Source organism: Canis lupus, chromosome 9 (genome assembly GCF_011100685.1).
Source record: "Canis lupus familiaris isolate Mischka breed German Shepherd chromosome 9, alternate assembly UU_Cfam_GSD_1.0, whole genome shotgun sequence".
In the NCBI taxonomy this organism is placed as follows: Eukaryota; Metazoa; Chordata; class Mammalia; order Carnivora; family Canidae; genus Canis; species Canis lupus.
The window spans coordinates 47,488,286-47,605,383 of record NC_049230.1 but is presented as its reverse complement, the minus strand read 5'-3'; the positions used below and the strand labels follow the sequence as shown (position 1 = coordinate 47,605,383).

General features: G+C 43.3%; 3 protein-coding genes and 2 non-coding genes across 11 annotated transcripts; 2 read left to right on the top strand and 3 right to left on the bottom strand.

The window, feature by feature from the left end:
• Positions 1 to 1,786: 1,786 nt before the first annotated feature.
• NCBP3 (nuclear cap binding subunit 3) lies at positions 1,787 to 37,327 on the top strand. 5 transcript variants are annotated; one of them, XR_005364789.1, is made up of 15 exons: positions 1,787 to 2,011; positions 4,102 to 4,167; positions 6,435 to 6,540; positions 18,526 to 18,651; positions 20,232 to 20,360; positions 20,577 to 20,653; positions 21,410 to 21,518; positions 23,882 to 23,981; positions 24,274 to 24,377; positions 26,172 to 26,463; positions 28,492 to 28,646; positions 29,456 to 29,617; positions 30,310 to 30,390; positions 30,691 to 30,853; positions 31,323 to 37,327. XR_005364789.1 is itself a non-coding variant. In XM_038548571.1 (15 exons), the coding sequence occupies exons 4-15, from the start codon at positions 6,528 to 6,530 to the stop codon at positions 31,429 to 31,431; spliced, it is 1,539 nt and encodes a 512-aa protein (XP_038404499.1). In that variant the 5' UTR covers positions 1,875 to 2,011; positions 3,490 to 3,590; positions 4,102 to 4,167; positions 6,435 to 6,527; the 3' UTR covers positions 31,432 to 37,327. The 5 variants fall into 5 exon arrangements, 4 of the variants coding, with proteins under 4 accessions (XP_038404496.1, XP_038404497.1, XP_038404498.1 ...); XM_038548571.1 differs by lacking the exon at positions 30,310 to 30,390 and adding an exon at positions 3,490 to 3,590 and having other exon boundaries at positions 1,875 to 2,011; XM_038548568.1 differs by lacking the exon at positions 30,310 to 30,390.
• On the bottom strand, positions 15,035 to 15,142 carry LOC119873448. Its single transcript, XR_005365047.1, has one exon. It is a non-coding gene; the product is annotated as a U6 spliceosomal RNA (small nuclear RNA).
• Positions 37,328 to 40,635: 3,308 nt separating the features above from the next.
• ITGAE (integrin subunit alpha E) lies at positions 40,636 to 105,611 on the top strand. 3 transcript variants are annotated; one of them, XM_038548564.1, is made up of 31 exons: positions 40,646 to 41,255; positions 59,028 to 59,148; positions 67,460 to 67,551; positions 69,055 to 69,122; positions 69,492 to 69,609; positions 69,809 to 69,949; positions 70,354 to 70,475; positions 71,113 to 71,264; positions 72,648 to 72,801; positions 73,377 to 73,527; positions 74,013 to 74,080; positions 74,974 to 75,109; positions 75,658 to 75,800; positions 76,153 to 76,293; positions 76,919 to 77,143; positions 78,144 to 78,274; positions 79,609 to 79,739; positions 80,494 to 80,660; positions 81,714 to 81,842; positions 85,873 to 85,946; positions 89,314 to 89,446; positions 91,690 to 91,788; positions 92,329 to 92,408; positions 93,118 to 93,192; positions 93,673 to 93,736; positions 93,819 to 93,926; positions 97,257 to 97,313; positions 97,560 to 97,655; positions 98,816 to 98,911; positions 103,354 to 103,458; positions 105,429 to 105,611. In XM_038548564.1, exons 1-31 carry the CDS (start codon positions 41,222 to 41,224, stop codon positions 105,525 to 105,527), a joined length of 3,510 nt encoding a protein of 1,169 aa, XP_038404492.1. In that variant the 5' UTR covers positions 40,646 to 41,221; the 3' UTR covers positions 105,528 to 105,611. The 3 variants fall into 3 exon arrangements, with proteins under 3 accessions (XP_038404494.1, XP_038404492.1, XP_038404493.1); XM_038548565.1 differs by lacking the exon at positions 105,429 to 105,611 and adding an exon at positions 104,121 to 104,441 and having other exon boundaries at positions 40,971 to 41,255; XM_038548566.1 differs by lacking the exons at positions 103,354 to 103,458; positions 105,429 to 105,611 and adding an exon at positions 104,121 to 104,441 and having other exon boundaries at positions 40,636 to 41,255.
• On the bottom strand, positions 92,279 to 97,077 carry HASPIN (histone H3 associated protein kinase). The gene has a single exon (XM_038548567.1). The coding sequence runs from the start codon at positions 97,057 to 97,059 to the stop codon at positions 94,714 to 94,716; it is 2,346 nt and encodes a 781-aa protein (XP_038404495.1). The 5' UTR covers positions 97,060 to 97,077; the 3' UTR covers positions 92,279 to 94,713.
• Positions 99,451 to 99,597, bottom strand: LOC119873532. Its single transcript, XR_005365116.1, has one exon. It is a non-coding gene; the product is annotated as a U4 spliceosomal RNA (small nuclear RNA).
• Positions 105,612 to 117,098: the final 11,487 nt, after the last annotated feature.

The window sequence follows — 117,098 nt, the reverse complement described above, 5'->3', positions numbered from 1 at the left end:
CCCATCCCCCACCTCTGCAGGCCTAGAAAACAAGTGTAATCGTGGGGTGTGTGATTGTCAACCAAAGCACAAAAATATTTCTTTAATGTTCTTAAAAATTCATGCAAATGCATTCCATGCATTAATCCAACTTGTAACTATGAGTCCCTTTCTCAAAACAAAACTAGCCCTCTAAAGAGCCCCATCTTGTGTTTGTGCTGTGATTCTGCCCACGTTTCAGAAAAACTTTGATGTGTTGTACTCCTTCTATTGGGGTCCTACATCTACACATATCATTCAACCTTCACAGTCTCCTTTGAGGGGTAATATTATCCCATTTTACTGATGAAGAACCTGAGATATTGAAGGGTTACATAGCTTGCCAAGGTGGCTTATGTGGTGTAAGGGGCAGAGCTAGTCAGTTTGAAACCCAGACACATCTGATGTTGATTATGCTCTCCCTTGGTTTATAATTATTTGTTCCTCCATGGTTCAAGCTAGTAGAGCCTAAGACCCTAGGGGTCCCACTTACATACTCTTCAGATGGGAAGACAGGCCCAGATAGGGGCCAAATCTAGCCTAAGGTAAGGGAGGGAAGGGAAGGTGCAAAATCAGGACTCAAAGCAAAAACTGACCAGTGGTGCCCTCTGGAAGCCTTGAGGACCCTTGAAAATTATTCTTTGCCCCTGTCTCCCAACCAGGTTGTTAGAAATGCTGCAAGAGGGATCCCTGGGTGGTTCAAGCGGTTTAGCACCTGCCTTGGGCCCAGGGTGTGATCCTAGAGATCGGGGATCGAGTTCCACATCAGGCTCCTTGCATGGAGCCTGCTTCTCCCTCTGCCTGTGTCTCTGCCTCTCTCTCTCTCTCTCTCTCTGTCTCTCATGAATAAAAAAATTAAAAAAAAATAAATAAAATCTTTTTAAAAATGCTGCAAGAACATACTCAGGAGTTTACAGTGGACTGAGCTCTGGGGAGTCAGGAAATTGGGGTTTAAGCTCTTGGCTTTTGGGCAGCTCATTGCCCTTCTGAAGTCTCAATATCTGTGTATATAAAATGGGCCACTTATTGGGAGACTCGAAAGAGACAAAGGTTGGCAAGGTAAGTAGGTTGTAAACCTACCAACTGGCTAGAAGTGATAGACCAAGGCTCATTCTGGGCTCTGGAGCCAGACTCCTTAGGCTCAGATTGTTTTTATTGCTTAAATAGCCTGTCACCTGGGTGCTTGGGTGGCTCACTCAGTTGAGCATCCCACTCTTGATTTCAGCTCAGGTCTTGATCTCTGAGTTTTGAGTTTAAGCCCCCCATTGAGCTCCATGCTCTACGTGGAGATAGATAGATAGATAGATAGATAGATAGATGATAAGTAAAATAAATGGCCTGTCACCGTGAAATTTCTATGCCTCAGTTTCCTCATACATGAAATGGGAGTAATAACAGCACCTATTAAATAGAGTTGTAAGATATCAAGCACTCAGAACAGTCACTGACACATAGTGATCATGCAGTAACGCTGCCTTTTATAACAGGTTCACTGTCGAAGGCGTGCCTATCCTCGAAGCGCGACCGCAGGGACCTCCCCCCGGCGGCCCCCCCCCCCCCCCCCCCGCAGGCCCGGTCCCCAGTCCCCCGACTCGGGCCCGCCTTCTCCTCACCCCGTCCCGCTCCAGCTGTCCTGGGTTCCCTCCCGCCACCAGGGGGCGGCGGCGCTGAGGGGGAGGGGTGTGGCGCTTCTAGCCGCAGCAGGCGACACTCTAGGGAGCAGCGGCCGCTGCTCTATGGCCAGTGGCGGCGGCGCTCTAGCCGGCGAGTGTGCGAGGCGGGCTCTCAGTGGTGCGGCCGGCAGGCGGCTATGGCGGCCGTACGGGGCCTGCGAGTGTCGGTGAAGGCAGAGGCCCCGGCGGGGCCGGCCCTGGGGCTCCCGTCGCCTCAGGCGGACTCTGGTTTGGAGCGTGGCGAGCCGGAGCCCATGGAGGTGGAGGAGGGCGAGCTGGAGATTGTGCCGGTGCGGCGCTCCCTGAAGGAGCTGATCCCGGTACGGGCTGGGGGCGGGGGCGAGGAGGAGGTCGCCGAGCTGGGGCCCCCGGGGCCCGGCGGCCGGAAGGGGAGGAGGCCGGCGCCGGGGCCGGGGAAGTCGGGGGAAAGGGAAAGAGGGGAGGGAGCGCCCAGGGGGCGGAGGCGCCGGGCTCGGGGAGAGACGGGGAGCGGGAGAAGGGGCGCCGGGCGCCCGGAAATAGGTGTGGAGGGGCTGGAGATGGGGGAGCCTGGGGGTGCTGAGGACACCCCCTTTGCCGCCTCCGAGCCAGGCTGTGCAGGGGCGGCGGGCAGGGCGGGCTGGGGCTGTCTGGGGGCGCGAGGTGAATCACGGTGGGGCCCCGGGCCGGGACGCCGGCGTCAGAGTCTCCGGTGGAGCTCCTGTTGGTTCAGCGGAGCGCTCGCGGCTCCTCTTGGAGGGTCGGACTTGTCAGCTGCAGAAACTTCGGGTTTCTTTTGTGACTTGAGAGTCCTCCCGGCCCCATTCTCCTTGCTCTGTAGCACCTACACCTGGCCGCAAACACGTGACCCTTAGTGAGACCCAAACAAGCGAACCAGCGGGGGCGGGGCGTGCTCCGTCTCTTAGCACCTAGCGGGGGAGTGAGAGGGGCTTTGCTTTTGGTTCGGTGGTCCTGTGTTGGGTTCTGAGGCCTGATCTCGGGCCTGCATGGCTCTTATGTATGTACTCGGTTTCTCGTCTGACATGAACCCCTTTTTTACCATGTCAGCAAAGTCTGGCTTTTTAAACCGAAATTGTGGGAAAAGGGAAAGAAGATGGGATCACTAAAGACAGTAAACGATAAAGGACCCTAGTAACAACAGTTAACATGGTGGCTTTTTACCATTTACTACGTTACGTTGTTTAAGTATCACTGTAGTTGTGAAGTAGATCGCATCCTTTATTCGTTCGGTGCAACATGTGGTTACCGCATCCCTACTATGTGCCAGGCACAATGTAGGCACTCGTCAAGATCAAGATCAAAGTCTTCCCTGGCGTTTATGTTTTAGTTGGAAGACACAAATAAAGAATTTCTAATAGTGGTAAGTGCTTTGAAGAAAGTAAAACACGTTAACGGGACAGGAGTGCAGAAGACAGGGAAGGTGTGCAGAGCAAGAAGCCAAATGGTAGGGGATGGTCAGGGAGGTGGTTTCAGATACTGACATTTAAGCTGAACCCTGACTGACAAAAAGGAGCCAACCACGTGCAGAACATATTCCCAGCAGGGGCGACAGCAGGTGCAAAGGCTCTGAGATGGGAACAAAATTGTTTTGTTGGAGAAATGGTAAGTTCCGTAGAGCAAATGGGAGAGCCGTTAAAGAGGTCAGGAAGGTAGGCAGATACTGTGGAGGAAACCCAGGCCCGGAGAGGTGAAAGGAATTGTACAGTGTTGTGTAATTAGTGAATCTCAGAGCTGTGACTTCAGTCTTCGGCTTCCAAATCCCATCCTCTTTTCATTGCACTGTGCTGTGTTTTCCCAGGAGGTCTAGGTGAGTCTGGAGTTTCTGCATTTTGGTGAAGACTTGTGCTCCACCTGGTGGCCTGATACGATGAATTTGTCCTATGTGGGCTGGGGAGATGAGTGAGTGTGCCTTACTTAACTTGGACCTTTTTCATGAAAGCCTGTATATTTTCATTTACATAAATACCTTAAGCAGATGGATTTGGTTAAGGTTTGGGACAGGATCTGATCTAGAAAAGACTTTTTGTTAGAGTGGTTGATTGCTTACTACCCGAAGTTACTGAGACACACTTCCTCATAATAAAGGGTTGTCAGAGTGAGGAAGGATTGCTGAAAGGAATGACTATCCAAAAGGAATCTGTTGCAGGGCTGTCTATTATTATGTGTTTTTCTTCAGTTTTTTTTTTTTTTTTTTTTAAGATTTTATTTACTTATTCATGAGAGACAGAGAGAGAGAGGCAGAGACACAGGCAGAGGGAGAAGCAGGCTCCATCCAGGGAGCCTGATGTGGGACTCGATCCCGGGACTCCAGGATCAGGCCCTGGGCTGAAGGCGGCGCTAAAGCGCTGAGCCACCGGGCTGCCCCTTCTTCAGTTCTCTTAGCATTTCTTAATCTTTCTCCGTGCGTTAGGACACAAGCAGAAGATATGAAAACAAGGCTGGTAGCTTCATCACCGGAATTGATGTTACCTCCAAGGTAAGACACCATAATTTATTTATTCATTTTGATAAGCAGGTGAACTTAATGGATGTGGCCCCTAGAACTTGTGAAACACCAGTTACTCTTTACCTCCTTTTTTCTTTTGTTGTTTGACTAAAACTTTTTTTTTTTTTAAGATTTTATTTATTCATTAGAGACACAGAGAAGCAGAGACCTAGGCAGAGGGAGAGCAGGCTTCCTGTGGGGAGCCCGATGTGGGACTCGATCCTGACCCCAGGATCACGCTGTGAGCCCAAGGCAGATGCTCAACTGCTGAGCCACCCAGGCGTCCCCATTTTTTTTAACTTAAATTTTGGATTACACAATGATGTGTTCATTCATCCTGAAAACATACAGGCAGCATTTGTGTTCTTATATTATGAAAAGGTAAAATCCATGTACCTAGTTGCCTGTGCTTAACCATATCTAAGAAAAAGTTCTGTACTGGGAATGCTTTTTTTTATGCTATGTCTATGCTTTAAAAATGTGTATGCTGTGTCCACTTTAATGAAACAAAACATGAAAAATACTTGGCATATAGTAGGCTATTAGTATAAATGTCTTTATTCTTCACTGGTTGCAGGCTTAGAAAAATAGAGTTTCCTGATTCTGTGGCTGTCTAAACTTTGAAAGCCAAGTCAGCTGAATTATTCTCAGTACCCGGGAGTATTGCCTTTTATCTAGTGATTGCTATTACTAAATTACCAGCTTTCCTATAACTCTTTACAGAGCCTAACCTATTATTTTCCCTGTTATAAACAGTCAGGATGCATTTGTTGCTTTAATTGGTGATATCCAACTTAGACATTCATTTTGATTTTAAAGTGTGCAGTTAAGTTTAGAACAGAATTTCGCATTATGATTCTGAATAATAGTAGTGTTTAACTATATTGGGCATATAATAATATGTCATGCTTATCTTTTTTTATATTTTATCTGGGTCTCAATCTTAGATTCCTTAAAGGCCAAAAGAAAGACCTTGTCATCTTTTAGACAGGCAAGAAAATAGAATAAAATGAAGATGTTGGGGTTCCCTGGGTGGCTCAGCGGTTTAGCGCCTGCCTTCGGCCCAGGACATGATCCTGGAGTCCTGGGATCGAGTCCCGCATCAGGCTCCTGCATGGAACCTGCTTCTCCCTCTGCCTGTGTCTCTGCCTCTCTCTCTCTCTGTCTCTCATGAATAAATAAATAAAATCTTAAAAAAAAAATAAAATAAAATAAATAAAATGAATTATTATTTCAATTATTGTAATTGAAAAAGTAGATTGTTCTGTTCTTACTCTGGTACAGTTGCCATTGTATGAAACATGTATGAGGGAAAGGGTGGTAGCCCCAGAATTGGTACTTAAGTTGTTATTAGGAGAAGGTAGTTTTGTTGTTTGCACTGGGAAGAGCTGAGTGAAGAAAATTTAGTATAACAAAGTGTTGCTGCTTTACCAATCTCACAAGCTTTCTTGTAGTCAGACCTTCAATTAGTGTGGCAGAGTCAATGTACAATTAGTGCAGAGTTCCTAAGAGCTATTGGAAACCCACAGTTGGGCCTGGATTTATTTTAGCTCTTGGAGAAAAACTTGTGAAGCTGATTAGTTTGTTTTTCAGTGAAGTATCAGTGCTTCTTGTCACTTAAAGATGAAAACTGGCAATTCCATGGATGCAAGCCTAGAATAGAGAGAGTTTCTGTGCTTCAAAATGTTATTTTTAAACAGGGAAAACACTTTAGGGAGTGGACTGCTCAGGCAGACATAATGTGATAGGTGTGATTACCATGCACACAGATGACGTGAAATGGGGGTGGTGGTTGGGCTTCTAGAAACAGCACTGAGATCAGAAGATTGTGCCCCCCCCACACACACACACAACTAGCCAAAGTATCTCCAGCAAACCTTTTGACTTTTTTTGTACCTCAATTTCTGCATCTGGAAAAATGGAGTGAGATTGTTTGTATGATTGCTAATAATAAAATGTCAGAGAACGAAAGCATTCATTACTCATTGAATCAACAAATACTCATTGAATTCCTACTATGCCCCAGACACAGTGATAGCCATTGAATCATGGTGATTATTACAAATTTTAGCAGTATTAGTATATATTCTCCCAGTCATTGACTGTGAATACCCAGTTCTCTGCAAAAATTATTAAAGGCATAATGTTGCTTATTTCTTTTGATTTACTTTCTGGTTGTCATTGAAACATCATGTTGCATTTGTGATTTAACTTTCCTCCTCCATGTGTCACTTCTTTGGCTTTTCCTTACCTTCTAGGAAGCAATTGAAAAGAAAGAACAGCGAGCCAAGCGTTTCCATTTTCGATCAGAAGTAAATCTTGCCCAAAGAAATGTAGCCTTGGACAGAGACATGATGAAGAAAGGTACAATGTGTTTGGGGTTATTTTTCCACATTTCCCCAGAGAATGGCTTTTCCCTGCCATGGCCTCGTGCTTCTGGCCTTGCCTTGCATGTCTAGTCCTCATCCAAACACTCCCAAAGGAAGGGACTTGCAAAGCCTCCATTTCTGAGGTGATGTGTTTGAAGTTGTGCCACTGTTAGCTGTGTCTTTAGATGCTGTAGCTGGGAAGAAAAAGATTGTTGTGTTTGAGAAAGCCAAGGAAGGTCACCTTGATAGTGGCAGAGCTGAGATTACAACTTACACTTCTACAGACTCTTACTCATTTTTTACTTTTATTACAGAAGTGTTAACTTTTCTTTGCCTTTAAATGTAATGGAATAGTGGGGTGTCTGACTGGCTCAGTCATTTAAATGTCTGACTCTCGGTTTCCACTCAGGTGAGTGACATCTCAGAGTCATGAGATCCAGCCCTACATTGGGCTCTGCATTAGTGCTGTCAGCTCAAGTCTCTCCCTCTCCCTTTGTCCCTCCTCCCTGCATGCTCGCTTGCTTGAGCATATGCACTCTCTCTAAAATAAATAAATCTTTTTAAAAAAGTAATGGAAGTGTATCACACTGATACTTTTTTTTAGAGGAATCAGAGAGATAACTGGGATTGGTAGGGGAAAGCCATTAATACTTGTGTGATACAGGCTTAGAATTTTATTTTTGTGGTTTTTTTTTTTAATTTATTTTTTATTGGTGTTCAATTTACTAACATACAGAATAACCCCCAGTGCCCGTCACCCATTCACTCCCACCCCCCGCCCTTCTCCCCTTCTACCACCCCTAGTTCGTTTCCCAGAGTTAGCAGTCTTTACGTTCTGTCTCCCTTTCTGATATTTCCCACACATTTCTTCTCCCTTCCCTTATATTCCCTTCACTATTATTTATATTCCCCAAATGAATGAGAACATATAATGTTTGTCCTTCTCCGACTGACTTACTTCACTCAGCATAATACCCTCCAGTTCCATCCACGTTGAAGCAAATGGTGGGTATTTGTCATTTCTAATAGCTGAGTAATATTCCATTGTATACATAAACCACATCTTCTTTATCCATTCATCTTTAGTTGGACACCGAGGCTCCTTCCACAGTTTGGCTATCGTGGCCATTGCTGCTATAAACATCGGGGTGCAGGTGTCCCAGCGTTTCATTGCATTTGTATCTTTGGGGTAAATCCCCAACAGTGCAATTGCTGGGTCGTAGGGCAGGTCTATTTTTAACTGTTTGAGGAACCTCCACACAGTTTTCCAGAGTGGCTGCACCAGTTCACATTCCCACCAACAGTGTAAGAGGGTTCCCTTTTCTCCGCATCCTCTCCAACATTTGTTGTTTCCTGCCTTGTTAATTTGCCCCATTCTTGCTGGTGTATTTTTGTGTTTTATTAGAGTAAATATTTTGCCTCCTAAAACTTACCCTGAATTATATATGGTAATCTGCCTCAGTCTTCCAAAGCAATTTATAAGTAAAAGGAAAAATTATTATTTTTTTGGTTTACAGCCCATCTTATTCCACTCTAATATAAATCCACCAATGCAAAAGGTATTTGCAAATTTGGGTATTTGTGAAGGGCTTAATAGGCATCTGTAATATCCTTAATAGTCATTCCTCTGAATGCATGTTAAAGGTCTCTGCTTTGCTGTAAGTTTCTCTTGGAACTTGCTGTCTTACTAGGCACTATGTTAATTAGCACATTATACATTTGTTTCTTATTCATTTCTCACAACCCTATGAGGAGTATGTTTTTATCCCTATTTTACAGAGAAAGAAACAGGCTCAAAAAAAGTTAATAAACGCCCAGGATTACACAACTAGTAAAAGTAGAATCAGGATTTGAACACAGGTTTTCTGACTCTAAAGCCTTCCTCTTAATTACTTTGCTCTGTTGCTTTATAATAAGTAGATGATACCATAAACCCAAACCTCCTCAGTTCATCCCAGTGGACAGAGTACCCTGGATACAGAGTTCAACTCTAGATGCTACTTTACTCTTTTTCTGGATCATGAGTTCAAGTTGGAAATATGACCTTGCTTCCCATGCAGGCTGGGTTTCCAGGCATCTGCTGAGTGGATTTCGGTTTTAGGAAAACAGAACAGCTGTGCAGCTTGGCATTTATGTGCCTGTATAGTCTGGGCTCAAGTAGACCTCTGAGGCCTCTCTTATAACTTCACCTTTAAGCACCATAGTTTCACCACACCTGCTTACCTCTAGTCCTGTGAACATTTCTTGTGTGTCATCTTGCCTCTGATCTTACTCATGCCCTTCAATCTGTTGATTATCCCTTCCTTGTCCCATGCTTTATCTGGTTCAGATGTCACTTTCTCCGTAAAGCATCCCTAATCACCCACTCAAATTTCTCTTCCACCTCTTTTGGAGCTCTTTAAGGTGCTGAGCCCTCCTGGAATTCAGTCTCAGTTTCTTTGTGAATGTGGGCAAGTTATTGAACCTTTTTAGGTCTCAGTCTCCTTGTCTGTAAAGTGGGAAAATGACACCTACCTGGAAAGGATCACTTTCAGGGTTAAGTCTTAATTTAAAAAAAAACAAAAACAAAAACAAAAAAGTTTTGTTTTTTCAGAAAAGCAATCCTGATCTCATGGTTCTAAAGATATTTTTAAAAAGCAGTAGATTTATGTGGGATGTTGGCTGGAGCAAGTTGCTCCTTACAACTTGTTTTTCATCTAGGAGGCAGCATGGCATCCTAATGGATAGGGTTGCTACTCTGGAGAACTCTGGAGAACCCTGATGATCTATCCCAGATCAATTTAAAGAGCAAGAAGAGGGGTTGTAAAGGTCCCAGAGATAGTTTTTTCTTTTGTGTCTCCCCAGGTAATTCTAATGTACAGTCAGGATTGAGAGCCTTAAATATGGTTAAGAGCATAGGTTCTGAAGGCTGACCTGTCGCTTTCTAGCTCTATGACCTTGGACAAATTATTTAGCCTCTAAGCTGCAGTTTTCTCATCTGGAAAGACAGATTGATAGTGTTTGTATAGGGTTTTTGAGAGGCTTTATTAAAATATTACAGTTCTCAGGGTACCTGGGTGGCTCATTTGATTAAGCCTTTGGCTCTGTTCATGATCCTGGGGCTCTGCGGCATCACGCTCTCTGCTCAGTGATGAGTCTGCTTCTCCCTCTGCCTGTTTCCTTGCTCATGTTCATCCTTTCTCTATCTCAAAAAAAATAGTTAAAAAAATTACAGTTCTTAAAGTAGCATATAGTAAGTGCTCAGTAAATGTTGTTATCATTATCTGATGTTCTCTGTCTTCCATTCAGTCATCTAAGTAGGCCTAGCCTCTAGGGAGGATAGGGACATTGGGATAAGTATCTTGACTCCTGCAGCCATACCAGGTGTCAAGTTATTTCTTCTTCTTATTATTATTAATTCCAACAATAATAAAAGATAACCATAATAAGAGTCTCATGCTCTACCGATTGAGCTAGCCGGGTGCTTAACCACTAATAAATGCTTATAAGTTTTTTTTTGTTTTTAAGATTTTATTTATTCATGAGAGACACATTGAGATAGAGAGGGAGAAACATAGGCAGAGGGAAAAGCAGGCTCCATGCAGGAAGCCCGATGTGGGACTCGATCCTGGAACTCCAGGATCACGCCCTGAGCCGAAGGCAGAAGCTCAAATGCTTAGCCACCCAAGGTCCCATAAATGCTTATTATATGCTGGTCATTCTGCTATATGGTTAACTTATCCTTTGAGCAGTGGTGTGAGGGGAGAGTATTCATTGTTTTACTGATGAGGAAACTAAGGTGCTGAGAGCTTGAGAAGCTCATTCAGGTCTTACAGGTAGGTAAGTAGCAAGGCTAGGATTTGAAGGCTAGTCTGACAGAAGCCTGTGTTCCTAACTCCTCTGCCAGCATTCAGGGGTATAGTTTAGGATATGTTGCACTAGACCATTCTGCATCGAGTTCTTACTACTCTTAGGTGATTCAGTGTCAAGCAGCTTCAGTCTCCTTTTCCCCAAGATCCAAGCTGTCATGGTTGGAAGGGACCTAGAGGTCATCTAGACCAACCTCCTGCCCGGTGCTGCAGGCCTTTTGGCAAGGTTGTCAATGGTTTTTTGACCTCTGCTTGAATGTTTCCTACTGGTAGCACAAGAACTTTTTATGAAGCAGTCAGTCTTATGTTTGGATACTTCCTCATTTTGAGCAGAAACTGCTTTCTAGTAATTTCTCTTAGGTACTGTGTGACTCTTAGAACAGCATTAAGTCTTTTCCTCATACACACAGTAAACCTTCTGGTGAGGGAATGGGCAGCCCATGCCCTAAACTTTTCTTTATGTGACATGACTTTCTGATCTCCTTTCCAGTCTCCAAATGCCCTACATAAGGAGAGGTGTAGATTCTAGATATGGTTGGATTCATGGAGAGTGTGGAGTATGGCAGGACTGTTACTGTAGTCTTTGTCCTAGCTGTCATAGTTTTGTATTAATCTCCTAGTCAACCTAAGCACCCAACGCTTTTCCCCAAGGAATTGTACCCATCAAAACAGTCTTCTCATCTTGTACTTGAGGTACTTCTAAAAATTTACCTTTTTAGGGACGCCCAGGTGGCTCTGCAGTTAAGCGTCTGCCTTCAACTCAGGTCATGATCCTGGAGTCCTGGGATCGAGTCCCACATTGGGCTCCCTGCATGGAGCCTGCTTCTCTCTCTGTCTCTGCCTCTCGCTCTCTCTGAATTTATTCTCTCATGAATAAATAAAATCTTTTTTTAAAAAAATTACCTTTTTGTTTATCCTTATCAATTTGCACCCTGTTGATTTCAAGACTATTTCAGACTATGGAGTTGATTTTATCTTAGCTCTTTCAACATTTTACTATACTTCTCACTTTGGTATGCATGGCTCTTGCATCCTTATCTTGTTGGTAAATCAAGATAATCCTGTATCATGCCATGAAAAAGATTCATGAATTATTAGTCTTAATTTATTATGTTATCAGGCCCACATTACATTTTATTGTCATGAGGAACTAGGTAACATGCTTTAATGAACTTGAGGTAGAACACCTTCTGTGGTATCCTTTGAATTTCTTGGTCTGGTAATCCTAGGCAAAAAGAAAGAGATTAGTGTAAAGTCTTATTTTGGGAAAGACCTAGTTACTTAAGAGATGATAAGTTCTGTCCAGTCCTGGGACTCCAGGATCACACCCTGGGCCGAAGGCAGGTGCCCAACTGCTGAGCCACCCAGGTGTCCTGTCCAATAAGCCTTTAAAGATTGATTGATTGATTATGATAGAGAGAGAGAGAGAGAGAGAGGCAGAGACACAGGAGGAGGGAGAAGCGGGCTCCATGCTGGGAGCCTGACGCGGGACTCAATCCCGGGACTCCAGGATCGCGCCCTGGGCCAAAGGCAGGCGCCAAACCGCCGAGCCACCCAGGGATCCCCCACAATAAGCCTTTAAAAAAAAAAATTCAGAGAATGACATCTTTTCAGTCTGTGATTTTGGGAGTAATTCTCTTTTCCTCTTATGAAAATCAGTACATGATTAACTCTTCTGTTAATTGTTAGAATAGCACAATAGAGCAACAGTTTTGCCTTTTTCCTTGCATCATCTTCCCAAAGCAGTGTTGCTCCAAACACTTAAAAAACAGGGATGCCTGGGTGGCTCAGCGGTTGAGCGTCTGCCTTTGGCTCAGGGTATAATCTTGGGTCCAGGGATCGAGTCCCACATCAGGCTTCCTGTGAGAAGCCTGCTTCTGCCTCTCCCTATGTCTCTGCCACTCTCTCTGTCTCTCATGAGTAAATAAATAAAATTTTTAGAATTTTAAAAAATATTTTTAAAAATAAAGTAAAATAAAAACAAAAAACAGGGACACCTGGGTGGCTCAGTGGTTGAGCAATTGCCTTCGGCTCAGGGTGTGATCCTAGGGACTGGGATTGGATCCTGCGCCAGGCTCCTTGTGGGGAGCCTGCTTCTTCTCCCTCTGCCTGTATCTCTGCCTCTCTCTGTCTCTCATGAATAAATAAATAAAATCTTAAAAAAGAAAAAGAAAAACAAAGCCATTAGCATTTTGGATGAGCCCATTTACTCTGGACTCTACTAGCCTTTTGCTCATTACACATTATACAAACAGTTCATGTTCACCAAAGAAAATTTGGAAAGTAGAGTAAGAAGAAACATTGCCCACAGCCTACCACCCAAACCCAGTCCTTGTCAGCATTTTGTGTATTTCCTTCTAACCCTTTCTGGGTGTGGACTTTTTATTTTTGTTACTCATTTTGTAGTCCTGTTGGTTTTTTTCCTTTTTATTTCATAGCTGATCATCAGCATTTTCCATGTTATTATAAGCCTAATGTTAGTTGTCTAGATTTTTATATTTCTTACATTCATTCTCTTAGTCACTAGTAATTTACTCTTTATCTATCAAGTTTGTTCTTTGGCAAGTTATGTTCCTCCAGAGCTCTGCTGCCTTTTCTTTTTTTGAGATCACCTCTCCTATTTTGAGGTCCTGTATTTAGTGTCTTCTAAAGTTTTTGATCATTTCAATCTGAGGCCTACTTTTTCTCTGAATTTGCAGAAATCTGCTTTTCTAAAAACTTGAGCTTTGTGTCCTACTATCTGTCATTCATTGTTTTCTTTCCTTTTAGAAAATCCAAGGTGATTCCCTTACCACATTGCTTATAATAAGTCAGTGCTCAGTAAACGTCCAGTCCTCATTTCCGAGTGCTTGTGTTCACTGCCACATCAGCAATTAGCCATTTCTCATTGGTTGGATATAAATCTAGGTGCCTTTTTTGTTGTTTTATTTTAGGCAGTGACATTGTCAGCAAGGTGAGAAAGTATTGAGCATTCTTTTTTGGCAGTCTTCCATGGAATCTTGAGCTTAACGAAGTTTCTATCTGCAATGGGTCTTACTATTGTCACTGTCAGTCAGTTTGGTTCTCTTTGGAGAATGAACCTTTCTTATCCTCCAGTTAACGGAGTATTTTTTCTCTTCAACAATAAGGCTTTCACATTTTTTTTTTTCATTTTTGCCTGCTTCTTTTGAGCAAGATTGTCCGTTGCCCATTTCTAGATTTTATGTCACTCTCTACTTCAAAATATAGACATCTGAAGCTAGAAGCTTTGTGCCTTATACTTTTTTCCTTTTGTTTTTAAGCTGTTTCCTCACCTGTAGGATTTTTTAAATGTTTTGATCAGTGCTGTGATACTCTTGATATTTATTTTTGTCATTTTTTCGGTCTTTATTTTCTCTGCTAGTCTCATTTATGACTAAATCATTGTTATCAGATCAACAAGTCTCCAACAAGGTATTATTTCTCTGATCCTCAGTCTGTGCCCATTATCATCATCAGGAGCTCTTCCTGTTATTTGTCACCTTTTTTAGAACTATGTCTTTACTTCTCATAGGATTTCTTCTTCCAAAATCGTGATTTAGCTTAGATAACTAAGAAGGCATCTGTCCAGTGTGGACATCCACCTCATTAGTATTTGGACTCTGTTCCTGTTGAACTGCTTGTCACTAATGAGGACTTGCCAGAGTTCATAAGTCTTGATGGTATCTCTATCTTCATAAATCTGGCTGGCAGGAAAGCACTTACCTGATTTAGTCTGACTATATGTACATGGTTTCTAACTAAACCTATCTTTTACTCTTCAAGATGGCAAAACAACAAATATTTAAACATTTTTTATCTGAAAGTATTTGCATACTATTAAGTAAATACTTTTAAATTGATTTGTTTTTGCTTTTTTTTTTTTTAAGATTTATTTATTGAGAGAGAGAAAGAGTGAGCACATGCAAGCAGGGAAGGGGCAGAAGGAGAGGAGAGAATCCCAAGCAAATTCCCTGCTGAGCATGGAGCCCAATGTAAAGGCTGGATCCCACCACCCATGAGGTCATTACTTGAGCTAAAATCACTGGTCAGATGCTTAACCAACTCAGTTATCCAGATGTCCCTAGGTTCATTTGTTTTAAAAAGACATGAAGACATACTTGGGAGTAATGGACATTGAATTCTTAACAGAATTACTTCAGAGAAGGGAGGGAGAGAAGTGACTTGGAGAAGTTACACAGGCCCCAGTTTTATATGTAATGTTTCCTTTGCCTCAAATCTTTTTAAGAAATTAAGGATAAAGTTAGGTAGTAGATACACGGGTATTTAAAACATTTTTGTTGATATATTTGCGTATTTCAAAGATTAAGTGAGATATGTACTAAAGTATTCAGCAAGAAATTAACACAATCCTGGTAAGGCTGAGGTTCTTTTTTTGGAGGGTCTGGCTTTTATTTTTAATTTTATTATTATTATTTTTTCATCACTGTACTTGTACTCTTTAATCCTCATCACCTATTTCACCCATCCCTCCACCCCCAGGCACTCTGATAACCATTAAGAGTCTGTTTCTTGGTTTCTCTCTCTTTTTTTTTCCTTTGCTTGTTTCTTTGTTTCTTAAATTCCACATGTGAATGAAAAGGTATTTGTCTTTCTCTGACGGACTTATTTTGCTTAGCATTAAAAAATATGGAAGGCTTCACAAATTTGTGGTATTATCTTTGCTTAGGGGCCATGCTAATCTTCTCTGTATTATTCCAATTTTAGTATATGTGCTGCTGAAGCAAACACTCTTCTGCCATTCTTAAATGGAATTACTCATATTATGGATGTTGTTGTATTAATTTTTTTTTTTTAATATTTTGTTTATTCATGAAAGACACAGAGACAGGCAGAGATATAGGCAGAGGGAAAAGCAGGCTCCCTTCAGGAGCCTGATGTTGGGACTCAGTCCTGGAATTCCAGGAGCCAAAGGCAGATGCTCAACCACTGAGCCACCCAGGCGTCCCATATTAATTTCTTTATATAGTTTGGATACTAACCCTTTATCAGATAGGTCATTTGCAATTATCTTCTCCATTCAATTGGTTACCTTTAAGTTTTGTTGTTTCCTTTGCTATGCAGAAGCTTTTTATTTTGATGTAGTCCCAATAGTTTATTTTTGCTTTTTATTTCCCTTGCTTCATGAGACATATTTTAAAAAATGTTGCTACAGTTGATGTCAGAGATTACTGCCTGTGCTGTCTTCAGGGATTTTTATGGTTTCAGGTCTCAACATTTAGGTCTTTAACCCATTTTGAGTTTTATTTTTGTGTATGGTGAAAGAAAGTGGTCCAGTGTCATTCTTTTGCATGTGGCTGTCCAGTTTTCCCAGCACCAATTGTTGAAGAGACTGTCTTTTTTCCATTGGATATTCATTCCTTCTTTGTTGAAGATTAATTGACTGTATAATTGTAAGTTTATATCTGGGTTTTCTCTTCTATTCCACTAATCTGTGTGCCAGTACCATAATGTTTTAATTATGATTGCTTTGTAATATAAGTTGAAATCTGGAACTGTGATATCTCCAGTTTTTTCTTTTTCAAGATTGCTTTGAATATGGGGATTCCCAGGTGGCTCAGCGGTTTAGTCCCTGCCTTCAGCCCAGGGTGTGATCCTGGAGTCCTGGGATCGAGTCCCACATTGGGCTCCCTGCGTGGAGCCTGCTTCTCCCTCTGCCTGTGTCTCTGCCTCTCTCTCTCTTTCTCTGTCTCTCTCATGAATAAATAAATAAAATCTTAAAAAAAAAAAAAGATTGCTTTGAATATTCAAGGTCTTCTGTGGTTCCTTGCTCTTCCAACCCATGAGCATGGAATGTCTTTCCATTTCTTTTGTGTCATCTTGAATTTCTTTCATTAGTGTTTTACAGTTTTCAGAGTACAGATCTTTCATTAAATTCCTTTTTGAGGGGGGAATCCCTGGGTGGCTTAGTGGTTTAACGCCTGCCTTCAGCCCAGGCGTGATCCTAGAGACCTGGGATCGAGTCCCACGTCGGGCTCCCTGCATAGAGCCTGCTTCTCCCTCTGCCTCTCTCTTTCTCTGTGTCTCTCATGAATAAATGAATAAAATCTTTTAAAAATATATAAATATAAATAAATAAATTCCTTTTTGACTATAGCTGTCAACATTTCTTCCTCCCCAGAGGTAACAACTGTTATCAGTGTGAATTATACCAGGCCTTTTTCTTAGGCCTGGTATAATTAGAAAATGTATGGTGATGTTTATATTTTATTTTTTTAGTGTCGTTACATTGTATAGAAACACCTCACTGCACTTCAATTTACTGCACTTTGCAAATACTGCCTTTTTTTTTTTTTTTTTTTTTAATAAATTGAAGGTTTGTGGAAACCCTGTGTCGAGCAGGTCTGTTGATGCCACTTTTCCAACAGCGTTTGCTTACTTTGAATCTCTGTGTGACATTTTGGTAATTCTTGAAATATTTAGAACTTTTTCATTATTATTGTATTTGTTATGGTGATCTGTGATCAGTGATCTTTGATGTTACTATTGTAATTGTTTTGAGATGCCAGAGACCAATCCTTTGTAAGATGGAGAACTTAAGTGATATATGTTATGCATGTTCAAACTGTTCCACCAACTGGCCGGTTGCCAGTTTCTTTCCCTCTCCTTGGGACCCCATTCCCTGAGACACAACAATATCGAAGTTAAGCCAGTTATTAACCCTACAATGGCCTCTTAAGTGTTGAAGGAAAAGAGGACCCAGGACTCTTACTTTATTTTTTTTTTTAAGATTTTATTTATTTATTAATGAGACACACACACACACAGAGGCGGAGACACAGGCAGAGGGAGAAGCAGGCTCCATGCAGGGAGTCTGACGTGGGACTCAATCCTGGGTCTCCAGGATCAGGCCCTGGACTGAAGGCGACGCTAAACCACTGAGCCACCCAGGCTGCCCTGGACTCTCTATTTATTTATTTTTTTTTAAAGATTTTATTTATTTATTCATAGAGACAGAGAGAGGCAGAGACACGGGCAGAGGGAGAAGCAGGCTCCATGCAGGGAGCCCGACGTGGGACTCGATCCCGGGTCTCCAGGATCACACCCTGGGCTGCAGGCAACACTAAACTGCTGTGCCACTGGGGCTGCTCTGGACTCTCACTTTAAATCAAAAGTTTGAGGTGCTTAAGCTTAATGAGGAAGATATATCAAAAGTCAAGATAGGCCAAAAGCTAGGCCATTTGTGCCAAACAGCCAAGTTGTGAATGCAAAGGAAAAGTTCTCAAAGAAATTAAAAAGTGCTATTCCACTGAACACACAAATAGTAAGAAGTAAAACAGCCTTATTGCTGATAGAGAGAAAGCTTTTCCCATTCCCTTAAGCCAAAGCCTAATCTAAAGCAAGGCTTTGACTCTCTTCTCTTCTGTGAACGCTGGGATTGGTTAGGAAGCTACAGCAGAAAAGTTTGAAGCTAGCAGAGGTCATGAGGTTTTACGAAAGAAGCCATCCATCTCTGTAACATAAAAAGCACAGGTGATGCAACAGCAAATTATCCAGAAGATCTAAGATAATTAATGAAGGTGGCTATACTAAACAACATATGGGCACCGAAACCTTGTGTTTGTTTTAAAGTGCATTTTCCTGATTACTAGTGAAATCAACCATCTTTTCATATGTTTATTGGCCTTTTATATTTCCTTTTGTGTGAAATGTGTGTTCATATTCGTTTTTATTCTGGGCTATCATTTTATTATTGATTTTGTAGGATTTCTTTACTCTAGTTTCATACTTTATATTTGGGACAACATCTCTTCAAAATTATCTTGGCTATTGCACATCTCTCTTTTACATATTTCCTAAAATTATAGAATCAGCCTGTCAAGTTCAAGGAGTAATCCTCTTGAATTTGGTATTGCTTTAATTACTACAGGTTAATTTGGGGAGAGGTATTACGTATTTTACCAACAGCATTTGTTTTTCAGCCTAATATTCCTGTTCTGAATTAGATCATTTGTTTAGGGCTGTTGCTCTGTGATTAAAAAAAAAAAAAATAGTTTACCTTACTGTCATCTTCTTTTGAAGTAATTGTCATCTTTTCTGGCACATTTCTTTTGTAAACACATGTTATCTGGATGGGAAAATTCTGTCATCACTTTTATGTCTTGTTTTTCTAGCAATCCCCAAAGTGAGGCTGGAGACAATCTACATTTGTGGAGTAGATGAGATGAGTACCCAGGATATCTTTTCCTATTTTAAAGAATATCCTCCTGCTCACATTGAATGGTTGGATGATACCTCCTGTAAGTACATGCAAGTTTTTTATTGACTATGCTTTTGTTTATGATTTTAAGAGTTTTTGTTATATCAGATGGTGAATGTTTGTGGTTGAGAATACTTGTCTGTGCCCTAACCTCTGTCTTTAGCCTAGGGGGAAAAGATTGGCCATTGATGAAAACCAGAATGCCTTAGCCAATCTGCCAGATCATATTCAGTGAGTACTCTAAGACAGCTTAGTGGTGATGACCAGGAATCTAGGAGGTTGGTTGCTGGCATCTGAGTCTTGTGTACATGATTAGAGGCCTCTTTAACTCCCACAATTTCCCAACAAAGGGATCCAACTTTATAGAATTGGGGTGGATCCAGCTGTATAGAATTGGGGCTGTTTATTCAGGGCTTTAGATGTTGTAATTGCACCTTCCCAGATAGCTCTTCACACGGCTGGCTCTGCCTTAGTATCTGATCCAGAACTAAACTGAAATCCTCTGACACTATATCATACCTCTTACTTCTTGCTTTGAAACTTCACCTGCTTGCCCTAACCTGTGATTTCTCCAACTTGTGAACTAACTGTAATATTTACTTCCCTCCCGACTCCAGAGGAGTAACCACTGTGCTGGCTTCTTGTTTTAACTCACTTCTTTTCTGGCTTTGCTTACAGCTAGCTTGCTGACCTAGGTTGTACCTTGAATAGCTGCCTGGTTTTCCCATCCACTTCTTTAGAAGATGTTGATTAAGTGTTATCATTGAAAGAAGAAACATGACTGAGTAGAAGAGTTTTCTCTGTTTTTCCTTTTGCTTAACTTACACCATCTAAATCAAGGGTTGGCAAACCTTGGGACGTCTAGGTGGCTCAGCAGCTGGGTGCTTGCCTTCGGCTCAGGTTGTGATCCTGGGATCCAGGATTGAGTTCTGCATCGGGCTCCCTGCGAGGAGCCTGCTTCTCCTCTGCCTATGTCTCTGCCTCTCTCTCTCAGTCTGTCTCTCTCATGAATAAATAAATAAATATTTAAAAAATTAAATGGATTTCTTTTCTATAAGACTTCTCAATACCTTTTTCTTGATAAATTCTCTTGCTTAAAGAAGCAGATTAAATTAGTTGCTACAAAGCCAAGTGGCTATCATGCCCCCATTGTATATATTCCATGGATACCATCATCACCCACACTTTACAGTGGAAAACAATCATTTAGCATGTCTGAATGACAAGAAACAGCAGACAGTTTCCCTGTAGAGGGCAGTAGTAAAAAAGGATAATCCAAACTTATTTGACAGTTGTCTTCTTACCATCATCATCATCACAAAAACTGCTAACACTATATAATACTCATTGAGCCAAGCAGTTTTAATATACAGAACCCTTTTTCATGGACTATGTCACAGCTATTTCATGGAACCCAGTTTGGGAATGCAGCTCTAGGCTAATATCACCAGAGAAGTTTTACTACCACTTTCTGTACTACTTTCATTAGGTGATTTGTACGTTTACTGTTACTGATCTGGAGCTAGATGAAGCCATAGCAATGAAGGTACTGCAGTCTCTGTTTTTTTAAAAACTTACCATTTGGATGTGATGTAATGTTTTATTTTACATTTTGTTTAGGTAATGTGGTTTGGCTGGATGAAATGACAGCCACACGAGCCCTTATCAATATGAGCTCTCTGCCAGCCCTGGATAAAATAAGAAGCAGGGATGCCAATGAGGACAGGTCATCTGAGAAAAGTAAAACAGGTAACAACACAGGAGGAACTTTTGGGCTGAAAAGTCCTATTCTTTACACTGTTGATTTGGGTTTCTGTGCAGAGCTTTATATAGCATTTCATTGTCATTTCTAAAATAAGCTCTGATGCTTTGGATCATCAATAAATAGGAGATAGTACTGGACTTTTAAGTTACACGAGATGAAGTTATGTTAAGATTCATCTTGTCTCTTATATTGCATTTTAGACAAGCAAGAAGACAGTTCAGATGATGAGGAGGCTGAAGAAGGAGAAGTTGAAGATGAGAACTCAAGCGATATAGAGGTTAGTAATGGGCAAAGATATATATAAGTTTTTAGTGTAAAAAATTGCTTACTGTCTTTTATTTAAGGCTTAAGGACATAGTAAGTTGTGTTTTTCCTCTGACTTTTACTGTTAGACCTTTTGAGGGTATACCAGGATCCTGGCCTTTAAGTTCATGTAGCTGTAAAAAGTGATTTTTCTTGAGATTTTTAGACTAGCACTCATACTTCTGAATAAAAACATTGTTTTGTCGAGACATACTTTGAAGTGTTATCTAATGAGTAAAATTGAGAAAAAGTAAGTGACAGAATATTCCTAATGGGACATGTGCTATTGTTGGAAATATTAAAGTGTATTCATTTAAAAAGTACTGAGTACCTACTATATACCAGATTCTAGGTCCTGTGGATATAGCATAAAACCAAAGTCCTTCCCTTCTTGGAACATACATTCTAGTGGTGAAGAAAGACCATGCACAGATGCACAGATATGTAATGTCAGGAAGTGAGGAGTGCTATGGAGAAAAGAAGGGTAAGCAGGTAGAGAATGATGGAGACTCTTCTTTCAGACAAGGTGTTCAGGGAAGACCTCTGACTTAACAGTGTCTCAGAGGATCAGTGCTGTCATGCTTCAAGAATTGTGTTTTTTTGTTTTGTTTTGTTTTGTTTTGTTTTGTTTTAAGAATTGTTAAAAATGCTTTCTCGATAGTGGCTTTGCTACTGAATAAATATGAAAGAAAATGTAATTTTTGTATTGAAAATGCTCTTTTTTCTTAAGTTGGACACATTGTCTCAAGTAGAAGAAGAGTCTCTGCTAAGAAATGATCTTCGTCCAGCTAACAAACTTGCAAAAGGAAATAGGTTATTCATGAGATTTGCTACAAAAGGTAAATGTGTTATTTGGCATTAATTTTTAATTTTAATCTAAGTCATTTATTTTTGAGTGACATCCATCTCTTTTGAATATGAAGTTAGGTCAAGTAATCTTAGAGTCCCTTCAAACAATAATATTCTATGCTTGTGAAATGATGGCTTGCTGTCTGAGTTGAATTTCAGACTTTGAAGGTGAATATTAGCTATTTTTGCATAGTTTTTGTGATTTCTGGCTAAAGGAAGTTATTTTCTGCTAAAGCTAGTTTGTCCTCTGTACTGTTCAGTTTATCATCTGAACTACGAAAACATTTTAAAGTTATACTTTTTTATTCATCGTAGCAGTATCTTCCTGGACGTTGCTAATAGTGCCATTCTCTCAAAGGAGTTAAAAGCCTCTTAAGGGGATCCCTGGGTGGCTCAGCAGTTTAGCACCTGCCTTCAGCCCAGGGGGTTATCCTGGAGTCCCAGCATCGAGCCCCATGTTGGGCTTCTGCATTGGACCCTTCTTCTCCCTCTGCCTATGTCTCTGCCTCTCTCTCTCTGTATGTGTCTCATGAATAAATAAATAAAATCTTTGAAAAAAAGAAAAAATAAAAAAAATAAAAGCCTCTTCAATTTGTAAGACTCTCTGCACAGTGATTTTGGTGTGCATTAAAATATATATGAATTTTGAATATGGAATACTCCCTGGTTTATTTTTCTTGACTGAGACATGTTTAGACTATCAGCTCGTTATTTTATTTTTTTAAATTATTTTAAGATTGATTGATTGATTGATTGATTGATTGATTGATTTATGATAGAGAGGCAGAGACACAGGAGGAGGGAGAAGCAGGCTCCCTACCGGGAGCCCGACATGGGACTCAATCCTGGGACTCCAGGCTCGCGCCCTGGGCCAAAGGCAGGCGCTAAACCGCTGAGCCACCCAGGGATCCCCTCAGCTCATTATTTTATAGACTGCCTCTCAGTTTCTGTTTGTCTGATATCTCCTCCTGATTAAATCAAATTGTGCGTGTTAGGCAAGAGTACCACAGAAGTGCTGTTATATCATTTTCAGTGCATATGTCAGGAGACATGATATTTACTTGTCCCATTTATGGAGATGTTAACTTTTCTCACTTGGTTAAGGTTTCTCCTGTTTTTCCATTTGTTAATATAAAAATTTGTGGGAGGTACTTCAAGATTATGTAAATAGACTTTTGCTCATAATTCCACTCAGCATCCATTGATGACTTTTTAACTCTACATTTCTTTATTTGGCATTCTGCTTTGTAAGAAGTTTGCTCTTTTCTTTTCTTTTCTTTTCTTTTCTTTTCTTTTCTTTTCTTTTCTTTTCTTTTCTTTCTTTTCTTTTCTTTCTTTCTTTCTGTTTAGATTCATGAGTCTTATTCAGTGGGTTATCATTCATTCCTATCATTCATTTGATTTATGAATCTTCTTGGATTTGGCCAGTGGAGCCCCTTTAAGCTTTATTGTTTTGACATGCATTCATGATTCTTTGAGCATTTTCTTACTTTATGGCACAGTATAACATCTCGTTTTACCAGACTCGACTTGTACTTTCCCTGTCCCAGATCTGGAATCAGCCATTTCTCCAAGGAGCTAGTGGGCATGTTTTTTTTTAAAGGGTGCACTTGTTGGCTTGTGCCACTATTTACGTGTAGCACCAGATACATGTGTATTGGTATTCACCTTTTGTAATCCATGAGTGCCCCAGGAGCTAGCAAAGACCTGTTACGAAAATGTGTGTGATCACTGACCACCTTTTCTTTCTATTGACTGGCATTTTAACTTGACAAAAGTGATCTTTTCTATGTTTATAGAGTATCTTATTTGAATGCATTCTAAGTGAATGGTGCTATGCTGTTTTCTTTAAGCCATTTTGAGAACATCATGATAGATGGGAAAAAATGCTTTACCAGATATATGGAATTATGTATAGTCTCTTTCTTTAACATTAATTCTTTGTTATTGGAGTGTTGTCATTCAGAAATGAATGTCATCTTTCATGGAGACAGTGAAAATGCTACCTCTTCTAGAAAGCTTTTTTTATTCCCGCACAGCTATACTGACTGTAGCTCTCTTAAGCTTCTTAGAACTTTGTATGTTGTATTGTTGTTGTTGTTAGCAGTGTTTTCTCTATGAGGTCAGCTCCTTAACATTAGCTTAACTTCATTCATCTCTGTATTTTACTCCACCCCCTCTATACTGCTCTGCTTTTGTAGGCACTGAGAGTGAATATTTGTAGTGTATCTTTCCCTTTTGTTGGTAGATTGTGCTGATCTGATCCCAACTATGGAAAACATTTTTTTTAGCCATTCAACATTGTCTTCATACCAATGCAAAATCCTAGGTAACTGTCGTAATTAATTTTTAGATGACAAAAAGGAACTTGGAGCAGCCAGAAGAAGTCAGTATTACATGAAATATGGGAATCCAAATTACGGAGGCATGAAAGGAATTCTTAGTAATTCTTGGTGAGTCCAAAATTTTAAAATACAATTTTAAATAGTACCTAAGCTTTTCTTAATCCCTCAGTTGGTATTCTGCAGTGGAATGTCAGCACTATGTGTGGACTCAAGGAAGACAAGAAGAAAGTTCAAGATTCTTAACTGTGGGTTAAATGGTATGAAAGGCCAAGTTTTAGTTTCATGTAAAATGTCTGTTTCAGCACCTAACATTGCATCGGTGTACAGTTAAACTCAATTAGTGGATTTCAAGGTCCTTCCTATTGGTTTTTGATTATGTGCTTATTTTGGAATGTTGCAGGAAGCGAAGATATCATTCCCGTCGCATTCAGCGGGATGTGATCAAGAAGAGAGCCCTGATTGGGGATGACGTTGGCTTGACGTCCTATAAACACCGACATTCCGGTAGTTGCCTGCTCAGCTCTTGGGTAGACACATGTTTGGCTCCCGAAATCATATTCTTATTCTTAATACAGTCTTTTAAGGTTCCAAACTTTATCATCCTCTCTTCCTTGCCCTCACCCTCTGCCAACATATAGGAAAGTAAGTCAAGTCACAATTAATTTTAAATTGCCCATACAAAAGAGGTCAAATGATTTAATAAGAGCTGTTCTAACAAAAAGGGCCAAATGTGACATAGGAGAAATTGAAAGAAAATTTTCTGTAGCAATCTAATTTTTCTACTATTAATATCAAAAGCTGCATGAAAACTTTTTAAGTTATTTTATCATATGACTTGATTTTATGGTTTCTTTGATGTTGAAAATAGACTGCTACGTTTAGTGTTTTATGCTTATTGGCTTGTGTACACGAATGTCTCAGTTAAATGAGATATCACGACTTGGTTTCATTTTGTTTTTTGTTCCGTCCATCCTTTGTTCCTTTGTTTTGGTGCATATTATAAAAGAACCGTTTTCATTATGTTTTTATAAAGATTTGTTTTTATTTTTAATCTAACTTATAGAATTTTCTACATGCTTTGTAGAACTGCTAAGTCAGCATACAAACATAGGATAATATGCATACATGTTTATCATTGTAACGGACAGGTGAAGTCTCGTTTTTATTTAATGTATATATTCAAAATTGTATATTTGAAATCTGCATCTAAAAAATGCACATACTTTTCTGTTACAGTTACAGGTTATACCAATTTCAAATTCTAAGATATTTTATCATATAATCTTTAGATTAAAGAAATTGAAAAGCAAATCACCCCCTAATTCTAGCACTTTTATTATAAGCAACTTATTTCATTTTATATTTTCCTTATCTATTTTCATAACAAATATAATTGTTGTGAACATATATTTTTAGTCCTACTTTACAAGCATTTTTCCATGAACTCTAAAGTTACAGTTGATTTTTGTTATTCATGGTGGTTATGTTCTATAAAGTCACTGTGATCATTGATATAGTGAATACTAAAACATTCAGAGACTCTGGTCACCATTTTCATCAACTGATCAGTATATAACCTTCTTTGCTGTGTGTTTCTGTTTAAAGATAACTTATTAAATACATATTGTTGATTCATTAACATTGGACTCACAGCCAACAGCATTATAACTCATGCTTGAACAAAGCTTACTTAACACAAATTTATTCTGTAAGGCACATCACAGTCTTCTTGTGCTTAGAAACACTAGACAGCTTTGACACTATACCCGGAAGCCATTTTTTTAAATGTTTAAGTGAACTCACCAACAAAAGCCACAAAAATATGAAAAACATGGCACTTCATAGATTCCAAAAAAGGGCACTTGTTTACAGTATGAGAGCTGAAACAAGAAAGAGTGTTGTCTCATTTGACCTCGGCTGGGAATACGCACATCTGGTGACTCAATTTTTTTTTGACACTCTGTGCATGTCCACAAATGGCCATGAAAACACTGTGAGTGTTGATACAGAGTTACAAATAAATATGGCAGATTTGCAAATATAGAATTCACGAATAATGACAACTGTACTTTAGATAACTTTATAATATTCCATCAGGTTGCTAGATCATACTTTACCTAGCCAATCTTCTATTTTAGGTATCAGAATGGCAACTAGATTGGCACTAATACAGATAATACTCCAGTAAGATCTCGGGCACGGGAACACCACCTTTTAAAAAGGTCACCAATATAGAGCAGAAAATCAGATTCATTAATTTTAGTGCTTTTCCTAATGTTTTTTGGTTAAATTTCTTAGGACTAGTAAATGTTCCAGAGGAACCCATTGAAGAGGAAGAGGAAGAAGAGGAGGAGGAGGATCAGGACATGGATGCAGATGACAGGGTGGTAGTAGAGTACCATGAGGAGCTCCCAGCTCTCAAGCAGACCCGGGAGCGGAGCACATCTAGGCAGTCCAGTGCCAGCAGTTCAGACTCCGATGAAATGGACTATGATCTAGAACTGAAAATGATTTCCACTCCTTCACCAAAGAAAAGCATGAAAATGACCATGTATGCTGATGAAGTGGAATCTCAGTTGAAAAATATTAGGTGAAAATATTTTGTCTTTTTATCAATGCTTTTAATTTTGTTTTAAATACTAATTCCTAACTTCCTCTTAACTCTTAATTTTATAATTTTATCTGTTGCATCAGATTTTTCCTTTAAATATACAAGAATTAATCATTGTTATAAAAATGACAGTGCAGAAAAAAAATGACAGTGCCGAAAGTGAAAATCACCCATAATCTTATCCTTTCCTAAAATCATGACTTAGCAGTCGAGTGAATAACTTTCCTGCTAATTTTATGCATATACCTAACACATGGAGAAATTCCAGAGTTCTACAGAAATGAAGTTGTATTTATATTGTCTTGCAGTGTGCTTTTCCTGTTTAATATAGTGTAGATTTCTATTTTCTACAGAAATGAAGTTGTATTTATATTGTCTTGCAGTGTGCTTTTCCTGTTTAATATAGTGTAGATTTCTATTTTTTCATCCAGATATAGTCCTTTGTTTGAAAATATCATGATTTATTTGGTCAGTCCCTTATTGATAGACATTTAGGTTTCTATTTTCTTACTATTGGGATGCCTGGGTGGCTCAGCGGTTGAACATCTACCTTCGGCTCAGGGTGTGATCCTGGAGTCCCGGGATCGAGTCCCACATCAGGTTCTGTGCATGGAGCCTGCTTCTCTCTCTGCCTGTGTCTCTGCCTCTCTTTGTGTCTCTCATGAATAAATAAAATCTTTTAAAAAATAAAATTAAGGGATCCCTGGGTGGCGCAGTGGTTTAGCGCCTGCCTTTGGCCCAGGGCGTGATCCTGGAGACCCGGGATCAAATCCCACGTCGGGCTCCCGGTGCGTGGAGCCTACTTCTCCCTCTGCCTATGTCTCTGCCTCTCTCTCTCTCTCTCTCTCTCTATCATAAGAAGAAAAAAATTAAAAAATAAATAAATAAAATTAAAATATATCTTACTGTTGCACTAACTAGATAAATTTCTTGAATTCCAGTTATTGCACAGAGCTGCATATATGTTGAAAAATGTGATGGTGTTAGGGTTGCCTGGGTGCACAGTTTCAGCATCCAACTCTTGGTTTCGGCTAAGTTCGTGTTCTCAGGATCATGAGATCAAGCTCCATGTTAGGCTCAGTGCAGAGTCTGCTTAAGACTCTCTCCTCTCCCTCTCTTCTTCCCCACCCACTCCTCCTCTCACATATTCTCTCTCTCTCTCTCTCTCTCCCTCCCCCTCTCTAAAATAAATAAATCTTAAAATAAAAATTGGTTTTGCTAAATTTCGTTGCAAAAAGATTTTAATCACTTTATAACCTTTTACCTCTATAGTTATCAGTCTTATCACTGTAAGTTTTGCTAATTTTGTGGACCAAGAAAAAAAAAGTTATTTTAATGTGTATTTCTTTGATGACTATTGGGGATGAGCAGATTCCTGAGGGCAGATGGCATGTGCACAGCTCAAAGAGTTGGCATCTATAGGGGTATTCTCTCTAAGTGTTCTTGGTAGTGTGTTTGGGGAAAAGAAAAACAGTTCAATCTGGTTCATTTGTATGGCTTTGTTCATATCCTTATTTTTAGTTTTCAGAGAACTTTGCAATGTTGGATGCTGCCAGAATAATGCTGGTGCCTAGCATGGTAGCAGATGTCTATAACAGAGAAGTTTGTTCTTTAAAGAAAGAGATTGTAGACTCTGTCGCATCTTGACTATAGTGAAGTCACAGCCTGGGTGCACAGAGATCCCTTAGCCCTTTGCAGGCCTTACTTAATGTTTGTCTCAGAAAGGAGGGGACTTGCAATTACATATTCTGTGATAGTTTACAATATCATTTGTGGAAACCACCCTGGAAAACTCAGTAACCTACTTGTGCTGATTGGTCTCTTTATAGCAGGCTGATCATGATTTTTGTAAGGAAATAATTACTGGTATATGGTATTTATGAGTGGATATTGGCTGTATTAGATTGGGCTGCTTAAATTATTTTCTCCAAATTACATGAGATTATTGTGTAGGCATTGTCCCACAGTTGGAGGTAGTAACTGTGCCTTTTTTTTTTTTTTTTTAAGGAACTCCATGAGGGCAGATACTATATCTACAAGCAATATCAAAAACCGAATTGGTAACAAATTACCAACTGAGAAATTTGTAGATGTCCGACATCTGTTAGATGAAAAACGCCAGCACACACGTCCACGGCCACAAGGCAGCAATACTAAATCAGGTATTGTTGAGTTGTGTTTCTGAGTTCCAGAAAGCAAATCAAGGCAGAGATAGGTCCTTGGATTAAGCATTGCCCTTAATGAACTGGTTTAATTGTCATAGTTCATCACCTCTAAATTTGAGGTTAGGCAGTAGAACTTTCAGACATGAAAAATAATCATAAATTTGCAGTACTAGCCTTCAATATTTTTGTCCCAATTATTTTACTTTATATGTCATTGATATACTTTATACATAAGAATAATAGAAATCAAGTTGAGTTGTTATATAAATGGTAAAGAATTTGAACTAGATGGTATACATGTGCAGAGTCGCAGAGTGGGTACTTGGCCTTGCCTGCTGTGTGCCAGGCTCTGGGTTAGATGCTGGGAATGCTGGAATCTCTGGAGGGGATGCAAGTCATCATAGAACTTAGATGGAGAAACATGAATGCACACATTCAGGTAATTCCACTCCAAAACAGAATGGAGTAAGTGCTCTGATAGGTCTGTAAGAAGTAGTTTGTGGGAGCATAGAGGGGAGGTAGGTCTACTGGGGGAATTGTAGAGAGTTAATTTTGCCTCAGAAGTTCCTTTCTAGAGCAGTCAGCTGAGAATTTTTTTCTCACTGAAAGCCTGTATGTCTGAATTCTCTTAGGGAAATCCAGACTGATTATATAGAGAGAAGGATTTTAGAAGCTTGATTTTGTCAGGTACTTTGCCCTCATTTGAGGAGATTTGGCACGAGGTCCTCTAGAGATCTCAGGTTGACAGTATCAATAGCAAAGCACACATGATTGGTCATAGTAAAACTTTTTTTTTCTTTTTCTAGATATACGCCAGCGGTTAGGAAAAAGACCATATTCTCCAGAAAAGGCTTTTAGTAGTACCCCAGTCTTTCGGAGAGAGCCTTTTTCTGATGTACATAGTAGGCTGGGTGTTCCCAGGCAAGATGTTAAAGGCCTCTACTCTGATACTCGGGAGAAGAAATCAGGTTGGTAACACTTAAAACTGAGGGGGGGGGGGAGTAGGAACTGGGTAAGAGCAGACTGTAGCATGGAAATACCTTGTTAGTCAAAGGCAGGAAATAGCATATGTCGAAAATAAATTATTTTTCTTCTTCCATTACAGTCATTGTCATAATTATAATAATAAGGGTAATGGAAAATTTAGAAAATGGAAAAAACAAAATCAGCCTTGGTTCTTTCTGCTTAGCACGAATACTACTTATTTATTTATTTATTTATTTATTATTTATTTTTAAGAGATTTTTTTTTTTTATTCATGAGAGACAGAGAGAGAGGCAGACACAGGCAGAGGCAGAAGCAGGCTCCACGCAAGGAGCCTAATGTGGGACTCGATCCCGGGACTCCAGGATCATGCCCTAGGCTGATGGTGGTGCTAAACCGCTGAGCCACCCAGGCTGCCCTAGCACGAATATTTTTTAGTCTTAAGTTTCTATTCAAGTCTTTGTCCATATATGTATTCTTTGTTCATACAGGATTTTATTATGATCATTTTTATTACATTGTTAAATTCTTTATTAATAAAATGCTTAATAGCCTTATAGTGTAGTATGCTATGAAATTATAAACACATAATTTTTCTATTTTTAGATATTAGTAAAGTACATTTTAAAAATTAATGAATAGTGGGCCAAATCTCTGAAAGTTTACAGTATAGCAGGCCTATCAGTTTGCAGAATTTATAGCTGGGAATGATCTGGGAATGGCCCACTTCCGGCAGAATGAAGCTCTACACAGAATGGTGAGTCTCACCAGGGAGGGGCAGGTGTAGCATAAGCAGCCTCCCAGGTGACTCTGATATGCATGAGAGGCACATGTCCCCAACTGTCCCCATTGGTCCAGATCCCTCAGTTTTCCAGGCAGAGGACTATAGCCAGAGAAATGAGATTACCTTCCTAATGCTGTACAAAGGTTACAGGAGCCACAGACCCTTTCCCAGTGTCTTTTGTGCATCAGGTGTTGACAGTGTCCCTGCTTCCTCTGTATTACCCTGCTTGTCAGCATTGACCACCAAAACTGAAATGCCTTCTCACCCAAACAGGTAGTTTATGGACTCGCTTAGGATCTGCACCCAAGACCAAAGAAAAGAACACAAAGAAGGTGGATCACAGGGCGCCAGGCACTGAGGAAGATGATTCTGAGCTGCAAAGGGCATGGGGGGCTCTGATAAAGGAGAAAGAACAGTCTCGCCAAAAGAAGAGCCGGTTAGATAACTTACCATCTCTCCAGATTGAAGTTAGTCGGGAAAGCACCTCTGGTTCAGAGGCAGAGTCCTGATGCCCTTGGGGCTGATGGCAGCTGCCCTAAAGTCTGACATTCTCCTGCAGGGTGGGGTGCACAGTAGAAACCTTCCTCCCTCCCCCCACAGGAGTTGGCGCCCCTCTTGCTCTTACACAGTCACCCTCAGCTCTTGCTACTATAGCAAGACATGTTAAGAACGTGACATGCTTTGAAGGGCATCTATCTATCTTTTGCTGCAGAGTTTGAGTTCTGGGCCCTCAATTCTTTCCCCACTATCCCACAAGCTTTACCCTTTGAGGAAAAGGCAGCCCTCCAGATTTTGTAGACGTTTTTCTTAATATTTTTAACATTATGTCTTTTAAAGAAATGTTTTACACAGTTCATCCAAAGAGCAGAGAACTGAACTTCTCACTATTGCCTTGGCCCTGACAGCTGTTACCAGCACCCTTTTCCCAAGAAAAGTCAATTCCCAGGTGCTTATTGGACAGCCTTCGAGGGGGAAGATGAGGGAAGCTGCCAGCTCACCCTTCCAGGACCCTAGTGTGGGGGCCGAATCTCATGGACCTGACCTCAGAGGTGCACCGGTGCCGCCCAGGTAGATAAGAGATGCAGCATCGATCGTGCTTCCGTTTCTCCCTGGGGATTTCTGTTAGGGGCCTCTTCTTAGCAATCAGCTTGAAGTGAAGATCAAATTCAGTGCTGTGGGATTTTTAGGAACAAAAAACTGTGACTTCTGGATTTCGGGTGGATTTTTGTGCTGGGGTGGGGTCATGAGTTAATGTTGAACAATTTTTAAGTCTGTATTATGTTCAAAAATATAAATGATTTAAAAGTTTAAATTTTTAATTTTTATATGTGAAAATACTTCCTGTTGGCTACAAGGGAAGCTCAAGTGGTGTCTTATGTGTGCTGTTAAATATATATTATATACTTTGGAAGAAGGCAAAGAGAGGAGTCTCATTATTTTTAAATGATCCTAATTGTATAGTCTGCCTGTTGTATATAATGTTCAGCTTGCTTTTTGGCCACTGTAGGAAAAAAACCCATCCATCTGAGATGGGGTCCTGTTGTTTATTATCACTTCAGAAGTGATATGTTAGTATTTATTCTATTTCCAAGTTCTGGCACCTGAAGATACCTTTAAAACTGGCAAGTAAGATAATAGTTAGAGAAATTTCAGTTTATTTCACATTTACTTCTAAACTCCTTTCAGATTATTTTAAAGGCAGTAGATTATTTTGTCTTCCTATTTGATCTTTATTTTGAAGTATTTAATGTTTGTATTCCTCTGCAGGCATAAAAATAGTGTTTCACTTCAATTCACTAGAACTTAAGAGTTAGCGATAGTAAGCCTTTGTCCCTTTGTGATGTCACAACTCCTCACCTGTCTGGAGTGTTTCGGTACATGGTGCAGCCCTGGATTCTAACAATCTTTACTTTTGAGTGAGCTAATCGCCTCATTGATAGTTGATTACAGTGTGGTGTGATTGAATCCAGAAAACTGCTAAAAAAGGAAGTAAAGGGCCATGGGACTTGAGAACTACAACAACTGTACCATGTTTGGTTGGTTAACCTACTTTTCACTCCCTTTAGAAAGATTAGAGACTATAACTACAGTATGTTTCTGCTTCCTGATAGGATTCTAAAAAAGAGATGGTTCTCTGACAATTGAGTCCTAATGTTTCTGAGGTTTCTCACTTCTTTTGTCCTGTGGAGCATGCAGCTGAGAGCCAGGTCCTTGAGAAGGGGCTAGGTTTCAGGAGTTGGTAAAATGAGATGGACAAGGACCTAAGAGTCAGAGACCTGGATGGCAACGTCTGGTTTCTGTTCCATGAGCCTGGGCCTCCAGTTTTCCCATCTGTCAAATGAATAGGCTGGTGGTACCAGAGCTTCTGACTTTGTTGGTGCATCTCAGTGGTGTTTTACTCTTCCCAAAGCAATGGTTGTGGTGGGCTGGCCAGCACTGGTTTCCGTTGCAGGTGTAGGGAGGGTCAAGAAGACAGCTGAGGGCACACATAAGGTTTTAGACAGAGATTCACCCTCATCCCATTTTTGTTAGTCTCTGGGTCTTCTAGTGGGACAGAGATGTCCTTGTGGTATAGTCTCAGCAATGTTCATAAACCCTTCTTCTTTGTTTCCCAGTTAAGACCTTTTCCACCAGTAGTTTGGGCCCATCTGTCCCATGGCCTTAATAGCCCTTCCCAGTCTCCTGCTGGAGACCAGGGAAAGCTTTCTGGAACGGTGGTGGTATGTAATCAAAACTGGGCCTTTGTTCTTGCTTCGGCAGCACATATACTAAAATTGGAACGATAAAACTGGGCTTTTGATCTAATCAGGAAAAATGCCCACGTCAGCAGCCCTGCAATTCTTACAAATACACAGAACCCAGAAAAGTATCTTTAAAGATTTTATTTCCCCCAGTTGTCATTGCCTGCTTCTTCTCTTGCTCTTGGTCCACACTCAGGCACTCAGATCTTGCAATATCTTACATGTTGATGTAAGGGCTTTGAATGCCCAGGCCCTTTCTTTAGAGTTTGGGAGTGAGGGTGGACAGTTCCCCTAGTGGCAGCTCAGTGTGCCAGGGTGCTCGTTATGCATCTGGGCAGCAAGGCTATACACTTTCCTATATTCTTCTTAGTTTTTACACATAGGAGTTTTCAAATACATTTTTGCTGCTTGATAGTAATTGCAGATACCTCATTTCTGTTTCCCACTCTCCCCGTTGGGAGAGACACTAACTGCCCAGGAGAACTTGTAGAACCTGTGACAAGCCCTCCAGCCTTCCAAACTCTGGCCCCTTAGTCTGGTCTTGTGAACCCCTACCCTTAGTTTAATCCCTGTCTTCTCCCACTCCATCCCTGTGACAGTCTCTTCCCTGATCTTTGCCTCATACCCCTGTGCATTGCAGCTGGGATGAATTTTTGTTGTTTGCAGCTTTACTCAGCTATTATTTACATAGCATACAGTTTACTCCTTTAAAGTATACACTTCAGGGGCACCTGGCCAGCTTAGTTGGAGGAGCATGCAACTCTTGAACTTGAGGTTGTGAGTTAAAGCCCCACGTTGGATGTAGCGATTACTTAAAAATACAAGATTTTAGGAAAAAAAGTATACACCTCAGTGGCTTTTAGTGTATTCACAGGGTTGTGTAGCCCTCACCACAGTCAATTTTAGACATTTTCATCACCAAAAATAGATGCTATATTCATTAGCAGTCATTCTCTAGTCCCTCTTCCTTCCTGGTAACCACTACCTTTGGTTTCTATGGATGTCCCCCTGAACACTGATGTAAATGGAATCATACACTTTGTGGCAATTTGTAATTGGCTTCTTTCACTAAATATATTTTTGAGGATCATCTGTGTTGTAGCCTATATTAGTACTCTTTTTATTAATAATATTCCATTGTATGAATACAATACATTTTATTTATTCATCAGTTGACAGACGTTTGGGTTGTTTCCACTTTTGGCTGATACAAATAATGCTGCTATGGAACGTTTATGTACAGGCATTGGGGTGGTCATGTTTTCATTATTCTTGGGTTATATATCTAAGGGTGGAATTGTTGGGTCGCACAGTAATTCTGTCTTAACCTTTTAAAGAACTGCCAGACCCAGGTGGCTCAGCGGTTTAGCGCCGCCTTCGGCCCAGGGCGTGATCCTGGAGACCCAGGATCGAGTCCCACGTTGGGCTTCCTGCATGGAGCCTGCTTCTCCCTCTGCCTGTGTCTCTAACTTTCTCTCTCCCTGTGTCTCTCATGAATAAATAAATAAAATATTTTAAAATAATAATAAAAAAAATAAAGAACTGCCAGACTATTATCCCAATGGCTACATCATTTTCCATTTTCTTTATTAGTGTATGAGGGCTCCAGTTTTTCCGCAATCCTCGTCAATACCTGTTATTTCGCGGCATGAATTAGTATTTCATTGTGATTTTGATTTGCATATCCCTGATATCTAATGATGTTGGACATCTTTTCATGTGCTTCAGAATGAACTTTCTTAAGAAAGTTATTAATCCATTATTCTTCTGCTTTAAAACTTTCCAAAACTTCACTATTGCCCTTGGAATAAATTCCAAACTCCAATGATAGCTCACAAGGCATAACAAAATCTAGCTTCTGGTATCTCTGGCCTGTTCTCCCCATCCTCCCCATCTTTCCCTGCCCTGTGCCTACTAGTTCCCTGGAATCATCTTGATCACACCAGCCTTTCAAACTCTGCTGAGTGCTCTTCTTCTCCAGCAGTGACACACTCCCCTGGACCTTTCTCCTTCCACCTGAGCCTTGCCATCTCTTTTCCCTCAGGACTTAGAGACCCTTCCAGGTAGCTGCCTCCAACTTCCAGAGCCAGGTTATGGTGGCCCCTGCTATATATCCTACAGTACTGCCATGAATGAGACTGCTCATTCCAGGTTTGAGTTATACAGGCACCTAAGATAAAAATAGAGTGTAATCAAAATTCTTCTTGGAAGCCTTGAGGAAGGTGCCATGTTGAAACCAGCATTGTGAGATCCAGCGCTGTTGGTTCCTGCCTGTGTGGGAACAGATGATACTTTCTTTGGTTGAGCTCCAGATGAAGTTGTCGGCCGTATTTTGCAAAAAAAACCACTTATTTTTAGGTATTAAACTCATTCAGGCAAGCAACTCACTTTTGAAGAGGCTCTTGGGAACTGTAACAAGCCACAGGAGCAGCAGGGCACAAGCTTACCTTATGTGAATGGAGGCGCAGGTGAAATGGCCCAAGTGACTTAAATTATTTTCCTTTATCCTTGTCTTTTTTTAAACTTTCTCAGAAAAATATACCATTGTGTTTACTTACGTGAAATGTGCGTATGATGCCGAATTTCTATACCCGTCCCCCAAAGCCAGCACACCTATACACTGAATTGTAATTCCCTCTTCCTAGTTTGTCTTTTTTGCTAGATTGTAAGCTCCATGAGAGCAAGGGCCATGTCTGGTTTGTTCATGGCGGTTTCTCCAGGCTTAGAACCATGCATGGCACCTGGCAAGTTATCTATAAACGTGGTAAACATATAAATCCCCCAGCTGCAGGAACAGCTTCATTCCTGGGGATCCCTTTAAAGGCTAGTCCTTGTTTTCTGCCTTGTACACACAATACTTGATGTTCATTTTATTTTCTCTGTTAGCCTGTAAGCTCCTGATGAGCAGGTGTCTTCATGATTGTTATCTCTGTATCCTCCCACCATGCCAGTCCAGAGTAAGTAGTGCTTAAAAAGTGTTTGGTAAATGAGTGAATTATGGTAAACAACCCAGCTCTGACTCCTTTGCAGGGTAGTCAAATTGTAGCTGACACTACCAGATTGAAAAAGAGGAAGATTATTCAGAAGTGCATAAACTGTACTTGTATAAGAAAAAAAATCTCATTAATTAGACGTCCATAAAATTCAAATTTTGATGATCTGGCCATATCTAAGCTGAAGTTTACCTGGTGTATAAAGGATTTGCTAGAGAATCGTGTAGAATATTTTTTTGGAAAGCATTCGTCTGCCCCAGAAGAGCAGGGAAGGAAGCTGGCAGGTGGATGAGAGGCCCCCAAGAAGGATTGCTGAGCCAGTCTTTAGCTTTGAGTCTTATTGACAAGGAATGTGTTGTAATCTAGAGATGGCGAAGAGAAATAACTTGTTCAGGCAGCAGCTCTTTTGCCTGCAGTAGTATTCCACCTCTCATTTGAAGCATTCTTAAAGTTATGCTGAAATGCTAATGGGCGGTTTGCATTAATATTAACAAATCATGGTGTCACAGATTAATTAATTGCTGTACAAATAAATTTGGTGTATAAGTATTTGCTTTTAAGCTTTATATAACACGAAGCAAATGAGAAAAGGCATTTTTTTTCCTCTAAGAACTAAAAGGACAGAATGTTTTTGATAATTTTGAGAATATCACAGTTGCTTTAAGGCAGATTGTTATTGCATAATCTAACGAACGAAAATCCAGAACTTTTCTTACGTTTATAAAATAAATCTGAGAAGAAAAAAATATGGTAGCATTTTTTAAAAATGAAATTCTATGAACATTTAATAGGACTTTGATGTTCCCGGAAGCAGTTAGGGAAATGCTGGCTCCAAAGCCTATTTCAGATTGTGAGGCACTGAAGTGAGACTTTCCTGTGCTATATAAATAAAACTCTGGAGTATGGGTGATATTAACCTGCCAAAGTCAATACTTTGCCCTAGAGTTCTTGCCTGTTTTTGCCTGAGCAACTCAGAGGCCCTGTTTGCATGACCAGATTCTTCAGTAGTTGAAACTTTGTATTTAATTGCCTATCACCCTCACCCCTCACTGGTGTAGGTTAGTGAAGGCAAGAGGCCCCCATCATTGGCAGGAGAGGAGACATGACCATGACCTTTCCTGGCTTTTTGTGTGTCTAATTATGTGATGCATCCCCTCTTGCCTTAGCAAGGATTACTCAAAAGGCTTATGAACAGGAGGTGGCACTTTTAGCTTAGGTAGAGTGTCTTTGGGGGAGGGTCCAATAGGATAGTATTAGAGACTGGGCCTGAAGCCCTGAGGGTTCATTTTTTCCTCACACACAAACTGGAAAAGACTGAACAAGTCCCTTCACCTCTCTGGACCTCAGTTGCCCTCTCTGTCAGATGAAGGGCTCAACTGAGATGGTCTCCAGGTTTCTTTCTATTGCTAATATTAGTTCTAGGGTCTTTGCTCTGCTTTTCCAAAGACATTTAGGAGCCTAAGTTGAAGAGGAAGGGAGTGGGGGCAAGAAAGAGGCCCAAGCCCTTGGACCCTTGGTCCATAAACCAACCCCTCAGTTACAGAAGAACAAGAGGATCCTCTCCCTAGCTTCTTCCCTACTAAGCAAGCCCACCATCCCACACACACATGCACGCACACATGCACACACTGTTCAATGTTTTATTTGGGAGGTTTTTTTAGGAGGTAGTCCAGTGTATTAGGTTGGGCTGCTGTAACAAAATACCTTAGACTGAGTGGCTTAAACAACAGAAGTTTATTTTCTCACAGTCTAGAGACTGAAAGGCCAAGATCCGGGTGCTAGCTAGCATAGGCAGGTTCTAATGAGCGCTTTCTTCCTGGCTTTCAGACAGCCATCTTCTCATAGTGCCTTCACATGGCCTTTCCTTGGTAAACGCACATGGAGAAAAAGCTCTCTCTTCCTTTTTTAAGACCACTAAGCCTGTTGATTAGGGCCCTACCTTTATGACCTTAATTATCTCCTTTAGGGCCTTTAGACCCTATCTGCAAGTAAACTCAACATTAGGGGTTATGGCTTCAACATTACAAATTTGACAGGAGACACATAGTTCAGTCCATGATCCCCACTAATGCAAAATCCCAGTATATGTTTGTGAAATGAGAAAGCAGGTCTCTGCTTTTTAAACGCTCAACTGGGAGAGATTTAGACCCATTGGGTGTGAGAGTAGTAGGGTTGTAGTAGTTCAGAGTCCTGGTACTGGAGGAGATAGACCTGCCTTAAGTCCCAGCTCTGCCCTTTTTTAGCCATATGATGTTTGACAAGTGATCTGGGAAATCAAGATAACCAAGTAGGGTGGCTCTTAGGATCAGATGAGGTCTGTGCATGAAAGGCCTTTGGCACTGAGTCTGGCACTACCCCCTTAGCGCTCAATCAGTGGTAGTGATTCCTGCTGCTCCTCAGACTTCCTCCAGCTCCTCTTTGCCAGCTCTGTCTTCTACTGTGTCCTGTCTCAGTAATTCCTTCCAAATTCCTCTTTCCAGCTTTCCAGGACTCAGAAGGCCAGTGGGTAGTTAGGACATCTTCTGTGCCTAGAGATGATGAGGCAGGACTATGGGAACAGCCCCCCATCCACCGGTGAGTGCAGATATCAGAGCTTTCCACTCACACTCAAGACAGCATTTCTTTTACTTCTTGCTGAACAGGTCTTTATCCTGTAACTTTTAAGGCTTTATTTTGAAAAAATTTCAAAATTACAGAAAAGTTTCAAGGATAGGACAAAGAACATTTTGCCATATTTTATCATTCATTCTTTCCTCCCCTTTACTCCCCTAACCCCCACCTCTAAGGCATGAATTATTTGAGAGTGGCGTACGTACAACTGCCCCTTTACCCCTAAATATTTCAGTATACATTTCCTAAAGTCTTAGGAAGTAAGGACGGTCTCTCACATGACTATGATGTAGTTACCAAATTCAGGAAATGTATAATTTTATCTGATCAGTACAGTAGTATCTAATCTTCAGTTACATGTTTCAATTTTGCCAACTATCCCAATAAAGTTTTTTAAAGCTTTTCTTTTTTCTTTTTTTCTTTTTTCTTTTTTTCTGGTCTAATTTCCAGCCCAGGATCACACTGCATTTTGTTTTCCTCTCCTTAGTATGCTTTAACCTGGGACAATTCTTTAACCTTGCCTAATGCTACTGATGTTTTTGGAGTTCACTCCAGTTATGTTGTAGAATGTCCCTCAGATCGGTCCCTTGCCATTTGTCTAGAACCTGTATGAGGCTGTGAGTGGAAGGGTCATAGAGCATAGTCTGGCCCTGTCCACGGGGTCTTAAGTTTGGATTTCTGGGGACCGTAGTTACTGTCAGGTAGGCTCGAAGGGCCTATGTGTGCTCATGATTAGAGTTCTACCATGCTGACACCAGCAAGCTTGGATCAATACATCTTTGAGGAATGCAGTCTGAGTCAGCATTTTAGGAGTCTCCAAAGATGCAGAAATGGCCCTGCACTCTGTGCAGCCTCCAGTCATCAGCTGGGCTTGGCCTCCTGAGGTGCCCTGAAGTTCATACTCCAGACATGAAGTCCTGCTCTCAGAAATGTTGAGCAAGCTGCAGTCCTAGGTTCTTGTGTGTCCCTACTGCTGATCTGCTTTGTGGCCTGGGGTGGGGAGAGGAGCCTCTTCTGGCTCTGCCAAGTGTCTCTGGCACTCAAAACAAGTGTGGGGTAGGGAGAAAGTCACCGAGCCCCGGAGTGGTAGAAAACAGGCCAGGACTCTGGCCTGTGACAGGGTTAAGTCAATTTAGATGGTCTTCATTGTGATCTGACAGGCAGATGCAGACCTGGAACTTCAGTTTTTTTAGGTGTTGGACAGTGTCAAAAATGGTGAATTGTAATCTCTATTCAAGCAACTATATAGCATCAGGAACTGTCACATTAGTTGTAGATATTTTGTCAGACCAAAGCAGACAATGAAAAAATGTCACCAAGCTCCACAAGACTTTGGCCAAGCTAACTTTCAATGTGAGAAACAAAATAAAATTAATTTTCATCTTGTCATTAAGTCAACCCTTGTCTGCTTTAACACTTGTGTTAACATTTTCAGTGTGCTCTCCCTAGGGATGCAGACATTCATGTGAGAGAAATAGAATCTCCTGCCTTTTTTAATGTAAATTAATTAAAATTAAATAAAATTTAAAATTCAGTTCCTGAGTTACACTGATAACATTTCAAGGACCTAGTAGCCACAGTAGTCTGTGTTGGACAAGGCAGATCTAGAACATCACATAGTTCTGTTGGACAGCACTGCTGTGCTTTTCCAGCAATCTGGGAAGCAGGAACACTTGCTTCTGTGACAGTAAACAGTCTTGGTCACAAAAGGAAGATTTGACAAATTGTGAAATTAGCTTTTAAATATGACTGCAGACTGTTGGCAGTATTTCTTTTGGGGTGTTAGATTAGATGAGAGATATGCTAGAAAGATTTACGGAATTTTATGTCTTCTGCCTGGTAGCCCAGAGCTCTGTTAAGTTAGTTCCCACATGGTGTTGTAGCCAGGTTTTAAAGAGAACACAGCCAAGCTGAATCACTGAAGCGGAGATTTCAGTCAGTGCATGGAGTCTTAACATTTATCAGGCCCACCATAGCCTCAGGGCTTTGAGTGCAGGGGCCAGGTGCAGGAGCCCCATTTGTAGCGGTGGGGGTACTTCTAGTGGGAAGGGGACTTCATGCTCATGGCTGAGGCAACCACCGCTAAGAACCCTGGGCTGGGTGCTGGGCTGAGGCATCTGGTGATGGGGACTCACTCACGTGAATGATGAACAATGACTGGATTAATACCACTGCACTCACACATCTGATGAGGACATCCAGAGCTGTGTTTCCAGGCCAAACCTCAGCTCACTGTTCCAAGAAGTGTGGGTGATGGAGAAGGGCTTCCAAGACCCAGCCCACAACTGCTGAGGAAGCCGCACAGTTATGTACCAGTGGGAACATCTGTGTCTGCTTGAAAGTGCCTGTTGGCCTGTGGGTCCCTGCTTCTGTGTCTCTGTCTCCGCCTCCTAGCCACCCAAGCTGAGAAGGGGAAGCTGAAGAGGCCGAGGTCCACGCGCTGCCTCTGCTCCAGCTAGGATGTGGCTCTTCCACACTCTGCTCTACATGACCAGTAAGTCAGCCTCACCTGCTGCCCTAAGGGGTTGCTGTGCCTCTGTCTGTCTAAATGGGGCTCTCTCTGGGAGGTCAGAGATAGTAGGGAATCCCTCAGGGAGGGGCTCTTGCTTGCAGAGTTAGATCCCCAGCCTTGCTCAGAGGCGCTTCTGAGGCTATTAACAGTGCTGACAGCCTGTGGCTTCAGACTCCAGAGCTCTGCCACCCTGTTCCTCCTCCAGCCAGCCTCCCCTCCCCACCCTGGGTCTGTGCAAGTTTGATCTCAGAGTATGGACACTGATGATGCTCACCCTGCCCAACAGAGCACCCTTCCATCACAGACTGGGCTTCAGCTGATGAGGGTGGGGACTCTGAGCACATGAACATTGAGGAGAGACTGGGGTGGGTATATGTCTGTGTGGTAGAAAGTGAATGCACTGGGGGAGTCTGCTTCCTGTTTCTAACATTAGGGCAGTATGAGAACCTGCGTGTGGGTGACGGGGGGCACTTCCTCTTCCAGCCTGGGGGTCCCATTCTGGCCTTTAAACCTACCATGGAAACCACTTGGGGCAAGCCAAGCCATGAGCCTGCCCCTGCTCACAAGGCTTCAGGGACAAGATTGAGCATGGTCATGGTCAGCAAGCCGCTGGAGGTTGCTCAGGTCAAGCCGGAACTAGGGTGGTCCAGCCTGGTGATCTGGACAGGCTTCCCTGGGGGTCTCCTGCATTGGTCAGAAGCTTGATAGAAGAACGAGATGGAAATCAGGCAGATGTTTCAAGGCTTGGAAATGGAGTTCTCCCTGAAGGATGGTCAGGAGCCAGCAAGTAAGCACCAGACAGTACCTGAGAAAGCCGAATCCATTGTTGGAGGGAACTCAGAATTAGCATCCACCCTGGGGCTAGGTCACCAGGAGGCAGACCAAACGTATAGGGCACAAGCAAAGCATACATTTTTGGACACATTTTTTTTTTTTTGGACACATTTTAATTTGATATTCACAATAGGTTTTATGAAAAGGTCAAAGCTTTGTCAAACTTCCTTTTCCTTATCTTACAGTTTTGCCTTCTTTTATTTTCAGTCACATGCACCAGTGTAGAGAGGGTCTCACACTTTTTATGGCTTATGACTTTGATTCCCCCATCACCAAGTATGTCCGAAAAAGATACTTAGACTAGACTCTGGCCCTCATCCTCCCAGAAAGGAGGAGATGACTGGAGATAAGGGAGCCCAGTGACTGTCCAAAGTTATAAGCAAGTATGTGTAGAAATGGGGCTCTGGCCTCTGCCCTGCCTCCCAGCTCTAGAATATCCCATAGCCTGGGGTGCTAATCCTGGCATCATTCTGGGCTCCTGCTAGCCAATTTCCTGTAGCCTCTGGCATGACCACCTGTTGCCCCAGTGCCTTTTTTAGCAATGTCAGTCCAGGTGACATTTATCAAACAGTCCCAAAATTGATGGACAGCAGAGAGCAAGGAGCAGGCTTGCAATAAAATCACTTAGCCTATAGCTTAGCTAAGCTAGGGAAAGGGTGTGAGAGCAGGGCCCCAGCAGCCCCAGTCTTAGTCTTGAGTGGGAGAAATGAAGCTGTGACAGTTCTGCTCCAAGCTGTGAGGTGGGATGGGGGGATGGACCAATCCTAAAGAGTTTCCTGGAGGAGATGTGACTGATGCTGAGTCTTAGGGGCTGGGGAGAAAGTGACAAGGAGATGCAGGGAAGATGGGAGGAACCCCTCAGATTATGACTCAGGCTCAGGGCCCTGAATCCTGTGCCTGGCTGGGCTTCCCAAGACTGGAAGAAATCCAGACTGTTCTGGCCTGACCCTGACCTTCTACCCTTCCCAAGCCACCCACTGTGGTGATGTCCATTTCACATCTGTGAGAGGAGATAAGATGATATCAATTGTCTAAGAGTTTTCTATTCAGGAGCAGATACACAGACATACTACAACCCTGGAGCTGCCCATACCCCCATGTGTAACCACATCTTGCATTGCTACCATATAGCCTGCTATCCCCAGGTCAGTCTATGACCGCAGCCACTCACTTCTCTGTGGGTCACCTTACAGTGGTGAAGATGGGCCAGAAGTGTAGGGCCTGCTGTGCTGTTGCCCCAACTTAAGGCTGCAGCCTGTGGCCCTGTGGAGCAGTCATGGGGTGTGGGAAGATGTCAGGCCTGGCTCTGCCTAGGGCATACCCTGATACTTGTGTGCAAATATATGACTGAAGATCTTGGTTGTTAGAGATGAGGGACCATAGTGCCCAACGTGGCCCTGAGAATGGAGGTCTTTAACAAGTATAGATTGATTGGGGGGAGGGGGCTTTCTGTTTAGAAGCAGTATTGACAAAGTGAGGAGTCTGTTTAGGAAGATGCAAGGCGGGATCCCTGGGTGGCGCAGCAGTTTGGCGCCTGCCTTTGGCCCAGGGTGTGATCCTGGAGACCCGGGATCGAATCCCACATCGGGCTCCCGGTGCATGGAGCCTGCTTCTCCCTCTGTCTGTGTCTCTGCCTCTCTCTCTCTCTCTCTCTCTCTCTCTATGTGACTATCATAAATAAATAAAATTTAAAAAAAAAAAAAAAAAAAAAAGGAAGATGCAAGGCGAAGGTTGAATGGGGAACAGAAGGTTGCCATCACACCCCGTCGTCCCCCAAGGACATGCTCGACCCTGAGGTTGAGAGTACAGTGTCCCTGTCCGGGGGCCCCTGTATGAAGAGAAAGCAGGCTGCACTCACAACAAACCCTCTAATCCCCAGCCAGTGGGCCTATTGAGGATGCTTTGACTATCACACATGGGGGATGAAAAAAGGGCATTCCAGGCAGAGGCAAAATATCTGAGAAGTGCAGTGTTTGTGGACAAGCCAGGTATGGACTGTGGTCCGTGTGGGAACCAGATGTATATGGGGGGCATGTGAGCAGTTGGGCTGGAGAGGTCCAGGGTGGTGATGGGGAGAGTGTGGAGGGTCAAGAGTACCAGGCTACGGAAGCTTGGACCTCACCCTGAGGGGAATGGGAAGCCATAGCTTCTTGAGCAGAGTGACAACAGTGAGACTTGCATGCTGGAAGGTGAAATCCTGGAGAAAGGGGAAACAATGAGGCTCCTTTGTGAAATACCAGTGTGGGTGGGTTGAAGGTGAACTGCCCCGTGGGACTGGCACCTTGCATGTGGCTCTGAGGCATGAGCTCCCCCTTTCTGGGTGTTCTGTGCTGGGTATCAGGACACGTGACTCCAGTCCCTGTTCTACAGATAGCTCCTTGTGTAAATTTGGACAAACCATTGCCCCTGGGCCTGAGTTTGCTAAACTGAGAATAGTGCTGTGAGAATGTATATTTAAAATGCCCATGAGAGACCTGAACTATGGGAAACGATCAGGGTTGCTGGAGGGGAGGTGGGTGGGGGGATGTGGTAATTGGGTGACAGGCATTAAGGAGGGCACATTACGTGAGAGCACTGGGTGTTAAATGCAACTGATGAATCACTGTCTCTACCTCTGAGACTAATAATACATTATATGCTAATTAATTGAATTTAAAGAAAATAAATTTTTAAAAAATGAAATGCCCAGTGTGTTGGGGAAAGATAGAGGGTTGAGGGAGGAGGCAGTGCTGGCTGACAGGATGAAAGGAGGGTCTTATTTTTACTCAGCAGGCCTATGTGGCTCGAGACAGCCTGGGAGAAGCAGCCCTGTGGGTAGTGTGGTGACAGACTTTGGTTTGGCTGGGCTCTTGTATCTGACAGCACACAAGAGGGGCTTGAGATGGAGGTTAAGGCTGTCTGTCAGAACATGACAGGCCCTCCCTTGTGGTTATATCACTAACAGCGCCCACGTACGGAGCCTCCAGTGGCCGCTGGGCAGGCATTGCCCTCTTTGCTCTGCACAGCCATTTATCTCAGTTGGTGCTGCCCAAGGTCCTCCAGTGACTCTGTGGCAAAACAAGGATTTGAAGACAAGACTATCTCCCACTAGGGCCCGTGCTCTATTTTCTGAGACTCAGTGGGAAAGGAAGGGGTTACGCCATATCGTGACAGCCCAAGCAGAGGTAAAATGTCAGGGGCCTAGAGGGCCCTGCTGTAGCAAGGTGGCCCATGGCTGGCAGATCCCTGACCAGCTCTCAGAGTGGGTGCTGGTATCTGGGGAAGCTCAGTGAATACGGTAAACCCCCTCTACACACATTCGTATGCCACTGTGCCTGCACAGGACATTCTCACTGACCTAATTACCAGCTATCTAAGTCAGAGCTCTGCCCAGGCTTAGTGAGCTGCTGGCACAACTAGGAGCTCTGCTCAGCAGGAGCTGTGCCCAGTTTCTCCGGCCATTTGTGACCCTCTTTACCACCACCCCCCACCCCCACCTGCCCCAGTGTCTCCAGCCTTTACTAAAGGCTTAAATTAGGCAGACTTGGACCCTAAGCACAAGTATTCAATTTGCAAATCACTCAACTTCTCTGAGCCTTAGCACCTAGTATGGTGCCTGGAAGAAATCAGGTACTCTGGGAGGGTAGCTGTGATTGTCTCCCTGTTCATCTCCTCCCTTTTCCCACCTCATAAAGATCTTGCATCAAGATCCCTCAGTTGAATAAGGCAAAACTGGAACAGCATGGGGGAGTGGTAAACAGGAATCTCTGGCCTACTCTGACATTTCCAGGATACTTCTGGGTCTGGCCCTAGACTGAATGGAGCTTTGTGGTTGGTGGAAGACAGTTGTCATAGATGACTCAGGTTGCATTTGGGGGGAGACAGACTTAATCACAGATCACTCTGACCTACACAGGACTTAGTCGGAATCAGACACACTGCAGGATGTGCTGGGGGCTCAGGGACAAGTGAGTTACTCTGGTTGAGAATCTGGACTAGCTCCTGGAGCAGGGAGTGCCTGAGTAGGGCCCCAAAGGGTGGGGCAGAGGTGAGAGCCAGGAAGTCATGCTGCTCAGGGAAAACTGCTCCTGCAAAGGCCCACAAGTGGGAGGATTGTGGCTGGTGTTCAGGGAGTGGGATACAGAGGAGCTTGAAGTGGCTGGATAGCCGACCTGGCAGAGGGGGCATCGAGCTGGGCAGGGAGATGCCACAGATGCCCAGGTGGGGAGACTGGGCTTACCTCAGGGCTTTCAAACCATGGCTGGCTGTCAGTCACACAGTAAAATGGGAACGAAAGCCTCCCAACCACCCACTGTAAGAAGCTAGTAGTACTTTTCCTTTTAAATTTATTTATTTAGAATATGGGGCAGGGCAGTGAGGGGCAGAGGGAGAGAGAATCTTAAGCAGACTCCATTCACCCTGAGGGCTCTGGGGCTCCATCTCAGGACCCTGAGATTATGACCTGGGCTGAAACCAAGAGTCGGAAGCTTAACCGACTGAGCCACTCAGGCGCACCCCTAGTTCTTACTTTTTAATTCTCTCCAAGTCAGTTTGCTTACCCCAACCTGGCTCAACAAGAAACACAGAGCTTGTCATAAAGTGAGCCAAGGAACCTGAGTCCAGTCCTGCTGTATTCCTGGAGAATGGTAGGTGGCTGCAGGGGTGTCTGTAAGCCCCCTTCACTCATCGAGCACCTCATTCCCCCTCAAGGGACTCATTGGTGGTGGCAGGGGAAACAGTCACAGGCAGCAAGTGAACAAGGAGATGAGTAAGGTAATTTCAGTTTGTGATAAAAGGCTTGCAGGGGTACAGAGTGCCTAGATAGAGGTCTGGAGATCTGAAAGCCTCTTGGAGGAGGTGAGTGGGGGAGGGTGAGGAAGGAGGCAGGAGATCGCCAAAGAGCATAGGACACAAGGATGACTTGGGCAAATCAGGGCGCCTGGGTGGCTCAGCGATTGGGCATCTCCCTTCACTCAGGGCATGATCCCAGGGTCCCAGGATTGAGTCCCACATCAGGCTTCCTGCATGGAGCCTGCTTCTCCCTCTGGCTGTGTCTCTGCCTCTCTCTCTCTCTCTCTCATGAATAAATAAATAAAATCTTAAAAAAAAAAAAAAAAGCACTTGGGCAATGTACACTTGAGTGGGTGGGAAGGGCTCTGGTGTTCTCATCCAATTCCCAGAGAACTATGACCCCCAAACAGGGAATTACTCACAGTCTGATTAGGTTTTCTGTATTCTACTTTGAGTGGTGGCAGGCAAGACACAAATAACAGCTCCAAGTAACTTGGGGTGCAGGTTTGTTCATTCACTGCTGTTGTTTTTTTAACTACTCTGCCTTCATTCATTGTTCTTTTTTTAAAAGAGATTTTATTTATTTATTTATTTATTTATTTATTTATTTATTTATTTATTTGAGAGAGAGAGAGAGAGGGGGCAGAGATACAGGCAGAGGGAGAAGCAGCCTCCATGCAAGGAGCCTGACATGGGACTCGATCCGGGATCTCCAGGATCATGCCCTGGGATGAAGGTGGTGCTAAACCACTGAACCACCCGGGCTGCCCCATTCATTGTTCTTCTGAAGAAAGTATTCTGGGAATTTTTTTTCTGTTTTTCTGTTTGTTTTCATGCTTCACCAGAATAATTCTTTTCCCAATTTTGTGGACACTGTGAATAATACAAATTTTCATCATATTGGCTTCAAGAAAGTTCATACATTTATGCGGGGTTTTTTAAAATTTATTTATTCATGAGAGACACACAGAGAGAGGCAGAGACATAGGCAGAAGGAGAAGCAGGCTCCATGCAGGAACCCTTATGTGGGACTGGATCCCGGATGGGACCACGCCCTGAGCCAAAGGCAGATGTTCAACCACTGAGCCACCCAGGCATCCCTATGCAGTTATTCAATAAACTTTTATTTGGTACCGACTGTGTACCTGGACTGCGTTCAGAGTCCAAAGGGGGGCCCACCATAGAAAGTGCCAGTGCTTAACACACAGGCCAGCTCTTAGCCTCCTTTCCGGTTTAATTGTGCCCTTTTATGTTCACTCCTCTTTTTTTTTTTTTTTTTTTAAGGATTTATTTATTTATTGAGGAAGAGAGAGAAAGCGTGAACCAGGAGGGGGTAGGGAGAGGGTGAGAATCTGAAGCAGACTTCTCGCTCAGCACAGAGTCCCATGCAGGGCTCTATCTCACAACCCTGAGATCACAACCTGAACAGAAATCAAGAGTTGGAGGCTCAACTGACAGCCACCCAGGTGTCCCTCAACCCTCTTTTCTAATTGTCATTTTCCTTCCTATTTTTCTTTACCTGCCCCATAATTAAAATAAGTTTTATCTTACTGTCTTGTAAATTTTTATGAATTGCCACAGTCATTCTGGGCCAGGCCAGGGTATAAGGGGGACGAAATAAAGGGCAGATGTCTGCTTTGTGTTACAGCCCAGGAATTGAGAAATGAGAGATCGGACACTGCCTTCTCACAATGCACCTCCTCATTGAGCCTTTGGAAAGTGTGTTTTTAATAAAATTGTAATTGTGTACAAAAGCAAAGAAAATAACAGTAATAAAGTCAGCATACCATCACCCAGATCACAGTTATCAAGACTTACCACACTTGCTGCATCATTTCATATCCCTTTAAAGCTGTGCTGCTCAAAATTTGGCGTGGTGCCCAGAAACAGGGAATACTTAGGATCTTGTTAGACTAGGGCTCTCTGTCCCACTTCCTGATATACTCAATCAGAATCTGTACTTTAACAAGAAACTTGGGTGATTTATTAGCACTTTAATGTTTCAGAAGCATTATTGGAAGGCAAACCCAAAACATTGTGTCATTTCACCCCTAAATACTTCAGTACACCCCTAAATAACCACAAATATGTGGTTATTTTCTTACCTAGCCACAATGTTTTTATCACCTAACAAGGTCAACAATAATTTTGGGGTGTCCATATTCAAATCTTCCTGTCTCAATTTATCTTTTTTTTAACAGTAAGTTTGTTCAAGTCAAGATCCAAACAAGGTCCACATTACAATTAATTGCAATGCCTCTCTTAGTCTAGAGTGGCCCCCTTGCCTATTTTTTGGTTTGTGTATCTTTTTCAAGTCTTTGCTTTACTGCAGAGCTTGGTCACTCGTCTTGTAGAACAGCTTCATTCAAGATTTGTGTGTTTGCTTCCTTCTGGTGCAGTTTGTCCTTTTATAAACCCTGAATTTCCCAAAACCTGGATGTTAGTGCTAATGACTTCATTAAATTCAAGTTCAACTTTTTTGGCAAGCATACTCTAAACTATTGTGTTGCAAATATCTTCTCTCACTCTGTGGCTTGCCTCTTTACTCTCTTTGTTTTTGTTTTAAGTATTTTATTAAATAAACAAACAAACATTTTATTTATTTATTCGTTAGAGACGCAGGCAGAGGGAGAAGCAGGCTCCATGCAGGAAGCCCGATCCCGGATTCTTATCTGGGACTCCATGATCACCACCTCAACCTCGGAGCCACCCAGGTGTCCCACCTCTTTACTCTCTTGATGGTATCTTTTGATAAACAAGTTCTTAATTTTAATGAAGTTCAGTTTCTCAATTCTTTCCTTTATAGTTAGTGTTTTTTGTGTCCTGTTTAAAAAATATTTGTCTACCCCAGGGTCATTTTCTCTTAAAAATGTTATTGTTTCATTTTTCACATTCAGTTCATCTAAATCCACATTTCAACCCATCAGGAATTTGTGTGTATGGTGTGTGATCAGGTGAGAATAATCAAGATCAATTTTTTTTTCAATATTGATATCCAAATAATCCAGTACCATTTATTTAAAAAATGATTCTTGGGATGCCTGGGTGGCTCAGCGGTTGAGCGTCTGCTTTCGGCTCAGGGAGTGATCCCAGAGTTCCAAGATGAGTCCCACATTGGGCTTCCCACAGGGAGCCTGCTTCTCCCTCTGCCTATGTCTCTGCCTCTCTGTGTCTCTCATAAATAAGTAAATAAAATCTTTAAAAATAAATAACTGAATAAATAAAATCATTCTTTCCTCCCTGTTCTTCACTGTCACCTTTGTCATAAAATAGATGATTGTATGTGTTTGGACTCTGTTTTGTTGTGTTGTTTTATCTGTCTATCCTGTGCTAATATAATTTTATCTTAACTATAACTTTGTAATGTCTTAATAGGTGGTAGTGTGTGTTATCAAGTCCTACAAGTTTGTTATTTTCCCTTAAGACTTCCTGACTAGGGGCACCTGGATGGCTAAGGGGTTGAACATCTGCCTTCAGCTCAGGTCATGATCCCAGGGTCCCGGGATTGAGTCCTGTATCAGGCTCCCTGCATGGAGCCTGCTTCTCCCTCTGCCTGTGTCTCTTCCTCTCTCTCTGTCTCTCATGAATAAATAAATAAAATCTAAAAAAAAAAAAAAAGAGTGCCTGACTATTCTTGCCCCATGCAATTTCATATAAATTTTTAAATTGGCTTGTTAACATACCCCTCCCCCCCAGTAATTTGCTGGGATTTTGATTAGGAATATATTGAAGCTATAGATCAGTATAGTGATAACTGACAACAATATTGAGGCTTCCATTCATGAACATGACTGTTCCACCATCTGTTTAGATCTTTAATTTCTATTTTCAGGTATTTAATATCTAATATCTAATATCTAATTTTCAGCATACAGGTTTTGCATGTCTTTAGTTATTTTTAAGCATTAAGACTTATTTTTAAGCATTTGATTTTTCTGTCTTTTCCTAATGGCATCTTTAAAAATGGCTCACTCTCAGGGGTGCCTGGGTGGCTCAGTCAGTTAAGTGTCTGTCTTTGGCTCAGGTCATGATCCCAGGGTTCTGGGATTAAGCCTCAAGTCAAGTCGAGTTGAGTCGGGCTCCCTGCTCAGCGGAGAGTCTGCTTCTCCGCCACTCTCCCTGCTTGTGCTCTCTCACTCTCTCAAATAATTAAAGTCTTAAAAAATAAAAATAAAAATTGTTCTATTTGATCATTGACAATATATAGAAGTACAGTGGTTCTTTGTATCTTGTATCCAGTAACCTTGCTAAAGGCTCTTGTTAATTCTCAGTGTTTGTCTGTGGATTTGTTGGATTTCTCAATCTACTTAATAATTTCATCTGTAGATAATGGCAGTTTTATTTTTTCCTTTCTTTTCTTACTGCCCTAAATCGTCTGGTAAAATGTTGAGTAAGAGTGGTCATCCTTGTCTCATTACTGATTTTTTTTAATTTTTTTTCTTCTTCTTCTTCTTTTTTTTTTTTAAGATTTTTTATGTATTTACTCATGAGAGACACAGAGAGAGAGGCAGAGACACAGGCAGAGAGAGAAGCAGGCTCCATGCAGGGAGCCCAACGCGGGACCCGATCTCGATCCCGGGTTTCCAGGATCTGCCCTGGGCTGAAGGCGGCGCTAAACCACTGAGCCATCCGGGCTGCCCTCATTACTGATTTTAGGGAAAACTTAAGTAACTTAATCAATAAGAATGATGTGCACTGAAGGTTTTTTGTGATATTCTTGATCAGATTAAGGAAATTCCTCCTATCCTGGTTTGCTGTGCCTTTTATCAACAAACCAGTACTAGATTTTATCAAATGCCTTTTTCCTGCATCTATCATAATGATCATTTGATTTTTTTTTCCCTGTTAATGTAATAAATCAATTATTATCAAATGTCAAACCACCTGATAGGGGAGAGCTTGGTTCTTGTCTCATGGAGTCGAAGAGTGAATCTCGTGCCAACACAGGAGAGTAGTAAAGGGATAGAAGTTTATTAAGTAAAGACACAGAGAAAGCTCTCAGAAATGAGAAGGGTCCCAAAAGGGTTGCCACTGAGGGCTTGTAGGGTTGGTCTTTTATTGAGAGCCTAATCAGGGACTCCCCACACATACCTTAGGGCAGGATGGTCTGGCTTGTTCCTTTATTTCTGGTTTCCTTACACCTCAGCATTTTGGGGATTTTTGTGAGCCTACTTCCATGGCCCGACCTAGCCCTGCCTAGCCCTGTATGTCCCTAACTCACATCCTTGCATTCCTGAAATATACTCAATTTGGTTATGATGTATTATGCTCTTTATATGTCCCCAGATTTGATTTGCTAACATTTTGCTTAGGATTTCTACATCTGTGTTCAAGAGAGAGATCAGCTGTCCTTCCTTGTATTGTTCCTGTCGGGTATTTACTGATTTTTGTTTGTTTGTATGTTTGTTTTTTAAATCTTTGCTCATCAGGTTTTAATATCAATGTTATTCTGGCCCCATAAAATGATTGGTAAATGTTCTCTTAAGTTTATTTTCTGGAACAGTTTGTGTAAGATTGGTGTTTCTTCTTTAAATGTTTGACAGTTCACAGTGAAGCCATCTGTACTTGGAATTCTTCTTAAGGTTTTTAATAATCAATTTAATTTATTTGATACAAGATTATTCAGCTTGTACTTCTTTCATCAGTTTTGGTAAATCTATTTCAAGGAATTTCCCTGTATTTCAACAAAATTGTGGAGTGTAATGGCATAAAATTGTATATACCATCCTCTTATTACTTCTTAAATGTCTTAAGATATATTCTGATACTCTCTTTTTCATTCACATTGGTAATTTCTGTGTTCTCCCTTTTTTTTCTTGATCAGTGTTGCTAGGGGTTTATCGGTTTTATTAACCTTATTTATTTTTTAAGATTTTATTTATTTATTCATGAAAGACATAGAGAGAGAGAGGTGGAGACACAGGCAGAAGGAGAAGCAGGCTCCATGCAGGGAGCCAAATGCGGGACTCCATTAGGACTCCAGGATCACGCCGTGGGCCAAAGGCAGGTGCTAAACTGCTGAGTCACCCAGGGATCCCCCTATACAAGTTTTTTTTTTTTTTTTTAATATTTTATTTTAAAAAAAATAAAGATTTATTTATTTATTTATTTATTTATTTATTTATTTATTTATTTATTTATGAGAGAGAGAGAGAGGCAGAGAGAGAAGCAGGCTCCATACAGGGAGCCTGACGTGGGACTTGATCCCGGGTCTCCAGGATCAGGCCCTGGGCTGAAGGCAGCGCCAAACCGCTGGGCCACCCGGGCTGCCCACCCCCATACAAGTTTTAATGGACAAATATACTAACGTGAAACAGAGATAACTTCTGTGCATGTGTATAACATTCCTTTTTTAATTATTATTTTTTTAAAAGATTTTATTTATTTATTCATGACAGACACAAACACAGAGAGAGAGAGAATGAGAGAGAGAGAGAGAGGCAGAGACATAGGCAGAGGGAAAAGCAGGCTCCATGCTAGGAGCCTGACATGGGACTCGATCCTGGGACTCCAGGATCACGCCCTGGGCTGAAGGCAGGCGCTAAACCGCTGAAGGCACCGGGGCTGCCCAACATTCCTTTTTTTAAAAAAAAGATCGCATTTATTTATTCAAGAGAGACACAGAGGGAGGCAGAGAGAGAAGCAGGCTTCATTTTATCCTTTCTTCTTTTTTAACAGATGCACTTAAGGCTGCACATTTCCTCTAAGTGATGGGGAACAGAAGGCTGGCCATTGGCCACCATCCTCCCCAAGGTGGGATTTATGTGACATTCCTCAGGAAGTTCCCAACTGTCTTTTTTTTTTTTTTTTTTTTATTATTTATTTATTATTTTTTTTTACCCAACTGTCTTAATGTTAATGCCTTCCTAGAGGGAAAAGCAACTTTAAGCTTGACAATGGCAAGGCCTCCAGTAACTTGTAGGTCCTCCTTAGCATATGAAAGTTCTTTTGAAACCTCCCTTTTCCTTACCGCCTTCCAACTCCCCAGTATATAATCAGCCACCTCTCACAAGCCCGGGGCTGCAGCTCCTCCTGTCCAGGGTTCCTGTTGCCGTGCTTTAATAAAACCATCATTTTGCACCAAAGACATTTCAAGAATTCTTTCTTGGGATGCCTGGGTGGCTCAGCAGTTGAGCGTCTGCCTTTGGCTCAGGGCATGATCCCAGAGTCCCGGGATCGAGTTCCACATCAGGCTCCCTGCATGGAGCCTGCTTCTCCCTCTGCCTGTGTATCTTCCTCTCTCTCTCTCTCTCTCTCTCTCTCTCTCTCTCTTTCTCTCTCTCTCTCTCTCTCTCTCTCTCTCTCGGTGTGTCTCATGAATAAATAAATAAAATCTTAAGAAAAAAAAGAATTCTTTCTTGGTCATTGGCTCAGGACCTCACCTCAGCAAACCTCGCCTATATTCCAAAACTACATCATGACACTGCTTGGTTTCCCACAAGTTTTGATATGTCTTATATTAATTCTCATTTAGTTCAGAAAATTTAAAAATTTCCATTGTAACTCTAGGTTATTTAGAAGTGCATTGCTTAATTTCTGAGAAGTTCAAGTTTTTTTAGCTTTCTTTTTATTATGGGTTCTAGTTTAATTCCACTATGGTCAGAGAATTATATTCTGAATTATTTCAATCCAGTGAAATTTATTCAGGCTTGCTTTTTGACATAGCATATGTTTCATTTTGGCAGATGTTTCACGTGCATTTGAAAAATGCTTATTTTACCATTGTTGGGTACCAAGTTCTATTGGTCAATTAGATCAAGTTTGTTATTGTGTTGTTCAGATCTTCTATATCCTTATTGAGCTTTTCATAGCTTATATGAAAGATTGTTAGAGCATTAAAGACTCCCATTTTGGTTGTGGGTTTTTATATTTTTCCTTTTAATTCAATTTTTTATATATTTTGAAGTGATATTATTGGATACATACAGATTTTTAAATTTAGGGACTCCTGGGTGGCTCAGCAGTTGAGTGTGCCTTTGGCACGCGGCTTGATTCCTGGGTCCTGGGATTGAGTCTGGCATCAGGCTTCCTGCAGGGAGCCTGCTTCTCCCTCTGCCTGTCTCTTCCTTCTCTCTGTGTCTCTCATGAATAAATAAATAAACTCATTAAAAAAAATTTTTTTAATAAAAATTTTAAAAATTTATATCTTCTTGGTAAATGAAGAACAATATATTTGTATGTATGTATTTCCTTCTCTTCCTTATATAAAAGTCTGTAAACCTATCCTTTGCCTAAAGATTTTAAGTTGTATTTATTTATTTATTTATTATTTATTTTTTGTTTTTAAAATCTCTACTGCTAAGTGAAAAGCCTTTTATTGGAGAAAATAGTTCCATCAATTTCAGTGGAAAAACTGGTTCATTCCACCCAGCCCAATACCCAAACATTTTTTGCTGATGCAAAAATTTATTAATTGGAGGGATCCCTGGGTGGCTCAGGGCTTTAGTGCCTGCCTTCCAGCCCAGGGTGTGATCCTGGAGTCCTAGGATCAAATCTCCGGATCAAATCCCACATTGGGCTCCCTGCATGGAACTACTTCTCCCTCTGCCTGTGTCTCTGCCTCGCTCTTTCTCTCTCTCTCTGTGTCTCTCATGAATAAATAAAATCTTTTTTAAAAAAAAATTATTTATTGGCCAATAAAACAAGTCTATACTAAAGAAATAATTTGAATATAAAAATGAAATTTACATATATAAGTTATTGCAATAAAGGTTTATGGTCCTCGTTAAAAGAGAAAATGAAGACTTAATGAGTAGTAGAGGATAGTTGTGGGAATCATTATTGAGAAAGGTACATTTTTCCTTCTGCACCATTTCTTTAGTCTTTTAGGTACTCATAGTTATCTTGCATTCAAACTACCTTTAAAAATAAAGTTCTAGCACAGAAAAGTACATTGAGGGTAAAATAAATACTAAGCCTGAAAGCACTTCAAAATACATGGAATAGTTAATGCATTTAACAGACTGCAGAATTACAGAAGCTACTACCTCTTCAGCTCTTTCAATTGGCATGTAAATGCAAAACGAAGCATTTTGGGTTTAGCCAAACAAAGCAAATTTTTGTTTCCTATATTGTTGGGCTGGGAATATGTTTTTGCCCGAAAGTGTGAGGTGAAGACATCATTCCTTTTTTTTTTTTTTCTAAGATTTTATTTATTTATTCATGAGAGACAGAGAGAGAGAGAGGCAGAGATACAGGCAGAGGGAGAAGCAGGCTCCCTGCAGGGAACCCAATGCAGGAATGGATCCCTGGGATCACACCCTGAGCCGAAGGCAGAGACACAGGCAGAGGAGCTGGACGTGGGACTCGATCCTGGGTCTCCAGGATCACACCCTGGGCTGAAGGCAGGCACTAAACTGCTGAGCCACCAGGGCTGCCTGACATCATTCCTTATAGCATGTTTATGTGGTATGTTTAGGGATGAAAAAGTCATTATACTATCATAGAAAAAGGAAGTGTTTTCCAAAAAGTAGTATAGCTTTTCAAGAGCTATTGCAAAAAAGTTTTTCATTGAACAGGTGAATTCTGTACACTGAACTTCACTTTGCCCTTTTTCTATATAAATATACATTAGAGTTTTTACAGTGGAGTAGCATGATCAGACCATACTTTTAAGAATTCTTTCTGGAAGTTGGTATGGAGAAGATGTATCCAGAGGAACAAGACTTGGAAAAGAAAGGTCAGCAGATTAATGAATATAACCAAGCAGGAGACAATGAGGTCAGTAAGACAGAACGAACCCCAACAGAGGCCCAAATGCACATGGGAATTCTGAGAATGATAAAAGTGGTACTGCAAATCTATGGGGATAAGATGAGCTATTCAAAAAACAATGTTGAGACAATTTCATTTGTGGGGAGAAAAAGTAAAAGCTGGATCCATATTTCACTCCACATACAAAAAGTGTAGTTGGGTCAAAGTATTCAAGTGTAAGGAGTAAAACAAAAAAAAACCCCAAATTATAGAGAAAAACATGAGTGAACTTGAAAAAATAATCACTGAATGAGGAAGCAAGACATAAAACCCAAGAGTCATAAAGGAAAAATTACTACATACAAATTATAGACATGGGGAAAGATACCATGCAAGTCAAATAATCAGCAAAGTGAGAAACAGTATCTTTAGCACATTGATAATTTCTTTTGGATTTGAAAAGCTCTTACAAATTAATAAGAAAGCAATAAATACTTCATACAGGGCAGCCCGGGTGGCTCAGCGGTTTAGAGCCGCCTTCAGCCCAGGGCCTGATCCTGGAGACCCGAGATAGAGTCCCATGTCGGGCTCCCTGCATGGAGCCTGCTTCTCCCTCTGCCGGTGTCTCTGCCTCTCTCTCTGGGTGTCTCTCGTGAATAAATAAATAAAATCTTAAAAAACACACACACAAAACTTCATACAAATGGATAATATATCTGAATAGGCAGGAAACAAAATAAGAGGTTTGACCTCACTCATAATTAAAAAATATATTTTGGAATAAGATGATAAGATACTCTTTCAAAACAAGGATGAAAAGGTTTACACGTAGCTCAAGCAGCACTGTGGGGAAACAGGTCATCTATACTGTTGTAGTATGAATTGTAATAACCTCTGTGGGGGCAATCAGTCAATATCAATTTTTCCTCAAAACCTTTTAGTGAAAAATTTCAAATATACAGAAAAGTAGAAATAATTGTACAGAACTATATACTACACTTAGATTTTACAATTGTCAGCATTTTGTTATATTTGCATTATAGCATATATACCACGTATATATAAACATATATCCATCTCTCCACCCACCAAGCCATCTTGCATTTTGATACATTTCAAAGTAAACAGCAGACATTGGTATACTTTATCTCTAAATATTTCAGCATACATATCAACTAGAGTTCAGTGTTTGTTTACAGTTCTTTTTTTTTTTTTTTAATTTTTTATTTATTTATGATAGTTACAGAGAGAGAGAGAGGCAGAGACACAGGCAGAGGGAGAAGCAGGCTCCATGCACCGGGAGCCTGACGTGGGATTCGATCCCGGGTCTCCAGGATCGCGCCCTGGGCCAAAGGCAGGCACCAAACCGCTGCGCCACCCAGGGATCCCTACAGTTCTTTTTTTGAAGGAAAACTTACTTTTGGTGAAATGCACACATTTTAAGTTGACCATTTAGAGTGTTTTTTTTTTTTTTTTTTTTTTTTTAAGATTTTATTTATTCATGAGAGACACAGAGGCAGAGGCCCAGGCAGAGGGAGAAGCAGGCTCCATCCCGGAACTCCAGGATCACGCTCCAGGCTGAAGGCAGATGTTTAACTGCTGAGCCACCGAGGCGTCCCTTTAGCCTGTTTTTGAAAAATGCTCATACCTTTGTCATCCAAATTCCTATCAAGATCTAGGATATTTCCATCAGCCTACAAATTTTCTTCCTGTCCCTACCCCTAGGAAATATTTTTGACTATAGATCAGTTTTGCTGGTTCTAGAACATCATGTAAATGGAATTATACAGTAGATACTCTTTTGTGTAAAGGGTATCCCTTTCACTCAGCATCATGGTTTTTTGTGATTTACCCATCTTGCTAAGTGTGTCAATTGCTCATTCCTTTTCACTCCCAAGTAGTATTACATTGTATGAATGTACCATACTTAGTTTATGCCTTCCCTAGTTGATGGACATTGGGTTTCCAATTGGCAACTATCACAAATAAAGCTTCTGTAAACATTCTTGTACATGTTTGAAGACATGTTTTCTCTTGGGTCACTTGATTGAGGGTCATAGACAGAATGTATATATGATCCCCCCTGGGGCTCACAGTCTATTTTAACTTTGCTACAAGACCCTGTCATGAGTATGTGCTATGTGACAGGTATAGAAAATGCATGGTGGGAAGTGTGAGAAGTGGAAAGTATTTCTAGGGGAGAACTGGGGAAGGCTTCCTGGAGGAGGAGGCCTTGGTGCTGACAGTTAAGTAGGAGGATCAGGGTGGCTCTGGGTCAGACATGCCTACCTTCCTGTCTTATTCCCATAGGAAAAAGATCCTGGGAGTCTCACTTTTTTTGGCTGTAAAATGGGGATGATGACACCATGAGATGTGACAGAGTAATGGGAGTCAAAGGCCCAGCCATGGCCTCGACAGGCACCTCTTCTTTTGTTAAATGTTCCTCTTTCTTCACAGGCCTTGCTCCTCTGGTGGCCTTCAATGTGGATGAGGCCCATCTCTGGGTGACTTCTGAGGGAGGCATACCCTATGTGCTCAGCTCCCTTCTGCACCAAGACTCCAGCACCAACCAGACCTGGTGAGCGGGGCCTGGCAGATGGGAGGCATAATTGAGGGCGCCTGTTGGGAGTCTGAAAAAACCCCAGAGAAAGGCAGCCTGGGTGGCTCAGCGGTTTAGCACTGCCTTCAGCCTAGGGCCTGATCCTGGAGACCAGGGATCGAGTCCCATATCAGGCTCCCTGCATGGAGCCTGCTTCTCCCTCTGCCTGTGTCTCTACCTCTCTCTCTCTCTCTCTGTGTGTGTCTCTCATAAATAAATAAAATCTTTAAAAACAAAACCAAACCCCAGAGAAGGCCTTAGCACCCCACCTCCACAGTCTGGGGACAACCTCCCTTCACTTTCAGAAGGGTGTGCCAGAGAGAGGCTATGATGGTGCTCTTCGCTGCCAGGGATCAGGGGCAGGATATGACCTCAAAACTATTTTAAAATAAAGTTTATTAAGGCTCTTTTGTAATACATGTTCAATATAGAAGTTTTGGGCAGTGGCAAAAATATCAAATTAAAAATGGAAACTATCAGGCAGCAGGGAATATGGTTAAGAGGCAGGTTGTGGGTCTGGTAGCTATGGGTCAGTGATAGCTTTACTATGCACTTGTAGCAAGGCGCTCAACCCACAGCCTGTTTCTTATCTCTACAGTAGGGGTAGAGATTTTTCTACCTCACAGAGTTGTTGCATAAGATTATTTGAGTTAATGCACATAAAGGGTTTATTACAGTTTCTGGCCAAATTCAGGCATAACAAATATTGCACTGTTTTTAAAATCTCATCTGTACCCACCCATTAGATATAGGCCACAACTTTTAAATGTGACAAAATTCTGCTGATGAGGATGTGGGAAGTTTTGGGGCTGTAAATTGACATAACCAACTCAGAGGATAGTTTTACCATATCTGGTAATCTTGAAGATGCCTTTGACTCAGCCATTCCACTCCCAGATGCCAACCTTAGAGATACTCCCAGGCACATGTAAAGCTTTTTATTGTAACATTTCTTGGGATAGTATAAGACTGGAAATGGTCCTCATTAGGAAAACGGAAGAAATAAGCTGTGAATCAGACGATGTGCTCTTAGAAACAGGTCAAGTAAATGAAATGAGCACAGTGGTTATTAACTTGAATCATTCCTGAAACATAAGGTGAAAAAAGACAGCTGTAGAATTATATATACAATGGTTATTTACTCAACAGACATTTATGTGCAGCACCTACTATGTGCCAGGCCCTAAGATATAGCAATGAGCAAAGTAGATAAAAATTCTTATGCTCAGGGTAGATAGACAATGAGCAAGCAAGCAAAATATGTATTTTGTCAGATGGTGGTAGTAGGGATATACTAATATAGAAATATATCTTTAATTTTGTCCCCTATTGTCACCAAAATGACTTTTTTTTTAAGATTTTATTTATTTATTCATGAGAAACAGAGAGAGAGAGAGAGAGAGAGAGAGAGAGGCAGAGACACAGGCAGAGGGAGAAGCAGGCTCCATGCAGGGAGCTTGATGTGGAACTCAATCCTGGAACCTGGGATCACGCCCAGAGCCAAAGGCAGACGCTCAACCGCTGAGCTACCCAGGCGTCCCTAAAATGACTTTTAGAGCTGCTTTGTTTTGAAGCCAGGATCCATGTGTCGTATATTGTGTCTCTTTATTCTTTTTTAATCTAGAGCGATTTTTCCTTTCCTTTTTTGTTCATAATGGTCATATGGCTTTCTCTGTGCTCATTCTGTGACCCAGCCATGCTCATGCCCTGCCTCAGGCCAGTCCCCCTGCCTATCCTTGCTGCTTTGCTTCTAGTCAATAATCAAGGGTTTCCTTCTTACTCTGCATGCATGAGCCATGAGCCCAGTATCCAGATGGGCTTTGGGGCAGAGCCGAATGAGGCTCTGAAGGTTTCTGTCTGAGCAGAGCTCCCCATCTTCCCAACTTGAGCATAGCAGAAGCTGTATTTGGTGGAGGATGAGTGGGCAGTAGCAGCTCCTGAGGCAGCCTTCTAGCCCTTGGACTTGGGCCATGACCCTACCAGCCAAGGAGGCTTGGACCCTCATTGTACAGTGAAGAGGCTGGTGACCATGGAAGTGGGGAGGGCAGGGCCAGTTTGTTCATTCACTCATATATTCAGCAACTATTTATGGAGCATCTACTCAATGACAGGCAAAGTATGGAGATAAGATAGTGAAGGGGAGGCACAGTCCTTGCCCTCTTGTAACTCCCTGACTCAGGAAGGAGACAGACAAGGCAGGTAATGACAAGAGAAGTGACAACTGCTTTGGTGGGGATGTCTAGGGAGACATAGAGGCTGGTGTATCCTTAAGCCACAGGGTGTGCATCAACACTGGGACTAAGGAGATGAGTAGGAATTAGCGTGAGAAGGCAAGGGAGGGGAATAACCCAGCCGAGAGCAATGTGATCAGAAGCCTGGAAGCTATTCTGAGCAAAGTAAAGGAACAGAAAATGTCAGGTGGTTGAAGCTGAATGTAATGAGCAATAGGCTGGGAGAGGTGGGTAGTGCCTTGTTACCCAGGCACCAAGGGTTTTAGGAGCCAGAAAGGTTTGAAGCAGGAAGGGGTGGTGAGAAGTTTGTTAGCAAGTTTTTGGCTGCAGGAAGATGAATTAAAGGTGGGTGTTTGTTGTGTTTTTTTGTTTTGGTAAAATTTTATGGATATTTGCCACACAGAAAAATGCACCCATTATAAGCATGTAGCTCAGTGAATGTTCACAAAGTGAACCACCTATGTAAGCAGCATCCACATGAAGAAACAGAACATTACCAGCCTCACCTAAGCCCCTCTAGCCTGCTCCCATCCTGGCACATCCTCTGCCAAGAGTTAATCAATGCTCTGGTCTCCATCTCCCTGGATTAGTTTTGTCTGTTCTTGAACTTATAAACGAGGCATGCCGTTGTATGGTCTGTTATGTCAGGCTCCTCTCCCTCAATATGCAGTCTGTGAATTTTGAATATGGTCTTGCCTGAGACAATGGTACTTATTCTCATTGCTGTAGTCTTCCATTGTGTGAACAGTGCTGATGATGGGCATTTGGGTAGTTTCCTTGGACAATTTTTTTTAAAGATTTTATTTATTTATTCATGAGAGACACAGAGAGAGGCAGAGACATAGGCAGAGGGAGAAGCAGGCACCATGAGGAGCCAGATGTGGGACTTGATCCCAGGACTCCAGGATCATGCCCTGAGCCAAAGGCAGACAGACACTCAACCGCTGAGCCACCCAGGCATCCCTCCTTGGACAAATTATACTGCTGTGCACTTTCTTTCGATGGGCAGGTTACTTCCTTTTATCAGCCATGTGCCTAGCAATGGGATTGCTAGGTCATGATTTATGCACTGGGCTGACCTTCAGTTTCCCAAACTTGAAAAGCATGAGTGTTCTGGTTGGTCTACACATTTGTGAAAGCCAGGTGTCAGTCCCAGTTATTTGTGACCATCTCTTGCCAACTCCCCTCCCACCAGGACCCCAGCAGACCCTCTCTAGCTCCCAGCCCCGTGCTTCAGAGGCCAAGCTGAAAGGACATGGTAGATGAGAGGAGTTTGAAGCCCCTGGAGCAGGAGGCTATGACTTTCATGAGCTGGGCTCATGAACACCTCCCTGAACACCTGCTGAAGCAGAGGAGACTCATGGGAGGATGTGGTGGGAGGAACTTCTGGGTTCTTTGCCATAAATGGTAAAGCCTAAGACTACAGCAGTCCTTCCATGCTGGGCAGGAAATACACTGCTGGCTGCCCCAGAGCCACAGCAAGCAGAACAGGCTAGGCTCCCTGTGAAAGGCTGATGTGTCCCTCTCACTCCCTTGTGCTGTTTCTCCCTAAAATAGAACAGCCAGGGCTGGCAGCATCATGGGTTTGGTTGCTACAAGGTGAAGTGAGTGGAACATAAAGAAAGCTTTCTACACCTGAAACTAATATAACATTGTGTGTTAATTATACTTCAATAAAAATGCAAACTAAAATAAAAATTTAAAAAACTATGACAAAAGTTGGGGGAAGGGACGTGGCTTAGTGGTTGAGGTCTGCCTTGGGCTCAGGGCATGATTCCGGAGTCCCACACCGGGATCCCCGCAGGGAGCCTGCTTCTCCCTCTGCCTGTGTCTCTGCCTCTCTCTGGGTGTCTCTCATGAATAAATAAATCAAATCTTAAAAAAAAAAAAAAAACTTGGGGGGAAAAAAAGGAAGGCTTTACCCTGGGAGGTATGGGATTAGACTCAGAATGGAGACAGGTTAGAGGTAAGTGAAGGCAGGAGATGGACTGTTTCTAGTACAGGGTATAGTAGGGTCCCTGGGGCTGTCAGCTGATGGTGGATTTGGTTATTGATAGTCAGTCATTCAGTCAACAAACCTGGAGATTAAGAGACTACCCACCATGGGGAGTAAAATGGGAGGGTAACAGAGGCAGCTCAGATTGGATCCCAGGCCACAGCACTGCATGACTATGATATGAATGGCAACCTTGGGTTCTGCAGTGCACAGCTTGGACAGCTGTACATGATAGTCTTCTGAGAACTCGCAGTCTAGGTGAGGATGGGGGTAGGTTCCAGTAGTCAGGGCTACCTGGAGGTCTTAGAGGGGGTCAAGTTCTCCTTTTGGGAAGACTTCTTGAGGACTTGGTGTTTAGGATGAGTGTTGGAAGGAAAAGGAGGTGGGAATGAAATAGCTCAGACAATGGCCTGAAGGAGGAAGGAGAGTCAAAGCTATTCCAGGCCTGGACCTACCCCACCAAAACACTGTCTGGAGTGGACACTAGTTCTGAGCCTACCTTTATGGGAGAAAGGGAAGTGCTAGACTGAGGGCTGAGGCTCAGGCTGGGGAGGAGTCTGGGGCAGAGGCAGGGTTTCTGAGCAAGTGACCTATTTCAGGAGCTTGGGTCCAAGGCCCACAGAACTGCCCCTCTGCTCTTCAGCCCTACCCTACTTTAGCCCCCTTACCTGCTGCCAGGGTTCTCATTCAGTCAACACAACCATATTTATCAAGCTTCAGCTCTGTGCCAGGCAATCCTCCATGCTCTGGAAGTAACATGATGAACAAGATTAGACATGATCCTTGAGGAACTTACAGTCAGTCTAGACAGGGAGACAGATAATAAGCACATAAGCACATAAGCAAGTAAAGAGGGTACTATCAGACATAACAAGTTCTGAGAAGGAAATAAAACAGGAAGACACGAAACAGAGTAGCTGCATTGTGAGGTGAGGCTGGCTGGAGAAAACATTTATGAGGAGTTTACATTTATGACAGTTCAGCAAGGCAAGGAGATGAAAATGAGCTAGCCTCGGGGAGTGAAAGGCAGAGCTTTTGGGCAAAGGGCACAGGAAGGCAGAGGGCTTGAGGCAAGCAAGAACTGGGGCTGTCAAGGAACAGAAGCCAGCCAGTATGGAGTTGGAGCTTGGAGAGTAAAGGAATGGGAAGAAGGGGTCTCAGAGGCAGGGAGGGGCTAGACCAACAAGGCCCTGTGGGGTACATCAAGGAATATGGATTATTTTTCTAAGCACATGGAGACTATTGAAGTAGGGGAGTGATGCAGTGCAAACTACAAGGGTAAATTGAAAAAAAAAAAAAAAAGAAAAGAAAAACAAAAACACAAAACCACTACCAGTTAGGAGGGCTATTACCACAGACCAGGCAAGATACTGGTGGCCAGGATGGTGATGAGGAAATGGAGAGAAGAGATGCTCTGTAGATATAATCTGGAGGAAGAACCCACAGGGTTTCCTGATGGACTTGATACAGGGATGAGTAAAAAGATGAAGCACAGATGCATCCAGGCTTCAGGCTACCATCAGTTGCCTTGGGGAAGAGGGAAAAGCATAGGCTTGGGGAGACAAGACCTCAAGTTCTGTTTGGACAATCTCAAGTTTAAGATGCCTATTAGACGGGGGCGCAGTTACGCATTGTACTTCTTTCCTGTTGCTGCTGTAACAACCACAGAACTTAGTGGCTTAAAACAACACAAATTTATTATCTCACAGTTCTGGAATCCAGAAGTCCAAAATGGGTCCGAATAGGCTAATATCAAGGTGTGTTAGCAGGGCTGTGTTCCTTCTGGTGGCTCAAGGGGAGAATCTGTTTCCTCACCTTTTTCAGTTTCTAAAGGTTAACCACATTCCATGGCTTTTGTCCTCTTCCTCCATCTTTAAAATCAGCAGTATATCATTTTCAAATCTTTCTCTGACTCTGACCCTCTTGCCTTCCTCTTATAAGGACTCTTGTAATTACATTGGGTTCACCTAGATAATCCAGGGTAATTTCCTTTATTTCAAGACCCTTAATATAATCAAATCTACAGAATCCTTTGGCTGTAAAAAAGTAGCATATTCACAGGTTCTGGGGATTAGAACATGGACATCTAGGAGTGGTATGTTAATCTATTTCCTAACAACTGTGCTGGTCTGACTTTTGGTGGAAGGATCCTAGGGCCACAGAATTTCAGCAGTTACAGGTTGAAGCCATGGGATTAGAGGGGATCACTAGGGAGAATGTGCTGGTGAGGAAAACAAGGACCAAAGCCTCAAGGCTTCAGCAACATTTAAAGTTAGACATTGAAGAAGCCAACAAAAGAGTCTGAGAAGGAGTATTGAGAGAGGTAGGGAAATCAAGAAGAAAGTATTTCAAGGAGGAGATGGTTACATGTCCAGGGCTGCTGAGAGGTTGAAGAACATGAGGACAGAGAGGTGTCCATTAGATTTGGCAGTGTGGGGACCACTGCTGACCTTGACAGCAGCCGTATCAGAGGGTGGAATTCAGCTTGGAATGGGTTAAGCTGGGGCTGGGGGCCTGTACACGGGCATAGACCTTATTATTATCCTTAATCCATGGATATAAGTAAATGATCTATTTCATAATTCTAATAGAGTTATAGGAAGCAAGCAAATGGAGATGGTACCTCATTCCTGCTGCCCAACCCACCATAGCGGCATCATAATCTTTTGAAAGTACAGACTAACCCCATTATAAAGTCCTCCATGGCTTCCTACTGCCCTCAGCACAAAGATGTGGTTCACAGTACCAAGCCCAGTCTCAGGGCCCCTTCCTCAGTACCCACTACTCACAACCCAACCCCTAGGATGGGGAGCTCACACCTTGTCTTAAGGCAGACAAGTTCTCCCTGGAGAGTGTAGATAAAGGGAATGCTTATGCTGACATTGGACTCTGCTATCTCCCTTGACTTGGGTTGAGGGGCGAAGTTTACCATTGAGAATCATATCTCTAGAGGCTTTCTTAATGTGGCTGAGGCTTAATGAGGCTTGTGAGTGTCACTCTTCAAATCTCCATTTCTCTCTCTTTCTCTCTCTTTCTTTCTTTTTTTTATTTTTTTATTTATTTTCTTTCTTTCTTTCTTTCTTTTCTTTTCTTTTCTTTTCTTTTCTTTTCTTTTCTTTTCTTTCTATTTAAAGATTTATTTATTTACTCATGAGAGACAGAGAGAGAGAGATAGAGAGAGAGGCAGAGACACAGGCAGAGGGAGAAGCAGGCTCCATACAGGGAGCCCAATTTGGGACTCGATCCAGGGACTCCAGGATCATGCCCTGGGCCAAAGGCAGGCGCTAAACCACTGAGCCACCCAGGGATCCCTTTTTTAACCCAGGTGTCCCTCAAATCTCCATTTCTGACTGGCCCATAGGATAGGAGCATCAACATGATTTCTTCAGGAAGTACTATCACTAAGGCTAGGCGGGGTAGTTCCCCTGGCAGCCACTAGGAAGCCAGCACTGCCCACAACAGATCCAGCTGTCCTGCTGATGGCTTTCTGGTACCTATGCCCCTTGCCCCAAAGAGCAGAGAGTCTTTATTTACCATCAGTTCCACCCCCATTTCTATCAGGGTGGGTGAGCAGTCAGAGAGCAGACACATTTAACTGTTTCTCAACTGGAGCTGTATAAAGGTAAATGCTGAGCAAATGCCTTCCTCATAATACAGAGTCTGCCGGGGTGCCTGGGTGGCTCAGTCGGTTAAGCATCTGCCTTTGGCTCAGGTCATGACCTCGGAGTCCTGGGATGGAGCCCCACATCCAGCCCGCTTCCAGCCCCACAATGAGCCAAGCATGGACCTTCCTGCTCAGCAGGGAATCTGCTTCTCCTTTTCCCTCTGCCCCTTCCCCACCCTCTGCTCATGCTCTCTCTCTCTCACTCTCTCTCAAATAAATAAAATCTTAAAAAAACAAAAACAAAAAACAAAAAACCAGAGTCTGCCTGCCTACCCCAGGTCTAGACCTCCTGCATTAGTTTTCCAGATAGGGAGCCTGTAAGCCTGGGGTCTTGAGCAGGCAGAAAGGAGAAGGGAATCACTGGCCAGCTCAACTTTGCTGTCTACCTTCCCAACTCAGGCTCCTGGTCACCAGCCCTCAAACCAAGGGGAAAGCAGGTGTCCTGCATCGTTGTTCCCTCCTCCAGGATAAGTTACATTGCAAACCAGTAGGTAAGTCTACCTCAGCTCCAGGGAATGCTCCCAGGAACTCCTTCCAAGGAATCTCACTTATCTGGCCCAAGCCATCTGAACCTACTCTGGTCCCTCCACCCTAGATTCCACCACCATCCACAGCAGGCCTTCTATCCTGATGCTCAGTCCTGTCCCATCCCATCCCAACCCAACCCTAATCCCCAGCCCACCTTTCCATATCCAGTCCTAACAAAAATGATACTTAAGATTTATTGAGTGCTCACCATGTGCCTGGCACTCTGGTAAGTACTTTGTTCACTTTTAATCCTCAAAATCATGCCATTTTATAAAAGAGGAAGCTATAGTTCAGAGAAGTGCTTTGATTGCCAATATAGCCAGGGTCACGCGTCTAGAATTGGCAGCACTACAGCTGGCAAACCCAGCTCTATCTGATTCTAAAACCTACCCTGGGGATCCCTGGGTGGCGCAGTGGTTTGGTGCCTGCCTTTGGCCCAGGGCGCGATTCTGGAGACCTGGGATTGAATCCCACATTGGGCTCCCGGTGCATCGAGCCTGCTTCTCCCTCTGCCTGTGTCTCTGCCTCTCTCTCTCTCTCTCTCTCTCTGTGTGTGTGTGTGTGACTATCATAAATAAATAAATTAATTAAAAAAAATAAAATAAAACCTACCCTGTCCCAACTCATCACACCCCAATAGAATTCAACCCTACTCCTTCCAGCCTATGGCCATCCTAGCATCTAGCATGAGAACTGGCATATATGAGACACTCAATAAATGCTGTTTGAATGAATAAATGAACAAATGAGTGGACCTCATTTACTCATTAACCAACTCTACCCATCCCACCCAATCCAACTCAAGGCCTGCATTTGCTAATTAACCCTTGACTGTGTGTGTTAGAGTCCTTGTCTCTGTGAGAGACACAATGTTGAACAATCTCAGTCTCTGCTTCAGAAATTGAATGTAGGCTGGCAGGGAAACTGGGTGATCCTGTGGATCAAAAATGAATCTCCTGAGACCCATGGTGTAGAGGGAAAGGAGCAAGCTACACTTTCACCCTGGGGTCTTGGGAGCCAGTAAGATTTTCCAGAGACAGAACTTTGAGAATGGAGAGTTCATCAATCCATATAGCCAGTCCTTTAGCATCTTGCACACCTCCCTGGTGCTGCACACACCCACCAGCTAGTGCTTCTCTACCCTCCTGCCCCTCCAGACTGGGAGCCCCTATAAGAAAATGTCTTAGTTACTTCTAGATCCCTATCACCAACTGGCATAAGAGCAGACATCACAGGGCATTTGTTGGAATGAGTCAGTGAATAAATCTGAGGAATAGGCACTTTACCCTGAGCATGTCCAGGCCTGTGCTTGAAGGCCCAAGCTTTCAGCTAGCCTCTAGAGGCTGTTCTGAGTGGCCAACAGTTCTTTATGGGGCCCTGACCAAGGTGGCCCTGTGACATCTGATCTTGGCTGTAGGGTTGCCCCCCAGCATCCCTCCCTTCTTACCTGGCCTTAACTGTTTCAGAGACTGTCCCCATCCCAATGGGGAGGCACCGGGGAGTGACAGTTGTTCAGAACCACGGCAGTGTTTTGGTGAGTGTGCATAAGGTGGGACAATGGAGGGGTTCTAGTGAGGATGGCACTAACCCTGTGGTTGATAGTTGACCAGTGTTGATACAAGTCTGACTGGCATATTCTCAGGGCAGAGCCCAGCTATCTCCCCTGTACCAGCCCCAGGGCTGACCAAGGCTCTGACCTGGGTACTCCATGTGATGCAGCATACTGACCCAGGTGCTTAACCTTAAACTTTGACCCCAGCATGACCCTACACCTGCTATTCCTACATCCTCTGCCTGGTTGATGCCCTTGATTCTGGCATAGGAGTGATGGTGTGGCTGTGTTTAGGGGGCTGTGCTGGAGGTGACCTAGGCTTTCCTCTCCCTTTCTCTCCTTCTCCCCTAGATCTGCATTCAAGTGCTGGCCCCACAGCCCCACAGCCTCATTTCGGAACTCACAGGGACCTGCAGCCTACTATCCAACAACTTCCAAAACCACACCCAGGTCCACTTCTCCAACCTTGGTAAGGGTTGGACATCCTGAAAAGATTTCCTTGGGTCTCTAAGAAGACTCATGGGAGATGTAGAGGGACACAGAGGCCTGGAGAGGGCAAGGCAAGCCTAGGTCCCTGTGAAGGGAATCAGGGCAGAGCTAAGTGTGGGTCTACTGGGAGGTGAACAAGGGGGCTGACTCTTGAGTTCTTCCACGTGTGTCTTTTAAAGAAAATCTGGATCCCAATGCACATGTGGATGGCAGAGACTGCTACAGAAACAAGAAAGGCAGCATAGAGAAGACAGCCAGGTGGCGTCGGGCTCTGAAGACAAAGGAGGAAGTGGAGGAGGAGGAGGAGGAAGAGGCTGCTGGTAAGAAGAGGCAGATCTGGGTTGCTACCAGAGGCTGTCAGAGCTGACCCTTAGGCTGGCGACCTCCAGGAGTGAGGTGTGCCAGGTCTGGAAGATGGGGAATAGTGGCTGGATTCTATAGACCTAGCCAGTCCCAGCTCTGCCCCCCTCCATGTTATAGATGGGTAAACTGAGGCCTAAAGAGCAGGAACAATGGGAGTGACTCACTCAGCAAGTCAGAGTCTGAGCAGGCTCTGGCTCTCTTTGCCTCTGAGACAAAAGCTTCACTCTTGGGAACTTTACCAACATCCTCCCTGAACTGAGCTCTTAGGGCTTGAATGGGGTGTGTGCCCTGCAAGGCAGTAGATGCTGCCCTCACTGCTGCCTCAAATTCCATGTTCACTCCTGACCTGCTCTCTATCTAGGCCCAGGCACTGAGATTGCCATCATCCTAGATGGCTCAGGAAGCATTGATCCCCCAGACTTCCAGAGAGCCAAAGACTTCATCTCCAACATGATGAGGAACTTCTATGAGAAGTGCTTTGAGGTGGGCTTCCCTAAGAGGTAGAATCACACAGTCTATCAATTCTCTATTGCTATGAATAAACCACATCAAAACAACAACCATTATTTGCTCACAGTTCTGTGGATCAGCTATTTGGGCTGGGCTTAGCTGGGTGGTTCTTCTGTTGGTCTTGCCTGGAGTTACTCTTGTAGCAGCAGACACCCTATTGCTTGATGGGATGACCTAAGATGGCCTTGTCTGGGCCATGTGCCTCTAGCAGGCCAGCCCAACTTTTTCATGGCTGCAATGTTCCAAGAGGGCAAGACCTTGTGCATGCATGTACTTTTCAAGGTTCTGATTGTATCACATTTCCCAATGTCCCATTGGCCAAAGCTAATCACATCACCAATCCCATAGTAAATGGGTGGGAGGGGGACTACACAGACACATGGTTTTAGGGAGAATTCTATGATTCACTGGGAAACATTAAGATCATAGCTTCCTCCATCCCTACTTGCTTAGAGATTTCCCTCTGCCTTAGCATCTCCTCCTGCCTGGAGTCAAGGAGAAATGAATAGATTCTTTCACTCTTTCCAGGGAAAGCCATCTAAGGGGTTGGGGATGCTTTGGGCATGGCAACTCTGCCAACTTCCTCCCCACCTTGGCTCTTCTCCTCCAGTGTAGCTTTGCCCTAGTGCAATACGGGGAAGTGATCCAGACTGAGTTTGATCTTCGGGACAGCCAGGATGTGATGACCTCCCTCGCAAAAGTCCAGAACATCACTCAAGTTGGGAATGTCACCAAGACCGCTTCTGCTATGCAGCATGTCCTGTAAGTATGAGGGTAGTGGGAATTACCTGAGCACCTACTACATGCCAGCTCATGGCCTTGCCCAGAGATTCTGAGGCATCATGCCCAGAGAGGTGGCTAGACAGAGCTATGAAGAAGAGAGGATGAGGTTCTAGCAAGGGAATGCAAGGTCTTTCAGTCTGGCCCTGGCTGATGAATGACATCCCAAGACATCCTCCAAAAATTCTTCTAAAGATTCCTGTTGTGAGCAGCAGTAGAACACAGTGCTTACAGGTATGGGCTTTGTGGCCAGGCTGCCTGGGTTCAATCTCAGCTCCAATTTGTACTTGGGAGACCTTGAGTGAGTTGCCTGCCTATCTGTGCTTCAGTTGCCTCACTTTTTTTTTTTTTTAAGATTTTATTTATTTATTCACAAGAGAAACAGAGAGAGACACAGGCAGAGACACAGGCAGAGGGAGAAGCAGGCTCCATGCAGGGAGCCTGATGTGGGACTCGATCCAGGGTCTCCAGGATCAGGCCCTGGGCTGAAGGCAGCGCTAAACCGCTGAGCCACCGGGGCTGCCCACTTTTTTTTTTTTTTTTTTTTACTTTGAAAGAAAGAGCTCACATATGGGAGCAGGGGTGGGGGTGTGGAGGAGGGGCAGAGGGAGAGGATGAAAGAGAATCTTAAGAAGGCTCCATGCCCAAGTGGAGCTAGATCTCACAACCCTAAGATCATGACCTGAGCTGAAACAATTGACTGAACCACCCAGGTGCCCCAGATGCCTCACTTTTAAAATGAGAATAATAGGGGCACGTGAGTGGCTCAGTTGATTGAGCAACTGACTTGTAGTCCTGAGATTGAGTCCTGTGTCAAGCTCTGTTCTCAGTATGGAGTCTGCTTCAGGTTCTCTCTCCCTCTGCCTCTACCCCTGAGTACACATGTTCTCCCTCCCTCCCTCCCTCCCTCCCTCCCTCTCTCCCTCTCTCTCTCTCTCTCTCTCTCTCTCAAAAATAAATAATAAGTAAATAAAATAAAATGAGAATAATAATAGTATTGGTCTTATAGGATTTTTGTGAGGATTAAATGGGTTAAAATATGTACAACGCTTACAACAGTACTTGGCATATAAGTAGTATGTAGATATTAGCCACGTTACTAATTTCATTATTCACACGAGTAGACTGAAGTGCTGTCTAGAACCTTTCTATAGGAGGAGGTGAGGGGCAGGGTGTGTCACAGCCTCCCCTCCACCTGAGCCTGCTATATGCCAAAGGGGTCATCACCACCTCTCTTTGGGTTTTTTTCCCCATTTGGAGGAAGATCAGTGAATAAAACAGATCATATTCTGGGGAATAAAATTTCCCCAGAGCTCAGTATCCCCTTGGCAGAGTTCTCCTCTTCATTTACTGTTCCCTACTTAGAGACAACATCTTCACGCCAAACCACGGCTCCAGAAAAAATGCATCCAAGGTCATGGTGGTACTCACCGATGGTGACATATTTGGAGACCCACTCAACCTCACAACTGTCATCAATTCTCCAAAGATGCAAGGTGTTGAGCGCTTTGCCATTGGGGTAAGAGGCAGGTGTGGGGGACACCTCCTGACTTTGGGCCATCTGGGCTGGGAAGGGCCAGGGTTCCTCATAGAGGCTTCTATAAACAGCTTACCGAAGCTTTGCTCTATTCACAGACACTCACCAACTACTCCCAGTCCCTATGTCCTGCACTTCCCCCACCCCATACTGGGTCTTCACACAGAGGGCTTGTTACCCAATGGTGGTCACAGCTCACTTGCCCAGCAGTGATGGGGAGGAAGAGCAGTGGACACTCAGGAATCCCAAAGGAAGGACCCTGGAGGAGATGGTGCTGAGCTGAGTCTTGGAGGACAAATAGGGGTAGCTGGCCTAGAGTGCAGGGGAAGTGGGAAGGGCTCTGCAGGCAAAAGGCACAGCATGTGAGAATGAGCCTAGTGAGAGAAGGAAGGAGTGTGTGCAGGAGAACAGGGAGCAGGGAATGAAGGCAGATGGTAAAGGGCCCTGAAGGCCAGCATAGGGGTTCAGCCCTCTCCCTGGGCCCTGAGAGCTCTTGGGGCCTGGGTTCCAGTCAGATTTCGTGGTCCTGACCCACTGACCGAGGGCCCCTGTTGCAGGTGGGAAATGCATTTGAAAAAAATAAGACCTACCATGAACTGAAGCTCATCGCCTCAGACCCCGATGACAGATACGCCTTCAAAGTGACCAACTACACAGCATTGGATGGATTGCTGAGCAAATTGCAGCAGACTATCATTCAAATGGAAGGTGGGGGCTCCAGGGGCAGTCCCCTCAGCATCTGGGAGGAGGCCAGGCTCTGTACTCCTGCCTCACTCCTGTCCTATCCCCATATGGCTCTCTGGGCAACTCCCACCACTTCTCTGAGCCTCAGCTATTCCATCTCTAAAAAGGCAACAGTATTCTCAGCCCCCTTACTTCCCCAGAATTCCCTGAAGCTGTGATGAGAAGTTCCTTCTGGTTCTGGAGATAGAAGGATGACTGGGGCATGGATCCTACTCTCAGAAGCTCACAGAAGAGGAAACTGGGGCCCAGAAAGAGGGAGTAAGCTGCCCAAGCTTACTCTGCCAGTAGCTACTAAAGCAGAACCAGGTTTCCATCTCAGCCTGGTGTATGCCCCATTATTCTGAATATCATTCACTCTGAGTGTGAGGTCAAACCAGGCCCTTACCTGACTTATTTTCTCCCTTCATCTCAGCCCACAGCAGTGTCTCACTGGGCTTCTTGGCTTCTAGGCACAGTTGGAGAGGCCCTCCATTACCAGCTGGCACAGGTCGGGTTCAGTGCCCAGATCCTGGATAAGGTATGTGGACAGCTTAGCACCAGGCAGGCTTGCCATAGGGGAGGGGCCCTGGTGACAACCAGGGACTCAGGGATCTCTGGCTTGCATTATAGGGCTCTGCCCTCCTATAATGATGCCTCTGGATGATCCCCTTTAGGAGAAAGGAAAACACTTGTACTTGCTTGCCCTAATCTGGACCTTTGAGGTAGATGAAGGAATGGCCATATTTATTACAGGAGTCATTTTGTTCTGTGCTCAAGGATTGAACAGTTCCCCTTTAACATGTCCTGCTAACACAGGCTTTGGCTTGGGTCACTTGCCTACCAAGTTTTGTATTTTTCCTCACTAGAGGGAAAAGATACAGGCATGGTACGAACACCAGCCTTGCATGGAGGAGGAATTATGATTAGCAAATTACTCCTTGTGTGCTAGGCATGGGCCCAGCAACCTGTACAGGAGATGAGCTCTGTCTTGTTCAATCATACTTTGTTTTAATGCTCACCATCTGGGACCTAGGTCAGATTTCTGTCCTGGGGGTGACTGGCACTGGAGGGACAGTTGTCCTTTTTTTTTATTTTAAAGATTTTATGTATTTATTCATGAGAAACACAGAGAGGCAGAGACATAGGCAGAGGGAGAAGCAGAGTCTCTGCGGGGAGCCTGATGCAGGACTTGATCCCAGGACCCTGGAATCACGACCTGTGCTGAAGGCAGACACTCAACCACTGAGCCATCCAGGTGCCCCCGGACAGTTGTCCAGATAGGGTCATGGGTACAAGGCAGGAACTGAGTATTTGCCATTTTACCTTCTTCCTGCATTTCTAGCCCCGCCTCCGCCTCTGCCTCCCAACCCCCCCACCCAGCTGGCCCCAGTCCCTCCCTCTCAGATGGCCTCCAACCCTTATTCCCTGTAGGGACAGGTGCTGCTCGGTGCCGTTGGGGCCTTTAACTGGTCAGGGGGCGCACTGCTCTACGACATGCACAGCCACCAGGGTTGCTTCCTGAACCAGACTGCAGCGGATGCCAAGACTGCACAGTACAGCTATCTAGGTGAGGGCAGGGCACTGAGGCTGGGCATCAGGCTATATTAGGCTTCCTACTTAGGGCAAGCTCTGGTCGGTCACAAGGACTGAGGGATAGGCCTTGGTTAGGGACCCTGAGGCTGAGAATTAGGACCTTCTGGATGAGGACAGGGCTTTCTCAGTACTGAAGCTCAGGTGGCCTTGGGCGGCTACCTAAGGAGGCAGGGCCTCACCATTAATAGTGGTGGTGAGTGACACTTCACCCTTCTCCTTGGTCCTCATAGACAGTATGTGTGATGAACGTGGAGGGTAAATGTGTGTGAAGAAGTGCATTTTGAATGAAGCTGTATATATGAGAGTGTGCACATCACTTCTGTGTGGTGAGGCATATGTATGTGACCAGCCATAGGGGGTAAGTGGGAGCACTCTGATCAAAAGGATGAGAAAGACAGTTTCTCCAGATCTGCCCCCCTGCCCAGGCTACGTTGAAGGACTGGCTGGGAAAGTGGGGGTTGGGGGGTCAAAGGAGTGGCCCAATGGGAGGTCACAGCCACAACCACCACCACCCCCTCCCAGGTTATGCAGTGGCCCTGCTGCACAAGACCTGTGGCCTCTCCTATGTGGCTGGGGCACCACGGTACAAGCATCGGGGGGCCGTGTTTGAGCTCCAGAAGGAGAGCAGAGAGACCAACTTTGTGCCAGTGCTGGAAGGAGAGCAGGTACCTGCTGGAGAGGGACACCCTCATTATTATAGATGGAGGGTCTGGAGGCCCTGGAGGGGATGGGACAGGCTCCAAGGCACACTGTGTCATCAGCTCAGCCTAGACAGAACTCAGGCAAAATGCAGTGCTCTGTATGTCTGATTGTCAACTGGCTTCCCCCATTGTGGGGGATATGGCTGCTCATCCATAGAAGAAGCTCATCCAGGCTTCTTTATTACTCTGGTGAACAAATTGATCTGGAATTACCTAAATGGTCCAGGAAGAGCAGGAGCAGGATCTAGCCTTGCTAAAGGGTATCAGAGGAAGCCTCCCCAGCACCCTTGTGAGCTGAGTTCCTTCTGGGCCATAGATGGGATCCTACTTTGGCTCTGAGCTGTGCCCTGTGGACGTTGACATGGATGGGACCACAGACTTCTTGCTGGTGGCTGCTCCATTTTACCACGTTCACGGAGAGGAAGGCAGAGTCTATGTGTACCATCTGAATGAGCAGGTGGGAGTCTTCATCTTTGCAAGCTTGCCGAGGTTGTGGCTGCTCAGCCTGGTGCAGAGCTGTTGGAGGTGGGGAGGGCCCTGACCCTGCCTTGCATGGAAGGACAGAGATGGGGTGGTGGTCAAGTTGGGCATCATCACCATTCCTCCCATACCTCACTTTCTCACTTTCCCCACCCCATCATTTCATGTTGATAACGTCTCAGATAGCGGCACAGTTCACAAAGCATGTTTGTCTATGATCCCACTTGTTTCTCACAGTAACTGTGTCACTCCCATTTTACAGATGAGGAAGCTGAGGCTCGATGATATTGAGAACTTGCTCAAGTTTACATAGCAAGTGTGTGGTAGAGCCAAGGCTAGAACCCAGGCCTCCCAGCTGCCAGTCCAGTACCCCTAGCTGTGGGAACAGAGAGGGCGGGCTCTGGGTCCTGACTACAAGGCAGGAAGATCCCAGCTTTACCATGCAATCACTATGTAACGTTGGGGAGGTCCGTTGCCTTTTCTGAGCCTCAGCCTCCCTGCTAGAGGATCAGAAACAAGTCCAATGAGCATGCCTCCTGGTGTAGCATGGGTACATACCCTGCCTCCTCTCTTGAGGACTGAGCTGCCTCTTTGCTTTACAGAACGGTTCCTTCTCCTTGGCATGTACACTGAATGGGCACCCTGGATTCACTAATGCCCGATTTGGCTTTGCTGTGGCAACAGTGGGGGATATCAGTCAGGATAAGCTCACAGATGTGGCCATTGGGGCCCCCATGGAGGGTTTTGGGGCAGATGACGACACCAGCTTTGGCAGTGTGTACATCTACAATGGACGTCAGGATGGCCTTTCTACCAGTCCCTCTCAGGTAACCTGCAGGGCTCTCTTCAGCCACTGCCTGGGATTCTGACCTCTCCTACAAGTGATGGCCTGAGCCCCAAGTCAGCTCCAGTTCTAAGTGTCAGGCAGGTCCCAAGGGGTCAGGAATGCCCAGTGCAGGACAGAAGTCACCTGGAGGTTACAGGCCAGGGCCTCACCCCAGACACTTCCAGCGGGGTAAGAAGTTGTGGCAACATCTTTTCACCTGTATTTCCCTTTTTTGGCATTCCGGACCATGGACCTGCCTTAGATTCTCCTTCCTCTCCTTCTGACCTTCTCTGGCTCCTTCCCCAACCCAACCCCTCCATGCCTTAACTCTCATCTTCCAGGACTCTATTGCCAGCCTCTCATGTTACGTATTTTATGAGCACTTTTATCCACCTCAGACCACAGTTTCTCTCCTAACTTCAGTCCTATATGTCCAGCTGCCTCCTGAGCACTTTACTGGATGGGCCCCCAGGCATCTCAGTCTCACCCAAAGCATTCTCTTTCCCCAGACCTGCTCCTCCTCTGGGCCCCTTCCACTCATTAGCGCGCTTGTCCTAATGATTCTCTCCCATATCCTGCCCCTGGCCTGGCTCCTGTTTCTCTCCATTCCCACCACTGCTGGCATGGCTTCTTCTACTCTCCACCTTCTACCCTGTGTCTGATTAGACAGGCCCATCTCACTGCCCAGCCCCTCACCAAGCCTCCTTGTACCCAATCCCCTGTTGTTCCCACTGTAGTGGCCCCCAGCTATGTCCTCCAATGGCCCTGCTATCCCCCCCACCCCTGCTTGCCTCACTGCCCCCATATCAAGTCTCACCTGCCCTTTAGAGCTCCATTCAAATGCTACTTCCCTTGGGAAATCTCGCCTTCTCTTTTCTTTCCCCACTTGAGGGCTCCCTGGGGTGGGAACCCTCAATCATATTGATGATCATACTGATTTGAATAAAACCCAAAAGGACTCCCCTTTTCCTCCTCCATGCCTTGTGTTTCTTTCTCCACAGCGGATCAAAGCCTCAGCGGTGGCTTCAAGACTCCACTACTTTGGCACATCAGTGGCTGGTGGCTCAGATTTCACTGGTGACGGCCTTGTTGACATCACCGTGGGTGCTCTGGGCCGGGCAGCTGTGCTCCGGTAGGGGTTTGCCCTGCTATCTAGGGTCCTAAGTCCCAGCCTCACCTAGTTGCCCTGACTTCAATGACCCCTCATGAAGATACCAGGAATTGATGGGAGGGAGTAAATGTGGTTGTTAAGAGCAATGCATTCTGGAATCTGCCCATCCAGGTTGGAAACTCAGCTCTCAATGAACCATGTGCCCTTGGGCAGGTTATTGTATTCTGAGTCCCAATTTTGTCATCTGTAAATGGGAATAACAATAACATCTACCTTATAGAGTTATGAAGATTGAGAGAATCTTAGCGAAGTATTTGGTATGGTTTTTGATGATGATATGAATTTCAGAGTGTCTGTGCTCCATCACTAAGTGAATTATCAAACCCCATGGCTGTAATACTCTGGCAGAGCACTTATCTGCCCTGTGCCCTCCACAAAGTTCCAGACTTGGCTGTTGCTATCAGGCATCTCAAAGTTAACATGTCTAAAAATGGACCTCATATTCTCATTCACTCATTCTCCCAACCTGCCCTTCCCCGGGCTTTCCAGCTCAGTAAATAGCACCATTTGTTCAGGACAAAATCCCAGGAGTCATCCTTGGTTCTTCATTTCTTCTTCTGCTCCCCCATTAACAGGATTTTGTCAGCTCTGTCTCTAAAATACCCCCCACTACAAGATGCTGTCATCTCTCACTTGTACCACTGCTTGGCATTCTTCCCTCCTCCCACTCCCTGTGCCCCATTCTCCACACAGCTGCTAGAAGAATCCCTTTATTCTGTGCTTAAAACCCCTCAATGGCTCCCTCTGTAAAGAACCCAAATTCTCTACAGTGGCCTACCCTCTCTGTGACCTGGCCCTGCCCATCCCTTCATCCTCATCTCCCATTACTACCCTCTGTCTCACTAACAGTGCTCCAGTCATGCTGACGTTTGTGTTCTTCAAACAAACCAAGCTCATTGCTGCCACCCTGTCCTTTGCACTAGCTGTGCTTTCCATTTGGAGTGAGGTTCCCCTCATCTTCACGTAGCTAGCTCTTGTTAACAGATCTCAAATGTTATCAGTGAGGCCATCCTGATCACCCAACCTAAGTAGCCTCCAATCTCTATTACCTTATTCTATATTATTATCATAGCATTATCTGTACATAATATTTTCCTATTTCTTCTTATATGCTTCTTGTCTGTTTTCCCACTAGAGAAGCGACTTGTCTTTTCCCCTACTATATCCCAAAGATGCAGAACAGCATTTCATATACTGGAGATGTTCAATAAATATTCATTGGATGAATGAATAAGCTGAACACTGAAGTCTGTCTTACGGTCACTTCTCATAGTTCTCTTTGCTGTCTTGTTTAGCTCAAGACCTGTGGTTTACCTGAACGTGTCCATGACTTTCACTCCCAAGGCACTACCCATTGGCTTCAACAGCAGTGTGAATGCAAGTTTGTGTTTTGAAATCAGCTCTAGGACCACAGCTACTGAGTCAGGTAACAGGCAGCCTAGCTCCCCACCACCTCCAGTGTCGTGATCATTCCATTTTGGCCTCAATAGGGACAGGGAAAGAGGACTGCAGTGGGAGGGGTACAAGGAGTGTTATGAAGTCCTGGCGCTTGAAATCCCTTTATTAGAGCTTAGTTCCTTTGACATTAGGTTCTCTTTAGTGGGAAGTACCCCAGGAAAGGTGACCTACTGTTAAAGCCATATTACGAAGGGATTCATCTGACCCCTGCTGGGAAGAGGGGATTTGGATCCCTTCATCAAGGTTGTTGGATTGAGTTTCTGAAAGAACACAGAAAAAAGCAGCCATGTCTCCATCTCCCATCTTGTCTATTCTATACAGTAAGGGAGTTGGCCCAGGTAATTTGTAAGGTGCATCCAGTTCTGCTATCTCAGGTTTTACTCTATGGTTTCTCTCTCCATTTTCTGAATTATTCTTCCTCCTCATTTTTTCCCCTTCAATAGAAGCCTCTTCTCTGAGCCCTGCTTCCCTTGGGAAGACTGACAGGTCTGGGAATGTGCTGCTTTGGGTTTGGGGCTGGGTCACTGAGCAACTCTAACTGGGTGCCAGAAGACCATGAGAAAAATACTTCTGAAATGAAGAGACTCAGAAATCCAGCACAAGGAACTGGGTGGGGACACCACTCAGGAGGGGCTCATAAGGAACTGCAGGCAGGTGAGGGGCCCTCTGTCTAGGGCTTACCCACCCTAGCCTCATCAGGAAGGTCTGATCTTCATTCCTAGGCTCCATAAAGATGTTTCTGAACTTCACCGTGGATGTGGATGTGGTGAAGCAGAGGAAAAGGCTGCAGTATTCAGACAAGAGAATTTGTCAGAGCTACCTTAGAGAGTGGAATGACAGCGTGCCCTGTCTTTGTGAGCCCCTTCTGCTCATTCCCACAGAGGGAGAGGTAAGTGAAGGAGTTTAGAAGAGAGTCCAGAAGAGTGTGCATACAAGGAAGGATACATACCCAAAACAAATTAGACAATTAAAATAATCCTAATAGATCAAAAATGACATAGTGGTATGAGAGATGGTGTTAATTGTCATAGTACTGCACAGTAAAGAAATCCACTGAAATTGAACACTAACTATGCCTCTGAGCTTCCTAGAAGCCAGACACAAAGGGAAATGCTCTAACGGCTGACATTTTTCTTGGTAACAAATCCCTCTACCTCATGTCATCTCACCTCACCTGGTAGTAGCAGTGGGACTGAGTGCCCTTAATAAATAAATATCAGAAAAATTGAATGAGGGAAAGAAATAAAGACTAAAGTTATCATTTACAAAGGTTTATTCCTGACAAAGGTGCCTAGAGACATAAAGGAAATGTATTCGTCAGGTTTCAGAGCCTGATAGGACCTTGAAGGACCTAGGAGAATAATTTATTCCAGTAAACTCATATGTTATGCTTCTACCTGCACATCTGTTCCTATGTCTATTCAGAGTGTTAATTAGATTAAGAAAGAGTTTCTAGCAAGTCTATGCCTTCCTTAAATAAAAGCTACATTTTCCACACAGGAATCATGCTCACTTACCCTTCCTTAGATGTTCAAAGCTCCTACTGTGGCTGAAAGGCTCACTTAATGGCCAATGGCACCCTATGCAATCTCCTCATCTTCAGTTTTTTACTTTTCTAATATATCCAGGCTGCTTTGAGAAAGATCTTTATAAACATAAATGTGACCATGATTCTTCCCTTCTGTGGCTTCCATTTGCCCTCCAAAGGGATAGGAACCATCAGGAGTTATCAGGCCTGAGGCCATAGCAGATCAAGTGAGATTTTCCCAAAGCAGCTTGGTTGAAGTTTCCCTTCAGGTTGGCTTATTTGGAAAAGGCTTATGACTTCTGAATCACCACTTTCATTATTTATTTCTTATTATGACTACATCAAAATTGAAAGGATTTTCCTTCTCATCTCCCCAACATGCTACTCCAACCTTGCATTACTTGGTAACTGTAGCTCTGTGAGGATGACCGCTTCTCCAACATCAGTGTCAACGTCAGCTACCAACTCCAGACTTTGGAGGGCCAGAGGGACCATCCCCACCCTATTTTGGACTTCTACACTGAACCCTTCACCATCTTCCAGGTGACTCAACTAAGTGAGAATCTCCTGGGAGCCAACCCCAAAAAAGCACCTGTTCCTCTAACTTCAGAGAATGTTAAAGTTGCGGGGGGGGGGGGCGGGCTCAGACAGTATTTGGGCCTCTTGCTGTTCAAATGGGGAAACTGAGTTCCTGAGATGGTGTTAATTTGCCCAGGGTCTTACTGGTCTCCAAACCACATGCAAAGTTAGTTCCTTTATGTTCACAGAAAACATGCTTGCTATATATTTAATGATGCATAGGAATATGTTGTTTGACTTGGCAAGAGTCTCTGATGATGGTGCAGTGGGGGTCCTGTGTGGGGCCTGGACTGGAGATAACCTGCTCTGTGCTGTAGACAGAATGCCCTTTAGTACACCTGTCTACCCAGGTCTTGACCATGACCTTCGGGCTGAATGTCTAGCCTATGAAACCTATGCCCTGACAGGTAGGTAATGTCACAAGAAACTTCTCTAAGGGAACTTCTCTAAGGGATAACTAAGGGAAATCAGAGGTCAAAATAAACAGTCAGATTTTCTGATTCTTTGATATCTTAGGTAATTTGGTTCCCACCTAGGCCCTGGCCCCCATGGCATTCTGTCAGTCTTCATTTAGAGGGTCTTATGGCATATAGAAAAGTCAGCAAGATCAAAGTGACAACATGAGCATTTAAAGTAATAATTCCAGTCAGCTGGAATGAACTGAGTCTCTAAAAAGAAAAAGGGGTGCCTGGCTGGCCTACTCGGTAGAGCATGGGACTCTTGATCTCAGGGTTGTGAGTTCAAGAAAAAAGAAAAAGAAGAGGGGTGCCTGGCTGGGCCTACTCAGTAGAGAATGGGACTCTTGATCTCAGGGTTGTGAGTTCAAGCCCCACACTGGGTGTTCATCACCCAGTGGCCTACTTCGAAAAATAAGTTAAAGAAAAAGAAGAAGCCAAAAGCAGCTTATACTGGCACAGAAAAGCTTCAGGTAGCATGGGTGATTATTTCCAGGTAATCATAGGACACTCATGACTAATTTTTAAAAATTATTTATTTATTTATTTCTGAGAGAGAGAGAGAATGAACAGGCACAAGTGAGGTCAGGGAGGGCAGCGGCAGAAGGAGAAGGAGAAGCAGACTCCTCAGTGAGCAGGGATGCCTCCCGCATCACCATTGGGTTCGACCCCAGAACCCCGAGATCATGACCTGAGCGAAAGGCAGACACTTAACTGACTGAGCCACCCAGGGGCCCATCAAGTATCTAATATTTTTACAACAATCCTCTATATAAATTAAATTGGATAATTCTTTGGCTCAATTTTGGCCAATATCCAATGGATCAGTCACAAATAGCAAATAGAATTAAGACAGTAACATAATCAGGTTACTGTTTGCTCATCTGCTCAGGAAGAGGGAGAATCAGCCTCCCTATGAGTAGAGATCATCATCTTAATTATGTTTGGCAAGAAATTTTATTTTAAACTTAAAATAGTGGGGGCAGCCCGGGTGGCTCAGTGGTTTAGCGCCGCCTTCGGTCCAGGGAGTGATCCTGGAGACCCGGGATCAAGTCCCACGTCAGGCTCCCTGCATGGAGCCTGCTTCTCCCTCTGCCTGTGTCTCTGCCTCTCTCTCTCTCTCTCTCTCTCTCTCTCTCTCTGTCTCTCATGAAGAAATAAATAAAAATCTTAAAAAATTTAAAAAGATAAACTTATAATAGTATATTTATTTTGTAAAAATGTTTTTAGAATTTGTATTGACAGGAAGTTAGATGATCCAGAACAGGAGAAATAATGAAACAAAATTTCATGAATAAGTAGATTATCATTAACTATATATATTCTGGTTTTTAGAACCTTGTTACTTTGAAATATTTGGTTTGCTAAAAACCTAAAGAATAATCCAAAGAATTCCCATGCATCTTTTATCCAGATTCCCCCAAAGTTACCATTTTGACATTTTATCATATTTGTTTATCATTCTCTTTCTCATGCTATTATACACACACAGACACACATATGTGTATATATACATATCACACACTTATATTTTGCAACCTTTGGAGACTAAGTCACAGATATGATACCTCTTTACTTCTGAATACTTAAGTATATATTTCCTTTTTTTAAAAAAGATTTTATTTATTTATTCATGAGAGATACAGACAGAGAGAGGCAGAGACACAGGCAGAGGGAGAAGCAGACTCCATGCAGGGAGCCTGAGGTGGGACTTGATCCCGGGACTCTGGAACCACACCCTGAGCCAAAGGCTGACACTCAACCACTGAGCCACCCAGGCATCCCATTCAGTATATATTTCCTAAAAAATAAGGGCATTCTCTTACAATACCACAGTACAAGGACCAAAATCAGGAAATTAACAGTGATAAAGTGTTACTGTCTAGTAGTGTACAAACTTTATTCAGATATCACCAGCTGTCCTATTAATGTCATGTATAGCAAAAGAGTACTTTTTTTTTTTTTTTTCTGGTCCAGGATCATTCATTACATTTTTTCATTACTTATCTTTAAATTTTTTTAAAAATTTATTTATGATAGTCACACACACAGAGAGAGAGAGAGAGAGAGAGAGAGAGGCAGAGGCACAGGCAGAGGGAGAAGCAGGCTCCATGCACCGGGAGCCCGACGTGGGATTCGATCCTGGGTCTCCAGGATCGCGCCCTGGGCCAAAGGCAGGCGCCAAACCGCTGTGCCACCCAGGGATCCCTCATTACTTATCTTTAGACTCCTTTAATCTGCAATGGTATTTCAGCCTGTCTCTGTCTTTAATGACTTTATCATTTTTAAAGAGTCAAATAACAGGCCAGTTATTTTGTAGAATATATTTCCTCATAACTACATTCAGGTTATGCATTTTTTTGGCAGGAATATCACAGAAGTGAAGTTGTTTCCTTCTAGTTGCACAGTATCAGGAAGCACACCCTTTGATTTGTTCCTTTGTAATTAATACTTATGGGGAGATGCTTTGAGATTATGTATTTATATCTTACATAACATCATTCATGATTCTTACCTTAATCAATTATTACTTTGATGGTCCAAAAAAGAGATTAAAAAAAAATATTCCGCCAATAAAATTGGGTGGGGGGGTGGGGGTTATTTGATGTTGGGTTAAGCACATAGATGTTTCCAAAGAATGAGTCTAGCTGGGAGCTTACATGGTTTAATCCTGCTCTCTTACATTGGGGTTGGGTGAAAAAGCAGGCTACTTGGCTATATTAAAAGTAAAACTAAAAAACAAAAAACAAACAAACAAACAAACAAACAAGAAAACCTGCCTCAAACTATTAACCAGCCAGATTAGAGCTCCAAGATTTGACTTCTGCAAACTGCATCTCCTTTTCTAGGAAGTAGGTTTCCTTTCTAGCATTGAGCTCCTATTCCAGCTCCAGGCCATGGTAAGTCTTTGCAGAAGCTGTTGAGGTGGTCACTGGGTGTTAGGGATGTAAATACAGAGATTTTCCTATTAAGGAGCTGGCTATGTTTCCCTCATAATAAAAAAGAGATGCAGTTCCTTTCCTATAGAGAAGACTGGCCACGGGGGACAAGAACCTCACAGGACTGACCTGTTAATACTTAATTAAGCATCCCCTATTCCTGCCCCTGCTGTTCTGTTTCTACTTAAAAAGACTAAGGAAGCTTTTATTCACTTAGGTTTTCCTCCCCAAAATGTTTAAAGGAGTATGTTGTGAGCCTTGCAGCTTAATTCACGTGATATAAATGTGACAGTCACCCCCACCATTCCATGAAGGTCACTCCATTTTTTGCCTTGGCCAGAGGCCTGAGTCGTGGTGTACTGTGTTGTAAGACCAAGCACACTCCCTATCCCCTACAGGTCAAGGAATGTCACAGTCACAGCTCTCTTGGCCATATGGGCACAACCCCAGCCTATCAGACTTCACTTGCTCGTACCTGTACTTCTCAGAGTGTAAGGAAGAAGAGGTGTGTCCTAAGGAGAAGATCACGAGGCAAAGCTACTGGGGATGGCGATGGTGGTATCCCTGGGCTGACCCCTGCTTCTCTCTGTTTGGTTACAGCTGCCCTATGAGAAGGCCTGCAAGAATAAGTTTTTTTGTGTTGCTGAGTTTCAGATGGCCACCACTATCTCTCAGTGAGTTGGATCTAGTCATCAGAGTTTCTGCAATTAACTTCTTCCTGGAGGCTTACCTGGGCAAACCCCTCATCACAATTGACTTTTCCTTGTGGCCCACAAAGGGCTTTGCATTTATTTTCTCATTGGGTCCTCAGCCACACCATGAGGGAGGCAAGAGATTTGTATTCCTGTTCTATAGATTAGGGAACAGACCCAATAGTTGAGGGACTGTGGGGTCACAGTGGTAATTTGGTGGACTTAAACCCAGGTTTCTTGACACTCTGGATAATTCTGTTTTCATAATGCAGTGTTTCTTGCTCCTAGGACTACCTCAGTTAGAGTAGCCTCTTCCTTGGCTCACCTCTTAACCAAATTACCTAAGTAATTCATTAAATATTTATGGAGCATCTCCTCTGTGCCAAGCACTCTATACTGGATGCTGGAGATACATCAGCAAACAATACAGACTAAAATTCTTGCCATTTGGTATTTTAGGAGGAGAAGATAATAGGTAAATTTTATGTTGATGAGATGTATTATGAAGAAAAGGCAGGGAAGGTGGGAGAAAGTGCTGGGTAGGGGTGGGTTGCAGTTTTCGAATGGTCAATAAAGGGCTCACTGAGGTGGTGTTTTGGTGCACAAAGGAAGAGGTTGAGGAATGAACTATATGAGTGTCTGCAGGAGGAGCAACTGCAAATGCCCTGATCTGGGAGCATAGTTGGAGGTGGAGGGACGGCCAGGATACCAGTGTGGTTGCAATAGAATAAGGAAGGGGGAGAGGTAATGTCAGGGCAGGAAGAACAGTTATTCGGGGCTTCTGAGGCCCTGCTTCAGGGCTTTTACTGTGAACTAGGAAGCTAGAGGAATGACAGGATCTTGCATTTTAACAGGCTTGTTCTTGCTGCTGTGTTGTAGACTGCAAGAGCAAAGATGTAAGCAGGGAGATAGTAAGGACCTATTATAATAACTCAGGTGAGAAGTGATGATGACTTGGGCCACAGTGGTAGCAGTTGAAGGTAGTTCTATTTTGAAATTAGAGCCCACAGGATTTGATGACTGATTAGATGTGGGGAGTGAAAGAGAAGGGTCTAAGGTGGCTTCCATCATTTCATCCTGAGCATCTAGAATTTTGCTGCCCAGTACAGTAGCTACTAGTCACATTTGGCTATTTAATTAAAATTAAGTAAATTAAAAATTTAGTTCCTCAGTTGATCTAAGCACATTCAAGTACTCAACACTCACATATAGCACAGATATAGACTATTTTCATTACTGTAAAAGTTCTGTTGGATCACATTGAACTCCAGAACAATGGCACTGCCAAGAACTGAATTGAGGATGCCTTTAGAAGGATGATTTTGGAAGGCAGGGTAGAGAGGAAGACATAAGGAGTTTGGCTTTGGACATGAGATGGTCTTAAAATGCCCTCCCCAGCTACTAGTGTTATATACGTAACATGGTGGCCAGAGTTGGCCTCTGTGGGCAAGAACACTGTTGCCTGAGTCCTGATAAGCCTTTTCATAGACATTTGTAGGACTTTGGATGGCCTAGCTCATCTCAATTACTAAGAATCCAATTGAAGATTTTTGAGTGCTTTGGAATCCAGCCTAATAAACAGATGCAGCTGTTTCCAACAGGAATTAATTACAGCCAAGAACTTCCTTCCCAGCCAACTCCTTGTGATATATAGAACACACACAACTGGCCCTCCATTGCCCCCTAGTGTAAATAGAAAGCAGTCTTTTCTTTTTCCAAAGTATTGAGTCTAGTCTTTAGCATCTAAATATTTCAGTGTTTTCCACCTTTTTTGTGGATATAGACTCCTAAAGAATCTAAGGAAAACTACAGACCCTTCTCCCTAGAAGATCATATGTGAATATGTGTTTGTATTTGGGGCCCTCTGAAACTGTCCATGGCCCTTAGGTTAAGAATCCCTGTGAAATATTCCAGTGGCTCTCAGATCTCTCTCCTGGGCTCTAGAACAGTATATCCAATTGATGTTTCAACATCTCTACCTTGTTATGCCATAGGTACTTCTCATTACATCCTTGACTGAACTTGTCTGGTCGACTGCCACCCTCTGGTCTTCTTCCAGTGTTCTCTCTCATGAATAGCACCACTTGGTCATCTGAGATGAAAATTCAGCCTTCATCCTTGACCCCTCTCTCTGTTGCTCTTGTTACCATATTTGGCTTCAGTCCCTTCTCTGTATCCCCACCACTACTGTCTTACCCAGGATTTCCACTGCAGGCTCCAGCTGTCTCTGTCCCCGACCCCCTCCTCCTCTATCTTTTTCTCAGCTGTGATAAAACAAAAACAATATAACAACAAAACACATGTCACATTGCTTCCCAGAGCTTCATATTCTGTTTTTGAACAGTTCAGATGGCTAGGAGATTTTCTTTTCTTTCTTTTTTTTTTTTAATATTTTATTTATTTATTCACTAGAACACACAGAGGGGAGAAAGAGAGAGAGGCAGAGACACAGGCAGAGGGAGAAGCAAGCTCCACGCAGGGAGCCTGACGCGGGACTTGATCCTGTGTCTCCAGGATCCTGCCCTGGGCTGAAAGCGGCACTAAACCACCCAGCCACCGGGGCTGCCCGCTAGGAGATTTTCTTTGTATTGTTAATGTTTTTCTGTAAAGCTCAATTGTGGACAGTAGTATTATCCTCTGGGGCCCCACAGCACCTCTGTGGACTGAAGGAAGCTCTCACAAACCCTCCAAGTCTTCTCTTCTCCAGTCTGAATAGATTGTTTTAAACTAATCTTTAAATTGGAAGGGCCTGAATGATTTTGTGGATGGGAGAGCTGAGGCCAAGAAAGGGGTAGGGGCCGTACCTGTCTCATGCACCACTAATCTTCAGTATTGAGCAGAAGTATCTGGCACAGAGAAAGTACTCCATAAGTATATGCAAAATGTATGAATTTGTGTTTCATGAAGTGTCTTGCCTAGGGTTGCACTGAATTGGAAGTAGAAAGAGGATTTAAATATAATTTTCCCAACCCTCTTTTGGGATTGCTAGACCTTAGGCAAATGAGTTAGACTCTCTTGGCTTCTGTTTGCTTTTCTATGAAAAGGAGAGTAACCATACTATTTTATAGGATTATTATGAGGATTAATTGAGGATGTGAAGGATTTCATTTAGCACAGTCCCTACCATATAGTAAGCACCAAATAAATGGTAGCCATTATCATCTCATACAGCAACTGAGGTGGGTGTGGCAGTCCAGGCATTTACTTATGTTGAGGGGAAGAAAATCTAGGCTAAATGTATCCTTTAGGCAATTTAAGGAGTTAGTTAAGAATGTGCTATTGTACTGTATTGAAGTTTTTACAGATTAAATAAACTGGTAACATGTATCTATTTGCCTACACTGTGCAGGCAGGAATTGGTGGTGGGTCTCACAAAGGAGCTGACTATGAACATTAACCTAACTAACTCTGGGGAAGATTCCTACATGACGAGCATGGATTTGAGTTACCCCAGAAACCTACAGTTTAAGAGGATACACAAGGTAACTATGATGGCAGTTTTGGAAACATGCCACTCATGGCTTTCCCCCCTGTATACCTTCTTTTTTTTTTTTTAAGATTTTATTTATTTATTCATAAGAGACACACACACACACACACAGAGGCAGAGGCAGAGGAGAAGTAGGCTCCATGCAGGGAGCCCGATGTGGGTCTCAATCCCGAGACTGCAGGATCACACCCTGGGCTGAAGGCAGCACCAAACCACTGAGCCACCCGGGCTTCCCACCTGCTTTTTTTTTTTTTTTTTTTTTTTTTTTTTATGGCAACCTCCTAACTGGTCTCTCTGCTTCCAGTCTCATCCTGGTCCATCCAATAAATGATTATTGATGAGATGAATCCCCTCCAATCCAACTGCATGCTGTGCTGTGAGCCCAGTCACACTATTCTCTGCCTACAGAATCTTCAGTGCTGCTGTTCTGCCGTCACTGCTTCTTGCCTGCACCCTTTCTTAACCAGGGTTCTGAGATGGAAAGAATTTCTAAAACAAGAGCCTGCACTGGGAAAGTAGTCTGCCCTGCTACTCATTAGCCTGGGGTCACAGACCCAAAGCCAGCTGCAAGATAACAGGAAACAGTGTTTCTCCCAAGGGCATCCTACAGCTGTGAAGTATTGTTAACACTGAGAAATAGTCTCTAAAATCATAGGCAATCAGAAAACTCTGCTGCTTGAAGTTCTGTCTGTAATTATGAAACTATCTCACTTGACTGGAGAATATTAAGTCACTTGGAAGAGAAGTAGTCTCGTTTTCCATCTGAGGTGCAGATCTTCAGATAACACACTTCTGGACACAACTTTACAAATCCACCCTAAGAGTTTCCCAGTGAAATGAATCCCTGGGTCCAGACCTGATGCTGATTGACCCTTTTACACACAAAACCTTGCTTTACTTTGAGCCCATCAAAACTCTGCTTTACTTTTCTTTTTTTAAAGATCTTATTCAGGGGAATCCCTGGGTGGCTCAGCGGTTTAGCGCCTGCCTTTGCCCCAGGGCGTGATCCTGGAGTCCCAGGATTGAGTCCCACGTTGGGCTCCCGGCATGGAGCCTGCTTCTCCCTCTGCCTGTGTCTCTGCCTCTCTTCTCTCTCTCTATGTCTATCATAAATAAATAAATAAATAAATCTTTAAAAAAATAAAGATTCTATTTATTTATTCATGAGAGACACACACACACACAGAGATGCAGAGACACAGGCAGAGGGAGAAGCAGGCTCCAAGCAGGGAACCCGACGTGGGACTTGATCCCGGGACTCCAGGATCACGCCCTGGGCCAAAGGCAGGCGCTAAATCCCACTGAGCCACCCAGGGATCCCTCTGCTTTACTTCTCTATCGCCTGAACTCCACCTTCCCCAGAATCCTTTAATAATTGTCTTTGCTTTTGTTTGGTGATACATACCACAGTGCAGTTTTCCTCATTGTAAGGAGTCAGTAAATCTGGCCTTTTCTTTCTTTCTTTCTTTCTTTTTTTTTTTAAGATTTTATTTTTATTTATTCAGGAGAGGCACACACAGAGAGAGAGGCAGGGACATAGGCAGAGGGAAAAGCAGGCTCCTCGCGGGAGCCTGATGCGGGACTCAAACCCCAGACCGGGAACACGCCCTGAATTGAAGGCTGACACCTAACCGCTGAGCCACTCAGGCATCCCAGCCTGGCTTTTTCAAGCTAGGTTTGTCCCTAGGGTCTTAGGCTAGGGACAGAACAAGAATTCATTATATGAAAATAATGAAATTATAGGCTTCTATAGTGGAACTAGTGCTGTGCTACCCTTGGGAGAATTAAAAAAATTGTCACTGAATTCACCTTTCCATAGTCAGTGGACCAGGAGAGGAGCCCTGGTTGAGAAAGGCTATGTGGCAGTGTTGGGCTCATGCTTGCCTTCCAGCCCATCTCAGTATGTTAAGTTTGCATTGGTACAGTCAAATGTCTCCTTCCCCATGAAGACTTTACAGATGCCTCCTTGTTGGATTTCACCTCTTTCAATATTGTTTTTCCTTGTACCTTTCACAGAACCACTCCTTAGGCCTTGTATTTAAAAGTTCCTCAACCATCTACTACTGATTCTTCCTGCCCAGCTTGGGAGGAAGACAGAGACCAAGTCTGATTTGCATCCCAAAGCTCCTGGCAGATGTCTGGCATGTAGAAAATCAGTCAATGTTTGTTGAATTGGTGTGAGGAAACTGCTCCCTTTCTTGCTCTTTAAGAACAGTGTCTTCTTTGTGTTAACAGCCTCCTTCTCCAGACATTCAGTGTGATGATCCTAAGCCCAATGCTTCTGTGCTGGTCATGAACTGCAAGATTGGTCACCCTATTCTCAGGAGGTCATCTGTGAGTGTTTTGGTTAGCTGACTCTTGCTAACTTGGAGGTGGTGTCTCCTACATCTCAACTGAATCTTAGTTGTGGTCTCCACATTTCTCTTTACCATAATAAATCCATAGCAGAGCTTAGAGCTGCCAAATTTGCTCTCAAAGTAGGGAGTGGTGGGGTCGGGGATATAGCCATAAACTGTTGGCTCACCCCCATATAGCAGTGTGAAGCTGGGAGTAGTATAGGAGGAGCAGCAGGCCCAAAGTTACTAGTTGAGGTGAGTCCCCCATCTGCCATTGATGACCTCTGTGCTGTGGTAAAGCTCTGAAGTGGTTTCCTCAACTGTAATAGGGGAATAATGCTGTCTGCCCTGCTTACTCTGTAATGACATTGTGAGGCTCATGTGGAATAATAGTGAGGCTCATGCTGTGCTACAAAAATGTGAGGCCTATGAATTGTTTCCCAGGTCTGTTTAGTTAGTAGGAAGCACTTTAAATTGTGAGTGGCATAGAGAAGAATCAAATGACCTTTTCTTTCTCTTTTTTTTTTTTTTTTCATAGGGAAACTTTTCAGTAGTTTGGCAGCTAGAGGAGAATGGTTTTCCAGAGAGGACAGCTAACATCACTGTGGCTGTCTCCAAGTAAGTAGTGCCTGTGTCACAGCAGGCCCAGGCTGTGGCTCTGGAAGAAGTCTCCCTTCCACATGCATGTGTAAGAACTCCATAGCTCCAAGAGCTCCATCGCTGCCCAGGAAGAAGGGCCTTAGTGAACCCACAGAAAGAATCTGCTGCTGCAGTGACTTGGCTTTCCCTTCTTGTTTTCAGAGATATTTAAAATGTTCTTTTATTGACACACAGAACAAAACTACAGTATGATCTGGTAAATGAGAATTGAACATAAGTTCTAAATCTGGTTCATTTAACTCTGGAGAAGCTCTTTCATCTGCAAAGCTTCTGTGTATTGGGGGTAGGGTATAATGGTGAAGGATTCTCAAATGGGGATGACTCTGCCCCTTGGAGGGCAATGCCTGAAAACACTTTTGGTTGCAACTTGTGGGATGAGGGCTTCTGGTATCTAGTGGCTAGAGGCCAGCAATGCTCCTAAACATCGTACAGTATAAGGCCGCCTCTCACAAAATATTATCTGGTCCAAAATGTCATTCTTGTTCAAGATTGAGAAACCCTTTTAAAATCAGTGTTTCTCCAAGTATGGTCTTCTAGCAAATCTTCTGCACTCTAATTACTTATCTTCAAGCATCTTATCTGACCCTCATTGACCCTGAGAAGCCAAGGTATATAAACAGCTATATACAAAGTGGGTATGCTGTCAACTGACACTCTTATTTCCTAGTTTCAATGAAAGAAGGTCTTTGGTCAGAGAGATCAGCCTTCAATTCAAGCATGCCTTCATTGCAGTTCTGCCCAAGTAAGTACTTCCAAGGGGCTGACATCTGTAGCTTCAGGTGGTCAGGGTGGATGTGGACATTCCTAGCGCTGATGGGAGCCTGTTTAAAACCTGGGCTGCTCCTGATTGCTGGGGCACTAACAGTTGGGTCCTTAGAAATCCTCTGGGTAGTGATCAAAGGAGGAGCAGGGCTAACTGGTCTCAATACTAAAGATCACTGACATAATGCTAACAAGCGGACAAGAGGAGCTGTGGGATTGAGTAGGGAGGAGAAAAGGCTGCCGAAGACTACTAACCAGACACAGAACCAGTCCAAAGGCACAGAATCCAAGTATTCCATCTGACCCACACTGCCCTATCACCACTTTACATTTTGATACTCAGCCTTGACTCTTCTTAAGGACCTAGAGCCCTCTGTCCTAGTGTACCCAGGTGGTAGCATTCAGGCTCACTTGAAAGAAGGGGGCCCTTGAGGCCTAACAAATACCCTCTCATTTGCAGACCTTCAGTGATGTACATCAACACAAGCCAGGGGCTTTCTGTCTATAAAGAATTCCTCTTCAGCGTAAGTATTTAATGCTTATTATTGCAAAGTTACAGTTGGCAAAACAACACCTGAATTCCCACTCTCTGATTTTATTTTGTAGATACATGGGGAAAATCTCTTTGGAGCTGAATTCAAGCTGCACATTTGCATTCCAATCACATTACAAGGTCATCAGTTCATAAGAGTGAGAAACCTTACAAAAATTCAGGTACTCGGGGATATTTCTTTATCATGATCACATCTTTCCAGAGTGACTGTGGATTCTCAAAGGTATAAAACCAGAGTTCTAGAAAAGGAGTAAAACCAAGTCTAGTTAACCTGGGAACACATTAGGAGTAAATTGCCAAAATCATCTTCACAAGAAATATCAACCATTCAGCTCTTAAAGCAACACTTATTTTCCTTCCCTCGATGAAAAATTAGCAAAAATTCAAACCTTCTTAATACCCATGGAGACATTCATTTGCCCTTTGAAAAACTGATAAATTTTGCTTCTCTTTGTGATTGGCAAATAAGCTTGATAAACAGGAGCTATTTCTTGAACTTCTCCCTATAAATTTACCATCTTCCTTTCCTCCCTCCAGTCTGTCTCTGTCTCTGGTTTGCTATAGCCTCTTCGCCCTCAGCTGACTCTCCATCTGTAGTATGTTTCCCTTATGATACCTACAGCAACAGGTTCTGATCACTATGAAAGTTGAGGCCTTTGGCTTTCCTGAATTTTTTGTTTTTCTTTTTGCTCAGGATACATGAAATGTCAAGGTAAAAAAATGAATATATAGAGAGGCATTTATAGAATGGACTCAGTTGACAAAAAGAAGGCTTATAAATTGTAATTATTTGTTCCCATGCATAGTTTATTTTTAAAGAACATTTGTTAATTCCCAGAAACATTCAGAATGGGAATTCCACTTTGCTCTGGGAATGGAGACTGAAAATAATAGCATCGGAGGTTTTAAAACCGGTACCCTCTGTCTGGGCAGTAGGGCACCTCCAGCTTACTTGAAGAGACTGTGTTGGTAAAGCAAGTCAGTGGCAGAGCTGAAGTTCAGCATTGTCCTATAGAAATGCTGGATCTTTCTCTTCATTTGTTTCATGGCAGGGGTGTTACATTTAATCTTGAAGGTCATCTGTTTCAGAATCTTATCTGTGAGGTAATGGAGCCAGAGCACATTATTATAAGGATGATATTCACCCCAGCAGTTGTTGTTCTCCTTCCTCATTAGCCTGTAGATCTCAAACTGGTAGTCACCTTCACCTGTAAATAGGTCCTCATCCATGGAAATGTCGCAGAACACCACAATTCCATCCCGCTCCAACCGTGACAGGGTGTAGTCAATGATATTGACTTGCAGTCCATGGGTGGGGATGGTGCTTGTCTTCCCATTGAGGGTGTAGCGGAGCTCTTTGACGCTGGTTTTCTTTAAGAGCACGTTCCCCCAATGTAAGTCTCGGTGCTCAAAGTGCAGTGATGCCTCTGCCACTGCGAGGGATGCAGTGATCTGGTGTAGAATGCTCTTTGCAGTAGCCATGGAGGACAACTTTGTTCTCATTTGCTCTAACTCAGTCCCTCCAAACTCAAATTCCAGTACAATGAAGAGTTGGTTCTCCTCAAAAAAGTCAGGCCGGTCATTTGCAGACCCTTTAGTTGAGTTATAATGGTCCCAGGCTCTGAGGAGCAAGGGAGGGTAAGATCCTTGAACACAGTGCACGGAGTTCAAACCAATAAAGCCTTCTGTACGGTTGTATACCTCATCAGACAAGAGGCTCAACTCTTTGGAGATGATGATCTCTGGCAGAATTTCCTCAAAAGTTTTCTGATGGGCTCCATTGACTAGATCTGGTCCTTCAATAGCAATGATTTTTAGGGCAACAGGTGTGTGGTTAACAATTGTTTGAAACACTTCACCAAACACCCCTTCCCCAATCTTCTGACAGCACTCAAGTTTTTCTGTGGAAAGGCAATAGCTAAAGGGGACAGGACCTTCCTGACTGCACTCTCCATAAACCTTTGCAGCGTCAGATGCTTTTTTGTCTGTGACGTGTAGTGTCTTTAAGGGGGTTAGCAAGTACATGGAAGAGCAGTGCCAAGGAGATAGAGCACTATTTGTTCTGATCATAACAGGAGGGCTTAAACATTCAGATATGAGGGACCCAGAGAGAGAACTGGCAATGGTGTGGCTGCTGCATACTTCTGACACAGCAGTCACCATCTTCTTCTTGTGGAGACTGAAGGAAGCCCTGGCTTTGGTCCAAGAGCATGAGTTTTGTAAGTGAGTCAGGTCCTGTGTGAGGAATGAGTCTTTTTCCATCTTTTGGCTCTTAAACTGGTGGCAATGGATAAGGGAGGTTTCTACTGTTTCCTCAAGTTTCCTTTTTCGCCTAGGCCTGGTTCTCTCAGGCCTGTTGGTTTCTCCAGATACAATACAGCTCCCGAAACCGTCAGCCTCCTCACAGTCCATCTGGGCAGCCCCTGGAGACCTCACCTCCTGACAGGAGTCGTGGCCTGTGGCCCTCTTCTTACCCATGTGTGATAAACCTGGCCTCTCCAGACTCCCCCTTGTCTGCTCCTTTTCACAGCAAGACCCCCTCATATTCCTCCCATCTGCTCCAAACTCAGAATCTTCAGAGTTTCCACAGTCCATAATATTAAAGAGAGCTGACCTGAGGCTCGCACGGGCTTGGTGGGCCAACCTGGTGAACCTGCCTCCTCCTGCTGCCTCCTGGAAGCCGTGGAGGGGTGGTGTGTCCAGGGAAGCTGCTGGGAGGTGCAAGCCGCCCGGGACTTCAGAGGCCACATCCAAGGAGGCGGAGGGTCCGGTGCAGAGGACACTGTCTCCCGGGGCCGGGGGGCCGGGGCCGGGAGAGACCGGACTGCTGAAAAGGGAGGCACTGGTGCCCAGCTCGCCGCCGTCGCCGGGCTGGCCGCACGCACTGAGGTCCGGGCTGGGGCGGCCTGGGTCGTCGCTCGGGAAGGGCGGCGGGCCGAGCGGGCCGCAGGGGGTGCTGCACTTCTGCGGGGGCCGGGCTCGCAGCCTGAGGCGTCGGGGGGTCGCGATCAGACTCGGCCGGTCCCTGGAGGCTCTGCCGCCCGGGCGCCGCCGCCGCCGACCCGCCGGAAGGCCGAGGAAGTCAGGGTCGTCGGGATCGTCGGAAGCTACAGACCCCGAGGGGCCGCCGCTGCTGGCGTCGCTGCTGCTGCTGCTGCTGAAAAAACGCTTCCGGTCCTGCGGCGGGAACCACTGCGCCGCTGCCCGGTCCGGCCCCCGCCGCGGCCTCCCGCCGCCCACGTTCCCGTACGTTCGGAAGAGCCGGTTCCCGGGTAGCGGCGCCGAGGCCGCCATGGTCGGTACCCGCCCGAGGTTCAAATGCAAACACCGCGAGACTTCCTTAAGGCCGACGGGCGGGCCGGCGCGGCTGCCGGGTCCTAGCGTCCGGCCTGGCGCCTGCGCGTCACGACGGCTCGCGGCGTTGGGGGAGCGCGGCTGGCGGGCTCGCAGCGTTGCGTCCTCCTCCCGGCTTGGCTTGGCTCTCGTTTCAGGCCCACACTGTGTGCAGGCAGGGGCAGGAGGACGTGTGTGGGAGCGATCGTGCCCAGGTGAGCGCGGCCGTCCTGGGAGGCTGCGGGAGGGAGGAGGTGCGGGCCGGCCTCAGGCGCCCCCAGCCGGCCCTCCGAGTCCGGGAGCTGCGGACCGTCCGGGTTGCTGGAGCCAGGGCGGGCGCTGAGGCGTGCACGCCCTCTCTCCGGGGGGACCTTAACGGGCCCCGGCTGCCAAGTGCTAAGCTTTCAGCTTTTCCACCCAGAAAGGGACTGTGCTCCCTGTAACCAGACTTTCCTTTTCAGCGTGTGGAAAAGTGGCATTCAGTGAACTGTACCATCTCCTCAAACAGAGAAGACATAACGGTGGCTGCAGAGCTGACCTTGAATCCATCTCGGCAGGTATTTTATTTTTTATTTATTTACTTATTCATGACAGAGAGAGAGAGAGAGAGAGAAAGGCAGAGACACAGGCAGAGGGAGAAGCAGGCTCCATGCAGGGAGCCCGACGTGGGACTCGATCCCGAGCCTCCAGGATCACGTCCTGGCCTGAAGGCGGCGCTAAACCGCGAGCGACCCGGGGCTGCCCTGCCCCAATCTGTTCTTGACTCAATTACTCGGGGTAATTCGCTAGGGTAACTTACTGTACTTACTTACCTTAGGCAGTATTTGTGACTCCTTCCTTTCCTGCATCCCCATATCTGTTCCAGGAACAAGCGCTGTCATTCCACCTCCAAAATGTGTTCCAAGCCCATTCACTTCTCTCCATCTCCGCTGCTGCTGTTGTAGTTCAGGCCACCACCTTTTCCCCAGGCTGCTGCAGTCTTTTCCTCCTGTCTTTGTTCTTGCCATGCTCTTTGCAAATCTTTTCTTCACATAACAGCTATTTTTAAAGTAAATAGTGTGCCATGCCTCTGAAAAGAAAAGTGATATTTGAATACACCTAGAGTGAAAACACATACTTTTTCAATGGCCTGCAAGGCATTGCGTGATCTTGTCTCTGCCGCTTCCGCTTTATCTTCAAGTGCTCTCCTCTTTCCCACTTCTTACACTCCAGCTATTCTGTCCTTTCTGTTATTATTATTATCAGTATTATCCTGGCCACAGGCTCTTTGTACTTGCTGTCCCTTCTGCATGACGCTGTTCTTCCCCTGTATCTTCATGTGTGTGGCTTCTTATATTTAGCTCAGATGTTACCTTCTTAGAGAGGCATTCCCTGATCACTCAGTCTAAAATGGGCACTAGGATCAAGTTTTAGTGACCCACATGAGAATGATGAGATCTGAACTGCAGAAGTAGCAATGAGGGATGAAGAAAAGGGACAGATGCGAGAAAGAAAAAAAAGAATCGTCAAGAATGATTTGGGGCTGGTGAGTGGGGCTGTGATGTGAGAGGTAAAGTGTAAAATAAAAGAAATTGGGAATGACTGCAGGTTTCTTGCTTTGGTAACTTTGTGGTTGTCAAATGGATACTGGAGAAAGAACATGTTTAAAGAAAATGATGCTGTCCAAAAACAATAAGCCCATGTCTAAAATGTATTTTATCTACCCTCCATTTTCTAGTTACTGAGAGATGTATCTGAACTGCAGATCCTTGGTGAAATATCTTTCAACAAAACTCTATATGAGGGGCTGAATGCAGAGAATCACAGAACTAAGGTAATCCCTGGCTATATTCTGGTTTTCTGGGCAGTGTCCTGGAGAAACTGTGCCTAGCCTTAGAGCCCCTATACAGGCACTCTTCTCTTTTCAGTCCTATTGCCTCTGAGCTTGAGTCTGCCACCAGCTGCCTCGGTGATCTTGAATTAATTAGCTTCTGCCTCAGGTTTTCCATCTTTAAAATGGCAGTTGAATAAGAGGCCTAAGCTGAAATAACTAGGCTGAAATCAACAGGTATGTATACTTTGATTTGAAAATGTATTTTCAGGGTAGCCTGGTGGCGCAGTGGTTTAGCGCCGCCTGCAGCCCAGGGTGTGATCCTGGAACCCCGGGATCGAGTCCCAGGTCGTGCTCCGTGCATGGAGCCTGCTTCTCCCTCTGCTTGTGTCTCTGCCTCTCTCTCTCTCTCTCTCTCTCTCTCTCTTTCTCTCTCTTTCTCTGTGTGTGTGTGTGTGTGTGTGTCTCTCTCTCATGAATAAATAAAGTCTTTAAAAAAATGTATTTTCAAAATTTGCCAAGTGAGAAATAATTTTTTTTGTATACATTGAATGTCTTCCTAGTGTATAGTATCAGTATTTATAGTATTTTCCAGTTACTCAGTGTATAATTCATTTATAAATTTTAATTAGCAGTAATCGTGCCTCGGTTAAACCTCATTGGCCATGATACTGCCACTGTGCAAAGCTTCATTTATAAATTTTAAACTAAATATTAGAACCCTTGGGATTTCTTTTCCAAAAAGCGTGACCACAAGTCAAACTGATGTCTGTGATCTATGGGCTAAATGATCCCATTGACACTTAACCTAGATGTGTTTAAGTTGCACCTGCCGGGATCCCTGGGTGGCGCAGTGGTTTAGCGCCTGCCTTTGGCCCAGGGCGCGATCCTGGAGACCCAGGATCGAATCCCACGTCGGGCTCCCGGTGCATGGAGCCTGCTTCTCCCTCTGCCTGTGTCTCTGCCTCTTTCTCTCACTGTGTGCCTATCATAAATAAATAATAATAAAAAAAAAAAAGTTGCACCTGCCAACAGCAATGACTTGAGAGAGAATACATCTGTGGGCTCTTTAATCAGGCATGATCATTACTGGAGGGAATGTTGAGAGTGAGACTAGATTGCTGAATATTAGGTGCACTGTTTCCTTTGAGGAGAAGAGAGAAATAGTTCTTCAGACATGTCAGATATAATGTTTCCTTTTGTTTTTAAGTATTTCTAATACAGAAAATTATATGGAGGAAAGAGAAGTGCTCCATATCCCACTGCCCAGATTTAAAAAAAAAAAAAAATAGAAGAGCAAGAAAATCCAAGCCTTACAGAAAAATATCAAATGAAAAGTAAATGGTTCCTCATTACCCCCTTTCCCATGCCCCCAGCTCCCTCTTCTCAAAGAGTATTATAGTTAAGTTTCTTATATATACACATCTGTAAATAATTTATTTCCCCTTGTTATTGATGTTTTTATTTCTGTACATAGATTTCCCCATAATGATTTTCCTTTCTTTAATAAATTCAATACCCTATGCAAAGTATTAAGTTGTTCCTGACAATAAACAACTAAGGTAGAATGAACCTGAGTATAAATAGCCGTGTATCCATTTCATCTGCATGAAGGGAAACTCCCACTAATATACCATAAAGGCATCTGTTGTTTGTCTGGTCAACAGCCTGGCTCCTCTGAATGTTGTGCCTTACAATGTGTTGGTGCCACCTTCCCTTGTGGCCAGTACAGAGATGCCATCTCTCCCAGTGCTGTGTTTGTATCATGTGGCAGGATACAAATAGGGAGCAAGAGATAGGTAGCAAAAGGATTTTTTCTAAGTGTGCCTTCTTTTAGGGAGGGAAATTTTCCTAAAAACTCCCAGCAGCTATCTCTTTACATCTTTCCAGTTAGAACTAGATCTCATGCAAGTCACTGGCAAAGAGGAATAGCTCTGTCATGATTAGCTTAGACCAGTCATGATTTCTGAATGAAAATTACAAGGAGAGGATAATTGCTGGGTAGGCCACCATCAGTATTTGAGTACAAGCAGTAGTATCCTGGTTCCTGCTCTCTTCACCTTACTAGGGTAGCTTGGGGGCAGTTCTGCAGCCTGTGGATTTAGAAGAGGAAAAGGAAGAGGCTTTGAGAAAGAATAGCGTTTCTTCTACTCGAAACTGTCCTATTACACCACTGTGACCTTGAGACTTCCTTACATTATTTTCCTAAACCCAGATTCTCAAGTCCTTCCCCCCTGCAATCCTCTACTTCACTCTTCCATAGAAGAAAAACCTGCTCTCTTCATGTTGTTTCCTCCTCCTCTGTTGCTTTGCTCCCTCCTTTCTCAAGGCCCAGAACTTACTTCTATTCAAAATAATTGAATCAAATAGTTGCCTGGAAGGTCAACTATAGGAAGTAACTGACATTTATTACTTAATTGGAAGAGACCTTAAAGGTAAATTTGTTTAGGGGTGCCTGGGTGGCTCAGTTGGTTGAGCGTCCAGCTCTTGGTTTCAGCTTAGGTCATGATCTTGGGGTCAAGGGATCAAGCCTGCAACAGTCTCTGCTTAGCACAGAGTGGAGATTCCCTCTTCCTGGAGATTCCCCTCTTCCTCCCCATGTTCGCGTGCTTGCTCACTATCTCTCAAAAACAAACAAACAAACAAACAAAAACCCCAAAAAACCCTTAAAGGTAAATTTGTCCAGCTTTCCAATCTATACAGAAATTATCTCCAAAGCCCTCTGACCTTGGTGCTTAAGCACATGTGTGAAAAGACCTCAGTGTTTTGGGCAGAGAAGTCTTGGTGGCCCTCTGGCCCCACCTGACTCTTGAGAAGCTCTGGCCATGGTCTGTATGCAGAACACAACTTGGGAGGGCCATAAGTGGGTCTTACTTGGGAAGCAGTGTCCTCTAAGCTTTCCAGCTGAGTCCTGCTAGTGAGAAGAGAGCTTAGGCTCTTGAAATTGAGACAGCCTTTAGACAACAATGCTGGGATGGCTTCTAATAGAAGAATGCTATAAGTACTGTTGACTCTTGAACATGAGGATTTAGGGGTTCCACCTCCCCACATAGTCAAAAATCCATGTATAACTTTGATTCCCCAAAAACTTTTCTAATAGTGTACTGTGGACCAGAAGTCTTATATTCAAGGATTCTTTTGGTATATCTAGCTCAGAGATTCTTTAGCCATGACCAGTCTACTAATGAGCCCATCAAAGGCATTCTTCATTTCTGTTACAGTGCGGTGTTTTTTTTTTTTTGTTTTTTGTTTTTTTTAAATCTCTAGCATTTCTTTTTGGTTCTTTCCTGGGATTTTCATCTTTCTGCTTACGTTACCTATCTATTCTTTGTCTTTGTTCTTGCATGCTGTCTACTTTACCCATTAAAGCCCTTACCATGTTAATCATAGTTGTTTTAAATTCCAGGTATGATAATTCAAACGTCCTTTCCATTTCTGGTTCTGATGCTTGTTTTGTGTCTTCAAATTGTGTTTTTTGTCTTTTGGTATGTTTTATAATTTTTTTTTCCTGGTAATTTTTTCCTGATAGCTGGACATGATGTACTAGGTAAAAGGAACTGCTGTAAATAGGTCTTTACTAATGTGGTGAGGTTTGGGGAAGGGAAGTGCTCTACCATCCTATGATAAGGTTTCAGTCTCTTAGTGATCCTATGCCTCTGGGCTGTGAACTTCACAAGTGTTTCTCATTTGTTTTTCAACCCCCTTAGGTGGGACAATATATCTAGAGTGGGCTTGAACTAGGTATTTCTCTTATCCCAGCTCAGTTAGGCTCTGGTAATACCTTACTTAGCAGGTTAGGCTCCATTAACTAGTTTCCCTGGAGGGTAGGCCAAACAGAGTGCTCTGGCTATTTCAGAATGGTTCCTTTTCTTCTCCTCTTCCCAGAAGCACAAAGGGATTTTTTCCAGTATTTACTGTAGGAACCTAGTAAAGCTTCCTGGAGGAAAATATTCTAGTGTTGGGGGCTCCTTTATGACTGGGTTCCCTTGGGTTTTTAACTCTTGAAAGTTGTCAGTACTGAGCTGCTTGTAATTCATCAGTTACAGATCAGGTTTTCTTACCCCAGCACTGGGAAGCCTCTACTCCCTGTATTTATCTATCTATCTGTCTCACCAGTCTTGGGGGCAGCAGTTTGCCAAATGTCCTTCCTTCTTAGGAAGTCAAGAAGAGTTGTTGATTTTTCAGTCTGTTTAGCTTTTTACTTGTTAGTACAGGGTGGTGCTTACCATGCACTCTACATGTGGGACCAGAAACTGAAAGTCTCATTAGATAATTTTAGATGCCGCATCAGGAGACATTTAGCTTACCTCTTTATTGTCATCAGGCCTTGGTCAATATACAGAATGTTGCCAAGTTTTCATATTTTGCTCCTTACAATAACATGTAGAATTGTTTTCTCATCTGCTTTAGCAGACATATTGGATGATCTCTTTGTCTTGTTCCAGATCACTGTCATCTTCCTGAAAGAGAAGTATTATTTACCTGTCATCATTGGAAGCGTTCTTGGTGGCCTTTTGGCTTTGATTATGATCACAGTCATCCTATTCAAGGTCAGTTCTACTCTTGTGAAATAATAGTACAGAAAGATTTTCCTAAAACGGAGGTGATGATCATTCTCCTATTTAAATCCTTTGCTTTCCTTCTCCTGTTTTTTTTTTTTTTTTTTTTTAAGATTTTATTTATTTATTCATGAGAGACACAGAGAGAGAGAGAGAGAGAGAGGCAGATACATAGGCAGAGGGAGAAGCAGGCTGTCTACAGGGAGCCTGAGTTGGGACTCCATCCCAGGACCCCAGGATCATGCCCTGAGCCAAAGGCAGATGCTCAACCACTGAGCTACCCGGGTGTCCCTCTTTGTGAGTTTCTTGATGTATGAGGCCATACTATCCATAATAGGTTGCATACTTTTACATAAATAAGATCCATTACAGCTAAAACTATAATACTTTGCAGAATTTGTTAAGTTAAAAACGTTAAGGAGCTTTGGGGATTCAAAGGAAGGTGATTTTTCGCTTCTGACTGGAGAATGAGCACCAAAAAAGGCTTGTGGAAAGGCAGCATTTAAGACAGATCTTGAAGGATCCAATTATCAGGGAGAGATTCAGAGGAGGCATGAAAAGCAGAGGATTATAGGAGCTATTTTGGCAACAACTATATAATGGTTTTCTAAAATATGTGGGTATCTTAGGGTACTTCCCCTCTTATGTTTTAGTGTGGCTTTTTTAAAAGAAAATACCAACACCTGAACTTGGACAACACAAGGAATGCCCAGCTGAAATCAGAGAATCTGCTAACAGAAGAAAATTAGGACCAGCTTCCTCATCTCTTGGGAGAGAACGTCAACCAATCTTCAAACTTCTAGAGACTTTGTGTTGTTCCTTTTTTTTTTTTTTTTTTTAAGATGATCTAGAGTAGAACCCAACAAATTGTGGAATATTGTTTTTTAACCATACATTGTCCCAAAAGTGTGTGTTGTACAGAAAGTAAACTTGGGGAACATATAATATTAAATAAAGTTAAACTCTTTTCTTCACTGAAGTGCCTTTAATATGGAAATATAATATACTTTGCGTGTTTTTTCCCCCCAAGAGGAGGTATAGCAATTTCTAACCTTATTTGCCTAAGAATGTTTTTTCTTGTTATTTCTATTAATGTCTCCCAACATAGTGTTCTACAAAGTACATCATGGCAGACAGTGGTCAGAAGCATTTGTAAGATCTTAGATCTAGATTTCTAAGATGTTGCCTAAAATTTCAAGTCAGGCCACAAAAAAGCACCACCTATAACAAATGTAAAACAAAAGTCACCAAAACAGGAACTAAGGAGGTGAGGAGAAAACCAAGACTTTGTTCTGCAGTTTCATTTCTGTTGTATGTATGAATAACTATTTAATGCACTGTGCTGATTCTTACCCAGCTTCCTGCTAAGTGAATTGCTCAGGGAGACTTTTGCTCCTTGGTAAATAAATACTGTCACTGGGAGAGGGCACTCTTCCACAGGAAGGGATGGAAACTGGCCTGGGTGATTAGCACCTAGTTACAGTCTGGCTTTGTTCTTAGTATCTTATTTTTATGCCCCATGCTATTAAAACTTGACCCCATCTCCCCATTCTTAATCCTGCAATGGAGCAGTCTTTGTTTTTTTCATGGATCATAAAAGTTATTGCAAAAATTTGTGTATTGGAACATAATGTAGAAAGTAATCCTTCTTTATCTAATTCAGATGCTTTCATTATTTCTTTTTAACTTTTACTTTTTTCTGAAATTTATATGTGTAAAAGGTATGAATTAGGGACTGAGTTTTGTTTCTTTTTTTCCCCAGAAGCATAACTTTCAGTGCACCACTTACTGAAATAACTACCTCCTTTGCTTATCCACATTCTCCCATATCACAGGGCCTAGAAAGCTTTAAACATTTCCCAGACTCCCTTGCAGTGGTTTTCTAGTTTTACGTTTTGCCAGCATCAGGCACTTGCATGAAACTAAAGGTGGAAAGACAAATGTTTTTCTTTTGGCTGCAGCAACTGTGGTGGCAGCAGATGAGTACAGACCCCTCTGCAGCAGACACTGTAGCCTCTGGTGGTGGTGGCAGCTTCCTGCAACTCCTGACTTCTGGGTGATACCAACACCTCTATTTTTATTTTCAAGCCATCCTGACAAATTTGAAACATAACTCTCTTTATTAAATCCCTTTCTGCTTGAAATATCTAGAGTAGTTTTTGTTTTCTTGTTGACCTTGAGTCTAACAATATTTCCAATGAATTACAGTTGTCTCTATGTCATTTGTTGAAATGCATATTAATAATTTGAAATTATGCTATTTTTTAAAAGATTTTATTTATTCATGAAAGACACACACACACACACACACACACACACACTAGAGAGAGAGAGAGACAGAGAGAGAGGCAAAGACATAGGCAGAGGGAGAAGCAGGCTCCATGCAGGGAGCCTGACGTGGGACTCTATCCCGGGTCTCCAGGATCACGCCCTGGGCTGAAGGTGGCGCTAAACTGCTGAGCCACCGGGGCTGCCTTGAAATTCTGTTATTCCTTGTGAAATTCATACATACACATACAAATTCTGGAAATTTAATTTTGTTTCGCTGATATTTTTGTTCGTGTACCACAGTACCACAACTGAAGGAACACTTTTTAGCATTATGCAAATGATAAGTTTAAAATAGCACAAAAGATATCTAAAAAATGAAAAGTCTCCCTCTTCTCTCTGCCTCCAGTCTCTTTCCAAAAGCAGCCACTGTTTAATACATTTTTCGATAGTCTTTAAAAATATTCCTATGTGTATATCAACATAAGCTTTCTCTCTATAGATATATTTCTTTCTCTATATATAAACCTATATACAAATGGAATTACATTGTATGTGGTGTCCCACCTCCTGCTTTGTCATCTAATAGATTCTAGGTATCTTTCAGTAGCAACATCTGCAGATCTACCCTATTCTTTTTAGCAGTTCCATAATACACTATGTTGTATTTACTTAACAAAGTAGATATTTAGGTTGTTTCCATTTCATTTATTGATTTATTGATTTATTTGATTTATTCATAAGAGATACACAGAGAGAGAGGCAGGGACACAGGCAGAGGGAGAAGTAGGCTCCCCTCAGGGAGCCTGATGTGGGACTCATCCCTGAACTCCAGGATCATGTCCTGAGCTGAAAGCAGAGCCCAACCACTCAGCCATCCAGGCATTCCTCCTTTTTTTATTACAAAGAAAAGATATGGTGAACATCTCTAAACATGTATCCTGCCTACTATGCTTTTCAAGTATATTGATGGGTAAGTTCCTAGCACAATTATTGGCTCAGGAATTGCATGCATTTAAAATTTGGATAGATGAAATAAGTCACAGAAATGGAAGGCACAGGATGGGGATTAAAGTCCGTGGTATTGTTATAGCATCATGTGGTGACTGATGGTAGCTATGCTTGAGGTAGGCATAGCATAACATGTAGAGTTGTTGAATCGCTATGTTGTATACCTAAAACATTGTCAGCTATACTTCAATTAAATTTTGTTTTGATACATGATGGCAACCTCCAAAAAGTTTTTACCAGTTTATACCACTGTGCACCTTGCCACCACTGGCATCATCAAACTTTAACTATTTTGCTAACCTGATCATTGTGAAAAATTGTATCCAGTTTTTGATACCAGTTTTCATTATTATAATGTTGCAGTAAATTTTGATACCTGATAGGACATTTTCATTCTTAAGAAAATTACTGATTATATTTTTTTCAGGTAATTTTAGTGTCTGTGTTTCAAATATACAGAAGAAGCCCTTTGGAGTTTTATTTATTTATTTTTTTTTTAAATTTTTTTTTAATTTATTTATTTACGATAGTCACAGAGAGAGAGAGAGAGAGGCAGAGACACAGGCAGAGAGAGAAGCAGGCTCCATGCACCGGGAGCCCGACGTGGGATTCGATCCCGGGTCTCCAGGATCGCGCCCTGGGCCAAAGGCAGGCGCCAAACCGCTACGCCACCCAGGGATCCCCCCTTTGGAGTTTTAATTTAAATGTACAGATTGGGTTGGGAAGAATTGCTTACTTTACAGTGTTGTTTTCCTACTAAAAAATGGCATTTCCTCACTTGCTGAGATTTTTAAAAACACCCTGCAGCCAGGTTTTATAATTTTCTTCAGAGATCTTAATTTATGAAGACTTATTTCTAGCTGTATTTTTTCCCAGCTGTATTATATTTTTAATTACTACTATGAACAATATCTTTTTCCCCTGGCTGATTATAGGGCTTGTATTTAGAATAATTTGTTTTGAATATTTGTCTTATCTGGCCATCTTACTGAACTTTTTTTTTTTTTAAGATTTTATTCATTTATTCATGAGAGACAAAGAGAGAGACAGAGACATAGGCAGAGGGAGAAGCAGGCTCCATGCAGGGAGCCCGATGTGGGACTCGATCCAGGGATCCCAGGATCACGCCCTGAACGAAAGACAGACAGATGCTCAACCACTGAGCCACCCAGGCGTCCCTCTTCTTTCTATTTCTTATTTCAGAGGATTTGCCTTTGAACAAAGAAAGAGGTAAGTTTGCTTCAATATTTCCCTGTTGTTGGGCTCAGGAGTTATGTCTAAATTTTCAGTGTTACAGGTAACTTGCAACCCATGCGTTTATACTTTTTTTTTTTATTATTACAAATAAGACCCTACTGTCATTGTAACAGTCAAGCCTTATATTGACCACCTGTGAGCTATTAACTGATAGCTGTGCTGATCTGACTGGAGTTAAGCCAATGCAATTGTAGTTAAGAGACTAGATGAGGGTCCAGTCTGAAAAGGAAGACGCTTAAAAAGAGACATGATTAGATTTTACAAATTTATGTGTTATAGCTTGGGCCAAGGCCTGTCTTTATTCTAAAAGATGCCTTTCAGGGCACCTGGGTGGCACAAGCAGTTAAGCATCTGCCTTTGGCTTAGGTCATGATCCCAGAGTCATGGGATCAAGCTCTGTGTTGGGCTCCCTGCCCAATGGGGAGTCTGCTTCTCCCTCTCCCTCTGCCTCTGCTCCTGTGCTCTCTCTCTCTCACTCTGTCTCTAAAGTAAAAAAGTAAAATCTAAAGAAAAAAATATTAAGTAAAAGATGACTCTCTAATGCCAGGCACTTTCCATTTCCTGTTTACCCTCCTCTGCCTGGGAATAGGAAGTGCCAAAGCTCATATAGATCTAGGACAGTGGGTCATGGCCACTGTCTTGACCAGATAAGGACCAAGATTAGGTCAGACTGACACCAGCATGGAGAAAATGCCCCTCATGATTTCTCTATTTTCATTTCCCCTCTTACAAGCTAGTGACTATAGATTCAAATAACATTTTTCTCTTGTGATAACATTGGAACTTTGGATTTGATTGTTGGAGAGATGACGTCATACAGATGTGAAAACCTAAATCTGTCAAACGTTTTAGGCCTAATTAAATTTTGAGAAAGGGATGCTTCATATAGCTAAGCCCAGAAGCCTCACATTATCCACATATCTATGCATATCTCTACCCCTACTAAGGAGGGATATTTACTTAAGATCAGGCTATAGGTATTTTTGGGTCTCCTAGCTATAATTAGTAATGGTAAACCTTGTAATAGTGCCAGAATTCTACCATTACTTTTTTTTAAGATTTATTTTAATGAGTTTATTTATTTGACAGAGAGAGAGAGAGAGCACACACAAACAAGGGGTAGCGGAAGAGGGAGAAGCAGGCTCCCCACTGAGGAGGGAGCACAACCTGGGGCTTGATCCTAGGACCCTGGGATCATGATCTGAGCTGAAGGCTTCACTGACTGAGCCACCCAGGTGCCCCTTTTTTTAAAGAATTTCTCTTTAAGTACTCTGTACACCCAGTGGGCCCAAGCCTGCACCTATGTAAGATCAGGAGTTGCATGCTCTACTGACTGAGCCAGCCAGCCCTGCTACTGCTTTTAAGAACAGATTTAGTAAGTGGAATCAAGTGAAACTTTTTTTTATCTGAATTTTTAAAATTTAAATTCAATTAATATATAATGTATTATTAGTGTCAGAGATAGAGTTTATTTTTTAATTTTTATTTTTTTTTATTATTTTTTTTTAAATAAGTTTTTTTTAACATATTTTTTTATTTATTTTTTATTTTTTAATGATAGTCACAGAGAGAGAGAGAGAGAGGCATAGACACAGGCAGAGGGAGAAGCAGGCTCCATGCACCGGGACAGAGATAGAGTTTAGTGATTCATCCGTTTTATATAACACGCAGTGCTCATCACATCCCGTGCCCTCCTTAATGCCCGTCACCCAGTTACCTCATCCCCCACCCTTCTCCTCTCCAGCAACCCTCAATTTGTTTCCTGTGATTAAGAGTCTCTTATGGGGATCCCTGGGTGGCGCAGCGGTTTAGCGCCTGCCTTTGGCCCAGGGCGCGATCCTGGAGACCCGGGATCGAATCCCACATCGGGCTCCCGGTGCATGGAGCCTGCTTCTCCCTCTGCCTGTGTCTCTGCCTCTCTCACTGTGTGCCTATCATAAAAAAAAAAAAAAAAAAAAAAAGAGTCTCTTATGGTTTGTCTCCATCTCTGATTTTGTCTTATTTTTTCCTCTCTTCCCCTATGCTCCTCTGTTTTGTTTCTTAAATTCTACATATGAGTGAGATCATTTGATAATTGTCTCTCTCTGATTGACTTATTTTGCTTAGCATAATACCTCTAGTTTCATCCATATTGTTGCAAATGGCAAGATTTCTTTTTTTTTTTTTTTGATGGCTGAGTGGTATTCCATTGCAGATATATACCACATCTTTATTCAACATTTAATCACTTTAGGAAGAGTAGTTCTAATATCAGAGTTCAGGAAGTAGCTGGATGCACCTAAATAGACAATTCCCAACCACAGTTGACTAAGTTGACTCTGACCAATGGAAAGATATTTTGGAAAGTACATAAATAATAACAGTGTTGTAGATCATAGCAAAAAGTGAAAAACTGGGGCGCTTGGGTGGCACAGTCAGTTAAGCATCAGGCTCTTGGTTTCAGCTCAGGCCATGATCTCAGGGTTGTGAGGTCGAGCCCCACCTCAGATTCCACTCTCAGCATGGAGTCTGCTGGAGATTCTTGCTTCCTCTGCCCCTCCCACTTGTGCTCTTTCTCTTTCTCAAATAAATCTTAAAAAAAAAGTGAGAAATTGCCTTTGTCACACCCTGCCTCATCAGAGGCCCTCCTTAGAAGCTGAGGTGAACTGGTTTAGCATATATCCTTCCAGGCTTTATTCTGTACATTTATAAGTATTCACATATATACATAAATAGTATATAGTTTTGGGGTTTGTTTTCTTTAACACAAATAGAATCATATGTTCTGCCATTTGTGGGAATTTGTGACCATTTTCAAGGAACCAGTGTCAGAGAAAAAATGCTGCTGTCCAATGTGGGTAGAGTAGATAGGAAGAGGTGACACCTTGGGTTAATTAGTCTTTGGGGAATTAACAAATTTGCATGGCTCTTTACAGTTTATAAAGAGACCCTTTAAACTTTTTCCAAAAATGCAATTAAAGACATTTTTGTAATTGTACATTGCCAAGAAGCTTTCCAGAAGGACTGAGCCATGTTACATGTTTAGCAGCATGAACATGTTCTGAGATCTCTGTTTTTTTTAACTTTATGCTTAATAGATGTATAATCATTGCTTTAGTTTACTGGCAAGACCATGTATTTTCCCACAAAATAAGATCATTTTTTTTTCCCCTCTGTGCTTTATTTTTTCTTTCTTATCTAGTTTATTTATTTATTTTTTTTTCTTTTTTTTTTTTTTTTTTCTTATCTAGTTTAAATGTGGCTTTGGTGTTTGGTATTTTCTCATTAGCTCTTCTGAACTGCACCATCTTCTAGGATAGAAGTAAGAGGTGTATTTCTCCCTCTGAACTTTGGAGCCTCTGGGCAAGTAAGAGTGATTTGACTCAGATAGAATAGGAGCAATGTGACCTCCAGAATGGAGGAACTGAGTCATACAAATTTTGCTGGTGGGCATTAGGAAGCAGTGGTCCATACTGGTGGTCTAAAAGAGAAACTCAGGACGCCTGGGTGGCTCAGCGGTTGAGTGCCTGCCTTCGGCCCAGGGTGTGATCCTGGAATCCTGGGACCAAGTCCCACATCAGGCTCCCTGCATGGAGCCTGCTTCTCCCTCTACCTGTGTCTCTGCCTCTCTCGCTCTGTGTGTCTCTCATGGATAAATAAATAAAATCTTAAAAAAAAAAAAAAGAAAGAAAGAAACTCTTCTAAGTACCACAGAGAAACCAGGAAAATGGTGGCAACCTCCAGGAGAGCCAGCTGGAGGCCCTGCTCCTCGTTCCACTTCTATCCTGAAAAGAGGATTCTGGGACCCTATAGCAAGTTGCAGTTCTCAGGGCAGAGCTGGGAGGGAGGTGATTGAAGATGTGGTCTTTAGGGGATGTCTCCTCTTTCTGTCCAGGGGGCCTGGACTCACCCTGCCTAGAGTGCTGGCAGATGTTCTCAGGCTCTTGGTCTTGGTTTCTGGAGTTTGACTAGTATCCTGCTCTGGTGTAATCTTTTTTCTCTTTAGAGCTGTGAGGTCAGAGATTAAGGTTGGAGTGCTAGGGTGGGAGAACCACTTTGATTCTGCAAACCTTTTAGATTTCCTAGTCTAGGAAAAGGCTACCAGCCTAATTCCTGGATTTCTACATGGAGGCTTAGGGTACTTTGCCCAATGATGAACTCACCCTGCAGATTAGCTAGCTAGTGAAGAACACTAGTACCTCTAAGTCAGGGATTTCTAACTTTTTTTCTGTGCCATATACCCCTTTGGTGGTCTGGTGAAACCTAGGGACCTGTTTTTAGATTTTTTTCCTAACATTATATTATGAAAAGCTGAATTTTGCAGTTGTGAACACCTATCTACCCACCATCTAGTTTCTTACATTAACATTTTACACTATGCTTGCCTTATCACATATTTTCCCATCTATCCATTCATCAGCTTGTTTTCAAATACATAAAAGTTTACAATGAACCAATTATATAGAAATACAGTAATCAGAGTATTAGAGATACATGTGCTTCTTTATTAAAGTGTTAAAGCAGCAGGTCTAATAACTACTCTTCTTTCAAAGTAGTCATGGGCTTAAAATGTATTTTGAGATTGTTAGGTTTTTTTAGAAACTAAATGGAAATGAGACCGCTAAGGCAAGCGAGGGTCCAAGAACAGATTTTATTGCAGGCACCCTCGGGCGAGGTTCCACGACTCACGGGGGAAAGAGTGAGTCTAGGAAGTCGCAGAGTGAGTCGAGGAAGTCGCGCCAAGACAAGGTGGTAGGGGGTTTACATAACGTTGTAAGGCAGAACGGTTTCCTATTGGTTGGCTCATATGCAAAGGAAGGATTGCAATCCAACCAGAGTGACCCTCACTATGCAAAGGAAGGATTGCAATTCGACCAGTCAAAGGTGACTTCCTCCTCTGGGGTTTGAAGGGCATTGGGTTTGGTTGGGGAAGTCCAAAGGAGAGGTGTAAGGGTCTGCTCAAGCTGTCAGCAGGTCATTGGTCCATTGGCGTCCCAAGTGGAGGTGGTGACAGGAACCTCAGCCATTTTGGCGTATCCGCCATCTTGAGGAGTTTCCCTTCCCGCCTGGCCCCAACAGAGATTATCTCCAATAACTGTAATGTGAGAAGATATCTCTAATTTCTATCGGTGCCAAGAGACAGATATTGCTAATACTGCTGTGGTTTGTTGCCTATGTTCATAATTAAAGGAAATGTTAAATTTCAGTTAAAGAGCAGTAAAAAAATATGTAACATATTTCTCATCCAACTTCACAGACCTCCTACTTCCATTTAAGAAAAGCAGTGTCCTACCCTGGGCTTTGTACTTTTGCAGCTAATCTTAATGACCACTCCAGAGACTTTTAGCTCTGTTTTATGGAGGAAGAAACAACCCCATACATCTAGTATATAGAAGAGCTGTTGGAACAGTAGCAGATTTTTGGATTTCCAAACCTAATGATTTTTTTCCACCAAAGCTTCCTGACAGACTTGGCAAGGCTGAAGTGAAAGTCCTGGGTAGAGTGGTGGTTTTCAGAGTTTTCATAGTGACACTGTTAATGGAAGGAACTAGATGGTGGGTAGACAGGTGGGCACAAGAGTTACAGGTGGAGCTCAGCATTTTGGGTTCCTTGGCCCTGCCCACTAAAGGCTCTTGAGGCGCTAGTCCAGCTTGGGCCTGAATATCTGCTTTTTAGGCAAGCATCCAGATGATTTTCATGCAAGAGTCACACCCCCTGGGAGATACTAGCTGTAAGATCAGAGTTTGTTCATCTGATTATGCTTTGTCAATGGATAGGTCTTATTAGCATAGACTTGGAGTCTTGATGACGAAAAAGTTGCTTCGGGAGAAAAATTTAACTTAATGTTCTGGCAGAATTATGTCTGAAATCTATGAGTATGCACACAAAAATAAAGGCTTAGTCACTCTGTCCTCAGACACTTAAATATGCAGGTTAATGGCCAGAGGCAGGGTGATCAGGAATCAATCCATCCTCCCTCCCTTTTTTCCTTCCTTTCTGTGCTCCTCCCCCTCTTATCATTTCACAAGGCTCCATGACAATCTACTTGATGAAGGCTCTGTGATACAAGGAGTGGTAAAGGCCATTCCTGCACTCATAGTCCTCTATGACAGATATGTATCCAATGGTAACTCCCTATATTGTACAGATCCTGTCCTTTGGGAATTTAGAGAAGGCAAAGGATCCTGGAAGCCTTCATGAAGGAGACAGACCCCTTGAAGCTATGGAGGACTGAGGGGAGACCAGCTGTGGGCAAAAGCATGGAGGTTGGAAAATGAAGGGTGTGGTAAAGCATGCAAGCCAATTCAGCTGAAGCAGAGTGTGCATAATGGAGCATGTGAGGCTGGAAGGCAGGTGGGGATAGTAATTGCAATAAAGAGTAACCTAAGGAAGAATTGTGTATGAAGAACTATGGGAAGCCACAACTACTCACAGTGTATTTTTTTTTTTTTTATTATCACAGTGTATTTTTAATAAGAGGATTTCCTACTCATTTCATTTCATTACTACTTCAGTTCTGTGAATTTGAGAGTGGAGCGGAATAGAGGGGATGGAGGTGAGTTTCACAAAGCACTGTAGCACTGCAGGAGGAAGAACAAGGTGAGCTTGCTCTAAGACATACGGTATTAGGAGTTGTTGCTACTGTGAGGGTTTGGTTGATGTGAGTTTGAATCTTTATCATTTTTAGTGCTCAGTGGACCAACATTTGACTCTATTCTTTTTAAGTATTTGATATCTCTGTAGAGTTTTTCCCCAGGTTGTATTTTGAGAACTAAGTAATGAATAACAACCCATCAATTAAGATAGGTCACAGAAATGATGGACTCAGAAATGCTTCCCACAGAGACAATCTTGCTTCTCCTGTTGATTATATTGAAATGACATTAATAATGCATCTGCTACTTCTTAAATGGACCAGTAATGTCTATTAATGGAATGTGTTTACCATAGCAGGACTGTTAGAGCAAAAGAACAATTAAAGGATAAATTTCTTTGTGGGGACTTTTGTGAAACCCTTTGCACAGCATGCCTTTCCTACTCTTGTCCCTTCTGGGCCATCCAGGATACTTAGGACTCTGAAGGAAGGACAGGTCTGCAATGGTCCTCAAAGGCCTTCCTTATGTTGCTATGACCTCTGTTTGTGCCCTAGCACAGATTCAAATCTCCAACCTCTAGGCCTTGTGTGAATCCTCCTCTCCTTGTGGGTGGGAAGTAGAAACACATTCACTGTGGGTAAGTAATATCTGAACCTTTATCCCAAGAACCATATTATTTTATGGAATTTGTGTGTAGGGGAGTGTTTCTATTTGCCTTCCTTTAATTTTATGGGGGAGAATGTTTTGGGTTTGTTAGCCTTCTCAGGCTAATAGAAAAGCTTCAGTGCTAGGGGAAGCCCTTATTACTAAGGCTAGAGGGGAAAAGGAGGAACCGTGTATCTTTGGAGGCCACAGGGTGACCAAATGATACCTTCAAGCCTCTGATAGAAACACAGTAATGCTATTGGCCACTCTCATGCAGCCACCCACCTGAGCCAGCCAGTGCTTTCCATTTTAGAAGCTCCTTCTCATCTCCTACAGAATGGGAGTTTTTCTTCATTAAAGGGGTGATTTCCTTGTAATTCTCCAGCCTCCAAGGCTCACTCTATTGCTCCATACTTCCTCCCTTATAATCTATAAAATTCATAGGAGAAGGAAGAGAGAATGATATGGGGAAAAGGTTGGAATCAGAGTCAGGAGGGCCCATTTTCCACTAAGTAGAAAGTCCAACACATTTCTTTAGGGGGACATATGGAGGCTCTGTTAGTTTCAATGTCAACACTTGAGAATCCACCACATTTTTTTTTTTTTTAAAGATTTACTTATTTATTCTAGAGAGAACATGAGCAGGGGTAGGGACAGAGGGAGAAGGAGAGAATCCTTAAGCAAATTCCCTGCTGAGCATAGAGCCTGACAGAGGGCTTGATCCCAGGGCCAGAGATCATGACCTGAGCCAAAATCAAGTCGCATGCTCAACCGACTCAGCTACCCAGGTACCTCGAGGATCCACCATGTTTTTAACTAGAGATTGTCCCCAGACCCAGAGCAGACCAAGATGGCCGCAGCTGTGTGTCCAAACCACAGAGAGCAATAGGCTTAACGTGTTGGCAAGCCTCAGGAGCAAGTGAGATGATATAAAAAGAAAAAAATGGCATTTAGAAATTCACTTTATAATCCCCATCAGTTTACTGCTGGTACCTTAGGTTATTCAGCTAGACGAAGTCTTGTGAACTAGATGAGAATGGTTCACTCGCTGCCAATCCTCCTTTCAAGTGCACAACACTCATAATAAAGCATCATGTAGACTTTGGGAGAGGAGAGGGAAGGAATATGGTGGTAAATCAAGGAGGGGTTTTGACTACTCTGAAGACACGCCATTCACTCCTGACCCCTGACCCAGAAAGTCTAATTTCAAGGCACTTAGTCAGTTCTTGGCATGCCAAGATGCTCTCTGCTCCAGCAGCAGTGGGAGCTGCCACAGAAGGTGCCCATTCTCTTGACCCCTCACTCTGGCATCATGAGAAAATCTGTTGCCCTTTGAGGAGCCCTATTATGACTGGGCCTTGGCAGTGGTCCTTCCTCCACAGTAGCAGGGCAAATGTGCAAGCTTACTAAATGTCATCCAGAGAAGCCACAAGTTCTAGAGGACTGAGCCCTGAGTGGATGGCTGGGAGACCTAGACCTTGTTCATCAGATGTGTAATGGGATTGACAGTCACCTCTCTGGCTGGGCTCACAGAGTGAGTCAAATGAGTTCATGTGGAAACTGTAAAGCACTGTGCTCATGGTAACAGTGAGATCACTGCTTGGGCTGGGGAGCCAGATCACCTGGATTTAAATTCTCGCTCAGATGCTTGCTAGGAGACATATCTAGCCCCTTAGGGGAAAAATAAGGATAATGACTATACCAACCACATAGGTGTTAGGGTTGTGATGATTAAATATGCCCATACACTTAATGGCATTTAGAAGAGTGTTGAGCAAGTAGTGTGTGCTGAGACATCTTCACTGGTAAAGATCACTGGACAAGGTGCTTGGGGGCTCTTAAAATTATGGAGATGGGATTAGGTAGAAACTGGAG

Coding starts and splice junctions, on each gene's coding strand:
- ITGAE (XM_038548564.1), top strand. CDS start 41,222: ATGTGGCTCTTCCACACTCTGCTCTACATGACCA. Junction 70,476..71,112: donor TCTATGAGAAGTGCTTTGAG/GTGGGCTTCCCT, acceptor CTTCTCCTCCAG/TGTAGCTTTGCCCTAGTGCA. Junction 80,661..81,713: donor TCATTCCCACAGAGGGAGAG/GTAAGTGAAGGA, acceptor TGGTAACTGTAG/CTCTGTGAGGATGACCGCTT.
- NCBP3 (XM_038548568.1), top strand. CDS start 1,829: ATGGCGGCCGTACGGGGCCTGCGAGTGTCGGTGAAGGCAGAGGCCCCG. Junction 4,168..6,434: donor GAATTGATGTTACCTCCAAG/GTAAGACACCAT, acceptor CTTACCTTCTAG/GAAGCAATTGAAAAGAAAGA. Junction 24,378..26,171: donor CTATAAACACCGACATTCCG/GTAGTTGCCTGC, acceptor TAAATTTCTTAG/GACTAGTAAATGTTCCAGAG.
- HASPIN (XM_038548567.1), bottom strand. CDS start 97,059: ATGGCGGCCTCGGCGCCGCTACCCGGGAACCGGCTCTTCCGAACGTAC.